General features: G+C 38.5%; 1 protein-coding gene across 1 annotated transcript; it reads left to right on the top strand.

The window, feature by feature from the left end:
• The first annotated feature begins 54,890 nt into the window (after positions 1-54,890).
• Gnai1 (G protein subunit alpha i1) lies at positions 54,891-135,330 on the top strand. Its single transcript, XM_051174838.1, has 8 exons — positions 54,891-55,196; positions 103,598-103,640; positions 103,729-103,870; positions 117,202-117,359; positions 119,093-119,221; positions 126,528-126,657; positions 128,424-128,577; positions 133,287-135,330. The coding sequence occupies exons 1-8, from the start codon at positions 55,079-55,081 to the stop codon at positions 133,475-133,477; spliced, it is 1,065 nt and encodes a 354-aa protein (XP_051030795.1). The 5' UTR covers positions 54,891-55,078; the 3' UTR covers positions 133,478-135,330.
• Positions 135,331-144,179: the final 8,849 nt, after the last annotated feature.

Raw genomic sequence — 144,179 nt, 5'->3', positions numbered from 1 at the left:
CAATCATGTTAAATTCAATTGTTTTCTTGCAATTTCTCAAAAATTTTATACCTATACCACCATAATTATCTCTGAATTCACAGTCGTGAATTATTGCCTCCTTTCTACTATCCCTAGGCTACATCTTTAAATGTTTAACTTCTATTATATATTATCATAACATAGAAAGTTCCTTCTCTTCCTAGTTTACTGGAGATTAATTAACTAATCAAGTAAATAATTCACTGACATGATGTGCATACCTGTAATCCCATCTATTCGGGTCCTCAGAGTGACCACACACTAAAAGTCTACCTAGGCTACATAGGGAGTTAAGGTCCAGCCTAAAAAACTTATCAAGAACCTTTCTCAGTGTAAAATTTAACTTTATATGACTAGATAAAGAGCTCAGTGGCAAGATGTTTGCTTAGTACCACAGGAAAATTTTATTTGACTTTTATATTCAGTGTGATGGTGAACACAAAAGAAAAATATAGAGGTTAAGAGACAATCAAACATCAAAATTTGGGCTGAGGACAATGAGCAGTTAATTGACCCATTCAAGATCAGGCTACAGAAACACATAGAGACAGCTGACCTAAACAAAGAAGAGCTAATGGTCCCCCAGACTGATAGCTGGGAATCCAGCATTGGACTGACTCAAACCCCTGAACATGGATCTCAGTTAGAAGGCCTGGACAATCTAAGGGACCTCTGACAGTAGAACCAGGATGTAATCCTGATGCACAAAAGGACGTTGGGAGCACATTCCCCATGGAGGGATACTCCCTTAACCTATAGGCACCCTACTCCAAATGACTTGACATATTTAGATGACCCCTCCTAGAAGGCATCTCCGTACATATAGAGTGGGGGGCGGATGGGAGGAGAGGGTGGTCAGGGTGCATGAGAGGGTGGGAAAGAGGAAGAGAGGGAGGGAAGGAGGGAGGGAAGGAGGGAGAAGGAACTGGGATTGATATGCAAACTAAAAATAAAAAACAAAAACAAACAAACAAACGAAACAAAACAACCACAAAAATAAAACAAAAACAAATCACAGATCACCAGAACCTGTATAAAAGGCTTTCCATGTCAGCATAAGTCTGTAATCCCAGAGAATGCAAGAATGCAAGATAGGAGCCAGAGCCCTGGAAACAAAAAAGCCAGTTAACCTTCCTATCTGGCCATGTTTAAGGCCAAGGAGACAATCTGTCTCTAACACACAGTGGAACGTGGTTAAAGATGGGCAACAGTGGTTATTCTCTGAGCTCTACAAGGTCATAGTGCCTGTGAATATGCTACCACACACAGGAGTTCATCACAGCACCACACACACACACACACACACACACACACACACACACAAAACTGAAAGGGTCCTCAAATAATCTATATACAAGTTTTTAATATATCATGTACATATGTATTTCTTCCTGTCTAAGAACCCTAACCCTAAGAAGGTAAGCACTGTATTTTCTTCGTCTTTGCTTCTGCAATAATTTGGGCACAGAAAATAAATATGTGTTTGGGTCTTTTTTTTCAGTTAAGTGTGAGTTACTGTTCAATGGATTCTTCATTATCCTGTTTCTCTTTCATGTGCTTTTCTTAAAGAGGCTGACAAGATATTTCCGAGTGAGGTTTGCCAGGTGTTGTCACATTCATGGAGTCACCATGGATACAAGTCTGATCTTTAATTTTGTGAGTCAAGAATCTTAATCATAGCAGTTAATCTAGTGGAGTCCAGATTTGAGAATTTATTTACAATGACCAGATACACCAAAATAAATAAATAAATAAATGAACACACATGCATATGAACTTTGAAGATAACATTTGCTAAGAAGTCTAAAGAGTGGTCTAAGCTAATATGAAATAGAATAAGTAGTAGATGTAGCAAAATATTCAGCATTCCATATGTTTAATATTTTGGGGAAAAGGGCAAGAGTAGAAAAGATGATAGAATATGTAGATATAGTGTGTTTGAAATCAAACCAACCACACTTTAATATCCAACTAGAATTCTTAAGTGCTTCTTTATGATCAGGAATCACTAAGCCTACAAATTTGGTTATTGCAAAAATTTAGTGATTCAACTTATGAATCGTCCTTGCAGTGCTATTAGTAATATCACATGAAATACAATGTAAATACTGATTCTCATTATTTTATCTTTGTTACATGTCATACATTCCTTTGTCCTAATTCTTCTCGAGCCACATTAGTATCCAGAAGAAATAAGATTTTACTGCTCTTTTCCTAGAATCTCTGAAGTAACAGATACCAAGGGCTCTAGGCTTCAAAGTAAACATTTTCTTCTTCATTCAGAATCAAATATAAATATATAGTCAATAGACTACCCAGTCTTTACTTAAGCTATTAAAACATATAGATGCTAACTTTGATTTGTAACAATAGGAACAAATGAATATTTTTAAACTCTTTCATCTGGAGAGGCAGAATTTAGAGTATGTTGCTATAGATGTGTTAACACAAAAACCAGGCTCGCTGTGAATCTCCTGTGATAGACAGACATCTGGTCAAGTTTTATTCCCATGTCTTTGTGTGAATGTGCTTCTAGTTGGATGGGACAAGCAGACTGAGTAAAAATGGCTCTCCCATCTGCCAAGGTCCTGAGCAGAATAAATGGACTGACTATTCTCTGAGTAAGAAGGAAATCCTCTTGCGTGGCTGTGTGGATCTGGAACCCATGCTGTTTTCTGTCTTTGAAATCAAACAGGAATATCAGTTCTCTTGGGTCTTGCACTCACTAGCCTTCAGATGGAACTGCTCATTGGGCACTGTCACTTTGCCAACTGCAGATCACATGGAACTTGTTAACTTTTATGAAATCATGAGCCAATTCCATCCATACAGATTTCTCTATGTACAGATATGGGTGCTTCTTGTTTGTGTAAGAGATAGAGAGATGAGAGCTAGGTGTTAGATATATAGACTGATAGCTATGCATGGATCATAAATAGGTATATATTTGCTACTGAACTAATTCAATTTCTCTGAAGAACTCTGAATAATACAACCACCTGACTTGGAGAAAACTGAGAGATAAAAGATCTTGATAAGGACTCCACAAAAGGCACAGCTACTGAGCAAATATCTTCAATATTTGCTATCTCAGTCAATGCCACTGGGTATCTGGATGAATATATGATAAAAGCATAAATGTTTGATTGACCTTTGAATAAGTTACAGGGTACCTGGGTAATCAAATTTTAGAGTTGTTTGTTGCAAGAACGTCTAATGCAGACTGTACTTCTCCCTGAAAATCTAGTAGTTACATTTCTTTTTTATATTTGTGAAATTACACTTTTAAGGAAATGTTCAATCCACCTCAAAAGTGCTTATTAAAGGCACTGTAGAAGCTAAAGCATGCATTTTGAAATTCAAGGATTCAAAAATGTCTCCCACACATTCTCTGCCTCTCTGAACACATGAGCATACACACACATGCACCTATCACCAGTAAATGTTTTGTGAGATTAAGAGCTTAATATTTTGTTTATGTTTTGTTTGTACAATAAATTGTGCTGATCATATTTATTAAACAATATGAATTTTAGTTAGCCATGTATGGTTGACTATACTATACTTTTCCAAAATACACACATATATATGTATAAAAATATTAATGGCTTTTTGGAATTTCAGTTAAAAATGAGCTATACTATAAATTTCTGATTAACATATGGTTCAGAGGCAGCAACAGATCTGAGAAAACTTTTCAATATTTTGATGTATTACTTTGTAGCTAATAATATAGAATATATCAAAGATTACAATTTCTGATGCAAGCTTTCTTATACTGGTTAAACAAGACTAAATAATAGGGTATTTTAAAAGTTACTTTTCCTCTCCTTTATGTGAAAAGTAAATGTCTTCTCTTGTCCTTGTTAATATGCAATTTTAACAAAAGAGTAAAATCATGATTTTCATGTGTGTTTAAAAATGAACAGGTGTTAAAAATGTCATTTAGTTCAAAATCAATGAAAGAACAAGTCAGACATTACAAATGGCTCAAACTAAGAATTCAAAGTGCAGACAATTTATAAATCAGAAATATTTATGTAAATGTATAAATGAATACAAAATTGTTTTTCTATAAGTAAAGGAGAGAGTGAAATGTAAAGGAGAAGTTCTCTATATAGGAAATGATTTTTGAAGAGAAAAATTTTGAGAAACACTATTAGTTATTGACAACATATGATTTTAAGATATATTCCATAGAACTTGGAGTTGTAGAAACCAAAGAGTATGATTTAGTTTTCCAAATGTGGCTCAAAATTTTCTTTATATTAAAAAAGTATGTGGGCCTTGGTAGGTAAGTGCATGAGGAACTGAGGTCATATCTCCAGCATCTATGTAGAGAGATAGGAAGGTGTGGTGATATATACTTCACTTGTAAAACACCTATACACACTCTAAGGGAACTGAGATGGAAGTCATTGACACTTGCTGGCTGCCAGACTAGCTGTAAGTTCAGTGTGAGTCTCTGTCTCAAGAGAATACACTGAAATGAGTTAGAGTGGGACAATTGGTGGCTTCAATTGTCATCTGTGCAAGTAAATGATTATTATGTTATTTTGAGTGAAAATGCTCATAGGGATTGACACTATGTATGGGGAGTTGTAGCTTGTAGGAGTAGGTGTGGCCTTTTTATAGGAAGTGTACCACTGGGAATGGCCTTTGGGGTTCCAGAAACCCAAACCAGGCCCAGTGTAACTCTCGCTTCCTGCTGCCTGCTGATCCAGATGTAGAACTCCCAACTACATCTCCAGCACCATGTCTACCTGTATGCTACCATGTTTCCTACCATAACATTAATGGACCAAATCTCTGAACAGTATGCCAGCTCTAGTGAAACGTTTTCCTTTATGAGTTGCCATACTGATGGTGTGTCTTCACAGCAACAGAAAAATGACTGAGACAAGCATGTACACCTGCATATGCATGTATACATAAAACATAAAACATATGTAAAACACACAGATGAGGATGCATATGCACATGGGTACCCATGCACCACATGTATGCAAATGTGCACACACACACACACACACACACACACACACACACACACACACCAGTTGTCATGAGACAGAATGCCAGATCAAAGTCTGCTTTGATCATTTGGGTCTGTGTCAACAAAACATTACTCAGAACTTGGGGCATCCCATAAAGACTGACTCCTCTACTGCAGATAATGGTTTGTAGTTTACCCGGGACCTGTCTTAGTCATAAAATGAAAAGAATAAAATCCCAAACTTTGTAAGGATGCACTCAGTGGAACATGTGCTGAGAGTTGGCTGGAGCAAAGGATAAAGTGGAGAGACTTCAGTTTTCTCATGCTATTCCTTTTCTACTTCACAAACTCACTCTATATCTAAGCCATTAAAACAAGTTTGGGGTCCATTATCTAACGCAATTGTACTTACACAGTACTGTGTTACTTTAATATCTCAGGTAAATGTTTCTAAAATTGATTTTTAAATAAGGTTTTCTGCTTGCCATTTCCTCCATAAGAGTAAATCGTTTTACTCACACCCAGAAACTTTTTCCACCACCACTGTTCTTCATATTGATTCCTATCATTTATGAATATGCTTCTACTCAGCATCATAATTTTATGCTAGAATAGCATAACTTATAAAAGAGTATACATTTTGGTCAAGCATTTGATTCTCACAGCAACCTCAATAAGAGAGGAGCTGATAAATGCAGCCTGCTCCATCTTGAAAGCCATCTTACAGTAAAAACAAACTTGATTCAATCCTATTCATTATTAAATCTGTTTCTCATGGATTGGGCCCTACACATAACCTGAACTGCAAATGGTTTTATACCATTGGTCCAGGAAAAGACAACGATGCCTTTGTTTCATACCTAGCTATGAGTTATGAGTACCTTTTTGTGACTACCCTGCAACTATGTCTTTGTTTCAGTAGGTTTTTGTGATCAATTGGTTATGCTTAAGTTCTTCTATAACCTCACATATTTCCCTGCCAAATCACCCTTTTAGAAATACTCTACTCTTGAGCTATAAAATCCCTATTCTCCCATGTTCAATGCTGATCTCTTGAACCATGCCCTAGGAAGAGACAGTCCATGTAGATGAATTAAAAAAAAAAAAAAAAAAAAAAAAACTTTTGTTACTCAATTTGGCTATTGTTTGGGTCAGTGGTCTTTCTCCTATAATATGTGTAGTAAATAGAGCAATATATTCCAAATTTACAATTGTGAGAGATGTGATCATCTTTTTTATAAGCAGGTTTAATGACTGCCTATCTGTTTTAGCTCATGCCCCCATATCCCCCTGAATGAGAGTCTTTTTGTTAATGCTTTGTTAGTAAAACATTTTGTAATCAGCTTCCTGAAATTCCTGAAAGACCTAATCATCTAAACGTTGCTAATTCAGTATCCTCCTGTTTTCCCCTGTCGCATTGCTTTTTGCATTAGCCAATCATGGAGAGATGCCAACCTTAGCCAGTGGATAATAACCAGTCTTTCCCTTGTGTGTTGGTGGCAAAAAAAAAAAAAAAAAAAAAAAAAAAAGAAGGAAAGAAAAAAACAGTGAAAACAGTGGCCACCTAGTCTATGGGTGCTGCTACTCATGAGTCTAGTCTGAGTGAAGACACATACACACACACACACACACACACACACACAGAGAGAGAGAGAGAGAGAGAGAGAGAGAGAGAGAGAGAGAGAGAGAGAGAGAGAGAATTGTCTTGCCAAACCATTGCCACTTTGTTCCTGTATTCTTGTGAATAGCATTAAGACTTGTCTTTGGTAACATAAATGACAAAACTGAGCTTTTTATGTGACTGAACTTTAACTGATAGATATTGGCTTGTTCCTTCACACAGACCTTTTTTTAAAAAGCATATTTTTTTTTAGTGTGTGTATGTTGGTATGTGTGTATGCATGTATGCATGCATGCATGCGTGTGTGTGTGTGTGTGTGTGTGTGTGTGTGTGTGTGTGTGTCTGTGTATAGCCATGCCACATGTCCTTGAAAGATTAGAGGGACATTGGTTCATTCCTGTCACCTCATTGAATCTTGCGATCGATTTCAAGTCACCAGGCCCCATGACAGAGCCTCTACCCACTGAGCCATTTCACCATCTCTTTACTAAAACTTTTATTATGTTCTGCAGCTAGAGACTGTCAAGAATGAACAAAAATATGAATTCAGGCCTTCAGTGGTACATTTTTGTGTACTATTGAACATCGCTAGTCACTTTCTTGACGCATCTTATTTGGAAAAGTTCTACTTGAGAAATTCATAAGTGGTTTTTCCTGTTGAAGAAATATCTTAGCATGTTCTCAAAACTGGCCTTGCTATACCATAGTCAGGAATGATAAGAGGAATCAATCCTCATTCCTTTTTATTAAAGTCCTGATCATTGATGAGATTATCTAGATCCAGTTCTTCAAATCCAGGAGTGCATGTTGTTCACCTGCACTCTGAATGCTCAGGAACATTCCACAGTGAGATATGGCATTAGGTTAACCTGCATCTGATGAGTATTATTTGTCATTGAGACTTAGATCACAGACAGAGTCACACAGCTCTTTCTTTATAAGTGGGGTTTCATAACAGCCCAGTCTGACAGACTTGCATCAGGAAATAACGATAACACATCTCATTTATGACAGTGTATTGAAGAACTTCTTTACATCTCAGTGCATTGAGGGAACTATCCATCTCTCATCTCCAAAGTCCCACATTGCTTCCTTAGAGGGCATGACTCCTCTCCTCTTCCCATGACCCGGAGCCAAAGATATCCCACAGCATGTCCTATGGACAGTTCTTCACTGCAGGGAGCAGTGAAGACCCCAAGTGAATAGGTACTACTGACATGTTCATGGCCATGGCAAGGATCCACATGCCTCAGAGCCATGGGAGTGGCAAAGCCTTCGCCTGTCCATGTGCACATGTTAACAGTGTATGTAGAAGCTATTAACCACAGGATCCTACATCCAGGTGATTAGAAGCAGAAATGGCTCCAACTAAGATTAACTAAATCTGCTTCCTAGTCCTTCTGTGTGCAATAAACCCACCTCCTCACTCAACTGTATGCAAGAAACCCACCTCTTCACTTAGCAGTATATAATAAATGCACTGAGTTTCTGGGCTGTTCTTGGCATCTTCCCACCAGAGTGCATAGCCCACCCAATCTAAGATTTTCCATGTCTGTGTCAGTGTGTCTGTCATTTATTTATACCTTCATTGCCCCAGGCAGGTCAACCACACCACAGCAAAAGATGTGGAGTCTTTCAGCCCCTCTTTTGAAACCTATATGGGACTCTGCCTGTCATTTGGGCCTGAACTCTCATCAAAGCCATCAAAGCACTTACTTCCGTATATATATTAAGACAGGGTTTATCTGCGTAGCTTTGGAGCCCGCCCTGGAACTCACTCTGTAGACCAGGCTGGTCTCAAACTCACAGAGATCCACCTACCTCTGACTTTTGAGTGCTGGGATTAAAGGCATGCACCGCCACCACTCTGCTTCTGTAGGAATATTAATGTGTCTTTGAGAATAGTGGATCTTTTCTCAGCTCTTGTTGAAATGGCGTGTGGGCCTGGGACTGGGAATGTTTAATGGGTGGAAAATTTCACCTAGCCAATGGCTTATGGGTTCTTCTCTCGTGAAATCCACAGGCAACATATGGTAAGTTTTAGAGAGAAGTTTATCATTATTGATTAATTGAATCATGTTTGAGAAAGAGAAAAAGGCAGAGAGAGAGGGAGGGAGCGAAGCAGGGAGGGAGGGAGGGAGGGAGGGAGGGAGGGAGGGAGGGAGGGAGGGAGGATTCCAGGAAGTGGGTACCATTGAAATGTAGTTTGGGGAAGTTTTGAAGAAAGCTAAATGAAGAGTCATTCCTTGCTCATCAGTGAAATTGGCCCACCATGTGTTCAGGTGTGTTTTCTCAGTTTATGTCATGGAGCTTTCAGCTTGAAGTGCTCATTTAGAAGAGATAGCAAGGACACAGGAAGTAGAACTCTCCTCTGGCATCTCTTGCCTCCACCATAGATGTTCTCAGAACTACTTTGTTGGAGACCCTGCCATACTTTACAGGCTTCTCTCTCTCATTCTCATCATAGTGGTGCTACTCTTAATAAGGCTGCTTCTTAACAGAAGACCCTGTATCTTCTTTGAGCTCTAAAACAAAATATTTTCAGAAGAGTATATATACTTTATGTATTTTTGCCCAATAATTTTCTGAAAAGCTAGATTGGTGTAAATTCTTTGTGATACAAAATGAAGATGATTTCGTTGATTTCACATGAGTAGAATTTACTATGAGGATCTGAATTGGATTAAAGAAAGCTTCACCATCCCAAGCGAGTTTGTCTAAGCAATAGTGTATTAAATGCACACACACACACACACACACACACACACACACACACACAAACCCTACTGAATTCTGTGGCTGGTCATGATTGTATACAGCTGCAATCCCAGCATTCAGACTAAGCAAGAAAGACAGCAAATTTGAGGTCAACCTAAGCTACACAAGACTTTGTCTCATCAAAAAAATAAATAAATAAATAAATAAAAACAATAGTGTCCTTGAATAACAAAATCATTGCTGTTGATGGCAGAATCATCAATAAAATGTTAAGCCGAGGCACCTGTGGATGGTAGAGGTAATAAGATGTGTATCTAGAAGGTGGGTTTGCTTATATTGAGGATCAGTGTGAGAAAAATGCCCATGGGGATTTCCCATAGCAAAACCAGCTAGAAAAGCCAAGTTCAGAACACGTATTGCTCCAAGGTGCTCCAATTACCAGGAACTATGGGGCATCTGATATTGTGTATGTATACTAATCAGGAAACTTGGGTTCCCTTTCTGGGTTCTTAGTGTTATTCATTTTTTTTTTAAATTTAGCAAGGTAACTTTATTCAAAACAGTAATCTCCAAGGTTGGATACTCTGTTAAGGATAGCAGCAAGCCAAATAAGTAAAAGATTATTCAAGGGCCCCAATTATTGCTTGGGGCTTCCTCTTATGGAGTTCAAGAGAAGGAAAAGCTTGGTTACAAATGATTGGCAGGCTTGCCTACTCCCATGATTCTTATGACTTTAATTATTTGTATGCATAGTTGTGAATACCTATAAGTTTGTAAGTAGGGGTTTTCCCCTAAAATTTCATTCAAAGGACAAAATTTGCTTTATTGTTCACATATTCAACACCAGTTTAAGCAAGATTGTCATGAACTCTCATAACATGGACATAAATGGGAAGACACGGAATAGAAACTCTCCAAGAAATGGGAGTTTTTGAGAGGAGAAAATATTCCACCATTTGGGTTGGGGTTCTTGGTTACTAATAGGGTTCAGGGTATCACTAGAAAACAGGTATGCATGTTGAATAATCCAGGAAGAGTATTGGATTGCTAAACAATTTCTTTAGCATGTCTGCCTCAAAAGTATTCAAAACTTTTAACAACACCTCAGTCTCTGTCACAGACATACTTAAAGTCATAGCCCAGTAATGAGCTAGTATATATTTCATAATATGTATGTATGCATAGCATATATGTGTCTATAGACATACATACATACATACATGTATGTATGTATGTATGTGTGTGTGTGTGTGTGTGTGTGTGTGTATGTTACAAAGATAGGCCATGTTTTCCTAATTTCCTAATTTTATCACCCAGAACAAATTTCTAAAGCCAAATTCATCCATTTAGAAACATAGTTTGAATCACATGAATCACATGCAGGCTGGACAATGTGATCTCCACAGAAGGAAAAGAACCACAAGATCAGGCACAAATATCTGTGACTAACTGGTTTACACACTCAGGAGTTCTATGAAAATATTGACCTGAACGCTGTAATATATAGCAGAGGCCCTGTTACAGGTCCCTGTCACCCTGTCACCTCTGTCACCCCTGTCACCCCTGTCACCCTTGTGCTTGCTGCTTCTGTCTCTGGGAACTCATATGAGCCTTGTTCAGTTGAATCAGGAGGTCTTGTTTTGTTGTCCTCCATGCCCTCTGGATCTTACACTCTTCCTGCCTCCTCTTCCATGGGGTTCCCTGACCCCCCAAAAGAGGGATTTGATAATGGCATCCCATTTACAACTGTGTGTTCTAAATGTCTTACTGTTGTCTCTGTATCTGTTCTCATCTGCTAAAGGAAGGAGCCTCTCTGATGATTGCTGAATAAGGCACTAATCTTTGAGTATAGCAGAAAGTCATTAGGAGTTATTTTATTGATACTTTCTTTTGACTGGCAATGTTTGATTTTATCCCAGCTCTCTGGGTTATTTTATCTCTGATTTTGGATACCCACATAGTGCTGAATATGGGTTCTACAAGTCAAATCAGATATTAATTGGCTATTCTCACAAGTTATGTGCCACTGTAGCCCTAGAATTTCTTGCAGGAGGGACAGATTGTAATTCAAAGGTTTTGTAGCTGTATTATGTTTACATGTCTCTGTTAGTAGCCTGCAGAGTATCTTGTCACACCAAAGACACTATAATAAAGGGGTGAAGGCTCCATTTAGGCACCAACTCAACTTTTTAATATTCAATGAGCTGTGTGAGTGTTGCCCTCAGCATGTTGATTTATGGGGAGCAACTCATTTTCTCAGCAACAGCTTGGATTGTCTGGGAACTACCATGGGACTCCCTTAGCTGACAACTGAAATGAATAAAACCCAGTCCTAGATGCTTTATTTTGTGACAAGAAATAGCCAGCTGGGAGTCCATCTCCCCCATCATTAGACCTCATTAGGGTTGACTTCATAGATTTTAGTAAGTTTCTGCTGCCTTAGGTTTCCATGCCATCCTTCAAATGTCCCTTAACTTCAGTTGTCACTCCCATCATTCCCTCCTGCAACTCTATTTACCCTCGCTGCCTGATCCTCCAGTTTCCATCTTGTCATTACATCTCCACCCCCAGTCCACCCATAAAATCTATTTATACTTCGTGGGAGATCCATGTGTCCTTCCAAGTCCATTCCTCTATATCTTGGTCTGTGGATTGTATGTTGATTATCTTTTATTTAGTGTCTTGTGGAGGGATCATGTAGATTTTATTGATGGCAAGGAAACAATCCACAAAAAGACAAGAATGAAACTCAGTTCAGCCTGATGTTTTGGTATCAGTGCTAGACCAAAACTTTGAGAGTCTGACATCAGTTCATATATTTTTAACATATTTAAGCATTGGAAATTTTTCAGATAATAACTCAGCTTGAGACATATTTACTTGATGCTGTTTACAAAGTACATATGACTTCCTGTCTAAAATGGGTTCTTGTAGACTTAGAAACAATGTTTGAGGTAAGGGTCTAGAGAGAATGGCTGAGATAAACAAAATGCCTGGCCCTTAAATAACGGAAGCTACTTAGGCAATTGTAAAGAACAAATGACATCTCTCACAGGGATGAAGTTTATGGCCTAGAAGTAATTCTCAAGGTTTTAGGGGGAAGGTTATGGGATAAGTAAAGCACAGATTCTGGATAACATAGGCAGAGTATTGCTTTTAAGACAGCAAAGGACCACAAGGTTGTAAACCATATCCATTCCCAGCATTCCAGGAGGGAGGTTAAACATCTCTCTCATTTGAAGTATTGCCTATGAGTTTAACTTGCATAGCTGTTCTAGTGCTTATGTGTGTACACAACCACTTTTTGCCTTCTGTAATGGCTAATATCCACATATAAATTAATACATGCCATATTTATCTAACTGGGTCTGGGTTACCTCACTCAGGATTAGTGTTTCAAGTTCTATCCATTTGCCTGCAAATTTCAGATTTTAGTTTTTAATACCTGAGTACTATTCCATTGTATAAATGTACCATATTTTCTGTATCCATTTTTCTGTTGAGGGACATCTAGGATGCTTCTAGTTTCTGGTTATTATAAACAGAGCAGTGATGAACATGATGGAGCAAGTGTCCTTATATTAGAATGAAACATCCTTTGTGTATGTACACCAAGAGTGGCATAGCTAGATCTTCTTTTAAAAAAATTATTCATTTTACATACCAACTACAGTCTCCCCCTTCCTCCACTCTTCTCCTTCCTTCCCTACTCCTTGCAACCCACCCCCCATCCCCTCCTCTGAAAGGGTAAGGCCTCTCATAGGCAATCAACAGAGCCTGTCACATTCAGTTGAGGCAGCATCAAGGCTGAGCAAGGTATCCCACCATATGGAGTCTTCAAAAAAGCCAGCTCATGCTGGCTTTCCCAGTCATAATCTTGAACCTTCCTGTCTTCATCTGTGCAGCTAGATCTTGAAGTAGATCAAATCCCAAAATTCTGAGAAATGCCATTCTGATTTTTGTAGTAACTATACAAGTTTGCAATCTCACTCCACAAGGATGCATTCTGCTCCATATCATGGCTAGCATGACTTTTGTTTTAATTTTAGCCATTCTGACAGATGTAAAATAAAATCTCAAAGTTGTTTTGAATTTCATTTCTCTAATGGCTAAAGATAGTGAACATTTCTTTAAGTGTTTTTCAGCCATTTGAGTTTCCTCAAATGAGAATACTCTGCTGAGATATATACCATTTTAAAATTAGTTTATTTGGTTTTTTGATATCTAATCTCTTGAGTTCATTATATATTTGAAATATTAGACCTCTAGTAGATATGGAATTGGTAAAATCTTTTCCCATTGGGAGGCTGCTGTTTTGTTCAAATGACAGTGTTCTTTGCCTTACAGAAGCTTTTTAGCATAATGAGGTCCCAATTAGTAACTCTTGATCTTAGTTTCTGTATTATCACTGTTGGGTCCAGGAAGTATTCTGTGTCAATCATTTCAAGGATAATCCCACTTTCTCTCTTCCTATCAGATTCAGTGTACTTGGTTTTATGTGAGGTCTTTGATACACTTGGACTTAAGAGATATGTATGGAACTATTTGCATTCTTCTAAATGAAGACCTCCAGTTTTAGCAACACCATTTGTTGAAGTTGAGAATTATCTTTATAGGGTATGTGAAGAATTATGTTGGAATTTTCATAACCATTGCAAAAAAATCTATAGATTACTTTTGGAAGGATGACAAATTTATTATGTTAATCCTATCACTCCATGAGCATGGGAGTTTTTTCTATATTCTCATATTTTCTTCAGTTTCATTCTTCAAAGACTTGAAGTTTTTAATCATACAACCCTTTCACTTGCTTGGTTAGAGTTACTCTAAGGAGGGAGTAGAGCAGAGTGTTCAGCCAGGATCCGCTTATTTTATCTCCTTGGAATAGGGGCAGGCAGTGAAGAGCGGTCACCCAGAGTCTCTTCTGTAGCACTGGAGTTGAGACTGTGTGGTTGGATCTGGAGGGACAGATGCAGACAGGAAGATCTATAGACAGTGTAGCTGCTTCTCTCATAGGATTAGTCTGTGGGTCAGCAGGGAGTGTCTACTGGAGTTGGGGCTAGGATAAAGAAACAAGTGCAGATTTCGAGGCCAGGAGGGGAAGGTCTGAGGGAATCCATAGAAAGAGTAGGCAGAGTGGCCTGCTCAGCTGCTGTGCTCCCAGGGAGTGCCTGCTGGGCTGGGGGATAGGATCCTGGGATGAGGTGGGGGAAGGAAGGTTGGAGAAGATCTCTGTAATTGGTTGTGGATGGATTCAGAGAGGAAAGGGAGACTGAAGCAAGTGTTCTGGTACAGAGCTGGGGGTGAGACTGGGGTGAGGGTGGGACTGCAATAATAAAACCTTGGGACATTTATACTAGAGTTCGAGAAAATACAACAGGACAGGAAAGCTGTGAAGCTCAGCAGTCATAAGGAAGCAGGATAAAGTAGAAAAGGAAGAATGAGGGCTATGTCTTTTGAGTTAGGACTCAGAAAAGCAAATGTAGTCAAAAGTGTGAAAGCCTTGCAGGGCAGCAATTCCATAAGGCACTGGAGAGAAAAGCTTGGGGAAAGGAAACATGTTATGTCTTTGAGATGATAATTAGTCTTTCCATCACTTCCTCATGTCTATAGGTGGATCAGTCTTCCTGGGGAGGGGGGAGAATCTGTTGACTGGCTCAGCAACTGACAAAATGAGCTGGGTAAACACTTAAGGGGAGAAACAATGTTATATAGTAAACAATGTTATATAGTGTTCTAACCTCTGAAGCAGATCAGAATGTCATGTTTCCTCATAGAGCTAAAGTAAGGTTCCATTAGAGACAACACCCCAGTGGCCTTTAGAGCTCCTCTAACATAGGAGAGAATGTGACTCCACTGAATGAACATATAGTGGTGGTGAGAGGTTCAACAATAAACTTGTTTATGGCTTCACCCAATGAAATAAAACACCTTTCTGTGTTGATGATAAATGTATATGTTCCTGAGCCAAATATATTTAATTTTCACCTATTAGTATCACATCTGTTACTCCTCTTATTATATATTAATAACCATAATTAATAAATAACTTAAACCAGATGGCTTAAGATAACAGATGTACTATTATTTTTAAAAATGTAGACTTCACAGTAGGTTTTCTCTTACAAGTATCAAATAAAAATAAAATTCACTATTCCACTGATCTCAAGAAAGGATAGTGGCAGTAATTTAAAATAAACTATAAATACCTTATGGACAAAACTAGAAGGTGGTAAAGCTAAAATGATTAGGTAAACTTAAATCAGTAATATTTCAGAATTCAGACGTGACCAACCCCTATATTTTCTCTACTAAATGTCAATAAAAATCTATCATTTAAAGCTCAAGCAAAAACATGTCATGATACCCAACTCATCTTCTGCTCTAGAGTGTGAATATAAATTCTAATATTATTGTTTACCATTAAAATACTGATTAAAAGGCTGTTCCTGTAATTAATATTAAGGATAATGTTTGGTTTTTCCATATTTCTTTTGTGTTTAATTTTTCACAATTTTTCTTCTGTCAGATTTCTTTTAAAATGTAGCATTTGGGGTTTTTTAATTACTTACTTAGTTGTAGGTGTCTGAAAAATATCAAAGAGAAGTTCACTTTAAAAATTACCAAAACACAAATAATAATAGGTTTCTGACCTATCCAACTTTTAGGCAGTTTGGGAGAGAATAGATACAACAGTAAGGGCATGTATTCCCTGATATTTTAATTTATCTTCCTTGGAAGAAGTTGTCTTTTAAATTACATTGAAAACTTGTTTCTACTTACTAAAGTCCTGAAAGAATAAAGCACTTTTACAAATAGTGTCTTATTATCTTCATTTCAGCTGTTTCCACTCCCCCTCTCTCCTTTCCTTCCTTCCTCGCTCCCTCCCTCCCTTACTCCCTCCCTTCCTTCCTCTCTCTCTTCTCTTTATCTCTCTCTCTCCCTTTCTCCCTCTCTCCCCCTTTACCTCCCTCCCTCTTTTCCTCTCTCCCTCTCTTCTTTCCCCTTTTGCCTCTCTTTTCCCCCCCTTTTGGCTGTGTAGTTTGTTATCTCTCCAATAATCAATTATGCCTCCAGAGGGATTGTTTTCTTCAGAATGGGAAAGAAGTGTGCCACCAGCAAACCTCCAAATTTTTACTAGATATTTTAGAAAAATCATCCACAGAAGAGCATTTATCTTCATTGGCTTAATCTTAAGAGTCCTGTCAAGATCCTTAGTAATTATCATATTCTGCTACATGGGTTTGATTGCCTTTTGTGCTCTTTGAGGAAGAACAATGAGGCCTGTTTTCTCCCAGTGTTTTCTGAGAGCAATTTTGTATCTTTAGAAAAAGCTTCCAAATATCTCCATGAATACAAAGGGCTCTATTCTTTCATTCAATGTAAAAGAATTGTACAAATAACCACCCATACACATCACTTGGTTGTGAGGAATAAATAGTACCTTGAAAACATCAAACACATCATTGAAAATTACACACGTCAATCATTTAAAATCTATTATCACACTTCAAACACTTGAATTGGAAGATGTTAAGTATTAGCATTACAAAATATGAATACAAAGTTTGACATGAATGATTTTCCACCTTCAAATTTTTAATTTTTAGCCAAGTTTGGTGGCACTTGCCTGTAATACCAGCAGTGGGAGGCAGGAAGAACACATAGCTGATGCCACCTGATCTACACAGCAAGTTCCAGTCCAGAGCTACAAAGTGTCACTGTCTCAAATACATAGAATTAATTAACTTTAATTTTAAAATCTACAGATTTCCTGAAAGCTTTACATATATCCCAAGAATTTTAATTAAGACAAGCTTTACATTTTGACACACTGTTTCTTGGAGATTTGCAATGTTGTTACCAGAAACAAACTATGCCCTGACAGTTGTCCAGGAAAATTCCTTCCTGGATCACTAACATATCGACCATATTATTACATGTTAACATATATCTCTCCATATTCCCTGTGTTTATATTTTAGTAAAAATGCAGTTCAGCATATATTTAAAAATTATCATATTTGATGCAGTGTGGCTCCAAATTAACAGCTTTAGTTGCAGGGGACTGTGAGGTATAGTCCACAATCCCATCATCACCACACCCCTTTGGCTACAGCCAGAATTTTCAGGCAAGTGTAAACTAGAAACAGTGGGTAAAAGGGTTAGAATTTAACCAAGCGTCAATGTTTAAAGTCTTATGTTTGCCAATTTCACATAGTTTAATTAAATATAATAAATAATTATTATTAGTATTTCCTAAATAATACATCATAGCAACCACATACTACATATATACTACATGTGCTTTATATGTTATATATTCTATATAATATATAACAAACACACATTATACCTATATAATTAATATTGTATTAGGTATTTAAACAATCTAGATATCATCTAAAGAATATAAGAGGATTGTGTAGATCTGATACTACAGTTTTATAAAGGGGACTTGTCCACGCTCAGTTTTGGAAGCTGTGGGTATCCTGGAACTGATCTAATCAGGGGCAATGTCACAGGAAAGCACAGAAAGCAGAATGACTGCTCTGGCTTCCAGGATAAGAGAAGGCTTGTTACCAGCACAATGTAGGGGAACTGGCCTTCTAGGCTGAGGTGGCTGGCCAGTCTACAAAGCAAAGAGGAGTCAACAATACAGAGAAAATGGCAGTTAAAAACTTAGCAGAGGGTATACTGAGTCTTACTGTAACTTGCTACATCATGAATGTTAGGTGGATGTCCATGGGAGGCCTGCCCTTTCCTGAAGGGGAGTGAAAGAGGAGTGGAGTGGGTGGGGGCTGTGAAGAGAGGAGGGAGGGGAAACTGAGGTCAATATGTAATATACGAGAGAAAAGAAATTAAAATTAAAAACCTAGAGGAAACACATATAATGAATGTAGCTTTCAAAGTCTGGTTAGGTTAAAAATGCTAATGTTGAATATTTATCCAATCTTAGCTATTTTCTGAAAAAACAGGCAGGCAGGAATGTTAATTTCTGAGAACATACTCTTTATTAGGCAGCTACTTCCTCCACAAATGTCTTCCTGAAGAATACTTGCTTTGCTTCCCAGCAGGAAAGAGAAAAATATTTAGGCCAGCTCCTTATAAAAAAGAAGTAAAAGATATCAGGAAATCACTTCAAAGCTGGCTTTAAAATGCATTGTATTTTATTCCTAGATGATCATTCTTTTTTATTCATGTGTCTGGACTTTATCCTTTCATTCAATTCTTTTTGATACAAGTAAAAATGCTGACTCCTATGTCTGTGTTATGCCCTCTGGAAATTTTTGTGATGAAGAAATCCTTCTATGCCCATGATATTTCCTGCTGGAACTTTGCCTTAGTCAAGGTCTATATGTTTTTTTCAAGCATAGAAGACACACAGACAGACAGGCAGGCAGAGGCAGAGGCAGGCAGGCAGGCAGGCAGGCAGGCAGGAAGGAAGGAAGGAAGGAAGGAAGGAAGGAAGGAAGGAAGGAAGGAAGGAAGGAAGACAGGCAGACAGGCAGGCAGAGGCAGGAAGGAAGGAAGGAAGGAAGACAGGCAGACAGACAAGCAGGCAGAGGCAGGCAGGAAGGAAGGAAGGAAGACAGGCAGACAGACAGGAAGGAAGGAAGGAAGGAAGGAAGGAAGAAAGAAAGAAAGAAAGAAAGAAAGAAAGAAAGAAAGAGAGGGCCTAAACAACAGAACTTTTTACTTTAGCACCTAAACCTAGGTGACCATAGATCTTATATATATGATCTGGAAAACTTCAATAACTTAAAATTAGTACCTTTGTTATTGTTCTGAGATCATAGGCAGAAATTTGAACTCTCTGATGCAAAACAAGCCATGTGTCACTTTACCCTCACCCACTAGGGTTGGAAAATGGTATAATGAAGAATCCTTAAATATCCTTCTTAGATTCATCCCTGTCTTTTCCTCCTTTACTCCTTTATTTTCTCCCCTTGGTTTGTAATATATATATATATATATATATATATATATATATATATATATATAGTGTGTGTGTGTGTGTGTGTGTGTGTGTACATACATAATCTCTAAGGATGACCATAAAATTGTGATATGCCTGCCTCCACCTCCCTTGTGCAGGGAATAGAGCATACACTATCATTCCTGGGTTTTTTTTTTTGTTTTGTTTCTTTTTTTTTTTTTTTTTTTTTTTTTTTTTTTTTTCTTTCTTTTTTTTCTTTTGCCTTAAATTTTTTTATTTAAATTTGAAACAACGTTGTTTTACATGTGAATCCCAGTTCCTGCACCCACCCTTCCTTCTTCCCATGCCCCCTCCCCCACCAATTACCATCCCATACCCTTCCTGCTCCCCAGAGTGCAGACTTCCATGAAGAGTCTTCAAAGTCTGTCATATCACTTGGAGCAGGGCCTAGGCTCTCCACCATGAGTCTAGGCTAAGAGAGTATCCCTCTATGTAGAAAGGGCTCCAAAAGTCCATTCCTATAATAAGGATAAACACTGATCCACTACCAGAGGCCCCATAGACTTCCTAGTCCTCCTATCTAACACCCACATTTCACGGGGTCTCGGTCAGTCCTATGCTGGTTTCCCAGCTATCAGACTGGGGTCTGTAAGATCCCCCTTGTTGAAGTCAGCTGATTTTGTGGGTTTCTCCAGCATGGTCTTGACCCCTTTGCTCATCACTCTTCCATTTCTGCAACTGGATTCCAGGAGTTAGTCTCAATGTTTAGCTGTAGGTGTCTGCTTCTGCTTCCATCAGCTACGAGATGAAGGCTCATATGATAGTCATCAATCTCATTATTGGGGAAGGGCATTTAAGGTAGCCTCTCCCCTATTGCTTAGATTGTTAGTTGGGGCCATCCTTGTAGATCTCTGGACATTTCCCTAGTGCCAGATTTCTCTTTAAACCTATAATAGTTCCCTCTATTATGGTATCTTTTTTCTTGTTCTCCTCTATTCTTCCCCTGACTCAATCTTTCTGCTCCCTCATGCCCTCCTCTCCCCTTCTCTTTCTCCCAACTCCCTCTCCCCTCCCTCCATACTCCCAATTTGCTTGGGCAATCTTGTCCCTTTCCCCTTCTCTGGCAGACTATGTATGGCTCTTTTCAGGTCCTCATTGTTTCCTAGCTTTTCTGGAGGTGTGGATTGTAGGCTAGAAATCCTTTGCCCTATGTCTAAAATCCATATATGAGCAAGTACATACCATGTTTGTCTTTTTGTGACTGGATTACCTCACTCAGGATGGTTTCTTCTAGTTCCATTCATTTTCCTGCAACTTTCAAGACTCTATTTATTTTTGTTTGTTTGTTTGTTTGTTTTTGTTTGTGTTTGTTTTTGTTTTGTTTTTTTCATAAAGTAGTATTCCATTTTGGAAATGTACCACATTTTCTTTTATCCATTCTTCTGGTGAGGGGCATCTAGGTTGCTGTCAAGTTCCGGCTATTACAAATAATGTTGCTATGAACATAGTTGAACAGATGCCTTGTTGTATTAATGTGCATCTTTTAGGTGTATGCCTTAGGGTGGAATTACTGGATCTTGGGGTAGACTAATTCCCATTTTCCTGAGGAACCACCATACTGCTTTGTAAAGTGGCTGTACAAGTTTGCACTCCCATCAGTAGCAGAGGTGTGTTTCCCTCTCTCTGCCTCCTCTCCAGCATAAACTGTCTCTGATGTTTTTATTTTAGCCATTCTGACAGGAGTAAGATGGTATTTCAGAGTTGTTTTAATTTGCATTTTCCTGATGGTTAAGGATATTGAGCACTTTCTTAAGTGTCTTTCAGCCATTTTCGATTCCTCTATAGAGAATTCTCTTTTTAGTTCTGTACTCCACTTTTTAATTGGATTTTTGGTGTTTTGGTGACCAGCTTCTTGAGTACTTTGTATATTTTGGAAATCAGTCCTCTTTCAGGTGTGGGGTTGTTGAATATCTTTTCCCATTTGGTGGGCTGCAATTTTGTCTTGTTGACTGTGTCCTTTGCCTTACAGAAGCCTCTCAGTTTCAGGAGGTCCCATTATTGATCTCAGTGTCTGTGCTACTGGTGTTATGTCCAGCAGTCTCCTGTATCAATTATTTAAGGGTACTCCCACTTTCTCTTTTAAGAGGTTCAGTGTGGCTAGATTTATGTTGAGGTCTTTGATCCATTTGGACTTAAGTTTTGTGCATGGTGATAGGTCTTCCAGAATTAGGCAAGCCCTCTACCAACCAGAAAACATCAGCCGCCATCCAGTCCAACTTTCAAGATATTGTCCCACTATTACGTGAAAGTTCACCAGGCAGATGACTAAATAACTGGCTGAATAACTGCCCATCTAAATAACAGAGACCTATACTGCTTACTTCAAAAAAATGATTTTTATCAAAAGACAGACATGCTCTTCATTTATACATATACTCACTGCTCTTAACCTCAGTATTAAAACTGAGTGGTTGTAACAGAGAATGACAGTTCTTAAACCTGAAGGATTTACTGCTTTCCTGTATACAGAGATACTGGCTTACTTCAGGCTTTGGTTACATCGATTTACAGATTTACTCATCACAATGAATATTTTTAATGTAAGAATCAAAAGGCTAAACCCAGCCATGGTCATTCACAGGGGATACACTATCAGAAATAGATTGCTTAAAGGAAAAGAGAATCTTCCTAATAGTTCTTAGTTTTTAGTATATAGGAACACACTGTAAAAAGCAAACCAAAACAAAAGAAAAGTACCCTGCACAACAAATTATTCTGAAGTGATGGCTCAGTAGGTAAGCTGGTTTCTGCACAGAGTGAGAACTAGAATTCAGATCTCCAAACATAAAAGTGTTTGGTTCTTAGGAATTATGGTTCCCCTGTAATCAAGCTATTGGGAGCTGAGAGAGGAACATTCAGGGCAGGTTATCCAGTAGACTATCTAAGTAAGTAAACTCTGGGTTCTGTGAGAGACCCAGGCTCAGTAAATTAAGTGGAGTGCAATGAAAGAAGATATCATATGCCAACAAATGTCCTCCACAGACATGCTCACACACAAAGGTGCACCCCATACATACATACATATACATATATATATATATATGTATATATATATATATGTATCCTTACACATGAAAACATACATGCACATATATAAGTACAATAAAATATGTGCATACTCATGGCAAATCATATGATTTAGGAAAGCTAACTACTTAACTGGTGCTGGAGGCATGACACAGCAGCTAAAAGCACTTACTGCTCTTGCAGAGAGCCCGAGATCTGTTCCCCGCACCCATCCACATCAGGTGGTTTGCAACTGCATATAATGCTGGTCCAGGAAATGCAGGTCAAGGTCAATGATGCAAGGTCTTGTCTTGTAAGCTCACATGTGGTTCATTCATTTATTCCCCAGCCCTTCTGTGTTATTTCAGCTCTTCATCAATTCACTTTCTATCTTTATGATCAGCTAACGCTTTGATTTTCTGTTTCAGTATATTTAGGAAAGAGGATTGCTGTGTCCTAGACTATCCTAGACTACAAACCAAGACTGTCTTAAAAAAAAAAGCAAAGAAGGCCAGGTGGTGGTGACACAGGACTTTGATCCCATCACCCAGGAGACAGAGGCAGGCAGGAAGATCTCTGAGTTGGAAGCCACCCTGGTCTACAGAGCAAGTTCCAGGACAGAAAGATTGTTACACAAAGAAAACCTGTCAAAACAAAAATCAAAAACAAACAAAAAAGCAAGAGAAGTATTTCATTTTAATTCCTTTTAATTTCTTTTCTTTCTTCTTTCTTTCTTTTTTGTATTTTTTCCTGAGACAGCACTTCTTTGTGTAATTTTGGAGGCTGTCCTTGAACTTGCTCTGTAGACTGGGCTGGCCTCGAACTCACAGACATCTGCCTGTCTCTGCCTCCCAAGTGCTGGGATGAAAGTCATTTCAAATTTTTAAAAAAACGGCAATCAGAAAAGATTGGGAGGGGCTTACAATCTCAAAGTGTACCACCATCTGCATGTTTGTATTTTTTCTTATGGCTGTGCTGGGTTGCCTGTTACACTACACAAGGAGCCCATTAAACGAATCCTAAAGTGTATTTTTCTAAAAAGCAGCATTGAAAACCCTCTCTATAACTCATTGCTTTTCTTGCCCCCTATTTCATTCTTTCTCTCCACCAAATTCTATGAATGATGTGTCTATACACCCACTTTCCCTTCTTCTATTCTCTTGTGCATATTCTAATCAACTTTGCACCCTCTCCACTTCACAAAATATATTCCTATTGAATTAATTACATTTCAATATTCATTATGAATTCTATATTCTAAGTCCCCTTTTCAACCTTTTCTTTTCCTTTCAAGCTCAGAGCACATATTAGTTGACATTTTTCATGTAAAAAGCAACTCTCTCTTTTAAACATTTCTGGATAGTCTGTCACTCTTCTAACCTTGAAACTCAGAAATTGAGTGACTCATCTTTTGGGACCATATCCTCAAACTAACACTCAATTTTAGGTAATCTTCTCTAACTTCCTGACTTGATACATCCTCTTAATGCAGCAGTGCCTACATCTTAGATTTCCCTTGCAATACTCTCTCTCCCTTTCTCTCTCTCTCTCTCTCTCTCTCTCTGTCTTTTTCTCTCTCTCTCTATCCCTCTCTCTGTCTTTTTCTCTCTCTCTTTCTCTTTCTATCTCTCTCTCTCTCTCTCTCTCTCACACACACACAGAGAGAGAGAGAGAGAGAGAGAGAGAGAGATGCACACACAGTCCACTGCTCTTCTTATGTTGAAGTCTGAAAGTCACCTCAAGTTTACATGTCCAGAACTGAGTTCATGCTATCTCTCCACCCTCATCACCAATACAAAACTCTTCTCCAAATCTTTCCATCTCAGGCTGTACCTGAGTAAAGCTTATTGAAAGAAAATAGTTCCTGTGGTAGATATGGATATATTCTGAAGTTCTTATGGTATTCTCAGTCTTTAATAGCTTGAGGCAGAAGAATTATTGAGTCTTAGTCTAGCCCGTACTATCAGAACTCTATCTCAAATTAAAAGCACTAAGCATTCCATTTCAAAATTAGGGATTTTATGTCTGTGAACTAAAGTGGTAAATATAAAGTTTACCATACACAACTTGAGGTAAAAAAATCCCTAATTTGTGTTCTTTTGGGAGTTAAGAAGGGCTTTTATGTCCACATACTAAATAATGGAAGGCACATTCTCATTGTACTGTTCAGTGAAAAGGTGAGGCAAAGAAGTTGGAAAGAAATGCAAAATGATGTCACTATGTGCAGTGTCATTATTTGGATACTCCTTCAAAACTGATAAACTGGCAGGGCAATAAGGGAGGAAGCATACAGAGAAAATCATCTACTGGTCAACTACTGAAAACTCTGTTCCGTGAAAAGAGTTTCTGTGCTTCTCTGTTCTCTGTGGGGACCAATGGATACAAACAGCTAAGCAAGATCAGGAAGCTGAGGAGACCTATGAACAGTGTTTGAGACACTCATCCATACTCTCCCTCCAAATTTGATGGTAAATGTCTTCTAAACATGGATGAACATCATTTTTTCTCTAGGCTGTACTTCAGTATTTTAGAGTCATTTTTCTAATTGTAAGAAGAAAATGATCATCCAGAAATACTTTTGTTGATTTGTAAAGGAATGATATCTTGATAATATGCTTTGTAATTTTGGAATAATCTGAAAACACAAAAGCATTCTAATCCACCAGTTAATCATTTCACAAATATTTACAGCTTGAGGTTCTGAGTCAGTTCCTAAATCATTTCTGAAATAAGAAAGTAACTGATACTCCAATTTGTTTGATGTTTGTAATGTTGATTACTAAACTAAATTACATGACTTTTTGATGTCTAATTAAAAAAACATATTTTATTCACATTTTTATGTTAATTCTGGTATTTTATTCCTTCCCATTCTATTTCTACTATCAGAGTAGCCATGAAATAGAATATCTTTTGTGAATTAGTTTTGAGATGAAAACAAATTTACAAAGGGAATCAATGTTAGAATATTTTCTTTGACATGAAATGCTATTTCAGGCTGTGACTGAGTTGTAATGGTCCCTGCTTTCAAGTTACCTCAAGTTACCTCAAGAATGATTTATTGTCGTTGTGTCAGGGGTTAATCTGTGGATTTAGAGCTAATAGTGATTGTTTCTGTGAAATTCTGTGCTCCTGGGTTTATTGAAACACACTCTTGGTAGATTTTTTTCCCTTCAATGAGTATTAAGTGTCCCTTCTCATCTCTTCTCATTAGTTTTGTCTTGAAAGTTTATTTTGTCAGATATTAAAATGTTCCCCTTCCCCCTCCCCTCCTCCCACCCCCCACCATACTCCCAATTTACTCAGGAGATCTTGTCCCTTATCCCTTCTTGTGGAGTTCATGTGTATCTCTCTTTGTTTCCTTTGTTTCCCAGATTCTCTGGGGTGGCAGATGTGAGGCTGCTTATCCTTTGCTCTATGTACTTATGAGTGAGTATATATCGTGTTTGTCTTTCAACTGTTTCTTACAGAGCAACACTGGTGACTTGAATTTGATCCTGAGAACTGGCAGAAAATGTAGAGAGAGCCATGACTCCTCTTACACTACACATGTGAGACATGGCACATTCACCCCTATATGCTCATATCATACACAAAGTTAAACACACACACCAATAAAATAATTAATTTTTTAAAGTTTCTTATTCAGGTCTGAATTTTTCTATTACTGATAATAACATCAAAACTTCCTGAAAAAGTCTTAATTTTTGCCTTCTCTAGTTGTTAATATAAATTTTATTTACATATTTTATACATAATATTCAAACAATAAGTGATTCATAAGAATATAAAATCCAATTATATGAATTTATACAAAATATAATCAGCCTCCAAATCATGCAACTATTATAAAATTTCCTTGTTTTATGTAGCAAATGTGGAAGTAGGCATGACTACGAGTTTGTTTAAATTAGTATTTTCCATTCGATTCAATTCTAAGTGATCCTCCATTATAATTATTTTTAATCTTCTATATTATAATAATTAAATCTAAGTTTCACATTTAATATATATGAGTCAACTTATTATTCTAAAACACAATTATATTTTGGTATTTGAAATCAGTATCACTTTCTTTTTTTAGGTTAGATCAGCTAGATTAACTCAGGCAAATAAAGGTATCAGATGTGAAAAGAAAATGTGTTTGATTATTATATTCATTTCTTTCTATCTGAAACATGTATTACTTGTCTTTCCTGAACTAGCTGGTATATACTGTAGCTGTTAAAAATATATGAAAAAGAAAGTAATGAGCAATGTTTAGGAGAGTTAGAAACTGGGCATATAGGATATATATATATAATCCCAACATTGGGGAAGCTGAAACAGGGGCATCATTGCAACACTGAAGCCAAGCTAGGCCACATAGTGAGATTGGAGCCATCACAGGCCACAGGTTAGTTCTGTATCACAAAAGAACAAAAGTTCAAAACATGAATACAGATTTTAGGAAATATGCATAAAGAACACTCAACTATATAGTAGCAAGCACTAATAAAATAGCACTTGATTGTCCTGCTAGAAAAGCAAGAACAAATTTTATTTTACCTATAAGTAAATCTATTTTTATAGCCCGTTGTTCTAAGGTAATCTCCTGTTTGGTGTTTTAAAAGGAAATTGTTTGCTTTGTAGCAGTAGCATGTTACCACTTTCCATACATTAAGATCAGTATTAGAGTAAGTGTACACTTGTCAAAACTATTACTGAAGGCCTTACCTCAACACAAAAATTGAAAAAGGTTGACTAATATTGCAAACAATGTAAACCAAGAAGATACCTCTAATCATAAACAGGAACTAAACCTGCTGTTAGAAACACTGCAGCTGCAAAGGCAACTGCAAAAAACCTAGAAATATGCTTTGGATAGTCCACTAGGTGCCACTATTTTGTGAAACAAAACAAAACAAACACCCCTCATGATAGTTGATAAATAATTTATATTCTTTTATTTTTCTATTTTACTCATATTTTAATTGCAATGATAACATTGCATGATAATATATATATATATAACAATTATATTTATATGGGATCAGTTAAATGAACACAAACATGAAATATGAAACACAGAGCTGAGCTATTTTTAATCAATAGTTTAAAAACCAAACCTTCAGTGACTGGAATACAAGTGATGCAATAACTATACAAATTGAAACATATATTGTATGACTTGGATTCAAAATAGCTTCCCTACACCATTATTCACCTGATGTTAGGGATGAGGCTGCACATAAGTAACAGCAGAAATTTTACTGAAAAGTAAAACTAAGTCTGCTTAATCCAGTAAATGTGGTGGATGCTAAATTGGCTGTAAATGTGTCCACATTAAAATTTAAGCGAATGAAATTACCTTTAGGAGTGAGCATTCCACTGATAGCAGTATAGGTAAGAGCTTTATGTATAAATGTGGTAGCATATAAGGACATATTTTACTTGCTCCATAATATAAACTCCAGTAAATTGGCATGAATATAATCATTTAGTGTCAAAAGTAATTGATGGCCATTTGGTCTAGTATAATGCATTCCACAACTTTCCCCTCCATTCATGGGCATTTATGGAAATTTCTAAGGCATCCCTTTGAAGAGACAAAAGATTTTTGTGTTCTAACCCAGAAAACTAAAACACTTAAACTATCAACTATATTAGACAAATATAACTAAGAAGCTGTCATGTGATTTTTAACATATTAATTGATATATTGTTATCTATAGGATTTTATATTACTTATCTATTACCACATAAAATTTTATCTCAAAATTATCAGCATAAAATTGCCAGCATTTTTGAAGATTTAATCTTAATATTTTTATTTCTGTCTAGGTGTAGGTATGTGCACATGTACAGGTGCCAACAGAGTCCAGGAGAGGGCATTTGATGGAATGGAGCTGGAGTTACTGGCAGTGGTGAATTGCCTGACATAGGTGCTGGAAACTGTACTCAGGTCCTTGCCAAGAACTGCAAGGGACAGTGGTCAAAACCACTGAGCCATACTCCAGCTCCGTCACTTATTTTCAGACCAGTTTCCAAAGGTCAGGGATCCAGGATAGCTAAACTGTTCTGGAGCAAGATTTCTCACACAGTTGCAGTTAAGTGGCAGCCAGGGACGGCCTTTTCCTGTCTCATCTGGAACTGAAGGATCCACTTCCAAGATCTTTCACATGTTAGAGAGTTCATTTTCTCACTGGACAGGCTTCTCTATAAGTGCTCGCAATATGTGTGACTTTTCAGTCTTACTGATCTAACCATAGAATCTCTATAGCATCATGATTCTCATTATCCATTCCACGTGCTCCAGCTTGTTTAGCCCAGCCAGGGGAAGGGGAGGGCACAGTAGCACACTTATCACAAGTAAAGATCATTGGAAACTGCCATCCACAAGTTCACCAAGTCTAGGCTATCCTTCACACACTGTGTGAAGAGACTAAAGAGTTTCTAAAATGAAGATTGCTTTGTCATTCTTCATCTGATTACAAGATCAGTTTATTTTAAAGGTGTTCTTGTCACGTTCTGAAAGCGCAAGAGCACCGGTATTGCTGAGTAAAGAAATGGGGAACAGATTCCTGTTCCTACATCTTCACATCAGCCAGGCAGTATTTCTAACTAACAGAAGTCAGTACTCTAACTAGGACACAACAGTTTCCAGACATTGTTTCCTAAAATCATTCACATTTCTAAATTATGGATTAGTATACAGGTCATATGAACAACATGATCCTAGCAAAATTCTTCTCTATTGCAAAGCTATCTTTCATCTAAAATGCTCATAAATTCCCTGATGAGTCTTTGGAAGATGTTTTCATTGTGTTTGTAATGCAAATTAGAATGTGAAAGAGATATGGCTGCAATGCTTTTGCCCATGATTAATTCCACTGACTGAACTGGGTTGTTCTTTCCCTGTGCCAAGTATCTACCTCCTTGAGCTGTGACCTGGATTGAAGAAGATGGTATTTGTAGACAGTGCCAATTAAAACTTTCATATTTTATTGTCTCTATTGACTAAATAGTAATAACTAACTCCTCAAGATCCCTGTGATCTTTCAGTGACCTGGAAAGTAGCTTTGGCATGAAATACATATAATGAATACATAAGAATACATGGATGTGTAACTATGAAATCCAGTTGAAGGATGAATTTTCCCTCAATCTCCTTTGTTTTACACATTTCTTCAGGCATCTGGTTATTCTAACAGGCCCTGCTATACACAGTAGGATTATACTGTTTCTTTGGCTTCCTGGGGAAGAAAATGGAGTTAAATATCTGTGACCCAAAATCACTGGATATTGTATGCACTGCATAGTGGTGATAAATGTTCCAAAAACATGCATGGAAGAAAGAACAGAACCATTGCATGTTTCTTACCTCCCTTATCTCTGTTAGTGATACTAAGTTTACATCCAAAGTTGGCCAAGTTCAACCAAGTTCACTGTAAAACAGTGTTGTCGACCTCCCTAATGCAGAGACCCTTCAAACAGTTCCTCATGCTGTGGTGACACCCAACCATAACATTATTTTGGTTGCTACTTCATAACTATAATTTTGCTACTCTTATGAATTGTAAATATCTGTATTTTCCAATGGTTCCAGGCAAGCCCTATGAGAGAGTCACTTGACCCCCAAAGGGGTCATGACCCACAGATTGAGAATCACTGGCCTAGAATTCAGATAGCAAAAAGCATCAGGAATGCAAGGCACAGAAGAGGAGACATAAAAAGAGGAAGAGAGAAATATGCATGGAACTGTGTGGATTGTACAAGATAGCAAAACACATTAGAGAGCTTCTTCATGTACCTTTAGGAAGAAGGTCCAGTGTATGTCTCTTTGACAGCCACTTGAAGGCTTAATACATCACCTCTTTATAGGTCAAAATGCTAGAGAAGAAAAGTGTTCTGCTGTGAGCAAACTTCATGTGCTAAACTGACAATATTGTCTCTGAAGGGGAAATTACAATAGGACCTGTTAATGTCTACTGAAACTACAAGAAAGGGTCATTTTCCTTTCTAATCTATGACTAAAGTAAAGAATTTAAACAAGTTACCAAAATAATTGTTAACCTTCGGTCTCTTCTATGAGGGGCATACACATGGAGTGTGCTAATATTTTTATGGGAAGCCACACATCTTCAACAGGAGAGCCTGCTGCATCATCCATAAGAAGGTACCTGATTTCATTGGGCTATTTCCTAAGTTTTAGTGCATCATGGGAAACTGTTGTTAAGTCACTGTGCCATGCATGGCTATGACTGACTTTTCTTCTCCTCTGTGGACAATTATCTGTGTCCATTTGGAGTTCCTATCAATATTTCCTCATCCTGTGATGGTTTGTGCTTTCTTTATAACACCTTTGAGGCAGTTATCCATCTCATATGTTCCTATGTATCAGTAAATACGATCTTAATGTATACATATTTGCATGTCTGTATGAGTCATTATTTTACCGTTTTCTGAAAAATTATGTTGATATATGTTGATGCTGAGCACATTGTATGAGAATGTTGGCAAACCTTAGCAATTGGTCAGTACTCCTGCTTTAATATACAATTATAACATTTTGAATCTTAAAATTATATCTAAGTTCACAAAGATAGTCTGTGAACATTTTGCAGATAGTAGCAGATAGGAATGCATGTTGTGGATTTACTGCAACTTTAAGTTCTTATCCTGCTAACTGTGAACCACATTTGCAGATCTTGTCCCTTACTTTCCTCTGTCCTAGAAGTAAATATACTTCCATACCGCTTCACAACTTATCCATTGTAGAGACCTGTTAAGTATAACAAGCACACTCATAGCATGGTACTTCCTTTCTCTCACCCTTCAAGCAATGTAATGATATTATAAATATCAGTTAAGTGATGCCAGTGTGTGCTCGCATTTTAATATTTGAAAGGTATCCCCAAGGCTCTGCAAAGTAAGACAGAAAATAAGTAATTATGCTGATGGAAATATTATTTCCTCTCTAACAAGTAGTATACTATAACTTGTATGCTTTTTTTTAATGCTGTGCCATTTGTCATCTATTGCGGCTTAGCCAGTGACTCCAACATTGAACTACTAGGCACAACAACAAAGGTTTGTTATCTTACATACTATTCTGAAGAGATCATTACCATGCTAGCCATGGGTCCAAGCACCTGAGGTCTTCTGAGGGGTAACCAGATGTCTCTCAGCCAGTATTAGCCTAGACTATATGCCTGCTCAGAACCTGATATGTAAGTCTTTGCATGTAAGGCCATCCTGGACTTCAGTGTGCTCTAATCCAAAGTTACTATTATCTAAGTAAACAATGACATTTTGGACAGGAAGACACCCATGTAATGACAATTGCTTATGAGCACAGAGGTGGTGACTATAATGGTAAACCCACAAGCTAAGGAAACAGTATTGGCAGAGACAAGTCAGCATGTGGGACAACATAGGATTCTTCCCCTGAAGCCTCAGACGGGTTATGGTCATGATTACATCCTGATTTCAACTTCTATTCCCAGAGTTGTAAGAGTATAAACATGTGGGGTAAGTCACAACCATCAGGCTTTTGTTTAGACAAAAGAGATTTACCAGACTTCCATCATTCTGAATGTAGAATTTTGCACGAAGCAATAGGGGCTTGCTATTTTAAAGAACTTACCTCAGGTTTGTATGTTTTAAGTCACTTTTTTTTCCTTTGTAGAAACAAAACATGGATGCAGCTCCTAGCCTAGTACTTTTTTTTTTTTTTTTTTTTTTTTTTTTTTTTTTTTGATAATCATGGGGACATTGGCGTAGTGCTGCACCTGCTCCCTGCACAGCAATTTCTCCCAGCCAGGTCAATTCAGGCAACACTAACAACATTCCCCCCTCCTCCCAGATAAGAAGGTAGAAGACAGTTTCTCCTAAGGTGACAAATGAAGATAAAACCATAGATTATATATTTAGCTAATTAGAAGTATAGGTGTACTTAGAACCTGGGCAGTTTGTTGCCCCTTTTTTCCCTACCAAAAAAAAAAAAAAAAAGAAAGAAAAATTAACTTTTATGCTTAAAGATTTGTTTCATCTGCTCATAATTCGCTAAAATATTATTGTTTTAAAATGGATGGGAGATAAAAGGAGACATAGAAAACAAGACAAGCCAAAGATGGATGAGTTCTGGAAGGGACCTGTCAATTCTATCAACTGCTGTGGACTCAAGGCAAAATATTGTCTGGAAGGCATTTTAAGTGGAGTGAGTTCCTGATGCTCTTTGCCCTCTTAAAATCTATGTGAGAGGTCAAATTGCTACCGGCTCTTGACTGTATTAGACTTAGGGAAATGGGTAGGTGTGCAGGGCTCTGCTCCCTCAAGCAGTGTGGCTTTGAAAGGCAGGAAACACAAAGGCACTTATACTACAGTATTTTTAGAACTGAAGACACTAAGAGTGTGTCCATACAGAAAGGAAAGAAAGACACCTGTCAAGAGTGGGCTTTGGAACACAAGCTGTAAAGATGGGAAACAAGGGAAGGACAATGGAGGGGAAGACAGGATGAGAAAAAGAGAAACTAAGAGAAGGAGTTACAGACATCTCTTTGAGTCGGCAGGAGACTAAGAGGCAGACCGAAGCTTGTCTTATCGCTAGTCTTGGACATAAGCACAGCCTTCAAGCAGACAGAGGAATAATGAGGATGGCGGTGACTTTGCTCTCTGGGAGTTCAGTGAGAAAGCAACAAAACTTGATTTTCTGTGGATTTAAAGGTTAATGTAACATATTGAGTATTTTCATAGATCTATGCTAAATTCACCAATCTGATATTATTTTACTTTAGTTTCAAAAGAATGAAATAGGCAAGCTCATTAAGAGTCCCCTTTGAAACAACATGAACATTGTTCAATGACTTCTGATCTCAAACACATGACTTTGACAGGGACAGACATTATCAATTCCACAAAACCCATGCAGTTTGTATTATTAGTTAGTTCACTTACAAAACAATAGTTGATGGGTGCAGATGTGGACAGAGACTGCAGAACAGGCTCTATTTTCTCTCTTCAGCTCTCAGTCTCCTTACCTGGCTTTCATTGGAAAAAAGAGAAGTGCTTCCCTTGAAGATCTCTCCTGAGGATGTGGCTTATGAGATATGGAATCACTTTACATGCCTAAGTGCTTGTTGTTCAGGGTGTCAGAAAAAGTTACGTAGGGATTAGATTTAACTCCTTGTGGTAGCACTGTTCTTACTTCAGAGGGGAAATGCTAAAAAATAAATGTAGCTCCCATCGATAAAATGAAAGTCCTTGACAAAACTTTTAATATCAATACAATGCAGAAATGTTACTTACTGAGTATTTCATATCAACCTCTCCCCAAGAAAAAAGTGTTTTCCTCAGTTAAGCTCATAATCAATAAAATAAACACATACAGGATAAGCCCTCTGTTTACAAACAAACACAATACAGAGATGAGGATGAAGCACAATGAATCTAGAAAGTGCCATGAAAGTACTGTAACATTCCTGTTTGCTTTGTGACACTTTCCACTTAATAGTCATAGAAAGGTGTCACAGCCAGAGGGGAATTCAGCTCATAAGTATACTTTTCATGCTCAGACAGGCGCTTGCCTACTTCCACACCCAGTGGAAGTATCAGCCAATCAAATGTTTACATAAGAGCCCATTTCCAGCCAATGAATGCAAGCTGCCCTTGTGTTTGAGATACTCTTCTCCCCATAACCAGTTAATAAACACAGAGAAACACTGCGCTGAATGTGCCACCTGCCTGCCTTCTTATTACCTTTCCTACCAAGGATTATTTATGAATGGATTTCAGCTTTGCAAATTATAGTGCAATGTCAGTTTCCAGAATTCTAAGGAAAAACTGAAAATGTAGAATTATGGAAATGATTCTAGCCACATTTAAAAACCTTAATTGTATTCATGCAAATGAAGCTATTTTAATTCAAAAATCAGAGAGAAATTGAGGGTTCTAATTTCCACCGAAATAGAACTATCTTTTTGTTTTAAATGCCCATTTTCTTAACACAGCAGGCTAATATAAAAGCATCTCCAGTTACTACAGAGTAGAAGAAGCAGAAGTGGGCTGAGAAACTATGTATACAGTTAGTGAATTAATTGATACCAAACATTGCATCAATGAAGTTTCACCTTGACACTAGTTTCATTATTCTCTTTTACAAAAGCAGAAATATGTTTAGAAAACATTTAGAGCCCATACATAGGGAACATTCATATGCTATTGTTGCCAGGCTGGATGGTGCTTGCCTACAAGGCAGCATTAAGGAGGCAGAGTCAAGAGTTTATGACCTTAAAATCAGCTTGGACAGAGTAGGAAAAAACAAGGCTCTGCCTCACATGTAAAGAACAGAATTTTTGATTGCTTCCCAGATGAGGCCACTCTCAGACAGCAGCAGTCATAGCCCTACACTACCCCAAGGCCATGGGCCTCCTCAAGGGGCACAAGGTAACAAAAACATCAGCAAGCCCAGGCACAGCTGGCACCCTGCCTCCTCACCAAATACACCAAGTCTGTGTAGGACATGATATATGAGGTGTGTGGCTCTGCACCCACAAGCTGCTGCCATGGAGCTATTCAAATGTCTTAGGGCAAGCCATCAATGTTATTGTTAGTCCACCAGAGATGGCCACTCAGACACAGTTTGTAGCCAACTGAAAGTCTTTATTCTAGCCAGTTGAGACTACACCCAAATATTTGGGGACCTAGGTGTAGCCCTGAGTGTCTAAAACAGAATAGTGGAAGAAACTAGATCCTGGCATCTTGCTCTGCAGCTTGGGAGGTGGGGTGAGGTAGGGTGTGTGTGTGTGGGGGGGGATGCTATACATAAGCATAGCTTGATGGGAGATAAGATAAGGGTTTAGCTGGAGGGGTTCCACACAAACAGACAGTTTAACAGAAGCTGAGATAAGTTAGTTTTGGACATCTTGCCTGTGGGTTCCTAGAATGGTTTGGAAATTTTCCCTGGGATTCTTTATGGAGAACAAATTCTAGTTAAACCTATGTATTGGCCTCAGGAAGAATACAAGATGGAGGAAACTCTGCACTGTCTTGCCCCCATCACCGAAGAGGGTGGGGACCCGCTCAGGTGCCAAGAAGTTGCAGGAGCTGAACAACTTGCTGGCAGCCATGAGAAAGGCTGCTGCCAAAATGGATAGGTGTCCTGGTCCCCTCAATGAACATTTATGTTGCACAAAAAAAAAAAAAAAAAAAAAAAAGAGAGAAAAAAAATAAATGTAGTATGCAAACTAAATTTTGTATTTTCAGCAAAAAAAACAAAATTCTAGTTAATCTAGAACTTTATTGCTTTTGCTGATTGACATTCATACATCCTGGTATCAGATAATGCATAGAAGATTACATTAGTAATTTGTAATATTCAGCTGTTAAAGTGGAAGCTCGCTCCTGCAGCTTGTTACTGTAAACTCTGATGAATTCTGGAGAACCCTGGTATTGCAGAGCTCATTGCTTAGCCCCAAAGGCTATAGCAATGCTGTTATCAAAACTAGCACAATGAGTGACTGTTTTGTCACAGTTCATTTAATAACACTAGCAGTTTATTAGCCTCTGGGATTGATTTTTCTGGGCCTTGTCCCTTGAATGCACCTGTATTAGTGTTATCCAGGGAAGCGGTATGTCTGGCCTCAAGTAAGATCTGAAGGACACTAACTTGCAAGCTAACAAGATGACCAAGTTGTCAAGAATGCACATTAGAATCAGGGCACAGATGCTCAAAGGACAAAAAGTTTAACAGGCTGATAAGTTTTAAAGTCTCAGATACTGAAGGGAAGAAAAAAAATTGTGGAGAAGTGTAATCATAATCACGTTCATGACTTCTTTTGCACATCTTGGCTTCTCCTTGAAATCTACCTATTCCCTTTAGATCACTTAATGCATCCAGGAAGTAAATAAACATAATATGAAATTTCAGATTCCAGTAGAAAAAGATGTTTATTTCTATTGAAAATTTGTTTTTAGAATAACAAGAAAATTCTAGGTGATTATACTAATATGTTTTACTGGCTAGTTTCTTCAACGTTTTAAATGAAAGCTTTAATAGGACTCAACATATATGTGGTCCTGTTTGATGTTTCATTCCATGTGTGTGACCTGCATGTTAGAGGTCCTCTGGACACATTCATCCTAAAATCAGAGGCAATAACTTCATACTGAAATAGACTAAGAAAAAGACATAGGGCAACACTGGCAAGAAAGATATGGGTATTTTTATCTGTTTACTTATAAAATCAGAAAGTCAGTCAATTGTAAATTAAATGTTTTATCATCAACATAAACGATACTTATCTTTGCTGATGCCCACACTGTCTTCCTAAAGAAAAATGTCTGAAGCAGTGTCACAGTGAGAAAGTTGTAATGACTAAAGACATTGGAGATAGCTATAATGACTAGAATAATCAAGTACAAGCATGAACATGTTGCGTTTTACCATAAAGTATACTGAGCTTAAGGAATAGACACTACATTGTGTGTTCACAGTGCCTTGCCCTCTGAATGCTCCAGAGAAATTTTAAAGCCCCTTTTACTTCTTTTTTCCCCACTCTCACCTCCCCTTTCTTCCCTGTCTTATTTCCTTTGGAGGAAGAATTGAGGACAGACTAAAGGAGGACAGTTAAAAATCTGCTACTCTACTATGTGTATGAGAGAGAAAAAGAGACCTCACTTACTACATTGGTCAGGGTACACCACACCTATTTGTTCATACCTATTGATCATTTGACCGGAGTTTCTCATTTTTATCAAAATATTAGTTCCTTTAAAGTCATCAATGTTGAGTTCAGTAGGTACAGCCTTAGTATTTCTGCCATCTGTTAAATGTCCAATATGTAAATATTAAGTTAAAACTTAATAACCATCTACTTTTTCTTGAGCCTCTCCAATTTCAGGATAATGAATACTGATCTTCTGATGAACAAGTACACAGTAGGCTCGCTGACAAAATCAGCCTCCCTTGGCTATGAGCAGCCTAGGATAGGCACTGCTGGAGTTTCAGGGGGTCATCCAGGATGCTTCTGAAGCAGTAGTTTCTATCAGACATTTGATAGAAGAGCTATAGTGTATGAATAGTGGGTGAGTAAAAAAGGCAGATACAAAATTTTGCTGCAGTATAAGGCAGAAAACACTTTTCAAACTCTTGTCAGAGTAGTTCTGCCATTTACTAAATATTTTAAATTTAAAAATATTTATTTTATTGTTCATTGAAGCTTCTTATTTTTAAATAGGCTTATTTTGGAGGCAATAAACTCAAAACATGAAAATCATGTTTAAGAAAAACAAAACAAAACAGTCGCATTCACTTTTCAAGCAAGTAGATAACTAATCAGAACTTAACTAAAATTTCTGTGTGTTTATTGCTCACCACAGAGACCATAGGGCAGGTAATAGTCACTAGAAAGAAGAACAAAAATGTCAATCACTTCTTACTTCAAAAATCAATACTTTAATTGTTCTACTTGTATTAGTTTTCTGGTCATTTCAAACATGTAAGCTCTAGTTACTCTCAAAGAGAATTTTAAAACTCTGGGGACATGGTTCAATGAACAGCATGAAGAACTGAGTTTGGATTCCCAGAAGCTTTGTAAGAAGCTAGCTGATTAAAAATAAAAACAAAACGAACAAACAAAAAGTCCGGCATAATAGAGTGACATCTCTAACCTCAGGAGGTAGGGCTGTGTGTGTGTGTGTGTGTGTGTGTGTGTGTGTGTGTGTGTGTGTACATACAGGGAGATCCAGGAGGCTTTTCTGACCAGCCAGGTTAGCTAACACCATGAGTGAGCTTCAGGTTCAGTGAGAGAAATGTCTCAAAAAGTGAAGAGGGTAAAGCAATAGAAGAAAGATACCTTTGACCTCCACACACTTAAATGAGCATCCACACACCACAAGTACACACAGAAGGGTTTCCTCCACACACTTACATGAGCACACACACCACACAAGCACACAGGCAAGGATTTCTTCTACACACTTACATGAGCACACACACCACAAGCACACACACAAGGATTTCTTCCACTCTTACATGAGCACACACACCACACAAGCACACAGGCAAGGATTTTCTCAGTGACAGTTTCACTCATGCAGTTGCTGACTTCTATTTTTAAAAGAGTGAGCTTTCGTTTATACCACAAGTATTCTTTAAAAATAATTTAACTTATTTCAATTCCAATTTTTCTTTGGCACATGTAACTGGAAGGAAATAACTCTGATGTCATTTTTATTTAAGCACTACTAGAGTCTTCAAATAAGAAAACATGAAAAATCGTTTCAAGTAACATTAGAGGTATTTTTCTGTTAACCTAAGAGAGCAAAAACGATACAAAAGGGAAATTTTGGTGGTAGGACATCTATCTTTTAGACAATTATATCAATGTTAGGAACTTAGTTTGAAAGTTCAACATTTGGACTCAGTGGGAAAAGGCACCTGCTGCTAAGCCTGCTAATCTCAGTTTGATCTTCAACACCCACATAGTGTAAGGAGACAACAGAATATAAATAGTTTTTCTCTAGCTTCCATCCATAAATACATGTATTCAAAAAGTAAACAATGTTGAATATTTAAGATACAAAATTTTTTACAATGGTATGATTATAAATTTGGTAAGTCAAGGACTGTGTTTTTAAAATAAATGTGGCTAGTTTAGAACTATTTTATCCATTGTTCACTGGCCTATTGATGCTATGTAACAAATCAATCCCAAACCTGGTGGTTTAAAACAATATATTTTTCTCATGAATATAAGAATATTTATGTTGTTGGTTCTTTTACTCTTTTTTATCTTAAATTATCTCGTCTATCTTTTGCCTCTGGACTTTTTCTTTCCTTATTTCTGTACATCTTATTTCCATACTTCACTCTTACTCCATGGCTGGCTGGCTGGCTGGTTGGGTAGGTGGCTGCCTGGCTGGTTGGCTGGCTGGCTGGCCCCTGATGACTTCCTCCCCTTGTTCTATCTTGTTCCTTCCTCTTCTTCTCAGACATCTCCTATTTATTCTCCTTGCCTGCCAGCCCTACCTATCCTTTCTCCTGCCTTGCTATTAGCCATTCAGTTCTTTACTGGACCATCTGGTGTTTTAGACAGGCAAAACATCACAGCTTCACAGAGTTAAACAAATGCAGCAGAAACAAAAGCAACATGTTGTTACATCACTAAACAAATGTTCCAGAGTATAAACAAATGTAGCACACCTTAAAATAATATTCTACAGCATATCTGTCACCAGAGAGACAGTTAATAAGTGAACACAATACTTGAGTGGTTGGGGAAGGAAATGAGGACTTGGTTGTAGGGAGAGGTGAATGAATGGAGTTCTTCCATTGGTCTTGCTTCAGACTGATCACTGTAAGGCGGACTAAGATAAGTTCCATGCAGCTGACACAGTACTTCACATGATCCTTATCCTTCTTGAGAGAACAGGAAGATGAGGATTTGTCCCTCTTGTGGTGATGCCGAAGGCCTGGGAGAGAAATCAGAAAACTGAAGATCTCCTAAACCTAGGCTATGATCTAGCATATCATCACATCTGTCCACATGCCACTGGCCAGGGAAGCCAGGCAGTAGGGAAGGCCTCTCTTCTTGGCTGCAGGCATCAAGGAGGACGCAAGGATTCATTCAGAATCAGCCATCCAACCTGTAAGCCTTCTTGGTAAAAGTGTGTCCAAAAGCAGATGTAAGTATTTAAGGGCTGGCTGTGATAGACATAGTTTGTTACATCTCTACAGCAAAACACATGATAATAAGAACAGAGATCAAAGATGATGAAATGTAGTTTATATATGCTGAAAGAATAGATGGTCTATAAGTAATAGTTATAAGAAGTATTGGGTAAAGCACACTTCAGCTTTGGAAGTGTGCTTTGGAACTAATTGTGTAAACAGAATACTCTCTTTCATGGAATTCAAAAAGAAAAAAATAAAGGAAGAGCAGAAAGAGGCAGTTTGCCTGGAAGCAGTCTTCAAGTGGAAGGTTCAAGATGTAATGATGTGTAAGTGTGAAACTTGCTATGAGAGGAACAGTGCCTGGACTTGGATATTACTCTTAGCAAAGGCACAACTGCAGTCATCTGAGCTCCTGAATATTGTCATTTGGAGTGGATAGGTAGATAAAAGCATTTTCTACATTTACTTTGGTTTAATAGACTGGTACCAAGAAGTAAACAATAAAAAACATTACATTGTAATTTTGTCGATACTTGGCGGTTCAATGAAGAGTTCAGTGAGATAACATAGGTGATGTTATAACATACTTACCCAATAAACATAAGGTATTATTAAAGTGAAGAATAAGACTACTAGAATTAAAGACAATGAAAAAATAAAAAACAAATATATTCATATTTCCATATTAATTTGATTGCTTATGCAAATACTAACTTGTGGACAAGCATGTACCCAGTGAATATGCTGAAATCACAGTCTGTACAATACTCCAGTTGAAAATGTAGTTTAAGGGGCTAGAGAAATGACTCAGAAGTTAGCAGTATTTGCTGTTCCTTCACAAGACCCAGGTACAGTTCCTAGCACCAACATGGAGTATCAGAACAGTTGACAGGTCTAGTTCTGAGGGGTATTACATCCTCTTCTGACCTCCATGGACATTGCATAGATGTGAGGCACATACATATGTGATCAAAACATCCATACATATAAAAATACAGTTTGATATGCATTTTATAAAACTGTTTTTGTACTGAGGATTTAAAACTGGGTCTTGCTTATAACAGGCAAGAGGTCTGCCATGGAGCTGTATCCCTCAACCTCCCTCCCTGTTCTTTTTCTTCTGTTTTAAATTTTGAAACTGGATCTTATATAGTTGCCTGACTGTCCTTGACTTCCTTATGTTGCCTAGACTTGCCTGGAATTTGCATCCTCTCCCTCAGCCTTCTGAGTATGTGCTACCCAACCTGGTCAGTTTGGCACTTTAAAAGTTTAAAAGGTGGACTATTCTAGAATTTTAATCTGGTTTGTGATATAACATCCTTATTTGTTTAGTAGGTTATTTAGTAACACCTTAGCACTAATACGGTTCTTTGGTAGCATAATCATGCATGATTGTTAAAACTTATTTCTGTATTTTTCTGTCACTGAAGAGCTAAAATTATACTGTAGCCTAATTTATCTTAGTCATTCTTTGACTATATCTAAATAAATTTTGGTTAATGTGTTTATTTGCTTATTTTAGAAAAATCCTTTCAAAATGTGATGTAGAATCCTGCAGTGACACGGCATCCTCTAATCAATAGGACATGTATGGGATTTTGAATTCCATCTGAGGAATTGTCAATTCCTCCTGTTTTTAAAGATATTTTGGTATTTACTGTAGTTTAGTTGCATGTCACTACATACAGAAAACAAGCACTTCCCAGATAACTAAACACAGAACAAGTGATATAAGCCAGTTAAATGGAAAAGAGAGCCAATTGGATTTTTACAATTATTAGGGAGCTAATTCTAAAATTAACATGATGCCTCATTTTTTTGTCTTCTTTTCTTTTTCCTTCATTTTACCTTTAAAAACATAACAGTTGTACTACTTACTGCACTCATTTTAAATGTTTAGTGCCTTAAAAAGTGACTCAATCGTTATGACATGAGAGTAAGGACTAGCATCCTGTCTTTGCTCCTGCTAAGAACTTATCTCCTCCACCTCTACTTCTGTTAGCAGATACTGAGTTCTTCGTGATTTGCAAGTCTTCACTCTTCCCAGGCTCCGGTCCTCAGCTGATAATACACTTGGCCTCACTGCTCACTGAAAACTACTGTAGAGCTCCTCACACTTTCTCCAGCAGTCCTACCATCCATACAAGGATGAAGTCACTCTCTCCCTATCAGATCAGTCCTCCTACGCATACAGATAATCTCTATTTCCATTTTTAGAAATGATCCCCTCATTCCCATCTCTATCAAGTCCTGTATGTTCTTTTATTTGTTTTCTCAGCAGTTTCCTTTCACTTGCTTTCCTTGTTCTAACTGCATTTCTCCAAATAATCAATCAAACAACACACATTTGGCTTTATTCTCCCTTCCACTGACCAAGGTCACCAAGGTCAGAGTCATCAATTCCAACAGGAATTTCTCCATGTTTAACCTGTGTGACTTTTCCACAGCATTGCTTGTGATAGCAGTGCTGTTGGTAGCTTCCCAGAGCTTGCAGACCTGGATTCTCTTTGGGAGCCCAAACCTACCCTCTTGTTCTAAATTCTAGACTCGTGTGTTAAAAAGCCTGTCTGAATCTCCACTAAATATTTAATTGGACTGAAATATTCAAGCGATAGTTGTTATTCTCTCTGTTTACCCATTTTGTCTTTGTTTTTATATCCTGTAAAATAGGCATAGCCAACATTCACTCCTTACCCCAAAGAAAGAAAACTACGAGAAGTCACACTTGGTTCTTCTCTGTTTCACCTTACTATCCCTGATGTGCACTTGATTACACTTTCTCCTGAGTAGCTGTTCCATATTCTGAATCATCTCCTGTCCTTCTTAAAGTATCACAAGCTCATATTAGCTATCATTTTGCCATCATAAGCAACTCATCAATTTTGTCTGTTATTCTACTTCTTTGTACATTGTTTCCAATGCACCTTTCTACAATCATGATCCAGCTTCCATTCAACTTCTGCAACACCCGTAGGTCCTTCTCACTAGCTGCTTCACTAGAGACATGGTCCTCATTCTGCCCTCTGGTAGCTGTGTTACCTAAGGTTCTCCCTCCACACCCACCTTGACTCATGTCATCCTTATTCAGCTCAAATTCCACTATTTTAGAGAGTTCTCTCCTCTTCCATCATACTCAAAATGGCTTCTGCCTACTAATCTGTATCTTCTCACCACTCCAACAGTACATTTTCTTTCTTGTTGACCTTCTCTTGGTTTTACTGTCTACTGGCATGGCCATGGTTCATTATGGGAAGCCACAGCCCCAAGAGGCGCCTGGCTGGATGCCAGGTCGTCCAAGCTTAGCTGTAAACAAGCCTTATTTGTAAGTGCTTGATGGATCAGGTGCGCTTCCTCCTTCTGTGGCCTATCGGGGACCGCCAGGTGGCATGAGCTAATTGGGCAGTGAGCACACATTTAAGGGCTTGCTGGGGCTGGGGGAAGTAGAAGCTGATGTACAAGGTTCCTGAATAAACTGCTTGAAGAAGAGTCGTGGTCATGTTTCCTTGCTGGCCGAGGTAGATGCGACGGACAGTTCATGAACAGAGATCTTCTCTATCAATTTTGGGTTTTCTTTGACAAGTAAGGGCGCATAGAGTGTACTTACTATATAACAGTATGGTGTATATATGGTCAAATGAGTACAGCATATTTATAGGGTTTGTCTTGTTATTATATACTTACTATATAATATAGATGGAAACAAATTTTGTGAAATTGAATGACATCACAATCATCCAAGATAAGTTTGGATCCAATTGTGATTAGCATTGCCTAAAATAATTTATGAAAAACAAAAACTCAACACAAAACAGTTGCAGTTGCAACTCAAAACAAAGCAGTTGTAGGAGAGAGCTACATTAGCATTATAGAGCTAAAGAGAATTCAGTTGGGAGAGAAATCCATTCATATTTACTTAACAATGACTTAACTAAAAATAATCTATGAGTCCCTAACTCCTTTTATCTAGTTGGAATCTAATTGGAATTATATAGTTCACAGGTTTTACTATGGAATCTAAATATACTTATTGAATACATGAAATATGGCTAGTACAAATGTGTATTAAATTTAGGTTTTATTTTATTTTGTTAGTTGCTAAAAAATGAAATTAAGACTAGAGCAATTAATAATTTTCCTATGAACAACACTTTGTCACAGCTACATGTCACTTTAATTATTAAAAAATAATTTCAGAACAATTTCAGAACATACTTTTTGTTAAAAGTATGAAGTTTAGTAGCTAAACTTACACTATTTTCTATAATTTGGCTTAGTTTTTTATCTAAATCAAAATTGAAAACAATGAATAACTATGAGTTCATTATTTACACATACATTTATTAAAAATTTTTTTATTTTATGCATCTTAAATGGATTTTTTGCAGATAATAAAAGAACATAAAGGGTATTAACAATGTTTTCATGGGTTACATATTAATAGGGTTACATATTAATATAGTTATGCTTTTATATTTAAAGATTAAATAAAATATGATACAGAGATATATTTAAGGCATTTATTTTTAGCTTACCTACTGTGAAGATGAGATTTTAAATTATGTAAATGGTTTATATTTTGTTTCTATTGGATTGTTCTTCAATATATAGATATTTACATTCTTACATTTAAAATGAAGATTCTTTTTAATTAACTATTTATTTGATTTAGCAGTAATGCAAAAGTCATCTTTTGAAGACAATAATAGAGACATATTTAACCTTTTGAGCTTTTGGAGAGATTGCTTAGAATCTAACTCTGTGGAACAGTATATTATTTATTAGTGAAGTTAAATAGGTACTTTACTTTTTTACTTTTGTTTACAATGTTTGGAAACAGAATTTAAAGGACACAATTACCATTGAAGGATGCTTATAAAAACCTAATGTCATCTGTGCTAAATGGTCAAGAAGTTGAGGGACCCAGGAGAAATTTTTGGAAAATCATCTTTGTACAATATAAAACATTTTATTCTTGTAGAGTGAATAATCATTATATGGAGGAGCACATAACAACAATTTTTAACAACAGAACAATTTTTATAAGGCTAAGATTTATTTAAATTTTGTGAATATATTACTGTGATGATACAGCCTTTTAAAGAAGACTTTTAAAAGTAAATGTAGACAAAATCAATGTTATTCTTTAAAAAGAAAAATGAATGCAAGCCCATGGATATAAGGGACTGCAATCTATGGCCTATTGCTGTCGTTTGTGAGAAGATACCCTAAGTGCAATTGTAGAAGACAAAGGCATAAATACAGGCACTCTTCCACAGACTTCCTGAGAAAGTACATGTCATGTTTAAGCTCATGCCACCCATTTAGGATCTCTTGGGAGTTTGCAAAGATGTGAAATGGAATACTTCTCAGAACAGTTCAATAAGCCACAACAGTGTCCCTTCAAACTCACCATACCCTCATGTTAGAGGAAGCAAACTGATAAGGGCCACCTTGGCCTTGTGCTTTGATTGCACCATATACTCAGCAGTTCAATATTGTTTAGGCAACACATTGTTCAAATACTGAAATTTTTGTATCTCAGGCTACTATTATCTTTCTACCCGCAGAACTCCATGTTTGATGTTAAGAAAATTACAGATGTAGAAAAGGGAATACTTTTGGCACATTCAATTTTAAGTAGGTATACAAAGTAATGGGTTTCATTAAGGCATTTTCATACAGCTGTGCCATTGTATTTTGTTTATTTATTTGCCTGCATTATTATTGAGAGAGAAAAATAAGCATTTTAAAGTCACCACAAAACGTCTTTTAGGTTTTAAGTCAGTTATCAGTTCTTAGAAATCCAGTCATAGTATATGAGAACTGGGCCCAAAGCAAGGTTCCCTGAAACCCAGTAACAGGGTAGATTGACACAGGGACTCACAGTCTGGTTTTAGGGACTTAGAGGGTGAACTACAGTTTGAAAAGTATGGATTGTAGCTTCTGGAAGAAGCTAAGCTAGAAAACTCATCTGAGGACTCTATATTAATGGGCAATATCACTTAGGAAACAGTTCAGTTGACACTGGTCAGCTGCCTATTGCATTGTCACATTGGCTTTGTTTTCTCAAGAGGGCTTGACTATATACTGGGCAAAATAGTGATCAACTTCATGCTGCTGCTGTCAAATCAAGCTGGACGCTGTTATGCTATGTGCTGTACAAGTGAATAACTTTTTCACTCAGGCACTAGTGGGCACTCAGTCCAGCATTGCAGGGTTACTGTAATTTCGCCAATGTATGTGAATAGAGAGCACTCTCCAGTGCCAGTGCCCACACTCAGAGAGGAACCCTTTACATAAGCACTCAGCAAGCTCACTTAGAAGGCACTCTCTACTCTCTGGGGCGTCACTTACAAGCTCTGTCCTCTTTTTATGTCTCTGCCACTGCTGATTATATAACCAAGGTCATGCCAATTAATTGTTCTGAAAGTCAATTTCCTCATGTTTAATATAGAGACAATAAAATGCCACATTATTTACTTCACAGGAATGATGTGAGAACCAAATGAGGCAGAACATATAAATATATCTTGGGATGTAGGGAGGGCAAGAGGGGGAGGGGAATAGGTGGAGAGAGAGAGATTGATTTTCCTGAAAACTGAGAACAATTTTAACAATAATAACTCTAACAAGCCCTCATTTTTGTTACTGTTTCTCATATTAGAGATCTCATGATTTCAAGCAATAGAAATCAAACTAAATTAGCCAAAGGGAACAAAAGGTGGACAGAGGATATGTGGTAAGGACACGGAACTATTTCCTGGTATCTAAAACCAGGGACACATCAAGTTCTCAGCAAAGAACTGGAACCAATTGCTTTTCCTTTCATCTCCTCTGTTTGTTCTCTGTCTGAAGCATTAAAAATAAATAACTTAAGTCAGATTTCTTTTGCCTGTTCATAAATGAAATAGCGCTGCTTCCCACGGATCCACAGAATCTGTTTTGCAGATGCAGTCATGTAAAGATCTTCGTTTGTTCTCTCATTTTCAAACACAGATTCTAAGGAAATCTGGCATGCTAGGCTAGGAGTGATCAAGGTTAAGAGAAATGAAATAACAGTGGGGTGAAGATTGTTGTTTTCCCTGAAAATGGAGTGTTTGTTGACTATGGCTTCTCTATGCATCCAGTGTCTCTGTAACTTTCAACAGCTCCTTCCCATGTGAGTGGAAGGAAAAGAAAAGTACTATGTTAACTGTTAACAGACAAAAACAGGATTTCCACGAGGGACAGAGCTATTTTCTTTGAGAGGGGAAATAAGATACTTCAACAAAGGATCTTAAAGAGAAGTGAAATCTTGAGGGCATCTATACCAGTGGAGTTACAAGACAAAAAGAGATTCAAGACATTGCACTTTTACCTGAGGGGACCGGAGAGCAAAAACAAAGCATAGAGGGAGTTGGGAAAGCAGAGACCTAAATGTGTTGCACATGGAATCTGCTTGGAGCAGAGTGTGGACAGAATCCCCCCTGGGATACAGAACCTTGTTCATCAACAGCACATCTTACAAGTTTTATTTACTTATTTAAAGGATTTTTGCTTTAAAGTATGTCTCTGTGTGTGCACCCACAAGCCTGCTTACACATGTGCACATAACTTTAGGTTGCTAAGGAGACCAGAGCCATCTGCTCTCCAGGGAGCTGGAGGACCAGGTCATTGTGAACCACTCCATGTGGGTGTTGGGTTTTCTTTAAGAGAGTGCATACTCCCAGTGTCTGAGCCACTCTTCTGCTGAACCCACAGTTTTCAGAAAAGAATATGTCCACTATGTCATTTTAGTTTCTGTATAATTTGTCTTCTCTGCAGATATTATCCAAATGAGGAAAGTCAGTGTGTGTGTGTGTGTGTGTGTGTGTGTGTGTGTTATGTGTGTATGTGTGTGCATGAGTATGTATGTTCTTTAAACATAGTTGTGATGACCAAATTTTCTTCAGAGAGAAGAAATGTTTCCTAAAGCAGAAGCAGAGGCGGAGTCTATTCCACTCAGAATTCCCAGAGAAGGTAGGTAGCAGCTGACTTGGGGTAATGGACATTTCATTTCTATATTCCATCCAAGGGCTTATAGAGTCACTACAACTGATCCAGTTACCTATTGACAGAGGAGGAAACCACAGACAATCATTTACTCAAAGTCTCAGCAGCAGAGTTCAAGAATGCATTCCTATAATTCGGGCTTTCAGTGGTTTTCATGAAATCACTGAAGTTATATTTAACTGACATCCCCCCCATTTTGTTTGCATGTGTTAAATATGTGTTAAATCTCTACTGTCTAACCATGTCTTTTGCTTTGGAGAAAGAGTATTTGATCAAGAAAAAAAGAATGAATGCATGAACAGTAAACAGTAATGTAGGCCCATTCAGTCCATTCAGTGTGTATTCCTGATGAAAGCAAGTTAGAAATATGTGTGCCCCTGAACTTGGGCTCGTGACAAACATTGTAACACAGGAAGCCTTGGAGCCATACCCAGGTGTGTCAAACAGAAGAGAAACCCACACAGATGTCTCTTGGTTGAGTCTGTCCACTCTGTGAAATACAGAAGAGCTTATGTCTTAGACTTGTAACATAAAAGTGTCTTTGCCCTTTATTCCACCTGTAGCCTAAAACATCCAATATGTAGCCTAATGTGTTGATATTCAACAAATATTTCTACATTCCTTAATACGTGTGTGTGTGTGTGTGTGTGTGTGTAAAATAATGGTGTCACCATCAATAAGTAGCACAGAAAAGCTCTTGTTGCCTCACAGACAGAATCCTTTGGCTTGTCTCCATGGTCTGTCCTTTACCAGCCCTTCTGTCACAGTCCTGCTGAGAAGAACAAGAGACACACATGTCAGCCTCACAGCTGAGCAGAGACTTGTAGTAGAAGAAGAACAGCAGAGTCAGCAGGAAGCCCCAACAGGGGGAGGTGTCAATAGAGCTATTTTCAGATCCAATGTAGTAAACAAACAGACTCCAATACACCCAGGGAGGTAGGTCTTCTTGAGAATGTAGCCTTTGCAATGAGCTTGGCCAAAGGCTGGCTTGATCCTTTATTAGAACAACACTTGACATTTTTGTGAAGTCAAACAAACAGTGAAACACAGTAACTCATGTTTGAAAATCACACACAGGAAAAAAAAATGAAAGAAAAAAAAAAGAAAAAGAAAATGTGAATAACATGAACACACACATATAATCTTATCGTTAACAAACTACAAACCCTGAATTTGGCTATGAAGCAATTTGTCCTTTTTTGATTTATCCACATCTTGTAATAGTGGTACTCAAAGTCCTTAATTATCCCTTCTATCTTCATGTCTTTCTCTAATTTGGTCTTAGTCTGATCTCTGTATCTGCAGTGCAATTATGAGCATAAGATGGGACAGTTTTACACATCATCTTATTTAATCATCACAACCCTTCTGAGATCTACCATGTTAAAGAAGAACCATTTATAGTAGTTAGAGAAAGTTTGACCTCTTAGAGTAGCCTCCACAGCTCAGGATCTGGCTTTTGCCTGCCTTGCAGACCTTGATCTTCTCACTTTTTACCTCTTTTATCTTTACTATCCCACTCCAGCTCATCAACATGGAGGCTTCTCGACCAAGCCAGCCTCAGCTCCAGTCTATTGACTTGGTGTTCTGTTAAAGAGATTGGAATCTTTCCACACAAATCTAGTTCTTTCTTGTGATCTGGTTCATAGCTCTTAAGTATCACAATTCCCTGAATGTTTGGGTGAGAGTTCTAAATGCCCTCTTTGACTAACTCCTTGCATGATTCTTGAGGCTCCTCACTCAGGTTAGCTTTCCAGAGTGTGAGTGGCTGACAGCTCTACCCACTTTAGATTCATGGTCATGTTCTCACTTGCCCTTTGGGCTCTTGCTATCCAGTCTCCCTCAGCCTAAGACTGGGCATGGTGGTGATACCAAACACTAGGCTTTACCCCTTTTTCTGCCTAAGGAAGGGTTTTTTAATGAGCAATATCCATACAGAATGTAATGAGTAGAGAAGTCTCTTAGACCTTTCTTTTCTCAGTGTTTCAGAGCTTCCCTTTGAGACTTCTCACAGTCTGGATTTAGCTTCTTACTACAGCTTTTTCTATTGAGGTTTTGTCACAAAACAAGAAATGAAAGAAACGAAGTTTCTTCACTTTTGAATGCATATTCAGAGAGAGGAGATAGGTGATAAGCAATTACAAAAATGTGTACTGTATGGTAATTTAACTGTTGAATACAATGGCAGAGTTTCTTTTGGGGGTGGGGTATCTGCAAAGGAATGAGTGTCCTGATAGAATGCAGATTTTAAATTGAATAAGGAGAGACATTAACCCATGGCAAAATAGGAGGGCAGGAAAGAGCCATATAACAAGTCAATGAATGGAGGGTTTCCACTGGGTTGAAAAATTGATGGTGACTAAGTTCTAGAAGAGAGGTGAAAAGATCAGAGGTGCAAAATAGAGAAGTCATGTTCTTCCTTTCATAACAGAATGGGTTCCTGCCCTCCCTGTGCAAGCATTTAAGAAGAATCATGGCAGAATGAAAGTGTACATTCCCTTCCCAAGCACATGTCTCCAAGCACTCCCCATGTCTCCAAGCACTCCCCATATGCCTACCAAATTCTGGGGACCAAAATTCCTGTACCTCCTCATTGAGCTGCCTTTGTCCCTCACTACTTCACCTTTCATGCTAAGGCTTTGTGGCCTAAGAGCATATCAAAGTGCCTTTGTGTATTTTCCAACCATCTGTCCTATTGAAATGGCAGCTTGTGAAAAACTACAATAATTGGAACCTTACAGATGATCTAACTGACATTTGTGTTCACACAAAGGATATTGCAATTAGAAGAGCCTAAAACTTCTAAAGACATTTATGTAGTTGAAGACAAAATTTTGAACTGACCCAAGAATACCTGGTTACTGGCCTAGAACCTATTCTTTCACCCAACTTTTAATATATATATACATATATATATATATACATATATATATATATGGTTTTCTTTATTCTTTTGAAACCTCTTCCTCCTTCACCTATGCTTTGTAACCTTCACCAATAAGAACCTCAAAAATATATTTTAATTTGGGGAAATTGAAAGCATGCCAATATTTTTGAGTCATTTAAGATGTTTTATAACATTCACATGTACTCATAAATTAGTATGCTGTTTGATGATGCTGTCTCATATCCCCCATAGCCTCCTCTTATGGACCTCATTGGTTGTGGCCACTGTCTGTGAAGTTTCCCCAGAGAGATTGACTATGGTACTGGAACAAGGTCTGTTGTTAAAATGAATCAACCATACCCAGAGTGCTGCCTGTAGATACTTTTGGTGCCTCCATGCTGTGATGGCTAAGGGTTAGAGTAAAAACCAGTATCTGGTTTCATCATCTTGGTGTTGTAACTCTTACAATGGAAGAGTGTTGTGAATGGTGCCATCCATAACAGGCAGGTCTTCACACCTCAACTAATGTAACCATAACCCCCAACAGACATGTCCAACAGTCCTGTCCTAGGTGACTCTAGGCTAGTGGTTCTCCACCTTTCTAATGCTGAGACCTTTAATATAGTTCTGTTGCTACCTCATAACTGTAATTTTGCTAGTTATGGATCGTAACTTAAATAAGTGATGGGGTCATGACCCACAAATTGTGACTCACTCACTGGTCTAGGTTTTTGTTAAGTATCACATCCTCTGTGTCAACTCAATAGCCCCACCACTCCCAGTCTTTGCTTAGAAACTCATGTGAGTTTCTAAAAGTTCTTAAAAGTTCATATAGGTTTAGACTGATCATTCTAGATGTCTACATCTTAGGGTCTAAGACTTAAACAATGATGAGTGAGCCTTTTGCAGGAATTGTGTGCCACTTTGTCCCAAACAAAGGTAGCTGCTTTGTTTGTTGTCACATTCATGGGATACTTCTAAATATATCACTTTGATGTCATGTAGCCTTTGGTTTATGACCTATCCTCATTTGTTTGGAAATAACCATCAGATCACATGTGTCTTCTCATTTCTACCTTAAATATCCACATTTTCTACAAAGATTATGTTTGTGATAAGACATGACAAAGTTTAGTTATTTTAAAACTGAAAGTACTTAGATTAATAGAAATGGGTTAATAATTAGGACAGAGCTAGCCAATAATAAACTAGTACCTGGCCAACAGCATTATATCAAATACAGAGTCTCTGTGCATTATTTGGGGCTCGCGCAGCTGCAGGACAAGATCAGTGGCAGGAGGAAAAACTTACTCCTTACACTGATGCTTAACTAAACCAGTTCTAATTTGTCTCCTGACATGTGTGTCTACCCCTCTTAGCATATGATTCTCAGTGTCATTCATCAATAGGAAACCAATGACAATATAATGGTAAATGAAAGGAGTCAGTTACAAGGCAGCCTAGTATATATGGTTACTTGTGTTTATATAATGTGTAGAAGAAGCAGTAAAAGAAAAATGTGATCAGTGATTTTATAGTGCTGGGGGAAATGAATGGATGAGGGACATTAGTTACTGGATGTGGGGTTTCTTTTGGGGTATCACAAAACCTTTTATAAATAGTATGGTTATAGCTGTAGAATTCTGTGTCTACAGTAAAAGCCACTGGACTGTACACTTCAAATGGGCAGATGTTATGGAAGGTAGTACAGCTGTTAAAAACAACCATCATGTTCCAAAAGAAAAAAATGTGATTCCAATTTTACTCCTTCACGCTCTGTAAAATACAAACTTTAATAGTGTCTGTTCTACCCCTTTTACAAGGTAGTTATATCTTGATTCACAACATCATAATTATGTAAGTTATTAGTCTGAGTGAGGGCTACCATTTCATAGCTAGGTTAGTGATGTCATTTACTTGTTAGTAACTCATTTGTTTTACATATGATGCAAGGAGCATTTTTGCTTTTATACATCTATTACTTAACTCAGGGGAATGTAGGGACACAGCACGCATTGTATCAAGTCCAGCTGTTTGTCTTAATAATTATAGCTGTCTACATTTTGCCTTATACCCTTTCATTCATCACAGCAAATGTCATTTCAATCATAAAACATTTGTTGCTTTCCATCCATACTTTGTCTATTAATCTTTTAGTTAGATAGATATTCATATGAAACAAAATAGTCTAGTTCTGGACTGAATGTTTATGTCTTCTCAAAGCTCTTAGCTTGAAGCCCTAACACCCGGTGTGATGGCACTGGGGGGGGGGCAGAGCTTTTGGGAAGTTCATAGGTATAGACAAAGTCCTGAACGTAGAGCTCCAATGGCAGTATTAGAAGAGGAAGACCAGAAAGAAGTCTGCCCCCTCTCTCATTCCTGGTTTTCATTCCTCTCTTTCTCCCCATGCACAAGTCAGGAAGAGAACTCTCACTGGAGAATACTGGATCTAATGGCCCCTTATCTTAGATCTCCCAGACTTGAGAAACACATCCCTGTTGTTTAAGCCATCTCATCACCATATTTTGCTGTGGCAGCCTGGCCCAGCACATGGTCCTCAAAGCCGATGCCACACCTTGTTATCATTTAACTCAAAAGTTCTCCCCATACACACACTCCATTATTTTCTGTCATCATATAAGTTTGGCTTTACTTCTATTCATGTATTTTATTTCCTCACTTCCTTGACAAGCTTTTCAAAGGAAATAGTTAAGTCATGTAGTTCTGTATTTCACCAAAACACAAGGTCTGTAGTTGTTTCCACTAGCACCCAGTCCTTCCCAATTGCCCTTTGGTTGAACCGCTGGCCCTGGACTTGAGCTAGTCTTCAAGCCTACAGGATGCAGTCTACTGTCATCAGATGTAGCTTCAAACTCAAGACCAGTTTTCCAAATGAATTTCAGAAAATATGATTTTTTTAAATGGGAGTCAAAGATCAATTACCTAAGTTTTACCTTATCAAGGGAGGTATTTTCCTTGCTAGTGGCCCCAACTTCTAATTAGTCAGTATTTCTTCTATAAGCAGCACAGCAACGGGACAGGGGCAGCCCAGCCCTTAAACCTATGCTCCTCCCCTTATGCTGGGCAAAAATCCTCCTAGGCCTAGGCCTGGACATGGAAGGATGGATTGTAGTATGTATCCACTGCTCACCAGCAAGGAAGCTAAGGCCTTCAGAAAGGAATGACATGCCCACTGGCACAGTAGTCATCACAGGTTCGTAAACACAGGTAGAAACTTACATGGGCCCTCCATTACCACAGAGTCTCCTCCGTGTTTCTTACTGCTCTTTTTAAAAATACATTCTTTCATTCTTTGTCAAACGTTCCCTTGGGTTATGCATTCGCTCATGAAAAGGAAGGTGAGCATAGATCAAAGGGAAAGCTAGAGGAAAAGAAAAAGCCAGAGAGGAAGTCATATCAATAGCCCCAAGACTCCCTCCATGATTCTCCCTGGGTTGCTCATGGTTCCTGTCTTCAGGATTCCTAGGGCCCCAAACACATTTGGCTCCATTTCCCACCCTTCTTCCCACAAGCTCACACATTTTACAAACCCCTGCTTAGTTGCAGGCGCTGGGCATGCTCAAATGCCCAGGACTGCCTTTCTCTTCTGGCTGGCAACTTTGGCAGCCTTCCCACCCGCACCCCTGGGGGACAGGTACACACTGATGCCTGCAGCGGTCGCAAGAAGGGGGAACCAGGCTCCGGCCAAAGCGGAGCAGTGTGCGAGCGCGCGGGGGACCTTGGGGGCACGCGCGGGAAGGTCCTGGGTCCGCGATCGCGCGGGTGCGCGGCCGTCGGAGGGGGCGCTGTCCGAGGGCACGTGCGCGGGAGGGCAGGCGGGAGCGCGCGCTGGGCGTGGTCGCGGGGCGGTCAGGGGCGGGGCCGCGGCGTCGCGCGGACGCGGAGCTCGCGCGGGCTGGGAGCTGCTGCGGCTCGGCCACCAGCAAGCAGCGGCGGCGGAGCAAGGTGCGGATCGCGGAGTGTGGCTGGCGGGGACGGCCGCCTGAGGCGGCGGCGTGCGGGCTCGGAGACCTCGCCTCCAGCTTGTGGGAGCTGAGGACGTAGCAGGGCCGCCCCCAGGCCAGCCTTTCCCCGCGCTGCCAGCCGGCCCCGGCGCCGAGGGCGCGGCGACTCTCGGCCACCATGGGCTGCACACTGAGCGCCGAGGATAAAGCGGCCGTGGAGCGCAGCAAGATGATCGACCGCAACCTCCGGGAGGACGGAGAGAAGGCGGCGCGCGAGGTCAAGCTGCTGCTGCTGGGTGAGCGGCGCCCTAGGGACCGGGCCCGGGCCCGGGCCGGGGGACAGCGGGGGGCGAGCGCGGCATCCCAGCCCCTGCACAGCGCACGCGGTTTCTCGGCCACGGCGGTGACTGTCGTGCGATCCCCACGGGCAACCCAGAGCGTGGCTGGGCGGTGGAACGCGTGGGAACCCTGTCTTGGAAGTTGAGGTCTGCCTTCCCTAGATGAGGGACCTAAAACCTAAGCGCCCCCTCTCCGCGGACACCCCGCGGTGAGAGGTAGCGTGCCGCTGTGCTTTGCCCACGCTTGGAAAGTACCTCGGTGGGTGGCCTCGGGGCGCCTTTTGTGTAGCCTCCTTGGGGTCTCAGTGTTATTGCCTGTCAACTTCATTTGGAGACTCAGTGAGTGGAAAAGAGTGCCCAGTAGATTTTCCTGCATAAGGACTAGAGCTGCTCTGGATGCTGGATTTTGCTTGGGTGGGGGATGGAAACTACCAAAGTTGGCTTACGTTGGCTCCCAGAGTAGGAGCCTAAGATGCTTGGCAGGTGAGAATAGCCCTGACAGGTGTGAGGGGCTCATCCTCCATGCCAGGATCCTCTCTCCACCGCGGCGCTTGCTCCAGCGGGGTTTGACAGGTGCAAGGCAGGCTTTTTTACTCATTCTTAACATTGTTTTGCTGAAAACCAGTGTGGAGGTCTTTCTTCCAGTTTTTTTTTTTTTTTTTTTTTGAACGGGGGGAGGGGAGAGTAAGTCCAGATTTTGGTTGAGTGATATATCAGGAAAATATTCACAGGTTATGGCTCTCAGATTTGTGAGTCAGGGTTTCCTTTTGTTTGTTTTCCTCCCACACTCTAGGTATTTAGGCAGATGACAGATTTCATATAATCTTTATTTGCACTTCCAGCGATTGCTTGTCTATTTCTAATAGTTGTGATAAAAGAGAAATATTAAGGCACAAATCTGCTTTTTAGTAAGCCCCCGTTTCATTGGTTTAACGACTGCAGGAAGATGGTGGTTATTTCCTTCGTTCTCCATTACTAGTAGGCTTAGAAGAAGCAAACTTGGCATGACTAAAAGTAATAACGATCTGAGTCATTTTGCAAGCAAACTGTGAAATAACTTTGCATTTTAAAGAGCTGGGTGGTATTTTTCACCCTCCACAGCCTCCTCCATAAATCTTTCCCTGTAAATAGGATTGACCTGAGTTTTTGTATTAAAAAGATACTGTATTTTCTTGAGGTCAGTGTGTTTGTTTTAAAAATACTGACCACAGCAGAGAGACAACTTGGTACTAAACCATGTAGATAGAGAGCCCTTTTGGGTGACTTGGAATAAATATGGAATAAAATAATTAGGAAATTATTTTCTTGTGGTTTTGGTGCACCTGCTCTGAATATCTTAGTGGACTGCAGTATAGTTCTCAGTTGGAGCTGCCATCCACCATACTGAAAGCAGTTGTGAATGAGCTCCCCTTGGTGTGGCTTATCTTAACTAGACAACTGTGAAAGGTTTGCCAAGTAGGATTTTTGTTTCTTGCAGGGTTCAGAGGGTATGGTATCTCTTCTTAGCACTGTTGACATTTTGAACTTGATAATTCTTTGTTGTTCTGGGTGTCCTGTGTGCTGGAGGATGTCAAGAAATGTTGCTGCCATTAGATGATAATGGCTTCTCCATAGTTCCAATCTCCCAAAATGCTCCCAAGCGCCCCCTGGAGGCAGAAATGTAGGCTTTGTTGAGAACCACCATTTTAGATTAATAAATAGAGTTGAGTGTGTAACATTCAGAAATTATTATCATTGTTATTCCTCCAAACCAGTGAATAGAGGTATTCAAAAACAATAAAAACAAACAAAAGGCAAATGGGTTTCTTAAGTGTAGTTTCTAGCTTTGAGATTTTGCTTTCCCCACAACTGTGTCTTCTCCCTACACTTTCAGTGCAGCTCTGTCTTCTTGCCCTCCACTCCTTTGTCTTATTTCTACCCTGCCTAGAGTTTGCCAAGACTTCTGACACCCTAGTTCCTATTAAACAATGACAAATCTGGTGTATTTATTTCACAAATCTTAATTCTTATAATATTTGACATATCCCCCCCCCCATCAGACTTTAGTAGTGAATTCTGACCTTTGATCCACGTTTGGATATTTCAGGCTGTGTGCAAGTAGCTCCATGGCATTATTCAACTAACATCTAACATGTGGAAGCTGGTTAAGAGAAACATAACCTGTAACCAAATGCCACTTCGATTTTTTTAGAGGGTTTTTTTTTCCCTAACAATTTACTTTAAATACTTAAAGCATAAAAAATTAAAAGTCTGTCTGATTACATTACATTTCTTTTTCATGGAAGAATACACTGTTTGAAGTGAGACTCTTGAATGAGATTTGGAAATGATCAGTAATTGTTTCAGTGCTGTGTGTCTACTATTTACCATATAAATTATATGTATTCCACTATTCCTTAAGTACAATGAATTAGGCTTAAGCAAACAGAGAGAACCAAGTCTGGTCTACTGACCTGAAAGGGATCAGGTTGGAGTTTTGTTCATTTACTTTTTCAGACCTTAACATTTGAATAAGTTAAGAGGCTTACAAGAATGGCTGCATACTTAGGTTTCTTTTCATTATGCATGGATAATTGTTTCAGGGGAAACAACAATTGTTGTTGTTACATCTTTGAGATGCTGAAATTCATAATTTTAAGGGCAGTATGATTATAAGTAGGATGTCTTTCAGTTAGACTATGTTGTACTTCTGGTATTTGGTAAATGAAATTTGGTGGTGATTTTTCTAAGATAAATGTGCTAGATTTAACAAGTACAATTTCCATGAATTAATTATTCATTTGCAATCCTTTGAATTTAGTTTTCTTCATCACACAAGTCTTCTTCACTGTACCCACTTTCACACACAAATAAGTAAATCACAGCCCACAGCCCCAGCCCCTGCTTTAGTTGGTTAAAATTACAGGCCTGGGGACATCAGGTGAGCAATTTGGGTCGATGGACTTCTCTCTGCTGCCCTTCATCATCCACACTTCCCCTTCCTTGGGACATACACAATGCTGAGTTCCAATGGACTTCCCTAGTTGAGAAAGTCTGGCTTGGTCAGACTTTTAATTTTGCATTGCCTTAACTATTTCCTTACAGTTGACTCAGAGCCTTAGTTATCAAAAAGATTGTTTCCTTGAACAAATGGACCTACCCTTTCCAGTTGAGTTCTGTGTTTCTTTCTCCTTGATCTATTTGTATTAGCAATTATTCTAATGGAAGCCACTGGTTGTATAATTGTGTGTTTTGAGTATGTCCAGTTTTTCTTCAGTCTTCCACTGCTCACCCCATCCCAACCCCTAGGCCAGACTCTCTCTGCCTCATAAAGCCTTATTGCTAAACATTTTTCTGCCCTTTCCTTTCTGCCTTTTCCTGTGTCCCCTCTTTTCTATACTGTCTGCTCCATCTGAAAACTCTCTTGCCTTCTGCATTGCCTGAAGAATGAACTTTTATTTTAGACCCAGCTCTCCTCTGTCATTATCTTCTCAGGGTTTCCACGCCTCCAAGAGGAAGAGTAACACTGATCAAGAACGCTTGAGGTTGATATCTATGGCTTAGGCCACCTACTGTGAACACTGTAGGGGCAAAGCCCATATGTTTTCTTTGTGTTCTGTACTTATTTTGCTGTCCCTATACTTTGACATGTGTAAATGTGTGCTAAATTATGTAAAAATTATGGTGCAGTATCTTCTTCATAAATTTCCAGTATTTATAGGAATAAATACAAGCCAGTGTTAAAGATAAAGGTCTAGTGAAATATGAAGTGACCAAAGCAAATGGTATCCAAAAGCAAGTACAATGCTGTCGTATTTAATTTTCCACCCTTATTGTATTATTTGATAAATCTAGTAAGTGCTAGAAAGTGACACTGACTGTTTATGGCAGCAGAGTCTACTGTTTCAGCTGCTTCTGTTTAAGTGTTTATTTTGGGCTTTTTCTCTTAGAGCCCGAGACTTTGGAAATGAACTATGTCTTCCTGATAGGATTTAGTGAGTGACTTAGGAGATAGAATAGGTATCTTCTAGAATTCTCTAAAGATTTTGATAAAGCCTGAAAATGTTGATTGTAAGCTTTTAAACAAGGAGTTGAGTACCCAGCCAGTATCTGAATTTTTATTTTATTATTTGTTCTCATTGCCTGGAACATTTAAGACCAACACATTCATGTGAGAGGAATTGAGCATATTGGTCACATTCTTAGGTCACAGGTTTGTTCCTTGGTCACATGTCTTGGCATGATTTGCACAGGTTGTGATTCCCTGGTGAAGTTCAGACCCCAGGTGGCAATTGAGCCTTTGAAGTAGGGTTAACAGAGCGTTCATTATGCTCAGCCTGCTTTTTGCCATAATTTGTTAAATGATAGCTAGAAAACTTAACACAAATAGGAGGAAATAACTTTAAAGTACATGTTTATTAGTTTATATGAAATGGTTTCAAACTGCAGAAGATTTGCTATGGGGTCCTGGAGGACAGAGTTCCCAAATGGGTTTCCACTGCATTAAGGATGTGGGCAGGCTGTCTCTTCTGGGGGTTCTGGAGATTGCTTTGTTTCTTGACTTTCCTTAACACTCTAGAGGCAGCTGCATATTTTCATTGGCTTACAGTAGCCCTTGACCTCTTCTGAACCATCAATGGTCAGTGGTGTTTTTCTCTCCTGATCCTCTTTTTTTCAATGATTACAACTTCTATAATTATATCAAGTTCACCTACAAATTCCAAACTAACAGACACACTTTAAGATTTATACCTGCACAGGCAACAGGTTCTAAGGATGGGACTTGGCTTTCACAGAACCTACCATACATAGCCAAGTGTGTAACTCCCAAAGATTCAACTCTATTCTGCATGTGAAATGTTCTTTCTCCATTATCTCCAGAGCCTCTGGCCTTCACAACATCAGGGGAAATGCCAAAGCTTCTGATTGGATGTGGGTGAGATTCTAGGTATCTTCAGCAGTTTGTGGACCTGCCAGACAAACAAATGAACAAGTTGTCAGCTCCAGAATGTAATAATGAAACAAGAAATCATCGGCTCTAGGACCTCTCCCCCCCACACACACACTCAAAATGGAATACATATGGAGCAGGAAAAAGAATTCTTCTTTGCACTTCCAAATCCCACCAGGTCTCCAGCCCAGGAGCAGCCTGCAGAGGGTCTGCACCATGGGATGCTGTACTGTGCCATTAGTCATCTCTCCTTCTAAATGGATAGTAGCAAACATTTGCAGCTGGTAGCTACATCATTTTATTTCTTGTTCATAGAATTTCGATGGTCTTGCTGAATTGTTTCTTTTTCTTTTTCTTTCTTTTTTTTAGGACATACGTGTGAAAAGTATGTTTCTCATTTTATTATACTTAGTAAGGAGGAAAAAGCTAACCCAAACATAATACACCTACACTACTTGTAATAATAGATGTGTTACTATTATTATAATTTGTAAAAAGATGAAGCCAGTTCATCTGAATATTGAAGTTGTGCCTTGTAAGTTGGCTTTTCACAGGACCCAACTCAATAAAGTTTCGAGCACTGTGTAATGAAGATTCTTTTAATCTTGTTCCTAACAAAATAGCCCTCCTTTCCATGCTGGTGTTTGGTGCTGCCTCCAAAGTACCCATGTGTCCCCACAGTGTGTGCATGAGCACTCTGGTACTTCTAAGATGACTTCTGAAGACAGCCATTATGTCTGTATGTTTCTTCTGAACCCTTGTTAGGAGAGAACTCAGTGTAGAGTGTATTCTGAGCATGCCAGGACAATTCCAACTATATCATGTCAGGCATGTTTTACATATCTCCAATGGAATTTATGTATAATACTATGAAAAGGGTATTGGTTTAAATTTTATATTCTGTAATCCTTCATAACTTATGTACCTATGGAATCCTAAAATGCCTGTTTTCTGGCACTCTGTATTGACCCATGGTACTATACTTAGATTGTAATGTGAAAGGTTAGCTTTCCTCTCTTCCTGTTCTCGCCGGTGAGGTTTGTCTTGATCATCTAGTCTAAATTAATATTTCTTCATGGTTGTACCATATTGAAATCACATACTTAAAGAAAATTATTGGTTGACTTGCTCTGTGGGATTGGTTCTAAGAGAATGAATTTGTGGGACTTGTTTACCATCTGATGGGGTGGCTGTAGTACCCTTCTCTTCATTATTGCTGAAGCGAATGCTTATATGGTCAACATTAAGTTTGACTAGTAGGCCTTACGTGGGAAAAAAATGTGTTGCATCTGGGGTAATTTGAATAAATTTTAACCCAGTATAGTATATCCCCATCTCTCTCTCTCTCTCTCTCTCTCTCTCTATATATATATATATATATATATGTATGTATGTATGTATGTATGTATGTATGTATATATATATATATACATGTGTGTGTGTGTGTGTGTGTGTATACACACATATATTTTGCTGGTTATTCAAACTTAATATGTTATTTATTCATTACACAGCAATAAAAATTAATTGGTGGTAAACTCTTGTTGCACGATCACAAAAATACTATGTAACTTGGTAAATAAAGTGATAGGAGGAAATGTGTTTGTAGTTTATTCTCAATACTTTGTTTCAGACAATATTGTTATATGGTGAAGATGAAAGTTTCTGTTGTACAGGTCCCACAGCTGATTTGCCCCAAATCAATATAGGGATGCTATAATAATTATAAAAATGTTGGCCAATGGCTAGAGCTTCATATTGGCTAGCTCTCTCTTAATTATGAACCAATTTCTATTTATCTAAGGATTTCCATGTGGTCTTATCTTACCAGAGAAGGGTCCAGACCTGTTACTCCATCCTCAGCTATTTGGCAACTCGCTGAGGCCTCCCTCTCTCTCCTCACTCCTTCTTCTTGTTGGTCCACCTATCCTCTCTGCCAGACTATTGGACAAACAGTGTTTTATTCATTAACCAATGAGAGAAACATCAATATGGCTTCTTCACATTTTACTTCATAAAATGTATGCAGTCACATAAGGAGGCATATGCTGTCATAGCTGTGTGTCACCTACTGTGAAAAGATGACCAGCAGGGTATGCTGAGAACTCACCTGTAATGTCTTCTTTTTGTGGTGCTCATCCTTACATGTGGTAGGTATTGATGACATTTATAAGGCATGCCCTAAACTTTTCTTATCAGTGTTAGATTTACCAGTCATATTTAGAGAAATAATGCATTTATGTTAGAAGACAAAATTCACATAGGCAAATAAAAGGGGAGAAAAGAAATGGAATCAATAGTAAGTAGGGGGATGCACAATAGTTTGGGGGTTTTGTGTTACAGAATGCCTATGGCTATACATTTGCCAATTTCTATCATGTTTTTCTAGGTGTGTTTGACCCTAATTCAGTACGACCTCTGTGTGGTATGGGTTTATTGAGCATTATAGTTGCGGGGGGGGGGGTCCTCTAGAATGAAGGCCATGTGATAGAACTCTCAGGGCAATTGTAGGTTTACATTCTTTAAGCTTTCATTTTTAAATAAATGCTGAATTATAAGTATACCTAGCTCATGGTGCTGGGGACAAAATAAGTTAATGAACTGAAGTTCTCAGAAAGGGGACCATGAGTACTTAATAGATGGAAACTGTTATAGACACTGGGGTTTTAGTCCCACCTTATGAGATTTGAGAGACATTAATTGTTTTGTTGACTTTCTTTGCAAAGATATGTGCATAGCAAATACATCTAGAGGTAAAAATCAATTTCAATTACTATTTTCTGCTCCTGCCTCACAGAGCTTAGATTTTGGTTAACAGTCCCTTCGCTGGTCCTACACCAGGAAAACACTTGTCATTGTTTAGAATTCTGAAGAGATGGATTTTAAGAAATTGGAAGACTTTATAAGTGATTTTTACAGCATTTCTCTTCCATGTTTTTACTCATTGATAAAATAAATGCTATGGTTTTCTTGCATATTTTTATTTTAGACCTCTCTCTCTCCATTTTGAAATAAAACAAACCTATAAGGCTACATTATGAAACATCATTTGGACAGATTCAGAAGAATGTGCCTTCCCCTAGAGGAGTTGATTCTATTCCAAAACATTTTAAACAATTCCAAAAGTTACCATATTTTTGATTCCCGAAATATTTTAAAACAAGAACTTGAGGCCTCCCTACTGTAAATTTATTTTTTGGGGAGAGGAGAGGCATCTCTTGAAAAGTGGTAGTAGCATGTATTTAAATTATGAGTTATTAAACCTTTTGCTAAACTGTAAGAAGAGTCCTGTAAAGTTCAGCCCAGAGTTCTAAAGAATGCTTCCTGCTTGTATTACCCTTCTAAGGTAGGGTCCTGAGCTTTTAGTTTGGGAATTTATTTACCTAATCTATTTTGTAATTCTCCTTCTTGGAAAGTTGCCTTTTCTTTGGCAGTCTTCTAATTATATGTATCACAGAGTTTTACAGGCACAGGTCGTGCAAGTGAAGCTTGCACTTGCACATAAGAAAAGTCTTATGTGACTCCATGGTTCTGATGTTAATCCAATTTTAAGAATTAAAATTCATTTTTATATGTTATAAACATACATTGGTGACCTGACTTTTCACAGATCTTTGCAATCACTTGGAGCAAATTGTATGCCAGAATGTGTCATGGCTGGTTGGTAAATTTGCTCTGTTGATGGGTGACTACACTCTGCATCTGTGCCTTATTCCTCTTCACCTGCCTCAGCAGCCATGCCTCTCAGCTCCATCCATTCTGGCATCCTCATACTTCTTCAAAACTCCTGTGTCCTGGTCCTTAGAAATTTTCATCTCATGCTAGCATTAAAGTAATATGAGGCAAAGCAAGCCATTCATATATTTATTAGTAATTTTAAATCTTTTTTGTAAAACTAGATTATTTCTGGATTTGCTTTTACTTTATCATAAATCATAATTAAGTCAATTATGTATACATCGTTTTTCCTTTGTGTGATATTGTATATTGAACTGAAGTGTTCATGAATGTTAAGCAAAGTTCCATACCTAAGTTATATCCCTATACAAACTTGTTTTTCTCCCACTCTTGTATTGAATTGAGGTTTATAATAGCCCAGGTTGCCCTTGAACTCATTGTATATCCCAGATATGCTTTTGACTTGTAACCTTCCTATTTCTGCCTCCCTAAAATTAGCTGGAAATACAGACATGTATCACCGTATCTCACTGGATTATGGATTCTTTTTTTTTTAAGTGAAGTGTTTTTAAATTAAATACTCCCCCCCCCAGAGATCTGAAAGCCTTGAGAAATATGTCAGACATATAACCATACCTATCACTATCCATATTTATTTAAAGAGGTAGTCATGTGTATTTTTCTCTCCCCTTGGACAAAATATTTTATATCGTTGTGTTCTATGTCCATACCTTCATTTCATTGGTCAGTGATAACCTAGCCTGCCTTTTAGATTAATTTATATTAATGCTGACCTTTTAGTGGTGCCGTCGTCATTCCTGGAGACCCTTTGTAAACCCCTAAGTTTACTTATTTGTCTCTTTTATTTTCCAGATTTTTACTCACTGTCTACTGTACATACATAGTTTGAAAAGTTGGGTGGCTTGCTGTTCAGAGTGTCTTAATGCCATCCCAAGGTAGAGTGTGTCCCTTCGTAGTTTCTTCCCATGAGTACACATGGGGCCATGCATTACCTGACTGAGTCTTGTACATATTGGAATGGTTCTACTCTCCAGTCAGTGTAGTGGAATGCAAGGAGAGGTTAAGGTTTTCTAAGGTTACTAATACCATATGTTCAAGGCTGAGGATAACATTTCTCATCCTTTGTTTAGACATTTTCCATTGCTCATGGGGTCTGTGAGGTTGGGAGCTGTAAGTTCAGTCCTTCCTAGCCACACTTCTCCACAAGACTGCATGGTACCTCCTTGCTGGCCGGGCAATTAATTACCTCTAGAATGTTGGCCCAGAGGAAAAATGAAGAGGGCCATTTGAGTCTGCCTTGCTTGTCCCCATCTGCCTTCTGCCTTTGCTACTGATTACTTCCCAAGCTTGTGGGCTTTGCCAAGAGGGTTGCTTGGGAAAGTAGGCCACTTGGATATTCTTCCATATCCATCTGGATGACACTCATATCTGCTTCTTCCCCCATTATTCTTCTAAGTACAAAAGAGAACAAAAACAAAGCATGGGCAGAAACTCGGATTTCTAAACATTACATGTGTGTGAATGTGCATGTATGTGTGTGAGTGTGCGTGTGTCCCCGTCCATACATATGCGTGTGTGTCTGTGGAGTGGTATGAGTGTAGGTGTCAGTGGATCTTTCTGGAGCTGGAGTTACAGGTTGTTGTTGGACACTTGATGTGAATTCCAGGAATATAGCTCAGGTTCCCTTTGACAGAGTCCTCTCTCCAGCCCTTGAATATTACATTCTCTATTGCCTGCTCTGAAGTGAGTTCTTACTTAAACATGTTTTTTTTTTCTCCTGAAATTATTTCTCTCTCTCTCTCTCTCTTTTTTTTTTAGTATTCTTACATTTACCCTTCCCATAACATAAGTACTTTGCAAGGTTTGTCTTTTTCCACATTCATGAAACCTCATGTAATCTCATCAATAGGATTTAATAAGCGCCTTGTATAAAGATTCACATATGCACTCATACATATTTGTCAATGTCTCTCATGCTTAAGTATTGTTGACCTGCTGTACATTTCTGATATGGATCTAGAGACTAATTTGTGTAGGACATTTTGAGGTAAAATGCATCCTACATGGAAACATGAACTTCCCAAGGACTGACCCCAAATTATAATTAGTGACAATCAATTTTCTATTTCTATGTGTGGAAGAATTTTCACATGACGTTCCTTTGATAAAATCATTCAGTTTTGGCTGGAAGTGCCCCATGTTGTTTTTATAACTGCTTTCTTCTCTGTGGTTGAATGCTGTATTCTCCCATACTTTTTGCTAAAATCTGGATTTGGAGATACTAAGACCTGAATTTGGCAGGGCCATTGGACAGACCTTCATCAGTTTCTCCTCATGGATTTCCAGCTTGTGGAAGTGGAGGGAATAGATACTTCCTAGATTTTCAAAGCTGCTTAGTTTGTTTCTGGTGTCAGAGCAGCACAAACTGAGACTTCATCTAAGTGTGAGCATGCTGAAAGTCAGCTGATGAAGTTTATAGTGATTGACCTTGAAGTGCTTCATCATGCCATGTGTTTTTTTCATAAATAATTTTTTCTAATCCTAAATTTCAACGTAATTTTTATTAAATCTTAAAGGAAATTCTGAGCTTACAACTTACCTTCTCCTTCATAATTTTTAGTACTGATGATCAGAGGTAGCTGTGTCCGTCAGCTTCTTTCATTATTGAGAATCATTTACAGACTGGGGAGACTCAAAGTCAGTCAAAACATCTGGGTCTTAAACATGTGAACTCCGTTTAACAAACATTTATAGAATGCCAGCTCTATGGCTCGCAGGCTCCACATATCTTGGAATAGAATAGTCTTTGTGAAGCTAATAAGAGTTAGAGAAAACAGTCTTTAAGAATTTGTGATCAAATAAAAAAAGTCTAGTTATTTTGGCCTGTTTTATTATTGTAATTTGTTGCACAGATTATTTAACCTCTGTGATGTTAGTGATTGCTGTCTTCCTTTTTTGCTGTAGCATAGTCTAACTTGATCACACTTTGTGCCTATGTTCCTGGGTTTTGTCTTTAAATTCCTAGGTTAATGGTGTGCTCATGGGAGGATGTGAAGAGCTGCCATGGTGCTGTAATGCTTCAACTCTTACATAGGTTGCCAGGTACCCAGATGCTTATCGTTTGCTTCACAAAAAGATTTCACAGATAAACCCAGATTTGGGTATTGTAGGCCAATGCCTGTCAACTTGGGTATCTTCTCTTCCTGTGTTTTCACACCCTGCTGTTCCTGAGCCATCCTACTCCTCTTTTGGAATGTGATTGGCACCACCCTCCTTTTCCATTTTTACCTGAATCTGTGCTGCAATAGTCTCTTACCCTGTCTTTCTGCCTGTATACCTTCAGCCTATAGGCCTCCTGATTGACAGCTTTGATCTTATCAGTAGCTGCTCAGAAGTCCCTCGTGGTTTCCATTCTTTACAGAGCACCACCCTAATTATTATGGCATTAGAGACTGTGTAGCTTGGTTTCCACTCTGCCTCTGCATATTTCCCATGACTTGGCTTTGCCACTCTCCAGCCCTTCCCTTGTTTGAATATGATGTCAAGCGTATGGGATGACTCTGGTCTCCATCTGTGCCCTTATTTTGTTCCTCTTACCAGGATGCCTTCCTTCTTAGCTGTTCCAGTCCTGCCTACTTAAATACATGAACAGAATTTGAGATTATTTTTTTCTAATATTGAATGCTGGACCCTTAATAATAAAATAATTCTTATTGGTTCCTAATAATGACTTAAATATGTTTCAACATTATTTGAATAGAAATAATAATGCAAACATATAATTAGGTTGAGGAGTTAGGTAACTACAAAGCCAAATAACTGCATACAAATTAGAAAATGGGCCCGTTTCCTTAGAGTCACATACTCTGTACTAGGTGTGATGTCACTCAGGCCTAGGTTTCTTTGCATGCTCCATGTCTACTCCCAGATGCCAGATGCCTTTGTACCCTCCTCCTCTTCCTCAGATTGCAAAATCCTCATTCATGGAGTGGTTCCACCTTCTTCGGTAGAATAAATTCTTCCTTGAAGAAGAATTCATATCTACAATATGAAACAAAATGCTTATTACTGTACCTCTATGTATATCTCTCTTTATTTTGGTATTAAAATAAAGTAAAACAAAAACCAAAAGGGAAAAATACAACAAAACTGTCCATCTGGACCTACCTTTAAATTGCCTAAATGCAAATTATCAGTTAACTACTAAGTAAGTTACTGCCTGTTATGGGATATGATATGGATTATATGTATCCAAACCTGTGTCTAGAGTGAATCCTTCCTTCAAGAAATTTAGTGGCAAGAAGAACAATGAACCTTCACCTATAGAAAGAAAGGATGAGAGCTGGGGAGTGAAATTAAAATTTGTACAGGAAGGAACCTGAACCCCAGCTTGTGAGCTGTTAGCCATTTAGCATTTTAACTTCTAAAAGCAACTGGCAAATAAATGTCCAAGGGCTGGAGGGATGACACCAGTTTGGTTCATCTAGCATCTAGACTGGATAACTCACACTTCCTTTAACTCCATCCCTGGGGGATCTTATGCCCTCTTCTGGTCACTATGAACATCTGCATGCATGTACACATACACAAACATATGTACATGCAGGTAAGTAAAATAAAGTAAATCTTTTTTTTTTTTTCAAAAAAAATGAAGAGCATTTTGTCTATATGCTTCTTTTTCATTGATTTTTTTTAAAATGTATGTATATCACTTTTCCATGTATTTCTTATTCTTTCTCATGATTCGTGTTTCCTTCAGTTTTCTACAGCTAATGCAAATAGTGTTAATGCCATGTTACAGAGCATGAAACTGAGAATGACAAGTGATTTATTTACTCAAAATATAAGGCCAACAGAATAAGTCTTACATTTCTTCAGGTCTGACTTCCATTTTTTTAGCCACTTGATGTTGCTTTTCTAAGTACTTTCCTATGTTGGAATCTGAGAAAAACTTTCTCATTTCAAAGTTTGGATATTTGCAACTATGAATGTAAAGATGTCTTACTTATAGGGACAAGGATTGACAGAGTATATGCTAAGCACATATTTATTGAATTAAGTTAATAATGATAGGTAAAAAAAAAGTGACTTAACATGAATAATATAATCTGGATTTTTAAAAGGTGAGAATATATATATATATATATACATACACACACACATATATATATGTTAAAATAGATTTGGTTGCTTTTTAAAACTAGAATATGAAAAATTAATTGCAGAATAAAACTGGAGTTTATATACATTTACTCTCATCTCTTATATTTTCAGTATCTAGGGCTGAAATATTTCAAATAAAAAGTGAAATTTATTTAAATAAAAACCTGGGGCAATTACATGTCCTGAATCTTTGAAGGGAGACTTAATTATATTTAATGTACTGTATTTACTGAGGATAGACTGTAGACTGTTCCATTTAAATATTTTTAAAACATGAACCACTTTTCCATTAATCAAGGGAGCAAAAATACTGAAGTTGCAAGAGTTTGACACAATGTAGGGGTATCCATTTTCTGGCATTCTGGTCTCTACCAATTTTTGTGAGGGAGATTTGAAGAAAGAAGATCATATTAATGAAGTTTGTGACTTTAGCTTCCAAAGGGATTGAAAGACACATTTTGACTTTGTATCCCTTCCTTTTTGTGGCCATAATAAAGTTTTACATTCTAGGTTTAATGTTTTCTTTGTGAACTTAAGAAATTAGCAACTTAAAGTAGCACATCGTTTTCTAATAACGTTCTGAGTGTGCTTGAAAACTGACTTGATTTTGACTACATGTAAATTAAAGACATTTCCAACTGAGGTTTGACTGGGAATATGACTTAGTAGTGTGTCTGGGGTATTGTAGGAGAAATTAGTGGGGTTGTTGTAAATCACATCAGAGGGACTGGGACAGGATGTTCCTCCCATCACAAACATTTCTGTGAAGGGAGTACAGAAAAGAGTATTTCTTTTGACTTTAATTTGAGGGCTCATATTTGTCAATGACTTTAGCATTCCAACCATGGTCTTAGATATCTGTCCCTAAATGCCATTGTGAAGAGCTAGCTATACATCCTTTGTTCTGTTGTCAAGGATAGGGGAGTTAAAAAACTCAAACAGGGTTGTAAGACCATGGTATGAGGGTTTGTGCCTGGTCTGGTTATTTCTTGTTATGCCATGTTTGGTTTCTTTCCCTGGGAGGCCTGCTCTTTTCTGAAGGGAAATGGAGGAGGAGTGGATCTGGGGAAATGGAAGTGTGTGTGTGTGTGTGTGTGTGTGTGAACTGGTAGGAGAGGGGGAAGGGGAAACTGAGGTCAGGATGTAATATAACTATATGAGAGAAGAATAAGTAAAAATTAAAAATAAAATGCCAACAACATACTGTTTTCTTGTTTGTATGTAGATTATTGGATTTTCTAAATCTTGGTATTATCTTTTGTGACTTCTATTTCCCTTCACGTTATACTGAGACATATTTCAAGCATAAATTCCCATGGAAACCAGCTTTAGTTAGCAGCTAAGTTAATTTTTTAAGGAAATAAATAGAAGGGATACTTTGTTTTAGTTATTATTTTATGACTTTACTGTCCTGTGGCTGGGTGATGGGCTGCTTTTTAAGCATCTGTGCGGATTTGATGAGTTGCAAGTGGCTACATTGTGAGCACTAGGGTTGACCTTGGTACCCAGGAACTAGTTGCATTTATCCAAGGTGGTGAAAGGGACAGTTCTGCCTGCTCTGACTGAGTATCACTTTCCAGACTGATTTACTATCGATTCCAGTTTTCTAGTTTTTAGTTTGAATTTTCACACACACACACACACACACACACACACACACCCTTTTTTAACTTGAGTACAATTTTATTAGCTGTTTATTTATAAAGAAAGCATCCAAGGCCACACATGCTATACATCTTGGCAGCTTCTTGTAAGAGGTATACACAGAGGAAGAGGAAAGAAAGACTTTTAAGTTAAGCTGTCATGGAGGTCAACTGTATGCGGACAACAGTATCATGCTGGGGAGGCAATTTCCTAGAGTACCTTTATATAGTTTAGTAGGTTACAGATAGAGTATTTTTTTTAAGGCAGGTTATTTTTTCTATAGAATGTATTTTTACCTTAGTGACATATACTCAGGACAAATAAGATATTACAGAAAATGTGGATTGATACATTGGACATTATTTTCTTTTAGCCTGCTTTAAACTTATATTAAATGCCCTGTCCATGTTTCAGTTACAAACTGTAACCAAAGTGCAGAGGTTTCTCCACATTACTGACTTGGTATTTGGGACTATGTAACTTTTTAACTTTCAGTGCTTTTCTTGTTAAAAGGAAATTCTTGGTCCACTTCATAGTCACTGGACTTGAAGAAGGACAAAACATCTGAGTTCACATAGCCCATTACTTTAGGGCTAGGATGCTTGTAATCAAAATGATTTTGTTCTAGTACAAATAAGTAAGTAAAACTTTCTCTATCATACCAGTTTCAAGATATGTTTAATTCTGCAGTTTGGACAGACAGTATACTTTATGTATGATTTTATTTATTTATTTATTTATTTATTTATTTATTTATTTATTTATTTTGCTGCATTCAAGGCCTGTGATAATTACCATTTCAAAATGAGGTTATTAAAGATTGATTTTTAATTCTGGAATAAGATGATTTCATCACAATTAAAGAAAATCTCCTATGTACTTCTTTAAATATATCTCGTGTAGTCTGGTTTTCAAGACTGCACGAGTAGTTATTAAGGTGTCAAAATTAGTGAGTAGGCTGGTGTCTTTATTATTAAAGATCAGTGATTATAATTGAGGTTTTGAAATTTTAAGTAGCGGTGGTATTCCAGGAGGAATGATAGCAAAGTTATGCAGTTATAGTTTAAGGGGAAAAAAGGGAAAAAAAAAATTTCAGTGTCACTGAGCAGACAATTAGGAAGCTAATGTACCCACCAGCAAGCTAGGCTGCCTTTCCACTCTGTGACATGAGAAAGGAAGAGTTATTGCTGCAGGCCTTGCTTGTCTCAAGATGCTGGGTAGATGCATAGAGCCATCCCAAACTCTGCTTGAGGCCCTGCTCTGTGTTGTGAGTTTGCTCTAAAGACCTGAAAGCCAACACAAAGGAGGATTTTCACAGTGTGATCTCACAGTGGGTGCTGTTTGTGAAATGAAATAGCCCCAGGGTGTATGGTAATCTCTTGGTGAATAGCAGGGAGGTTTACAGACCAAAATGAAATCATTGTTGTCTAATTCTGCCTTTTAGAAGGCATAGACCCATGCCTTTGATCCCAGCACTCTGGAGGCAGAGGAAGGCAGATCTCTGTGAGTTCAAGGCCAGCCTGCTCTAAAGATTGAGTTCCAGTACAGCAAGGCTACACAGAGAAACCTTGTCTGGGAAAACAAAACAAAACATACAAAACAAAACAAGGCATAGTCCTTTTTATTGTAGCACTTTTACATTTATAGCAATATTGAGTAGGACACAGCAATCTCGCTATGCTCAGATAACCTATCCATACTTGGCCTTCTGTATTATTAGTATCTCTCATCAGAGGGATACGAATTTTACAGTTATAAAGAAAGCTGCTATAAGCATCTGTGTACAGGTCTTCTGTGCAGACCTATTTTCAACTCCTGTGAACAGAAGGCGAAGATGTTAGATTCCACAATAGTGACATGGAAACTGCCAACCTCTTCCAAACTGGTTGTTTCCTCTTCCATTTCCACCAGTAGTGAATAGAGTCCCTGCAGTCCCACAATTTGCTGTCTTGATGTTTGTGACTTGGGAATTCTGATGTGTGTGGAGTTACACTTACTTGTGGATTCCTGGTGTTCTTCAATGGGAAGGAAGTTTTTGCATGCTAATTGGCTACCTGTGTCTCTTGTTAAGGTCATTGGTCTATTATTTAATGTGTTTTATTAAGACTTCTTTGCACATTTTATATTTGTTTTTCATGTTTCTAAACTGACAAGACCATTTTATATTTTGCACGATAAAGAATTTCTGCTGGTATAGTCTAGGCAGTATCTTCATTGGGCAGAAGTGTGCAATTTTGTTAAGCTCCAACTTATACATTCTACTTTGGTGCTGAATTTAGTAAGTCAACACCAACTCAGGACATGTAGATTTCTTCTAGGAGGCTGTTGTTTTGTCATTTATAACAATTGTCTAGATTATTTTCTTTGCATATAGATGTCTAGCTTAAGCACTCTTTACATTTGAGGACACTGACATTGCCTTTGTGCTTTTGTTCAAGGTCAGCTGACTGTGAGTGTATAGATCTGCTGGGCTCTTTATTTTGACCCAATGGTGGTTCTCCTTGGTTCTCTGATAAGGGACACTGTAAATCTTGAGCACAGGTAATTAAAGTAACTACTCCAGTTTTGTTTTCCTTCAGCATCACATTGGGATCTTTTGTTTCTCCATGTAAACTTTACAATCCTTTGTTGATAGTGATAAAACAATCTCTTAGATGAGACATTTGCACATTTAATTGTCATGCTAATATTTAACAGGATTTCTGAGTATCTATTAAAATCTTTTCCAAAGGGTGATGTTTAATTAAAAAGTTACAAATCAACAGTTAAATCATGGTTTCCTCAGTTTGCAGCAAGCTACTAATACTGGCTGTTGGAAATCTATCACGTTTGAATTTCTTCCAGTCTTCAATGGGATTTTTCAAGGAGGATCTCTCCATTGTCTTTTGAGTTCTTGGTTCCATGTGGACTTAATCATCTAGCTCCTCTCATACTGTGACCTTATTGAAGTTTTGTCCAAAGTTTTTGAGTTGACTTTAGTATAGCATCTGTACTACTGCTCATAGGTTACTATTGACAAGGCTAGGGCTGCTTTGACCATCTTGTGGTCTTAGAATCCCTGTCTATGTTCTAAATATGAAGCTGAGACTTTTATCCAACCACACATAATAAATAAGTGATGAGGCAACTAGCAAAAGTTCTAATGTTTTGCACTTTTACACTAGCATCTAGACTTTTGTGAGCCAGTCCTTTTGGGTTTCCTTGTTGTGTATTGTAGTACCTTTGCATTCTAATTCAAGAAAAAGTCCCAATGGTCTGGACCGAGTGACACCATGCTCAGGCCTTGTCTTCAGGGATTGCCCTTTGCTCTTTAGCTAGACTGTGTGGATTGCTATCTCCTGTTCCTTGGGTAATTGAAGACATTTAGAAATTGAGAGGGAAGGAGAACTGTTTGCACATGTGAGTACTGAGTAGTTAGCCAGGTAGTTTAGAAAACAGTATTTCCAAAGAGCCAAGTTGAGTTCTCTGGACCATACTTGGTAACAAGGAAATCAGATGAGTGAATCAAGTGATATTGTAAGAACATCTCTGTGGAAAAGATCTGCTTTGTTTAGTTTTGTATTTCAGTCAAGTGGTTTACATATAACCAAGAGTCAGACGTTTCCATCCTAGAGTAAGTATCTATGGAAAATTCCCAGTGAGGTTAGAGTTTAGAATCAATCAGACAGTATCTACCCCTTTTCAAGGATTTTAAAAAGTAGTAACTGTGATGTTCATTTCAAATCAAAGCCAGAATTTATTTTGATCGAAAATGGATTCTTCTCTCATATAATACATCCTGACCACAGTTTCTCCTCCATCCATCCCTCCTACTTACTCCCCTCAACCTCTGCTTACCCTCAGATCAACTTCCCTCTGTATCTTCTTCAGAAAAGAACAGGCCTCCAAGAGTTGACCTTGAACAAAAGGAACAAAAAATAAAACAAGGCAGAAGGCCTATTATGGGGAGCTGGATTAAGCAACCTAAGAGAAGCAGGCAAAAGAGTCACAGACACACCTGCTCCCACTGTTAGGAGTCCTACAAAAACACCAAGCTAACAGCCATAAGATATATACAAGGGACCTAAACACATCCTAAGTAGGCCCTGTGCTCGCTGCTTTAGTCTCTGTGAGCTCATGTGAGTCCTGTTTTAGCTGATTCAGTAGGCCATATTCTCTTTGTGTCCTTCATCCCTTCTGACTCTTACAATCTTTCCTCCCTTTCTTTCATGGGGTTCCTGAGCTCTGAGAGGAGGGACCCAATGGAGAGCTCCAACTTAGACTCTGGTTTCTGGCCATCCAAGTAGTGTTGGGCATGGGCTCCCTCTCTTACAGTCAGTCGCAAACTAAACCAAACATTGCTCTCACAAGTCCTGAGCCAACACTGCCCCAGTACATCTACAGGCAGGACAGATATATATCTATCCAGGGTTTTGTGAATGGGTTTCTGTCTAGGTTTCTCATTTGATAGCCTTCAGAGTACCTTCTTGTGCCAAAGTGATTGGAACATAGAGGTGATGGGAGATGTCATTCTGTAAATATGTTTCTCTTATTGATAATAAATAAAGCACTGTTGGCAAACAGGAAGGCAAGATAGGCAGGACTAGGAGACAATAAGGATTCTGGGAGATATAGTACAGAGGAGTCAAGATGTAGGCTGTGAGGGGATAAGAAATACAGACTCTCTCTAGTAAGAACACATAGAAACACTTAGATTGATAGAAATGGGTTAATATTTAAGACAGGGATAGCCAATAAGCAATGCTAGTAATTGGCCAACAGCAATATAATTAATACAGCATCTCTGTGTGTTACTTGGGGCTGACACAGCTCTGGGACCAGGCTGGTGGGAAAGTGCTCATGATATAGAGCTGAAAGCTTCACGCGTGCACCAGCTCAATCTTTCTATGTTTCCTGAAATTTATAGATGTTGTCCTTGTCAGTGGGGCCCCACTGTCAGTTTTTAGAGAGGGACATTCTGTCCTACCATCAGTCTGGGTTGTTTAGGGATCTCTATGGGGCCTATTGGGCCAATAACTCAACTGAATGCAACCTAGACCCACTATTAGAACTCTTTCTTTGCTCCTAGTGATGGCTTGTTCAGACTGTATCCTCCCTGATTAGGAGTCAAAATTAAATTCATAATCATAGATTCCAGGAAGATTCCACTGCACTGAGTCCCCTCACCCCTGCCAGTGCTTCCCAATTCTAGATCTATCTCCCCACTTTCTCCTACCATCCCTTTCCACCACTTTATTCTACCTGGTTCTGTCTCCACCTACCCCCAGTCTACTCACAAGATTTATTCTGTTACCCCTTCTAAAGAAGGTCCATGCATCCCTCCTAGAGCCTTCTTCTTTTTCTAGCCTCTCTAGATTTGTGGATTGTATTTGAATATCATTTACTTAACCACTAATATTTACCTTTAAGTGAATATGTACAGTATTTATGGGTCAGAGTTACTTAACTTGGGATGACTTTTTCCTGATTACATCTGTTTGCCTGCAAAACAGCTGGTAATACTCCATTGTATAAACGTACCACATTTTCTTTATTCTTGGGTGAGGGGCATCTAGGTTGTGCAAATTCTGGCTATTATGAATAAAGCTGCAATGAACATAGTTTAACACATGTCTTTGTGGTATATGTTCTTTGGGAATATTCCCAAGAGTGGTATAACTCAGTCTTGAGGTGGATAGATTCCCAATTTTCTGAGAAACCACCATATTGATTTCCATAGTGGCTGTACAAATTTGCACTCCAACCAGCAATGGAGTAGTATTCTCCTTGTTCCACATCCTCACCAGCATGAGCTGTCACTTGTGTTATTGATCTTAGCCATTCTGACAGGTATAAGATAGAATCTCAAAGTAGTTTTGATTTGCATTTCTCTGATGGCTAAAAATATTGAACATTTCTTTAAGTGTTTCTCAGGCATTTTTGATTACTCTGTTGCAGTAGTTTTCAATCTTCCTAATGCTGAGACCATTTAATAATTCATTGATTATTTCATTAATACATCATGACCGTAACTTTCTTACTGTTATGAATAATAATGTAAATATCTGATACAGAGGATATCTGATATGTAACCCCCGAAGTGGTTATGGCCCACAGGTTGAGAACCATTGCTTTATTGAGAATTCTGTTTAGATCTGTATCTCATCTTTAAGTTGGAATATTTGGGATTTTGATATCTATTTTCTTGTGTTCTTTATATATTTTGCATATTAGAGCTCTATGAGATATAGACTTGGTAAAAAAAAAAAAAAAAAAAAAAAAAAAAAAACCTTTTCCCATTCTATAGGCTGCCTCTTTGTCCAAATGATGGTGTTCTTTGCTTTACAGAAGCTTTTTAGTTTCATGAGGTCACATTTTTTAGTTGTTGATCTTAGTGCTATTGGTGTGCTGTTCAAAAAGTTGTCTCCTTTGCCAATGTGTTCAAGGCTATTCCCCATGTCCTCTTCTATCAAATTCAATGTGTCTTGTTTTATGTTGAGGTCTTTGATCCACTTGGACTTGAATTTTGTGCAAAGTGATAAATATGGATTTATTTGCTTTCTTATACACGCTGATATCCAGCTTTATTTTGCTGAATCCAGTTCCATTTGTTGAAGTGTTGCAAATGCTGTATTTTTTCTATGTGTATTTCTGGCTTCTTTACTAAAAATCAGGTTGCATACATGTGTGAATTTATGTCTTTGTCATCAGTTCAGTTCTAGTGATCAATCTGTCTGTTTTTATGCTAATACTATGTGGTTTTTATTACTATAGTTCTGTGTTAACAATCTTGAGTTTTTCATATGAAGTTGTGAAGATAGATTTTTTATAGTAAGTTATGACATTAATGAAGTTATTGGGTTAAAAAGTGAACTTTTTATTTTTAAAGAAAATAGTGTGTTGGAATATAATAAACACATATTATACCCCCTTTAGCAGTTAGAAAATCTGTCTTAATAGGGAGAATATCTTGCTAAAACAATGTATCTTCTAAGTAAATCAGGAGGTATATGCCTTACACTCTTTCTATTTAACCACAGTGGCAGAGGGGTTTTATGACTACATCTAATAAGTGTTGATTAAAGAAAGCTGAAGCTTTAAAAATGTGGTCTTCTTTTGAATATAACTGGAAAATGTATTATAAATTCTCAAAAGGAAAGGGTAATGTATTCTTTAGTAGACTGTGGGTTGGCCTCCACAGAGCACCTGTTGGTAATTCTTCATGTTAGTGTTTCCAGAGACCCATCATGTATTCTTTGCAGCTGATAAAGTTCTGCTACCTTTGCACATCTTCTATTCTCACTGTCCTGTGCAGTATTGTCTCCCTGGCAGGTCCATGTGCCCCGAGGCACTGTGGCTGCCCCACACAGCCACACCACTCATTGTAATTGGGGGTTACTTTATAGAGTAAGAAATTAAGTTTCATACATGTTTTGAGAAGTATTTAAATAATGAGTATGAATTTGATGATTAAAAAGCAATCTATTCGAAGACAGTGAGTAGAGAATGAATCTCAAGAGTGTTAGCTGTTTGCCCCTGGATGTGCTAGTGAAAACTTCCACTTTTTGGTAATGTTTGTAAAAACAAGGGAGGAGTTCATTAGAGGTCATATGTCTTCAGAAGATCTTTACAGATCTTCAGTGAAAACTCCCTTGACTACATATTAAATTTGCATATACGTTAATCCACAATATTATTGCTACTTGAGGCTAGGTTTGTTTCACAATATTAATGTACCCTGAGTCACTGATTGGTGTCTTCTGCAAATGGTTTTCATTGTCTCCCTATAAAATCTTTGTTAAAACTTTGTTTAAAAAACTAATTTGCAGAGCAGGGTTTGTTATAGAAATGCAACCAAACACTTTATAGCATGGAGGAGGGTTTGCAAGATTGCTGGGTCTTCTGGGAGACTAGCATATTCTGCCCCACTTGTCTCACTAAACTTGTATTTCTCTCCCTGTGGCAATATAGGTGTTGTTTCTGTTTAATATATCATCTCTAAGAGATTAAACACTAGAAGTACAAGATGACCTCTGTCAATGATTTTTTCAAGAATTTATTTATTTATTTATTTTTAATAGTCTTATCTCTGTGGTCATCTTTACTACGTTTTCTCCCATATCTTAGTGTTCTAGTAGCCTGGCTGTGACTATATTCAGACCTGTTTCCAAAGTCCAGCTATTGTCTAAGCTTCAGAGAGTACTAATGTTCTTTTGGCCTTGTACATATCCCCTTGCACCCTGTTTCTAGAGGTTTCTCCATCATTGACCTCTTCATTGTTGACCCACTAATTGCACAAACATTAGCTACTTAGCTCAAACCCATAATGCATGTGTGAGTAACTGAACACTTAGTATATGTTATAGATTTTAGAGTAAATTCCGTGTCTGTGAAGAGTTTCTTTCAGCCATTATTAATGAATTTCTGAGAATAAGACACTAGTCTTCCTCATGTCATTTTTCTCACTTTGTAGCATGCCATCTTTGAAAGGGCTGTACCAATAGATGCAAACTCCTTGAATGAGCTTGAGTTTGGCTTTGCATCCTTGTGTTGACCATCGTGGTATTATAGAACACGTTACTACAGCTTCACCAAAACCAGGCAGGCCTCAGCCTCAGCCACAGCCACACTTTTCTTTTTTCTATCAAATGATCCTTTCTAAGAGGGATTGGTATTTGGAGAGTTTTTGGTGCTGTTATGCTACTTCTAGCACTATCTTCTTAAATATTCATAATGCTATATTCAAACCCATTTGAAGTCAACTCTAGGCTTTATCTAGCTTTTCTTTTCCTTTAAATTTGGGGCAGTTTTCTTCCCCCACTTTTTGTTAACATAACCCCATGAGTGTTTATATTCATGGGGATAAATACACAAAGATAGCGGTAATCAGAGGAGGCAGGAAGATGTCTGAAGAGGCTGACATTTGAACATTAGAGTATCACCCACATCTTTAGACTGTAAGGAACACAGCATGGAGAAGGAGTTTGAAAGTCTAGAAAATGAAGCCTTTGAGAAAAGCTGAGGATGGCATATCTGTCTCTGAAGAAGAGAAAGTCACAGATTTTTCATGTGAAGTAGGATTGTGATAGCAAAAGTTGTGTATTTGCCCCAAGGACCAAGCAAGGAAATGAACTTAAGCTGTGTTACTCGAGGATTTGTATTGAGGATAAATAGAATGCTATGATTCTAAATAGTATTCATCTCTGGAATGACTTTTTGGAAAAGTTGTGACTTTTCTCCACTTCAAACTCTCTTAAAAATAACTGGTTGTCATCTGCAGTAATGGAGCAGCCATGTAGTGCCCCCGCAGGCAGACAGGGACTAGCTGGCCTTCACAAGTCCTTTCTCACTCAGTGAGACTCTTTTCACAAGTCTCATTGCATATTTCATGTCCAGAGCGCTGCTGCATTGGGTTCAGTCTTGTACCTCCTCTGCCATTTAAAGGACTGTCAACATTCCTCCATGAATCTGCTGATGGAAAAGTGACCATGAAGTCTGCTGTGCTATTCTCAGTGCAAAAATAAAGCTCCAGTTCTCATCTTTAGTTAAAACATAAATACTTCATGTGGTATGTCAGCAATTCACACGGCAATGAGATGCTCAGTTTTAAAGATAGCCTTTATTTCCTTTTACCTCCAACATTTTTGGCAGAACAATTTTTTCTTTTTGCTGTGCTCTTGTTTTTATTTTGCTTTCAAATCATTTCTTACTAGGCAGTTCTTTTGGCTAAATTCTTCTGTGATTGGAGGTGTTTTTTCACAATGTCATAAAATAGATTGCTACTAAGCTGGGCATGTTCACTACCTAAAAAAGACAGATGCTGTCTGGGAGTCTCACCTCAGCAGGTTTCTGGCTTGAGATGAACTGAATCATCTTTCCATTCACAGTATGTCTTGGTGATGAGAAGATGAGTGTCAGGATGGAAGAAAAGCATACACAGAATTCTTCCTATAAGGTTGCTTGCAGGGTGAGAGTTGAATAGGATCGTTTTTATTTATTAGTGAGAACATTCAACTTGTTACCACCACTCATTAGAGACAGTGTTAAACACAGAGTATACAAAAAGGAAGGTGGTTATTTCTTTCTGGTGACACACATTCCTGCATGGGTAAGATAGGTAGAAGAAATGAGTTGTGAGAAAAAAAAAAAGGCTCATATCATATTACAATAAGATTGTTGGCTTCTGGTGTGTCATGTTTGTGTTTTTGCTCTAGGACCTACTTAGGTAGCTGGACTTAGGACATTTGAGGTATTCCTTGATGTAGATGACTGGTCTCATCTTTGTTGTTTGTTTTTGCCATTTTGGGTTCCAGCCAAGTGCGGAAGCTGTAGGGGTCCCTGAGTTCCATCCAGGCAGGATGGCTGTGGGGTCCCTAGTAGAGAATGGTTCTGCAGGTCAGGAGAGGAGTCACAGGAATGAAGACAGGCTAGAAATGTTGAAAGACGTAGAAGGGGAGAATTAAAGGAACCCTGGGCCCTGAGTCCACACCAAGAGGCAAGTCCCCAAAGATCAAATTATAATATTTTACAAAACACATGTGATGAGGTAGATAATTAAGCACTGAGCCAAACACATCTTTCAAACTCTTAAAGACATCCTCCCCCTCCCCAATAGAGGTACTGTTTCCTTTTAAAAGGTAGATGGATGGTGTTGATTATTGGCAGGGCATTTTCATGTATTTGGGTGTAACAATTATGTAGTGCTATTAGAAGAAAGGGAAAGTCCATTCTATCTTGCATATTTACAAACTGACATTAATATTTGATCATTTCAATTTAGGATTAGTCACTTTGAATTTTGATTTTAACCTATATGCTAACTTCAGGCCCATCAAATTATATGTGAATCTTGAGCAGTTACATCTCTACAATTATTTCAGAAAATGTGAGCATGGCAAGTCATACCTATATTTTAGCAATTGAGAGATAATGCTGGATGATCATAAGTTCAAGGCCAACCTGGGCTACATGAAACACTGTTTCATATAAGAATAAAGAAGTTGTTTTTGTTTTTATTATCTGCCCTATTAACCTTATTCCCTGAGTGGGAATGCAAGAGTATAAGTTAATCTTCTGTGTGTTATGTGGTATCAGTAGTCTGTCTGTCTGTCTATCGTCTGTCTGTCTACCTTTATAGACACACATGCATCTCTGAGGTTTCAGAAGTAATTTCTTCAGTTCCTCCAGTATATTCCTGTTCTTTGCTATTCAGCCTTCAAGCTTAAGAGATGATGAGGTCAATAGTACTTTTGTGTGATTTGTCTTCAGAGTGTGTTAACTTTTTTTTTTTTTTTTATTGCTCATGAAGGTAGATAAGAGGTGCATGGTAGTGTCAAAAATAGTGGCTAATGGATGGCTGCTTCCTAGTCCCATGTCATAATTGAAGCCATCTGAGAACAGCTGGTGTTGTAGTATATTTAGAATGGGAAAGGGACTTGGAGTTTACCCTAGTGTCACAGCTAATATTAAAGTGACCATTGTCTTTCTACAGCTCTGCACCTAGGAGCATTCAGCTTCTAAGTACTTTCACATGGATGGATGGATGGATGGATGGATGGATGGATGGATGGATGGATGGAAGCAAGATTAGGATTTCCTTCTGTGAAGTGCTTAGCATTCTGTGGAATGTAGACCTTTGCAATATTAGTAGAGTTTGCAAGATGGCTTCATTTTCCTGTACTTAAGATGGTCTTTGCCAGTACAGGGAAAGGTAAGTTAGTGTGTGGAGGGGAAAGAAGTCTAGATTTTGGACGGTTCGTGGTTCTCATCCCCATCAGATTCAGTGCTTCTTTTTTTAAAAAATTAATTTTTGCCCTATATAATATTCTTTAAATAAAATTTGTAGATAATTTATCTGTATTCATGAATTTAATAAGTTTAGCACCCCCTAACTGCAGTGCATTAGAAAAAGAAAATGAAACTGTTGTTTTCAGTATGTAAATGATTTCAGCACTTTTTAACTCCAAAAGCCAATAGTGTTTCTTCTATAAACAGAAGCATTAATGGCTTCCCGAACTTCAGTCTGTGTGCCACCAACTATAGGATTTGTGGACATGGCATGCTAGAATTTCCAAATGATACATGCACAATCTTCATTTTTCTAGTAATTGCATTGCTACAAAAAACACATTAAAACCATACAAAAGGTTTTTGTTCATGGTGGAAATAGAATTAATACAATTGCTATTTGTCCTCAAGTAGGATACTCAGAGCATCCCCAGAAATGTGTGCAGGACACAAGCCAATACTGCATTGAGTAGACATGGCATACAGTGAGAGGTTCTGCATGGCATAGTGTGACCAAGCATTCAGATAACCAAGGATGCTCTTCACTTTCCCATTGCACTGCCTTGTGCTGACTCAGCTAGAACTTCAACCAGCAGCTTAAGCCCTCTGGTACTTCCTATTGACAGAGAACTGAATGTATGTAGACAATGACCACATCTGCAGAAGCAGGTTCACTCATGTTAAAATATACACAATAACTATAGAACTCATCGTTTAAACTATTTTCACTGTGTACAAGTCAGTGGAATTAATTATAATCACCTCTTGTTAAGTGTCATCAATACCTATCCTCTAGAATTCTTGATATCAACCTATGCCAAAACTCTAGAATCTCCCCATTACTGCTTACTCCAGCTCTTGACACCCACATTTCTACTGTGTGTTTTTTTGAGTTTGACTGTCCTATATGAGTTATAATAGTGGGGTCATAAGAATATAGCTCATGTATGTTTTAGTTTATGTGTTTTTGTGTGGATGTGGATGTACAAGCCTTTAGAGGCCAGAGAGGTTTGTGATCCTCTGAATCTGGTGTTAGAGTTCTGAGCCATGTGACCTGGGTCCTGGGAACTCAACTCTGATCATCTGCAAGATCAGCAAATACTGTTAAGCAGGGAGTCATCTCTCCAGCCCCTTATTTTACGTAGTATGCCTTCAAGGTTCATCTGTGTCTGTAGACACATCTATATTTCCTTTCTTTACAAGGACAATTAATACTACATTATTTATGCATGTGTCACATTTGTTTATCTATTCAATTCATGCATAGTTGAGCCCTTCACTGTTTAACTGTTGAGAATGCTGCAGTGATTATTAGTGGACTCTGATTTTGGGCATATGTATGTGAGAGTGTATGTATGTATGCATGCATGCATCCATAGCTAAGATTGCTGGATCATATAGTAATTCTATTTTTATTTGTATGTACATTGGTGTTTTGCCAAGATATCTGTGTGAAAGTGTCAGATCCCCTGGAGCTGGAGTTACAGACAGTTGTGAGCTGCCATGTGGGTGTTGGGAATTGAACCTGGATCCTTTAGAAGAGCAGCCATTGCTGTTAACTGCCGAGCCATCTTTCCAGTCCCTTTAAATACATTTTTTTATTTTAAATTTCCATGCTGTTCTCTCTATTATCTGTATGACTTCACATTCCCACCTTCAGTGTGCAAATTTTCCATATACCCATGCCCTTGCTTGCATAATGTGTGTGTGTGTGTGTGTGTGTGTGTGTGTGTGTGTGTGTGTGTGTGACCGTCCTAATAGCTGTGAGTAGGTGCCTCATGCATGTTTTGATTTGCTGAGAAAATGAAAAACTGTACCACTCCCAGACTTATGCGTGGCCTTTTAGAAAATGGTTAATTGACTGTATGTGCACATATAATATATTTAATCTGTCTGTATATGTTTAAATTTTCCCTTTTGGCATTTTCTGTACACTTTTTGTGTTGATTATCAAACCATCACATGTAATGCATTTAAAACTTCATTGCACATATAGATCTTTATATAATCCCTATTCATGAATATTTTGGCTGGCTTTTTTTTTTTTTTCAGAGTTAAAATGTATAAATGTGTTAGGACCAATTGCTAAAAAGGATGCTGGAGTTTGCATTTCAGATAAGCAAGCAGGTTCCTTGTTCAAATTCCAGCAATCTGGCTCACTTCTATCTATCTATCTATCTATCTATCTATCTATCTATCTATCTATCTCTATCTCTCTCACTAAAGTATCAGTGGAGCTATCTGGCATCAAATGGGCACAGAGCCTGAGCATGCCTCAGCTGTCAGCTCCCGCACTCTCTTTCCCCTTTCTCGTTTTCTTCTTATTCTGTACGGATGGATGGATTGGTTTCATCTTAACCCATTTTAAATATAAATGATATTTTCTCATTCTCTTCTTTTTGCTCTTTTGTACTTTATTTCATTTTTCACTTCATTTGTTGCAACATTTTCAAATCATGATATTCTCTTTTATTTTAAATGATTGTTGGCTTCAGATCGGAGAGGGGGAGTCAACCCTTGAGAGATGGTGGTTGTGGGGGGACATGCTTGCACATCTTCCACATGACTAGCTCTTGTCACAGTGGCCTTCCTGTCCCCTTACCATAGTTACATTAGGACATTTTTCTCATTTTTTGTTTTGGAATTTGAACATAGGCCCCTTCACACTACATAAGTGTTCTGCTACTAAAGCATGTTGCTGCCACTTCTACCTTCTAAAGCATGTTACTGCCCACTTCTACTACCCCTGGACAGGGTCACACTGACTTTAGCCTCACTATAGCTCCATGGGGGCGCCTTTAACTTGCAACCTCCTTGCCTTAGCCTCCTAGGTTGTTCCACCAGGACTGAATTTGTCTTGTCTACTCAGTTGCATGAGTCTGTTCACTTTTGGGAAGCTGTGGACCTACAGACGAAAATTTTCTGCAAAGGGAAGATTTCACTAGGACTGTCTTATAGTAAAGAAATGTGTGAGTCTCCCATCCAATAGTACTCACCTGCTTGCCATCCTGGAACTTCTACTTTATATGAAATTACCAGGCTTGAGCAAACTGTGTGGTTAGAAATGCTACAGGGTGAGAGGAGCTGGGTGGGGAAAAGGTTGTGTGTAGGAGAGGCTTGGTCTTCTCTGAGCAAGGAACAAGATGTTAGTGTTTCAAGATGATGTAATTAAAATGACAACAGTGAGATAACTATATTCAGGGTTTTGAACATAATTCTTCATTATTTTATTAGTTACTTTTCTTGTCATTTTGACAAAATATCTTAGAGAAGCTACTTAAGGGGGAAGAGCGCTATTTTGACTCAGGCTCAGGGATTTCTGCCAGCTCCGGCAGGAAGGCATGGAGAGTGGTAGCATGAGGGTGAACAGCTGTTGGCATTTTGGCTGAAGAGAAAGCTGAGAGAGAGAGAGAGAGAGAGAGAGAGAGAGAGAGAGAGAGAGAGAGAGAGAGAGAGAGGGAGGGAGGCTGTTTTCCTGGATGTGGGGGTGGCCGTGCTGTAGCCCCAAAATGCCCAGTCCCTGTGTCACCTCTGTCACCAGGCATCCTTCCACAGGGTTCCACAGCTTCTCAAAGGGACAGTAGCACCTGGAGACTCAAGTGTTCAGGTTCATGATTGAGTGGGGGCATTTCACATTTAAACCACAATGACTCTTTTATTCAGTCTTATGAACTTAAGTGAGAGCCTTGAGCTTCCATTCACCAGTCATGTGATTTACTTGTTTAGAGTGTGCAATTTGATAGCTCTCTGAATCTATTCACGATATTGTGGAGCCACCACCATAAGTTAGCTTTAGACTATTTTAATTACTCCTAAAAGCACGTCTGTGGCCTTCAGCAGTAGCCTCCATTACTACCCTCAACTCCCTCCCCAAGGAAATCATTCATTTCCTTTCTATCTTTATAAGTTCCTTGTTTTGGACATCTCAGATGCTGCTTTTGTTTTGACCTCCAGTTAGCTTACTATTTCAGGCAGCCCTTGGCCAGTGCTGCAGTAAAAGCCAATGTGAACTTTATCCCTGTGGGTGCTCATACGTTTCTGTGCTAAGAACGAGCTGCATTTTGTTCACGAGCAGTGGACATTTGGACTCATAGCAGCTTTGTGCTGTTAATTGTGCTTCTGTGAACACCTAGGTACAACGTTTGGACAGAGATTTTTTTTTCATTTCTGCTGGATGTATATATAGGAATATGGGATTGGAAGTGTCGGTCAAATGGTAGCTGTCTTAACATTTTTCAGATCTAGTAATGTTTTCCCAAATTACTGCACGGTTCACACTCACATCAGAACTGTGTGAGGAGGACTCCCCAGGTCCCCAGTTCCCACTTTCATTTCACATCTGTATCCTTGCAGTCCTAATAGTATCTTCTTGTGGTTTCATGTTGATTTCTCATGTGACTAATGGTCTTTTACTTTTGTCAACTCTTGAAAGTTAAATATACTAAATCTCCAATGGAGGTATTAGCCTGGTAGTAACATCCATTAATCAGGCAGATCAAGGAGATTCAGAGCATATTTCATTAGCTCAGACATATGCATGTTTCCACAATTAACAGTGCCTTCATATCTCATAGTAAATGTATTTTTGCTATAGAAAAGCCATTTGGAAGTTAAGAAGTCTTTTGCTTTGGGTTCTGTATTCCCTATAGCAACTAGTAAAATATGACACTAAAACACTCTCAAATTAAGCCTAACTAATTCTGTCTCTTATTAGCAAGTTGATTTTAAGTAACTTATGCTGTAGTGTTTCATTAGCTCCTACTCTGCTCTACCTTGTTGGGGCAAGTCTTAAAGAATTTGATACAATGTTTATCATCATTCTAAAAAATGAAAGGCAAAAAAACAAAACAACAACAACTACAAAAAAACACTACAAACTCCCTATTTCCTTACAAAGAGAAACATTAAGTTATTGAGTATTAAAAATTCTTCTTTATGGTTTTGTATTGACTTTAGTTCACTGTGTTTATAGCATGAAGAAGTGTAGGGACTTTGTTAAAGCCAAATTGTCATTTATCATCCTTATATTCTCTCTAGTCAGGGGGAGAGACAGATGATGAGGAAAAGCAGTAAGGCTAATCATTTATTGATTTTCATTGTACTTTGATTTTCTGAAGACTGGCTATGCCCAGAATATAAAAAATATATGGTAGTTCTATTGACATTTATATGCAACTTAAAATTTTAAAATCACTGCCTAAATCGGGTAGACAAAATCTGTGCTTCCCAGGAGTGCCAGCTAGTAGTAGTGTTTTTCTATTTCCTTCAAATTGGTATAATCATGGCATCTAGTGAAACATTCAGCAGTAAGGGCAGAAGGTGACAAGACTATTGATAAATGAGAGAGTTGTATATTCTCTGGCATCAGATAATTAAAAGAGTATTCTTTCTGCAGCCCCAGTTCCAGATCTGTAACTGCTGTTACCATTGTTAATTACATTATTAATGTCTTCCATGAGAGGGAGCTTCAGATGTCATATTTACCTCTAGCCTTTCTCCTTCCTTAATTTTTCCTCCCTTGTCACCCTTCAAATGAAAACAGTTTTTCTTTTTTTTTTTTTTACACCATCTCCTGTATGTAATCTTCCCCCCCCCCTCAGGATCCATCCAAGAAGGGCAGTTTTGAAGCATAGTGTTTGAAATGGCATTGTACTAATGGAATTCTAAATAAGACAGCAGACCTTGTACTTTGCTATTTGTGTGTGTGTGTGTGTGTGTGTGTGTGTGTGTGTGGTGTGCAAGCTTTATTTATACTGACTTCTTTATGGTGATTTATTGTCACTTCTCACTTTTTATTAATTTAAAATCTCACTATGAGTTCCTTCGTGTGTTTGATTTACATTAATAGCGGATATTGGTAATTTAAGTTAAGGCTCCATGTATACTAATCACTTCCTTTCCTTGCCACTCAGTGTGGAATGTTTTGTACCACCTCTTCTTCTCCATCTGTGAGCAGGAAACGCAAATCTTATTCCTGTGGTCTCTGGCCTTGGTGTCTCACATGTGCCTCTGCCATGGCAGCTCTGTAATCCACATTTTTTGAATGAATACAAAAGCACTCTAGTAGTTCCTTCACATGTCTGTTTCCTTGCAGTCTGGGTTGAAGATCAGAGAGTTGGGAATTCTACTATTTATTTCTTTGGTTGAGTTTTCAAGTATAGCTATTGATAAAAGTGGCTGCAGTGTCCTATCTGTCTGGAGGTAATTTTGGAGATGTATGTTGCTTTAAGTGGTTAGAGGTATATAAAGAGGTGAGTCTAGGGAGCTTTTGGATCCAGTTGCAGCATGCTTATTCTCTGTGCTTGGAAGGCACAGTAAAGAACTAGTATAGTTGACCCCCCACTCCGGTGGGAAATGGATGCAATTAAATTTGGAATTAATATACAGGTGGAAGTGTCTTTGGGATCAGAATTTGACAGCCCAAAACAGCTTCAATTAAGAGGAAATTCTAAAATTAAAATAAAAATTGCAAACATACCTTCATGTTCCATCTTGAAAATGTGTGAAAATTCTCTTAGCCAGCTATATTCTACATGGGGGCGTGCCATTGTTTTCCAAGTATGATCCATTGTTTATAGTTTAGATTTTCTTTTTGTTTTAAATCCAAGCTTGACCCTTTATTTCTCTGACACAGGTAAAGATCAAATCATAGAAATCAATCTGAATGAAGAATACTTCCAAACAAGATAGTAAACAGATTAACAGTTGCCTTACCCTTACTGAACCCATATCTAGTGCAATCGTGGCACAAAGCTTATGAGAGTAACCAACCATTTTCTGTAGGCCCACTCCATGAGATGGAGCCCATACCAGACACTGCTTCAACATTTTTATTCTGAATATATTGAATTGCATAATACTTAATCAATGAATAACAAGACAGAGAAACGAAGGGAGAGAATGGTATTATGCATGCTGCCAAGACTTTGGTTATATCCTGTACCTAGCAGCCCTTAGTATCTGTTGTGTGATACATTTCCACATACCTAGTGAATATATTTTTGAATCTTAATTTAAATCAAGGGCAGTTGGAACAGTATGCAGTATGTTGTAGCCATGGAGATGTGGATAGAAGCAATGGGAACTATAGGGTGTATGCTTTTATTAGGAAAAAGCTTTTTTTTTTTCATTTCTCTTCTTGCTTCTTCTCACTCAAAGCTGATATAAAGATGGAGTTAGCTTACATCCAAGATGGAAGCTACCTTCTGAAGAAGGTAGAACAAAAGATAATGTACACGTCTTTTTCTGAATATATTTTAAAATCTACTAGTTATGTATTAATAATGAGGAGTGCAGAAGTTAATTCACATGATTGCTTTCATGCAGAAGGAAATACCTGAATTTAGTTTATATTCAGGTCATCATCTCCTGATTAGTAGGGAGAAGCTGTGAAATGTTTAAAAGGTAAAATTAATCATCCGAACCTTAATACAGCCCAATCATTTGAACAGTCAAATAATATCATGTTGTGGGAAAATGTTTCTTCATATGTTGTCCCCCTTCTTTGCTGATCTCTCACTAGTGTGGGGGAGAGAAGGTGGGTTTGAAGAAATGAAAGAGTAGTGGTTTTCCTGAGTTCCTTTTGGCAATGGCAGCCTGCCTATAAGCTTGCTTAGAGCCTGCCTGCCTTATCTCCCCCTAAGTAATAGCCTTGAATCCTTGCCTTCACCTGCCTTAGCGCCCCATAAGTCCCCCTGAGTATAGACTTGAACCCTTGCCTTCACCTTCGTTGCACTGTGTAGTCTTGATGCAGCTGTTCCTTCTACTGCCTTCTTGAACCATACACCAGCTCAGTGTCTCTGGTGTCAAGGATTGCCTTGATAGTAAAACTGGACCCCAGAGACTCTGGCACTAAACACATCATACTTTTCTGAGACCCAATTTAGTAAAGGGCTCAGTTTGGGAATGAGGGTGGGAATAATGGAGGCAAGGATGATCATGAAATTTTGAGAATAAAAGTAATTTTCTACAACTAGAGTGTGAGATTTATGTGCATGAGTGATGAGATGGGAAGGTGGGTAGATGCAAATGAGTCTAAAGAGGATGATTTTATTCCATTTTAATCATGTGAGAAATGTGACTGAATTTTTCTAAATAAATTACATAATTTTGATTCAGTTTTATGTACAATGTAAAAAGTGCAAAAGCAGACATGTTTGATGAATAAAATCACATTACTCAGACATAAATACCATTACACTATATTCCCTTATAAGTTTCTTATTGTACAATACATATATTTATAGTTTTAAATTTTTATGTTTATGGCATTTCCTCTATAAGTGCTTATAATTTTGCTGTTTAGTATCCTTTGAAAGTAATACAATATCCTTAGCAAGTAAAGTAGTACCTGAAACATGGTATTATTGAATAAGTGTATCATTTGGAGTCCTGAAATATTTCTGGGAAGTAGATGATAATCTATACCACCAAGGATTATTTTTTTCTATTAAATAATGTGTATGAGTGTTTATGTATGTCTCTCTCTGTGTATGTCTGTGTATGACTGTGTGTGTGTAACATAACATGCCTGGTACCTGAGGTCCAATGAGAACATCGGAACCCTTGGAACTGGAGTGACAGACAGATGTGAACCACCTTTTGGGTACTTGGGAACTGACCAAGTATTCTGAAAATGTAACAAGTGCTTTTAACCATTGATCCATGTCCCCTACCCCACCCCAGTACTCTTTATCAGCTGCTGCACATTGTTGATATTGGCAGCTTTTATTATCAATTGACATCTCAGAACTTAGAAAAAGTCTATTTTGATAAAGATTCATTATGAACATTTCACTATTGTGTAGCTGTTTTACTTCCTCTTTTAATATACATAGGTTTTGGCCAATTTTAAAACAAAACTATGACTGAAAAGCATGTACATAGATCTAAGACACTTAACTCCAGAAGATGCTTATGGTAGCCCAGGGTCATATGTATAGCATTACAGCCAATTAGAGGCCCAGGATTCTGCCAATTTACTGCTCCCTCATCTCCTGGGCATTACCTTAATAATCCACACTTCAGAACAAGGATAAGAATTAGAAGCCACATGACCATATTTGTTTTGTATGGCTTTGGTGACAAATGTGGTGATATGGCTTCATTTTATCAGCAGGGGAACATGAGGGACAGAGCTGCCAGATTATTGATATGTTCCCAGCTTTATATTTTGCATCACTACGACCAAATTCAGGGCCTTGAGATTGCAAGGGAAGCATTCTGCTCCCAGGTTGCCATTGGGCACACTGGCCAGCTACAAGAGAATGAAGTGACCCTCTTTCAGTGGGTAGCCAGACATATGCTGCCACCATACTCTGTTTTTCTCCTCCCAAATTTGCCTCCACCCACAATTCACTTCATGTATCTATTCTGTTTTCTTATATTTTGTAGCATGTTCCTTCTCTCCCTCTGGCCAGTGAATTATCTGTTGAGTTGCTACTGTGTGCTAAATACAGCAGTATGCAATGGGTTATCATGGTAGTGAAAAGCATGGATTCTTTTTATTTTGGGAGTAGTCAGTTAGTCAGAGAAGAGTGGAGTGACTCTGGGTGTGGGGCATTCTAGGAAAATAGTATTTTCATAATATATTCATAGGATTTTTGTTGGCTTTTCTGTTGCACTGTTCCTGGTATTAATGGTACCATAGAAATAATGGGTCAGCTCAATGAAAACAAACATTTACAGAAAATATTTGGGAATTTGGGCGTTGTTCTTTCCAAACTACTTCCTGCTGGTAAGGGGCGCTGTCATGGGGGATTCTAAGAAGATGCAGAAATCCTTGCTGTAGTCCATAAGGCTGCTTTGTCCAGCTGTTTTGAATGTAGAATCACCTGGTACTCAGTTTCAGGTGGTCTGGCTTGATCAAACCACATTAGTCTGGAAGAAATCCACATCTTTTCATTTTCTGTGGAAACAAAAATAGAAATCCTTTTCCTAGTAACTTGTCCTTGAACTTAAATTTTGGAGTCAAAGCATTTTTTTATTTAATTTATTATTTTACATGTAGATCCCAATTCCTTCTCCCTCCCTCCTTCCCTCCCTTTTACCCTCTCTGCCCTCTCACATGCACTCTAACCACCCTCCCCTCCCATCCCCCCACCCCAATTCCATATGTAGGGGAATGCCATCCAGTTGGGGTCATGTAGATATGACAGGTCATGTAAAGTAGGGACTAGGGCTTCTCTCCTGTCTCTAGATTAAGGCAGTTATTCCTCCATGGAGGATGTGTTCGCAAGGTCCTTTTGTGCACCAGGGATACATCCTGGCTCCATTGTCTCAGGTCCCTTAGACTGCTCAGTCCTTCTGGCTGAGACCCATATTCAGGGGGGCCTGAGTCAGTCCCATGCTTGCTTCCCAGCTATCAATCTGGTGGTCTGTTAGCTCCTCCTTGTTCAGTTAAGCTGTCTGTATGTGTTTCTGCCACCTGGTCTTGTCCTCTCCATCTGCATCTGGGATATATATATATATCTGTGTGTGTGTGTGTGTGTGTGTATATATATATATATATATATATATATATATATAACTAAAAAGGTCTTTACAACCAATTGAAATGTCTAGAACTGCTATCACTTAGGCCTTGTCAAATAATATGACTTAACTATTTTGAACATTTCCAACTGGAAGATATAGACAAATCCTGGCATTCTATGAGGTGTTTTGAAATTATGCTATCAATCTTAAACACATCAAATATTAATATTTTAAACATGGCTCGTGAAAGAAAAATCAGCATGTATGATAAATGACAGTTGCAATATAATAAAATTTTTAATAAAGAAAGAAATAATAGGTCAGAATGTTGGTACTTCAGAGGGAATTAAGTCAGTGACATCAGATTATACTAGTAGTACTGTGCTGTATTCCATAGCCTATGCCTTCTGATTAACAGAGAAAGTCAAAGAGGTTCAAGTCACTTTCTGTTAAATATTTGCTCTTAATTGCCCATGTCTTTACAACTCTGTGGTTGGAATTATTCTGTCCAGGACCTTGCTCTATAGCCCAACTTGTCCTTGAACTCTTCACAGTCCAGCCTGCAGCACTGGAATTACAAGTGCATGCCACCAGGCTCCCTTCCTTAATACTCTGCATAATTTGATTCAAAGCACACCCAAAGTAAGCATAATGATTTTCCTAAGAAAAGTAACAGGGTAACGGAGTTATGAAAAGGACTCACCATGCTTTTGTGAGAAACCATTTTTACTTGCCAGGGTGACAGATTATAGTTAGTCTGACTTGGGGACCTGACCTTAGTCTTTCAGTAAAAGGAAAACAGTGAATAGTACTAATAACATTTAAGTTTTCAAGGCAGAAAAATACTTGTCTCTGGCGTTAGATAATTGGGCCTCCCAACAACACTCTCTGATGAAATATGTAATAGAAGAGGATTTAAAAATTTAGTAATGAAATATATCAGCATCCAATTCTGTGTAAATCAGTGAGCCAGTTTCTAGAATAGACATGCATAAGAACATCCACCTCAAAGATTACAAGATAAACTAATGGATTTTAATGATCAAACACGAGGAGCTCAGAGAGATGGCTTCAAATTCTGTGTTCTAACCAACTTTAAGAAGCTATCAGGTAGAGATTATCTAAATACGTTGTATTGGGACAAGAAGTCACCAAAAGATAAATAAAACAACACGCTATCCATTATAAAACTTTGATACAGACTCAAAGACAATCCGGTTATGTGGAAACATGTTAAAGTGCCCTCCCTTTCTAACTATATAATCTGGTGAAAGTGAGTTTTCTTTGTATATTTCATTAACCAAGGAAATATATTAAATGCAGAAATAATTATGAGAACCCAGGTATCTTTTATTAAGGAATTTGCCAATGAGTAAAGCCATGGTGCTTGCACCACTACTTGGTGGGGCTATAGTTTGTAGACTATTAGTTTTTTGTAACAAGTTTGGAAACCAAGTTGGAATTATCCTTGCTGACACACTAGAGTGACAGGCTCCTGCTTTGTCCCTTCAGTTCTGACAGTGATGAAGTAACTCTGAGTACATTTAAAAGCCTAATCAGGGTCAAGTGCAGAGGCACACACCTGGGTCTCCAGTCTGAGGCAAGCAGAGGCAGGAAGATCGGGCGTTCAAGGTTAGCCATGACGCTGTAGGGATTGTGAGACCAGTCTCGTCTTTAGGTGACCTAAAGCTTAAGCAGTGCAGATAAGTGAATTTCTCATTCTCACAATTTCTCGGGACTGCCTTGGGCCCCATCCTTTCATGCTGGTTCCTGGTGTCATTTGATCATAGTGGTTTTAGCGGGTTAAATTTTGCATAACTCTTTTAGTGCCTTGCTATTTCAAGCTAACCTTAATGTCAAGATAATGTGAGGAACCTGATTCACAACTGTATCCCAGGGAGGGGATATTTCTGTATCCAGAGAGATTATTTTTCTGAGTTGCACACAGTCACTTGTGGCATGAGACATGTACACACAGAATTTCAATCCTAGAGTACTATGTACTGGTGGGCCAGCTCAAAATACATAACAACCAAGAACAGTGCCCAGTATTTGATGCTTGCTAAGAAAACATAACACAAACTCAGATAGAGACCTTGGTATTGTTTGACTCTTGTGGAACCATGAAAGTGACTCAGAATGGGATAGAACAAGCCACTGTTATTGTTGTATAAAAAGTAATGCTGGATTAAAAATCACTGCAGACACTTAGCAGATTATGCCTATAGCATCTAGTTATCCATTCTTCACAATAATTTTCTGGGTCACTAGGCTTGTGGTATTATCTGGCTTGTCTGTTCAGCTGCTGAACTGTGTGGTATGTTTGACAGAGATGCCAGGAATGAAGAGAGAATGTTGCACACTTTTCTCCTTAATTTGATTCTGCCTTTCTGTGGTTGCTTAGAAAGCATATTCACTTAAAAAAAAAACACACACACACACACACACATTGTTCATTCATAGTTCTGGAGGCTGGAGCTGTAAGATTAAGGTGTTAGTAGAATCATATTTCTTCCTTTTTGACATATAATATGCATGCATATTTAAGGTAGATGTTAAGATATATGTTAACAGTGTATAATATGTTTCATATGTATATATATATATGTAAATGTGAGGCTAAATCAATATAATTAACATATCCATTACTGCATACTTACCATTATTTTTTGTGGTAAAGATATTTAAAATCTGCTGCCACAAACGGATTTCATATAGACACACACACACACACACACACACACACATCATGTTTTCTGGATTCATTACAGTGTGATTCACAGAATATCTTAATGGTGTGCTAGTGCTGTAGTGAGCATGCAGGTAACTCATGGGTATAACATGAATAATATAAACCTAGGGACAGATATTAGGGTTCAACCTGAAAATCAGAAAAGCAAAGTGGCCAGCCACTTCAAAGTTCTTACCTCTACCAACGCTCAGACTGAATGGGTAGGCAATCCACTGAACCTCAGAGTGAATCTCCAGACTGCACTGCTTCTCACCAAATCTCAGACTGCAAAGCAGCCAAGCCACCAGAGAGTATTCTATTATAAATTTTTTAAACTTAAATTTTAAACAAGCTTGTCTTACATGCCAATCCCTGCTCCCTCTCCCTCCCAGTTCCCTCTCGCTCCCTTTTCCCCCCTGTTCCCTATACTAACCCCTACCCCATCCCCTTTCTGCTCCCCAGGGAGGGTAAGGCCTTCCATGGGGAGTCTTCAAAGTCTGTGTATCATTTGGAGCAGGGCCCAGGCCCTTCCCCATGTGTCTAGGCTAAGAGATTATCCCTCTATGTGGGATGGGCTCTTAAGTCCATTTGTATACTAGAGATAAATACTGATACACTACCAGAGGCCCCATAGACTTCCCAGGCCCCCTAACTCAAACCCACCCACATTCATGGGGTCTGGGTCAGTCCTCTGCTGGTTTCCCAGCTATCAGTCTGGGGTCCATGAGCTCCCCCTTGTTTAGGTTAGGAGTTTCTGTGGGTTCCTTCAGCCTGGTCTTGACCCCTTTGCTCATCACTCCTCTATCTCTACAACTGGATTCCAGGAGTTTGATTAGTGTTTAGCTGTGGGTCTCTGCTTCTGCTTCCTTTAGCTACTAGATGAAGGCTCTAGGATGGCATATAAGGTAGTCATCAATCTCATTATAGAGGAAGGACATTTAAGGTAGCCTCTCCACTATTGTTTAGATTGTTAGTTGGAGTAATCCTTGCAGATCTCTGGACATTTCCCTAGTGCTAGATTTCTCTCAAAACCTATAATGGCCCCCTCTATTGTGGTATCTCTTTTCTTGCTCTCCTCATGTCCACCTCTCCCCCCCTCTTCCCTCCTAACTCCCTCTCACCTCTCTCTGTGCTTCCAGTTTGCTTTTGAGATCTTGTCCCTTTCCCCTTCTCCAGGGAAAAATGTATGCCTCAATTAGGGTCCTCCTTGTTTCCTAGCTTTTCTGACAGTGTGGATTGTAAACTAGTGATCCTTTGCTCTATGTCTAAAAGCCATATATGAGTGAGTACATACCATGTTTGTCTTTTTGTGACTGGGTTACCTCACTCAGGATGGTTTCTTCTAGTTCCATACATTTCCCTGCCAATTTCAAGATTCCATTTTTTTTTTCTTGCTGAGTAGTATTCCATTGTGTAAACGTACCACATTTTCTTCAGCTGAGGTGCATTTAGGTTTCTTCCAGGTTCTGAATATTACAAATAATGCTGCTATGAACATTGTTGAAAAGAGAGTTCTTACATCTCCCAAGGATAGAAGTGGGTTCCTGTTCTCAACATGGCTGGAGACAAATTGCCTAAGACTGAAATATTGAATGCCTCCTGAGACCCTGTGCTCATTATATCTCTCTGTTAGTGGAATTAAAGGAGTGGGCTTTGTTTCTTTCTTAGACTGATTAACTCTCATATAGCCCTGGGTGGTCTTGAACTCACAAAGATCCATCTTCTGAGTCCTGGGATTAAATATATATGCCACTACTGCCTGGCCAATATGGCTGTCTAATGTGGCAGGTTTTACATTCTGTTTTCAGGAGCTTTATTAGATCATAAACAATATATTACCTCAGAAGGGCATGATGATTTTACTGCCTTTATACTCATCCTTCATGGTTTTAATATTGTGGTAATTGTCTTAGATGTGAAAGCCTTCGTGAATAATTGTATATTAGTTGAAGAGGGTTTAAGTTTTTGTGTTTACAGTCATTATCAAATTATTCTTCCATCCAAGAATATCAGGCACATTGTAAATATAATTTAAATACATTTGGAGCTCTTAGAGCAAGATAGAAAAGATTATAGATTATTGTTACTGCTGAGGAGTTACAATGAATAATAAAACCACCCAGCCTGGAAACCCTTCTTTCAGAGTAGAGAAAGTATTTTCATTACTGAATAACCATTAAAGTGATAGTCAATGTGCATATTATAGATAATCTGCTGAGAGATTGTATAGCCAAGCTGAGGGTGTTTGAGTTAGTTGAGCAGTAACTAAGACCTCAGGGCCTCAGGGAGGAGAATTGGACAGCCATCCACTAACACTTGTTCCTTCTGATTGTGAGTACAGTGACCCTCTGTGTTAGCTCAACAGCCTGGATCTAGAGGAGCAACAATATCCCTCCTTGGAACAGAAGGAAGTTAGACAGCAGCCTTCCCACTGAAACTGTGGGACTGGGACAGAGAGAGACAGAAACACAGAGACAAAGAGAGAGACACACACACAGAGAGAGGCAGAGAGAGAGAGGGAGAAGATTGCATATGTTTCAAAGACAGAAAAGTTCTTCTAATTGTAATTTTCCTAAAATAAATTCGCTATGGGAAAAGAAGGAGGGAAATCATTTCTCCTTGCATTTAAGAGGAGAACAACAAGCTGTGATGACTCATTTATCCCTGCCATTGCTCCCCCTTTGCTTACTTTTATCTTAAAGAACAAAGGTCTCTATCTCCATCAGGACATCACTCTGAAACAGGGCATTCCTAAGTGATGTGTGGCTACATTGTATTCCACTTTAACTTAAACATTAGTTTACTTTTATTCAAGGTACACTAAGTTGTTAAATTTTATATAAACAGGAAGTCTGCAGTAGTCCTTGGCTTGCACTGTGATGACCTGACCAGATCCCCATGTTAACAGCTGCTCAGCTGCTGCTGTTGGCTGACAACCTGCAGTAGAGTAATAAATGTTGGAAATATGGACCTAAACAGAGAATTGGACAAATGACTTTCTGTTAAGGTGCTGGGGTGAGGGTGTCTCTCAGCATGAAGCCTTTAGTTCCGTTGCTGGAACAGCATCTGGTTCCATCCCAGAAGCAAATACAGTAAGGGCTGGCGGTGGAGGTCAGTAACCTCAGCCCTGGACAGGCAGAGGCAGGAGGATCAGAAGGCCCAGCCTGGAATATATAGCTCTGTCTCACCCCCTGAAATAAAAAACACAAAACAACGTGTTGTTTTTAGACTTTCGCAGGATTAAAATTTCAACATTTTTCATAATTGCCCTCTAATAAGATCAAGGGTAAACACATACACGATTGTCATTTTTGTAGTGATAAAGCCCATGCTATGTTCAAAGAACAGGCTTGTTTGGCCTGGGACTTACTGATTTTAGGTTTTCCTTTTCCCTTCCTCACCCTAGCTTTCCTGAATGCACATTCAGTGGTCCCACTGATGGGCTGCCATGCTGGTGGGACCTTGTTCTTCCTTCTGTGTCCCGGGGCCACTTGTAGTCACTGTTGCTCTTCTGGCATCTGTCTCTGCAGTCATTTTCTGCTAAGCTCCGCTTCACACACCTGCCAGCCTAGCCTTGGGTCTCAGAGATGCACTGTTCTGCCAGCCATTTCCTTCTCAAAGGAAGCCTGGGGGAAGAGGGAGGCCTCCCCTCAATGCACCCACATTTAGCCTCACAGACCCATCGTGACTTATGCTTGTCTGCACACACCCTCAACCCTCTGGGAGTCACTGCCCCTCCTCTCTCTCCTCTTAAGTCTCAAGTCACTGAGACCAGAGAGTCACCTTGAGCTTCTGGGCCTTGTGACCAAAATGTTTCCACACTTAAAACTGTTCAGACTGATACATTCTAGGTGAGCATTCCACGTTCTCCCTGAAGCTGCATTTGTAGAATCTGGGCAACTGTTTTTTTTTTTTTCTTATCCCACTCAGGATTTAAGTGAAAATTATTAGCCTCCTGGTGTAGTACTTCTTGGGAAGTTGGCCTTTCCTTCTGTGTCTTTGCAGGTTTTTGTTGTTTGATTTTTAAAGTTGCTTCTTACTGGCCCTTTCAAACCCAATTTTCTGACTTAAGTTTGCAGCCAAAAACCTTTACACTATTTCCTTTGTGACATAAGCAAGCAGAATATCACCGTTTGGAATGCAGAAACCTGCAACAGGAAGGATTTATAATTTTCATGCTAGGATTCTCAGCATGGAAACAAACATTGAAAACTAATTATGTACTTTGCTGAGTTTTGAAAGATTTTTTTTTCAGGGTTTCAACCTTTAGCTATCTTTTGTTCAGAGATTTTGTCACCAGTGGGAAGAGGAGATGCCCAGGTAATAAGATGGCTGCCTCTACTCTTCAACCCTACACAGATGTTAATAGGAGCCATAGGCTCCTTACAAAATAAGCCAGGCATCCCATGTTACTAATATTTTTTTAAGAGAGTACAAAGTGAATTAGAATTTAAAGATAATCTTAACATAAAAAACAAAAAAATTCCCTCCACTAAAAGTTTTGAAAGTTCTAGCCAAGTGTTGGTGGCACAGGCCTAGAATTCCAGCACTCAGGAGACAGAGGCAGGCAGATCTCTGAGTTGAGGCCAGAGGCTAGCCTGGTCTGCAGGGTGAGTTCCCAGACAGCCAAGGCTGCACAGAGAAGCCCTATCTTGATAAACACACCAAACAAACAAAAAGAAAAGTTCTAATGTGTGTACACATGGTGAACTGCAAACAGTCTCGTTCAATCCTCCTGATTTTCTCCTTTGCAGAGATGGAAACCTCCCCAGCTTCTCCCATTTGAAGCTCTGTCTGCTCACTAACAGCACAGACCGGGGTGGGGGTGGCTATTCACCAAGGCTTTCTGTGCCTGTCCAGTAGTCCTGCGTCTGGATCCTAGACTTTGGCATGTTCTACCACAGCATGGCACACTGTTCTTGGTACAGGCACTATTCTAGAAGGAGCAACACCTTTAGAGACTGCCCTCCTGGGTACTGCCTACCCTGTGCTGCTCAGGATACCCACCATCTGGTTTAGAGAAATGCGTGAGCCACAATGCCTGCAATTGTGCTTTTTGCAGAGCCAAGCCACTATTATTGATAATAAATGATGGCTTGTTTATCTTGGAATTGTTTTTTATGGGCAGATGCCATGAAAGATTCAAAGGCTGTCTGTAAAGAAAGAATACCCCAATTGTTTATTCAATGCCTGCTTTTCTATTTAACAGGAGGGTATCTTGTGAAATTTGCTTGCATATCAAAGACCTAGTAAACCCTAGGCAGTTTTCTCCTGAGATGTTTCAAATAGGCCATTTAACTACAACTGGTTTTCAGATGTAGAGTGTGTGTGTGTGTGTGTGTGTGTGCGCGCTTCTATTTCTGTGTTCTCTGTAACTGCAAGAGGGGAAGGCAAAGGCAATACTGAAGTTTAGCATCAATGAGCTCTAAAATCTTAAACAAATGCAACAGCTTTCCTGCCTTCTGGTTGGCTGACTGTGGTGACAGGTGTGGAAAATCCCAGTAGAATCAAACACTGAAAGGCAGCAAGTATCACGTGTGAAACTCTGGGAGGGACTGGTAGAGGAGATAAATGTGGTGGTTGACAGAAGATCACAGATGGCAACAGGAAAGAGAACAACGCTGTTAGATGTGAGGGGCAGGGCAGATAGTGTTTGAAGGACTGGGATGTGATTAGCCCTGGGCATTCTTGTGTCTATGGTCTTCAGTAAAACTGTGCACAAAGCACTGTGGGAACATCCATAGGAAAACAGGAGAATGAGGCTCTCAAAATACACGGGCCAGGCTCTTGCTCAAACAGGAACATAGTCCTGAACATGTGGCCATGCTAAAAAGGTCACAAATGTGTGATATCGTCAGACATTTGTGTCTCCTGGGCTCAGATGTTCTCGACACACAGAAAAGCTTGGTTGGTCTAAGGTGACATAGTAAGAGCATCTAATGCTAAATGGAATGAGAATGAAAGGGGATCCTATTTCCTTAATAGTAGTTATGTAGTGATGTGGCATAAAACCTGGGTTCAGCTCATAAGGAAACCTTTTGTAGGTAGCAAGTAGGGGAAAGTTTGGAGACTGGTTCCTAGATTTGGAACTTCTGTGAAAGGAAGATGGAAAAAGCATTATCTAACACACTATCACTGCCCAGCACCAGCAAATCATGTTGGCTATGTGCTAGTATTTAGTAATGGTAATTGGTATGCAAGGCAGAGCCCTTTCTATTAACATTTAGTCTTTAAAATTTCTTCATGTAGCACCTTTAAATTTTTTTCTGGATTTTTAAATTTTGCTTTATTTGTATGAGTGTTTTCCCTGCATGTGTGTATATGCATGGGTGTGCCTGATAATCACAGAGGTCAAATACCCTGGAATTGGAGTTGGGGATGGTTGTAAAGCCACCATGTGGGTACTAGGAACCAGAGTCTTTTGCATCACCAACACATTGTCTTAACTGCTAAGCCATTTATCTGTACAGTCCCAGGTTCCTGCCCCTCCCTTCCCTCTGCTTCTTCTCCTTTCTCTCTTGTCCACTCTCCCCTTCTCCTCTTCATCTTCCTCTATCCCCCTCATCCATTATCCTCTTCCTCACTTTCTCCTCATTGTAAAATTATTTATTTTGTGTGTAGAAATGTTCTACCCATATTATGTTTACCATTCATATGCTTGGCACCTGTGAATCTCAGAAAAGGGCATCAAATCTTCTGACACTGAGGTTAGGATGGTTATGATGTGCCATGTGTGCATTGTGAATCAAACCTGGGAGTACTTTTAACTGCTGAGCCATCTACGTGGCTCTCTAGAGTCTTTGTTTTTATGTTTATTTTCAGTTTACATATATGAGTCTTTTGCCTGTATGTGTGAATATATGTAGTATGCATGTCTTGTGCCTGCAGAGATGAGAAGAGGATGTTGAATCCCCTGAGACTGGAATTACACGTGGTTGTGAGGTGTCCAGTGTGGGTATTGGGAACAAAAGCTGCTTCCTTTGTAAGAGCAACAAGTACTTCTAAGCCCTGAGCCATCACTCCTGCCCCTCAGCTGGCTTCTTCACAACACTGTCCTTTTACTTCAAAGGAGCTGAAAGTTACCATTAAGATATTTTCCCAACAGTTAAAATATCTACCAATGTGGAACAAAACCCATGGTTGAAACAATTTATAGTACTTCAGTTTTTTAATCAGAGGTGATTTGTTTTATGTTCATGGTTTTTGGTTTTGTGAGGTAGTCTTATTATATACCTTGAAACTCATTAGGTAGCTAAGGATCGCTTTCAACTTGTGTCAGTCTTCTGCCTCAGCCTCAAAAATGCTGGGGTTATAGGTGTGAGCTACCATGCCCAGCCAAGGACTGAATTTTAGGGAATATACAATAACAGAAGCATTATTTTCAGCTGAGTTTATTGACATTGAAAGTATTATGGAGTAATAGAAATATAGACTTAAATCTCCAAGGTCTTATGTTTGGAAACCAAGTTCATTTAAAATTTTATTGTTTTATTATGTTTTGAGATAATGCAACATACTGTTAAGAGATTTGTATGCAGTTAAGTGGTTACCACCAAGAAAAAATTAACATTTGTCATATCACATAATTACCCATTTTCCTTCTCCCCATGGGGAAAATGCCTAAAAACTCCTTACTTAACAAAATCCTCAATGACAGAGCATTTACTTGCCTTGAATGTGTGAGGCCCAGGGTTTGATTCCCCAGCACCACGAGAAAGAATAGAAAGGAGGAGGTCTGGAGGGAAGTAGGGTGATTCCTAGACCACTTCCTGCTGACTGGGATGTGCATATTGTACTTTCGGTCTTTGCACATCTTCACCCTCTTTAGTTGCTACTTTCATCTTGTTTTAGAAATGACACAGAGTTTGGCGCACACGTGTGTGTGCAGTGGGAGTGGGAGATTCATAAGTGCTGATACTAAATGAGAAAATCCTGATTTTTGTTTTCTAGGTGCCGGTGAATCTGGGAAAAGCACGATTGTGAAGCAAATGAAGTGAGTGGCAGGAGGCGGTCAGTATGTTTTCGTGGCTCTGAGTGACTGCTGTAAAGGAGGTATGCTTATTTTCCTCTCATCTCTTTAGAATTATCCACGAAGCTGGTTACTCAGAAGAAGAGTGTAAACAGTACAAGGCGGTGGTCTACAGTAACACCATCCAGTCCATCATAGCCATCATCAGGGCCATGGGGAGGTTGAAGATAGACTTCGGAGACTCTGCTCGGGCGGTAAGTCAGTAAGTTTCCTGGAGAAGGTCTGAGGACTAACTCATGGTGTAGTGCTGTAGTTATATAACTGAGGCCAGACAGCTATTCAGAATGCTTTACACAAGAAGTCCAAAGGACAGATGTGAGTCATGAGCCTTGGAAGTGACAGAAGTGTACAGATGTGTACTTTCCACCTATTGCTGTTTCTACTGACTTACCTGTACTTTTCAGAATGACCAAAGTCTCTACATAACAGGTATATTAGACTCTTAGGAACTTTTTGTCTGTCCTACAAAACACCTGTACAAACTTACTCAAGAGGGGACAATTTGATTTGGGCTCACAATGTCACAGGCCATGGTTGGCTGTCTCCATTGCTGTGGTCTTGAGACAGGGCTAAAACACATTGTGGGTGTGTGTGAGGGAACAGTAGATCACATCATGGTAGGCAGGAGGTAGAGAGAGACAGGAAGGGGTCAGGGACAAGATATTCCCTTTGAAGACATGCCCAGTGACCAGATTCCACCAGCTAGGCCCCTGTTTAATGGCCTGTTCACCTCATAATTTGTCAGCATTTTAATTCACTTAGGATGCTATGTCCCACCACCACTCCCATCCAGACATCTCTCAATAGGCATTAGCCAGGGACCAAACGTTTAGCTCATGGTCATTTGCAGCCTCTTTATACCCAAACCATAACACATAAATCCCACTCTACCCATGTGCTCATCTGCTATTGCCATAATAAAATACCAGAGATAATTAGCCTAAAAAGACAAAAAAGCTTATTTTGGCTCACCAGTTTAGATATTTCAGTCTATTACTTGGGAAGCTGAGGCAGGAGGACAGATGCAATGAGACCAACTTGAACTACACCTTGAGTACTAGATCAGCCAGAGCTACACAGCCACTAAACAAAACAAAAACATCTCAGCACTGAAATGATCTAATGATTTGTTCTCAGGCCTAGATTAAAACAGCAACAACTGGACCCTGAGTAATGGAATTGGTGTGTGTTTGCTTATCTTCGGAACAGGAAAATGACTGGCTTTATAAAAACATGAATCAGGGTTTCAGAGCTCAATGGAACTTCAGCAGACAGGCCAGGGCCTAGTGGAGGCAAGAGTTGCGTGGAAGGACTGTGACAGGATTGTGTGCCACTGTGGAAGGCAGGAGTTATGTGGTGGGTCTGCCACCAGCTTGAGTACAGCAGGCTGAGTGTTGGTCAAGGCTCTGGGCTGGACTATCTCATTTGACCCACAGCATGCTTTCAGTTTGGTTTAAAACAGCCTGATCCTTTCCACAAGGTGCTTTTCTTCTCATTTCTCTCCATTCTATGCCCAATCTGTTTATTGCAAGGTTGCTGCTTGTTTTTTGTTCCATATGTCACTGAAAGGAAATCCTGCCATTTTTGCACCATGAATGGACCTCAGCAATATTATGAAATATGGAAAAGTACTGTCTGGCTTTACATATATGTGAAATAAAAAACAAATGTAAAATCCATATATCTTAATTAAAGAAAACAATTCTTAGCAGGAGTTTAAGGTAGAGTGGAAAGAAAATAAAGGTATGTAGCTGGAAGTCTACAAAGGAATAGTTATGTAAGATGAGGAATATAGAGAGGAGAGGTACAGTTTGGGGAATGTGGTCAAGATCATTCTAAATAATGTGCTTATCATTTATTTATTCAATGCATTCAGGGTACTTGTTAGAGGAATAAATGATAAATGCATGCATTACAGACTGAGTATAGTAGATGAGACAAAATATTCTAGATAAAATCAAATATTAACTCAGGAAAGAAAAATTAGAAGAATATTAAGAATTATTAATAATTATTTTGAAGTGTTCTTGGAAATATCAGCAGCACCATTTTTTTAAATCTCTGTTTAAAAGAGCAGTACAAATGGAATCCACAATGAGATTAAGGAAAAAAGTAAACAGACTGTACTTTATACCAATTCCAATTATGGCAACTGAAAACATAGCAAATTTGTTTATGTAAGTCAGCTGTAGTGCCTTGTGCCTCTTATACTAGCCCTTGGGAGAACTGAGGCAGGGGGACTGCCATGAGTTTGAGCTCAGGAATCTAGGAAGATACATAGTAAGTGCCAGGCCAACCTGGGCTACCAAGTGAACCTCATCTCTGAAAACCAAAGCAAACAAGAGTGCACACTCAGTACTGTGAAGCAGATCCTACTGCTGTGAGGAGAGGTGCATCAGAGCCTGTGCTGAGATGAGAGAGGGAACAATGCAGGCAGCTTCATGAGAAGCCATTTGATGCCCATGTTTTCTCTGGAGGAATTCTTTTTCCTTTGGCTTAGCCTTAAATGCCCTGGTTTACAGTTAACTGCTCTTCTGTGTCTTTGCTCAGCTCCCTGGATGGATGCAGCCAGTAGCTGTCCCTTTCTGCTTTCAGGCCATTGTCTCTGATTCTCTCAGCCTTCCTGAGTTACCCATTCACATAGAGGGTGTGTTCTCCCAAGCCTGTTCCACTCTGCATCTCAGGATAGCCTGTATCTCAGGGTGTCTTGCATCTACATAGAATTTAAATCACTACAAGCCCTTTGAAATTACTCTTTAGAATATAAAGATGAATTCAGTAGAGCCTGCACGTGAGAAAGGCACACAATAAGAGGCTTATAGGTGAAAATGAAGAAAAGGCAGTCTTCAGCCAAGGACTAGCATAGTCAAAGGCACTTAGAAAAATTCCCTTCTCAGAAGTAGCAATCCCTGTAAATGTTGTAAGATGAAGGCTACGTGAAAGCAGAGTGAAATCCTTGGTAGCAAGCCTGTCATTGTCTCTTTTTTCACTGACTTACATATTCCCAGCACTCTAATTTTGAACATCTTACAAATGCAGAGCATTATCAGTTTCATCTTTTAGTTTTTCTCTGGCATTTATTGAAGTAGAGAATGGTTTATAAAATTTTGTTCATTTGTGTTTTCCTCGTGGATTTCCCTGAGTATTCTCATATTTGTTCATTTTTTTTTTTGCAATGGTTTTCTTTGAATATTAGAGCTATTCTGTGATCTATTGTAACTTCTCACAGAAGTTTTGTTTGTTTCCTTGTTTCTTGTTTGTTTGTTTTATGTAATTAATTCTAACATTTCTGTTTTGGTCTTGATATAAAGACAATATTCCCAATTACTGTAATTACTGTTGTTCTTGTTGAACGATGCTCTCATGATCCTAGAATGGGATCAAACCCACTGTAGAGCCAAGAATGATCTTGAACTTTGTGTGTGTGTATGTGTGTGTGTGTGTGTATATGGCAGAGAGAGAGAGAGAGAGAGAGAGAGAGAGAGAGAGAGAGAGACGAGAGAGAATATATTCCTGTGCATTTTGTGTGAAAGATAGAAGTCCACATCCTTTTTTGTCTTCTTCAACTGGTCTCCATCTTAATTTTGGGGGACAGGAACTCCGACTGGAGCTGGAGTTCATTAATTCAGCCTGGTTGGCTAGCCAGGGAGTTCCAAAAATCCTCCTATCTCAGTTGTCCCGAAACTGGTATTAGAAATGCACACTGCCATGCCTGGCTTCTTACATGGCTGAGGGAGACCTAAGCTAGGTCCCTATGCTTATGTACAGGCACTTACTAACTGGCCCATCTACTCAACCTGAAAATTACAAGTTTCTATAATACTATGGTGAAGCTTTACTCTAATTTTAATCAACAAAAATTCAGGAGTCGAATATTGGGGTAAGAATGTGGACAATCAGGGAAAGGGGAGCCGCTGCCAGGAGCTTCCTACCTCTCTCCTTCCTCTGTCCAAAAAGGGGCCTATATCCTGTCGCCACCCTACCTTATCACTTCCCATCTCCATCTATGGAGTGCCCAGATTAAAGGTGTGAGCAACCATCACCCATCTTCTAGGGTTAACTGGTGGCTAGCTCCTCCCTCTGATCACCAGCTGAACTTTGTCAGAACACACAAACAAAATATCACACAACACTATGGTTTTTCTCTAATATATGTTTGTATCCACCTATTTGGGGGTGTTTCGTATTAAATGGGAGCTAAATATGCCATATAATATCTCCTGCCTTACTACCATTTATCAAGTAAGCATTCCATTCCCCCAATGCCTTGTAAATACTCCCTTTAACATTCAACTGATTGTATTTGTAGACACTTTTTTCCCTTCCCTGATGTGTCTTGTTTCTTTCCTAGACCAGTCACCAATTATGTCACTCAGTGCCTCTCATCATGTTTAATTATATTGGAACAGGAAAAAATTACAACATCTACCTCACAGGATTTTAAGAAAGATAAAAATTCAATGCTGATTGTAACATGCCTTGGAAATAACAGATCTTATTTCATTGTTGATTTTATTATCTATAACAGTACTGTTATTGTTGATAGACTCACAGGGTATTAGTTATTTCTTCACAGATGAATTAGCACCAAATAGGTTTTGATTACACTATCGTATTCTTTTACCAAATATCCATTACAGTATGCATTTCTGTTACAAATGGACTTGAGAATTAATTTTCTCTAATTCTGTTGAAACTAAACAAACACTATAAAAGCCTACTTGTTTGTGTTGAGATTATATTTTTTTAATTAAAATACAATTACATAATTTCCCCTGCCCTCTTGCCTGCCCTGCCTCCCTAATTCAGGCCTATTCTTTTTAAACTACTGTTGTTACATATGTGCATAACTGAAGAAATGTAAAAATGCCTGGTCTCGTGAAAGGCTCTCCTTATGGAAGATTATCTCATCCTCTCTTGGCACTTTTTATTGCTTATAGCTCTTTATCCAGGGGTGGGGCCCTGTCAGAGTTCCCCCATATATGTTTAGATCATATCTTAATACACAGTTTGCTTGATGAGAAGTGAGGGGAAGAGCAGAGTTTTCAGAAATTGTGACTAATGTATTATAATTTCTGAAAGTAGTAGGTTTGTACACAGTATGTACATTGGCAATTTTAGGCAAGGTCAGGCATGTTCAGGATGGTATGGCCACAGCTCACTTTATTTTAACTGTGAAAAATAAAAATAAAAATAATTGTTGGTGTATGTATCTTTCCCACCAGCAGCTTAAAAATAAACACAGAGGCTTAATATTAATTATAAATGTAGTAGGTTTGTACACAGTATGTACATTGGCAATTTTAGGCAAGGTCAGGCATGTTCAGGATGGTATGGCCACAGCTCACTTTATTTTAACTGTGAAAAATAAAAATAATTGTTGGTGTATGTATCTTTCCCACCAGCAGCTTAAAAATAAACACAGAGGCTTAATATTAATTATAAATGTTTGGCCAATAGCTCAGGCTTATTACTAACTAACTTATACTTTTTTAGTTTACCCATATTTTTATCTACACTTTGTCACGTGGCTTGGCACCTTTTCTCAGTGCAGTATGTCCATCTTTCTTCTTTCTGGGTTGGCTCACTATTCTAGACTCTGTCTTTTTTCTTCCCAGCATTCTCCTGGTCTGACTCTCCTGACCAATCAATCTCTTCCTGTAATAGGCCATTCAGTTCTTTATTACCCAATGAGAGTACATATTCACCATATCCAGAAGGATTATTCCACAGCAAATAATTCTCAGGTTTGCCATAGTTTAGTGAAATTTATGGCTACTGTCCCTTTTGAAGCTTTGTTAGAGTGAGCATGTTTCATCTGGGGATACTAGAGTATTGATAATTTAGATTGCTCTGTGGTAGGAAGCATTATGTAGGGCTGTTAACACATGACAGGCCTTGGTTACTTTAGTTAGGACAGTGGGCTATTCTATAATAACATGTACAGAATGAGGACAGCCAGAAAGCATGCTTAGATGGGTAAGTGGCAGAGAATGTGTTAGCTAGGATAGCTTTCAAAAGATGAAGTTATAATTTATATATCACTGTACTTTATTTTTTTTCTACTAGCATTGGATATAGTATAATTGGAAACAAACCTAGATTCAAGATCTGTCTTTCACTGTTTGGAAGCCACTTAAGATGCCTTATATACTGTGAGGAACCCCAGAGCTTGCCTGAGGTCCATTTAAGCATCTTCGCACCCAGCCTCACTTTGCTCCAGGAGATGGTCCCCTTTCTCCTTGGATACTTGTGTGGTTTGTTTTCATCAACTTTGTGGTTGCTTTATGTCTGTCTGACTGATTTGCAATGTGCTATTGAGGAATGTTTAGCAGTTCATCTTGGCATCAATCTGAATATATATTTTCTTTTTACTCTAGGCAGCCAAAGTTAAGGGAATTGCCTGATTCACTGCTCAGTGTAATGTGAATTCTTTCATTTCTATGTTTTTCAGCACCCTTACTTACTATGATTTTTATTTTCTGTTTGTGGCTTATGCTCTGTTTTTGCTTACCCACTGTTTGCTGGTTTGTAAGTACATATGCCATTAGCCTTTTGTCCCCAATACTAGTTTCTCATATTTTGTTTATTATCTTTCATTCCATGGTTGGTTATTTTTCATTATTACAACTCCCTATATTTTTGTTTCTACTATGCTTAATTTAGAATATCTTCAGTTGACCAAAGATGTTCCAAATATTTATACCCCCTTTAAAGGCCCTCCAAAGCAGTGAATTTCAGTATCTTTGTTATTTAATGTCTCTGGAACATTCTGTTGGCTGAACAGAATAAGCCATATTTATACTTCCTGTTTATAACTTATTATCCATCAGTATGAATAGAATAAAGTATATTTGTACTAACCTGTTTGTAAGTTATTATCTGTCACTATTTTTGGAATGACCATATCTTTTTATACTCATTTATCTCATCACCTCTATCATATAAGTTTATGTTTGTATTATCTTCTTGGCTTGCATTAATTTCAAACTGTTCTAGATACTGTGGATTTTTAATAGCAAGTAATTTCTACTCTTTCCAAATGTCATTTTTCCCCCAAAATGTCCCTGAGGCATTTTTCTCCTGTTGTGCCTGCTAGATGAACAGCTAAGGCATTTACAGTGGTATCTTACTTTATGTTAGAAGAAAGAGGTGAAGAGCCCATGGTCTCATATTGTTTCCATCCTGAGAAATACCTATGTAAGTAGCCAAACCACACTAAAATTTAAATTGTAATGTTTGCTTCCAGCATAAGCTATTTTCTTGACTCAGTTCACTTTTAATTATAATGTATTTTTGTGCCTCTGTTGAATTTGAATGTCCACATGAAAAACATGTCAGTGTTTTTAATTGTATTAATTTGAGCATACGTTTATTATCATAAATATGCATAAAATTGTGCGTGGTAATACATTTACCAGTAATTTTCTGTCTTAATACAGTGAAGCTCATGATTCCTCATAAATTCACAGAAATTTACTAAAAAAATTTCACAATCTTAAATGGAGTCAACATTAACTTAGATTTTAAAAATAATTTTTAGGCTTTTCTTTCCCCACACCTCTTTTTTGAATAAGTTTTACTTAAGTTTGAAACAAGCTTGTTTTTCATGCCAATCCCAGTTCCCAAACCCTCCCTTCCTCCCCTGCTCCCCCCATAAGCCCTTATCCCAACCCCTTTCTGCTCCCCAGGGAGCAGACTTTCCTGGGGAATCTTCAAAGTCTGTATATCATTTGGAGCAGGGCCTAGACCCTCCCACGTGTGTCTAGGCTGAGATAGAATCCCTCCATGTGGAATGGGCTCCCAAAGTCCATTCATATACTAGGGATAAATACTGATACAGTACCAGAGGATCCATAGACTGCCCAGGCTTCCTAACTGACATCCACGTTCAGGGAGTCTGGGTCAGTCCTCTGCTGGTTTCCCAGCTGTCAGACTGGAGTCCATGAGCTCCCCCTTGTTCAGGGCAGCTGTTTCTGTGGGTTTCTCCAGCCTGGTTTTGACCCCTTTGCTCATCACTCTTCGCTGTCTGCAACTGTATTTCAGGAGTTGGGCTCTGTGTTTATCTGTAGGTGTCTGCTTCTGTTTCCAACAGGATGAGGGCTCTAGGATGGCATTTAAGGTAGTCATCAATCTCATTATTAGGGAAGGGCATTTAAGGTAGTCTCTCCACTATTGCTTAGATTGTTAGTTGGGGTCATCCTTGTAGATCTCTGGACATTTCCCTAGTGCCAGATTTCTCTTATATCCTGTAATGGCTCCCTCAATTATGGTAAATTTTGTCTTGTTCTCCTCTGTTCTTTCCTTGACTCAATCTTCCTGCTACCTCATGCCCACCTCTCACCTCCTCTTCCTTCTAACTCCCTCTCCCCTTTCCACCATGCTCCCAATTTGCTTGGGAGATCTTGTCTCTTTTCCCTTCTCCACACCAGCAAGACCTGAGCATCCCTTTTAAATACTATGGGAGAAAGAAATGACTTTTTTCTTGTCTCAATTTTTATTTTACTTTTGATTACAGAGAAAATCTGTTGCAGTTTCATGCCTGTTAAAGCAACCCTTCATCATCTGAGATTGTCCTTGAGCCACAGTGTGGCAAACACACCAAAGTCCTTTGCTTTCCCAAATGAAGTTCTTAAGAATTTTGTATATATCACATATATGGTGTATATCATATATGAATGTATATATACACATATATATAGCAGTATAGCTATAGGAATGGGATAGTTTAAACATGAGAAGCTATCATTGTATGTGATTTCCTATATCATTGACAAATATTATAAATGATTCAGGCACTGGGACAAGGTATGTCCATTCATGTCAGAACTGTCAGCAGAAAGTTATTCGTGTTTCTTCAGTTCAAAGTTATCACTGTTTATTTTCTAGCTCTAGAAGGGCCTTTTGATTCTCTCTATGCAAAGATTACTTTCATCTGGAATTTGTCTTCTGTGTCATGATTAGTCATCTAGCCATTGCTTTAAAAGCCTCCCCTGGGGTTTTCATATTTTAGATTGTTTTGACTATTAAAGAGTGTTTGAGCTTCTGAATGAACTCTGATGCATTTGGCCCTGAAAAATGCACTGTTTCTGCTCAGTGTCCCACAGGAAGTGAACTGTTTCTTGCCTTTTATGACCCTTAACAAATCAAAAGTCAGCCATCCTGGTCCTTCAAAGTCTTCCCCATCCTGGATAGAGGCTTTTGATTGCTGGAAAGCAGGAGATAGTGCCAGATAAAATGCACAGCACAGCCTACGGTCTTGCCTATCCTGGGGAAGCCTGTACTATCTCACTAGCATCACTGCAGTGGCTCCTTTCTGAGCTCCAAAGCCCAGTTGTGAGCTGGGATTGACACACTTCAGACCACATTTCAACTGGTCCACTTCCACATTTATGCCCATTTGTCTTTAAAAAGAAAAGGTAAGGTTTATTTTTTATTTTTATGTGTGGGCATATGTTCATAAGCTGTACAGCACATGGTGCTTACACTGCTGTCTAGTATGTGGAGAGGGGTCTGGTCTAGAGGTAGGAGGTATGCTGCAAATGAAACTGAGTCTAACTCTGAGCTGTGTGCTCCAGGCCTTCTTTGCTTTTAACACCATAACATAGCTCCTGTCCTTCACTAAGCACACTCAATCCTGTCTTCCCTGGTCACCGTCCCTTTCATCTCTTACTGAATATGCTGTTGATGTCTCTTAATAATTTTGAGTTTTGTTTTATATACATTTTGTGAAGACAAAAACACTGTCATTGTCCAACAGTTTTAAGGTTTTTTTTTTTTTTATTTTAGACAAAAAGGGCTTTTATGTTTTAGACAATTAGTTTATATAATAAGGGCTTACTGATTGTTCATTTACTGATTTATCAGATGACTAGGTGACTGGCTGTGGTCTTGATGCAAGTTGCCTTGGGTTGTGTAACACAAGAGGTTAGGAAGCCAGTTTCCTATAATGCGTTCTGCTCAAATTCATTACCTCAGTGCTCACCTCTTAATGTCAAGCCAGTGGCAAGGGGTAAATATTTCACTGTAATTTAGGCTGACTACATTCATTATGTAGCCCATGCTGGCCTAGAACTTGAGATGCTCCTATGTTAGCATCCCAAGTACCAGGATTATAGATGTACACCATCACACCATACCAGGCTTCCAGTTACTTTAGGGGAATAAGCTCCTTGACAGTTTGTAAAGAAGATAGATTTTTAATGTTATTTTTACTGTGTAGTTTTGAAGTTTGTAATTTGATGCTATGGGATCCATAAGATAATAGTATAGTTACTACAGGAAAGCAAGTTAACATGGCCATCGTCTCATATCTTACATTTTTGAGTAACGAGAGACCTAAAATGAACTTAATTAACATAAATCCAGTAAAACTATATAATTAGTTTTGGTGTTGGGCATTAGCTTCTTGCACTACCTAGTTTCAGCCTGTCTTTTGCTACTTACTCTTTGAACTATACTTCCTGTTTCTTCACCCACTTCCCTTGCCCCAGTTGGGCACAGTTTAATTTTCTATCTCTGCAAGTTTGACTTGGTAGATACAGTCTTAAGTCAAATATGGCAGACTCAGAAAGAAAAGTATCGCATGGTCTCACTTATGTGTGCAGTCTAAAAAAGGAAGAGGCATTTGAATGCCTGGGGAAGTGTGGTTTATAAATACAACAGCCAAAGTTCCGTCTGTGTTATCGTTATGGCATCTTCCTAGGAAGTAGGAAGGAAAAGACTCCTATTGGACCGCCCAGACTGGAGGGTCTTGGTCTCTTTTGCCAAAACTTTACTAAAATAGATGAAAGGTTGCATAGTGGAATATTATTTTTTAAAAACCTACTTAAATACCTTTCTAAACAAAATGTATGTTGTCTATGGTTCAGTAACAACCAAAGTTAGGTTTTTTGTGTACAGATTATCTGGAAGGTGGCCTTATTGCTTATTGGAACTAGGTCTGGTGGGCTGCTTTACTAAGAATGTGTGCGTGTTCCTGGCTTTCATGCATTTCTCTTGTGGTTTACTAAAGAGGGAAACATATGCTTGAATAATATGTTCCCATGCTGAGAAACTTAATTAGTTTCCATGATGAGTTTCAGCTGAAAAGCAAATGTTTCGTGAATTAGCAGTGGGATGAGTTTATGTCCTCCACTTGTCTGCCCTACAAGCCTGTCTTGAAACACTTGTCTTCCTCACATTTGTCATACTTGTGTAAGACTCGACTACAATATACTTATCCCTCAGTAGTGCTGGGAAATTAGTTCAAGAGCTCGCAAATCTGCCCAATCCAAATGTGACTAAATTTATTTATCATAAAGCTTCTAGGTGTGGTGGTCTCCTCCAGTAATGTCAGCACTTGGCACCGAGGCAGGAGGATCATAAGTTCAAGGCTAGTCTGGACTGTGTAGGAAGTCAGAAGATGTATCTACATGTAGTCTTTAGAAACTCTACCTGTGTCCTTCAAATCATTCCTAAATTACTGTTAATACTAACCTGATCATATGGGGTAATTGATTTTATACAGAATTGTGCATAGAATAATGATAAAAATAAAAAAATAAAAAATAAAAACCTTTGTACCTCTCCAGTACACACAAACTTTTCACATACCTTGTCCGAACTGAGGATTGGAGAGCCAACTATAGTTTAGAAGGATGTACTGTGGGAATAACAATGGCTTATTCCCCCACTATACAAAAGCACACATCTCAAGCTAAAAATAACCTAAGTGGTAACTCGTGACAGAGAGGTTTTGTTTGGTTTTGTTTTAAAATTGTTTCTACCTAGAGTTTGCACTATGCTATCAGGGATGATAATTGCTACTCACACCGAGAGCGGAGAACTTAACATATGTGTCTGGTCTTAGTAAAGATATGAGAATAGAATGCATATGAAGTAGGTGCTCATTTCCCATGGCCTCCTGGTCCCTCTCTATAAAAGTGCAGTTGTGGAAGACAACTTTGTAACGAGTATGGGTTTTTCCGCCCGCCACCTGGTCTTGTCCCGCCGCTGCTCCAGCCCCAATTAACACACCGAGACTCTGTATTTGATACTATGCTTGGCCAGTTACTAGTTTCTTATCGGCTAGCTCTGTCTTATTTATTAACCCATTTCTATGTATTTCCACGTGGTCTTACCAGCGAGAGGCGGCTAGCTCTCCAGATTCTCCATCTTGACCCTCCTTACTACTTCCTCTTTCCTCCTTGTCTCCTAGTCCCTCCAATCTTCATTTCCCATTGGCCGACAGTGCTTTATTCATTAACCAGTAATGAGAAACATATATAGATAATGGCATCTCCCATCACAACTTGGATTCCTTTAGAGGCTCTTCTTCTGTTTCTCTTTGACTTGGAGACTGAGTGTGGTTGATTGTGGTTTAATGTCTGTCAGTAGCTTCATCACTAATGCCAAACCAGACCAACTTTATCTCCAGTCCTCTTTCGTTCAGACTTTGGGCGTTGTTCCTCACCCTCACATGTATTGTGGGCATGTCTGCTCCAAAGCTGTACTGTTTCCTCCCCTATGCCTGGGTTAGCAAACTGCTGCTCCCAGCTGCTTCCTCAAGGATTATTAATATGTGTGTAGATGAAGGTCTCTTGAGAATCTACACACACACTATCCTGGGAAAGTCTTGTTGCTTTCTCCACTTTGATCTCTCAACTTCCTGACTGTGGTGAGATATTGTTTATGATTTATTTAAGCTTGCCTGAGGATTCAGAAAGCAAAGTCAACCACAAGCCTTAGAAGCCAGGCACACACCTTTAATCCCAGTAGCCAGAAGCTAGGAGGTGGTGGTACACACCTTTAATCCTTGTAACAGGTAGACCTATCTCTGTGACTCCAAGGCCACCCAGGTCTACACAAGAGTGAATCAATCTAAAGGACAATTATAGCTCACACCTTTAACCCCAACATTACAGAAGTATATAAGACAGAAGCAAGGTCTAAATAAGAGGTACACTCTCCAGCCCATTCAGCCTGAGGTAGATGTAAGAAGCTAGTGGCCAGCTGCTTTGCTTTTCTGAATCCCCAGGAAAGTTTTAATAAATCATAAACAATGTATCACCACACCTGATGATGTTTTGCTTCTATAAACTGTATCAAAAGGCTAACAGTTAGATTTGTTTTAGATAATCTATAATGATAATTGTGCTTCTTAGATGAAAAGAATTTAGAGAAGAATGACATTTTGTATCACTCATCTTTTTTTTTTTTTTTTTTAAATGATTTGCTGTCTACAATCATCAGTTGGTGGGTAGTAAAGGTACATTCAGATGATCTGACTTTTTTTCCTTCAGCACCAAGTGCTATAATAGCAGCCACATAGGCCATAAAGCATAAGCTTGTGATTTATGTTCATAATTTTGTTTTGCATACATCATCTTTTCAAGTGGAGCTTTAGATAAAGAAAAGTTATGGCACTTCTATTAAAAAAAAAAACGAAGGAAATTCACAATCATTTTTCTTCTTGCTTATCTCTCCATGTGTAATTTTTTTTTTTTTTTGTTACCTTTAACACCTTGTTTTGTCATATGCACAGGATGATGCTCGCCAACTCTTCGTGCTTGCTGGGGCTGCAGAAGAAGGCTTTATGACTGCAGAGCTTGCTGGAGTCATAAAGAGATTGTGGAAAGACAGTGGTGTGCAAGCCTGCTTCAACAGATCCCGAGAGTACCAGCTCAATGACTCTGCAGCATAGTGAGTAGTCACAGCTTCAGAACTCAGCTTAAATGAATAACCATGTGCATGTAATTCTAACTCCATGTCACTTATGCTGTACAACTGCCTGGCATGTCCTTATACAACTCAGGTTTCTCTAGTGACAATATTTGAATACTTTCTCTGTCTTTCTATTATTTTTGAATGTTTGTGATAGCATGCTATTATTACCCCCCCTTTTTTTAAAGCCTCGTGCATATGTAATTTAGAGAATAGGATTGACTCCAGCATATCTCCAAGACGTCATGGAAGCATCCAGAAATTCACTCTGTATTTCTCAGAGCACTGATCTGGCTCTCAAATTCTTCCTTCACCCACTTGTTCTTGCTAAGTTCTCTGTGCCTTACAGAGGTTGGTGTAAATGTCTTGTTTAGGTTTGAGTCTTCAACCATCACTTAGTCTCTTCATCCTAAACATCCATGAATCTCAACATTCACCACCATTTACTGTAAAGAGAACATTCTATGATTAAGGCTGAGAGAAGCTTTTGTCTGGGAATATAAACATACATATTTAGAAGTAGCTTGATGTAATATCAATTTTGTAACTATAATTAGGCCTATAGCTTCCTCAGACAAAGGTTATGATAGAATTCTGAACTTTAGAGCAGGTATCAGCAGATGGCAGTTGGTTACCCCTATAATAGTGGTACCACTGTTAAAGGATGGGGGACATCTTGCCTGGCAGCTTAGGTTTATCATGCACAGGGTTCACAACACCAATGGTGCCCTTTCTCCTCCAGAAGTCTGCATAGCACCTTGGGGACTTTAATGCTTGCCATCAGGGAAGAAACTATTCCAGCTTGCTTTTTCTGTGTCTTAGGCTGAGGGGTGTTGTTACGAGCAGTTTTCCCGCAAGCCTGGTCCCAGAGCCGTGCCAGCCCCAAATAACATGCAAAGACACTCTATTATATATACATCTGTTTCTTATTGGCTAGTTCTGTATTAAATATTAACCCATTTCTATTCATTTAAGTATTTCCACGTGGTCTTATCTTACCAGAGAGAGGGTTCGGACCTCTGCTCTCTTGGTCCTACATTTTCACTCTCCTTCTGCCTTTCCCTGAATTCTCCTTGTCTCCTAGTCCCGCCTATCTTGCTTTCCTATTGGTCAACAGGTCTCATTAACCAATATGAGAAACATATTTACAGAATGACATCTCCCATCAGTGTGTGGTACCTTTAAGAGGAGGGTCTTATCCTCTAATTGTGATGGGCAGGATAGGAGCCTGTACTGTTTTGGGGACCACAATGTTTGTAGAGCTACTGAATTAGAGAACAGAACAGTGTGGGTTTCCCTGTGTGAGAAACAATATCTCACCCAGCAGTTGCTGAGATTTCTTGCCACTGCCTCCACTGTGAAATGCTCAACAGTGGGGAAAGTATAGACCTGAGCAAGGTGTGTTACACTGAAAGTGTAAGGAAGAATATTAAGAAACAAATTCATGATGCTTCCTAGTTTGAACATGTTTAAGCCACTTTCCTTTACAATGCTATGACTGAAAAACAAAGCTTCACAAATTTAAACAGGCACTAAAAGATTTCTGAGTAATTATGTGACATGGAAACTTTAAACTTCTTCTTTTAAATGCTCATAAAAACCCTTGGAAACTTCAGAACACTGCATAATTAAAATACACTGTAGCTTTTGTTTTAAATAATCTTGTTTGGCTCTATTTCCTGTCAACACTGTGTTTGTTTGTTTCTTTTCAGTTATTTGAATGACTTGGACAGAATAGCACAACCAAATTATATCCCAACTCAGCAGGATGTTCTCCGAACCAGGGTGAAAACAACAGGGATCGTGGAAACTCACTTTACTTTCAAAGATCTTCATTTTAAGTGAGTAACTTCCAAATAAATGGTTTATAAGCTTGGTGCTAAATTGTGTTGCTTTAGAAACAAAATGCAAAATGATAAATGTTTACAACATTTTTACTGTTGGGGCTTTTTTCTCAGAATTGACAAAATAATGCTATGGAAATTAGCAAAAACAGCATTTTGATTTAATTCAAAATAACCAGACAAGTGGCCTTTGCCGGTTATTCTTCCAGTGTCTTAACAATGATAGAGTCTGGCTGCTTTGACTAAATAAAAGATGTATCTGTAATATATGTGTATGTGTGATGCCAGGCATCACTGTCTCTCTTTAGGTAAAATCAGGAGCTTTAGTTTTAAGAATATGTACTCACTTAGAAATTGTGTTCACTTAGAAAAATGTGTGCCTTTGAATTTGCTCATGAAAAATTTCATGAAGCTGACTGATACTTGAAGTCTGTTGGTGGGTAATGTCTGCTTCTGGTGTGTACAGTGTGAACATGCTGGGTGTGAGTGTGAAGAGTGGAGCATTAGGAATGGGGACGTGGGAATGTTCCCTCCAACTCCCTCACTTGGGAGGAGCCACTTTCAGAGGAAGGCAATAAATCATCAAATAGACATTCATAAAACTGCATTTCCCTCTCCTAATACATGGTACTTTTCAAACAATGAGAAAGACAAGGACTGAGTCATAGCCAAAGCTGAGTTTTAGTTTGCCAGGTCTATCTCCAGCTCTAAAGCCTCCTTGACAGTTACTTTCATCCAGTTTTCCCTTGTAAATGGAATTTTTTATGTTAATTTTCCCCCACATTTCTTTGTTCCTATTTCTCCACTTGCTAAACCAGTGGCTTCTCAGTTAGGACCACTGCACATGTACCATGGTGTTCCTCATTTTGTCCACCTTACTCTCATTTAATTAATGATGACAGAATCAAGGGAAACAGAGCTATTATTTCAGATAAAGATGTATCTCTGAGAACAGCAGCTGAACTACAGAATGTTTTCTGAAACAAAATGCCTGTGTTTTCATAGAAATCTGGGACCACTGTGCTGCTCCTTCCTTGATGGTTAAGGATTATGTATTTATTTAAGATTTTCATTAGTAGTTTTCTTTCCTTCGTATTATCTTTTTATATTTTGAAGCTCTATACAGGAATTGGAAGAAATTATTTTTCAAGACCTGTCTTATGATTCAATTTCATTTAAACTGACGCATTCCTTAAGTGTCAGTGTTGGGTCCAGAAGAAAAGATCCTGTTGTAAAGGCCTTGGACAGTTTTCTAGACCTCTCTGTGACACAAACCTGAGAGTAGATTACTCAGACTTTATTAAATACCATGTTCCTTAGACCATATAAATATCAGCTAATTAGTAACTCAGGAGAAAGACTACAATGCTAGAAATAAATGTGTTGTGTGGGTGTCATATCATTTCTCTTGGTTCAGCAGGTGGAGATTTCCTTTTGTTGTTTTCTTAAACCAATGTGAGTAAGACTGGTTTAAGGAACACTGCAGTTGTATTCTTGGGTAAGGTCCAGCCAGGTGCCTCCATGCTCCTACAGATCATTACACAGCTGATGACTCAGGCTGAGCAGACCCCCTTGTCTCTGTAGATATTATTAGAAAGGAGATTTATGATATGACTCTTCCCTTATTAAAACTGTCATGATATCATACCCTATGTTTTATTAAGATTTCATTTTTTTAAAGTTTTATGTGAGATTAGATAAATCATTGTTTAATGGGTAATTCACATTTTAGGTTATATTTAGTGCTTTATGTTTGGTTTGTATAAATTCTAGCTACATAAGATTGAAAGAAATATATTCCCTTAACTTTTCTTCTACACCGTCACCACAGTTCCTGAGAAGTTGAAGGAAGAAAGGAACAAAAGGCAAAACCAGCAACAGCTGCCAGCTCAACTGTTCAGGGACACTTGTCTATATCAGCTTGAAATGGACAAGTTCATGTTGTCATTGACATTGTTTTCCTTTAAAATGATCTGGCTCAAGATAGCCATTCAAAAGAAAGCTTTACTATGAATCATGGGTTAGATGGCTTCTGGTAACCTCAAGTCTTTAAATGATGATGACAATGGAACAGAATTTCTAAAAGCAATTTAATCATGGAGATGCTCAATTGGAAATTTGTTAGAAAAACAAACCGTCATCAGTTTACTGCCTAATGAAGGTCCAGTACTCCAAGGTGGAAAGCTGGAGCACAGTTACGTATCCACAGGCAGTCCCACCTCAGCTTGCTTCTTTGTGTGTGTAAGTGAAGCACACCTGCTAATGTCATTGTCACTGACTTATCAGTGATTCCTACATTGAAGCTTTCCAAATAACATTGGTTCAATTCTAATTTTCTATCAACAACTGAAAACTTCCCTGTCTTAAGTGAAAATGTACACTGTCTGAAATACAAATTTTATATAGTAGGTGTAGTTTTAATTCATTTCCATTCCTTCTTTTGTGCACTTCATGGCAGGTATGATTTTCCCTCTTGCCTTCTAGCATTCCTGTTAGATTTGTGGGTTATTAAGTAACCATATTCGATGTCTGGTCTGAAGACATATTCCTTTGTTGCTCCATTTGTCTTAAAACTATGTAATGCTATTTAATCATAAAAGCGTTTATTGTTAGAAGATTTAAAATGTGTTTGCCTAACTCTAAAGGTATCTTCTAGTCTGGCTTTTAAAAATTCTGTTTACTTAGTTTTTTGTTTGTTTGTTTTTTTGTTCTGTTTTTTAGACTGGGTCTCACCATGTTGCCCTGGCTAGTCAGAATTCACTGTAGCTAGCCTTGATTTCATAGAGATCCACCTGTCTCTGCCTTTTAGAGTTCTGGATTTAAAAGTGTGTGCTACCACATCAAGTAGTTTACCTAATTTTAATGACCATGGACTAAGAAAACTTAAATGTTTGTGTTTGGGTAAGGAAATGGTTGATTGTGAGCTAAGATAATCTGAGGAGGAAATGGAAGACATTTCAATTACTGCAGAAGGGTTTGGGACATAGATTTCCCCACGAAGTAGGTGGGTAAATCCCATTAAGATGCTTGACTATTAGAATGTTGCCCTTGATCAGAAGTTTAATAATAAAAGTCTCTTGTTTAATTATGTAAAGATGAAACTCCATCAGTGTGACAGGTGACAGAGGCAAATGTTAGTCTATTATTTGGGTCTTAAGGTAGTCTGGCCATATGAAATCACTTTAAATTTTGTTTGGTGTATTCTCACACATTTACTACTAGAACACAATTTCCTAGCTTTTACAAAGTTGTGGTTTCAATATCAAATAAACACTAGATTCACTGAAGTTGGCTGTCACTACGATCCTTCCAGGTTTCTTACCCCATGGGGAGATCATTGTATGAGATACAGTTACAGGACAGGGCTAGTTTTGATTTTAATATGGTGACTTAGAAATAAACACAGGTTACTCTAAACTCTAAACCTTTGAGTAAAAATTCTTTTGGATTTGGGGTTCTAAATCATAATGATTGCTTATATTTGCTTTTTCTATGTAAATGGGCCTCAAATGGGAGAGGGCAAAAGTATAGACTAAATCTACTATGAACCATTGACTGTGCTAATCACTTAGTAGTGTTCTGTATATTTCATGTCACGATTGATTTTTTGATTTTAGCTGCTAAGTAAAAGACAACACACTTTTGTGTGATTGAATTAAGAAACAGAAAACAGTCTATGAGAGAATGCCTTAAATTTAAGGCTCTATCTGTATAAATGGGCCTCATGGTCAGGGTCTTTGTCTAATGAAAGAGTCAGCAGTTCTCGTTATCAATTTCTAGATGTAGACTGAATGTGTTCTTTCTGTTATAAAATTGACATGGCTTAAGGGAAACTTCCTTTTGTGTAATATAAATGTGTAATTGATTTTGGGACATGGTGTTCTCTTAATGAGCTAATTTGGTACTAGATGACTTCAAAGGCTAAGGTAGTGTATCTCAGGAACATCCCCTTCATCCTCACCTTACAAAAATACATAAGAAATTCAAATTGATTGTTTAGTTGATAAATGTTAACAGCCTTTTCATATAACAAAGAACAGATTGTGTGAGGAAATCTTATTCTTGAAATAGATAACTCAGAATTTGAGAAACAATATATTAAACAATTGCAAGATTTATGAATAAATAATCATGACATTTCAGAATACCCTGTGATTTATATGCATTGTGCAATCTGAAAAGAGTAGTAAAAATAGGCATTCTGCTTATTGTCTTCATTGAACTCTTTAAATACTAACTTTAAGCACAATCTGGTCACAATTACTGCTGCTCATTGGCTTGCAGGTTCTTTCTCAAAAGATCATCCCAGAGTAGTGATATCAGCTTCTCCCAGTTGTTTCTGACGCATACCACTTGAAAGTTACTGGCCTAGACTAGGTATTCCAGGTTATGACCAATACATGAAGGACTGTCATTCATTTATAATTCATAAGTTAAATAAATGGGGAAGGTTTCTCCTATATTCAAATTACCTGACTGTCACACTGTAATGGAAACTCTTTGGCTTTAACATTCCCCTGATATAGAAGGCTGTTCCAAATCTTAAACACAATAAAGATGTTTATTATTTCTTGAAAGTGTTAAAAAGTAATCAATAGGAATAGTTTATTTATTTAATAGCATATATTTATAGTGCTCTTTGTGTATCAAATGTTGGGGACATAAACAAGCAAAGAGAAACAAAAGTCTTTGCCTTTAAATTCTTCAAGGGAAATGGCAGATAAAAATGCAGATATTTAGTTTTTAGGAGATTGTAATTGCTATGGCAAAAAAAAATAGAGCTTATAAGTAAAATATATCCATTGTATAATAATATTTTCATTTCCTTAGGTTTCCATACAAATTGCCCAAAACTAGGTTCATGAACAAGTAAAAATTCACCATCTTCCTGTTCTGGAGGTTGGAACTGAAATTGGTATGTTAGGAGGCCCTGTTCCCCCAAGGCTCTGGGGAAGAATACACCTACTTGTTTTTAGTGCCTGGTAGTTGCTGGCCATTCATGGCATACCTTGGCTTCTACCTGTGCCACATTGCTGCCACATGTCCTTTTTTCCTATATGGGGGTTGGGGGGAAGGACTCGCTTTTGGCTTGGAGTTTACTCCTCAGTTTGCCTTTCTGCTGTTGCATTTCTATAAGCAGACAAGTCCATTACTTACAGACTCTGCTGTAGACAAGTGATGTAGCCGCACCCTTCTGCCAGTCTGCTACAGCATCACGGTTCTTGCAGTGGGCATTTTCCATTTACTCTGAGAACTCCTTAACAGTGTCTCTAACCAGTCTGTGCATTTTGTGCATCACAGTACATGCCTTCCCTAAGACTGTAGGGACTCCAGGGTTTTCACTTTCATCTGGTTTTGAAACAAAATGAACTTTGTTGTCTATATTTCAAGATAATCTAGTTGTTTCTTTTTATGCGAAGTGCTTCAGAACACTTCAAGATGCTACTCATTATTCAGCCTAAACCCTGCCTTCACTTCCATGTCTGTGGGTATTTGTTATAATAGCCCCCTCCATTGGTTCTGCCATCTGTGCCACTCTGAACTCTCCAGAGAACAGGAATGACTAGGTTGTTTGAAGGCGCTGGCAAACCTGAGTTTGTAGAGCAGGCTATCAGGCTCAAATAAAAGCTATGGCACAGCTTTTCATTTTTGTCTGAAAAACCCTAGCTCTGGTTCTACAGGCCTTTTGGTTGATGGGAGGGAGCCTGACTACACCATTGAGGAGAGTCTTCATTACTTGAAATGAGCCAGCTGTAGATATCAACTACATTGGTGACACAGAAGCATTAAGTGATTGAGTAGCTGAGTGACAAAGCAGCACAGGGACAGTGGATAGTGGAGGGTGGGATGGGCAGTGACAGCAGTGGACAAGCTATGCATGCTGTGTGCAGAAGCTTTTTACCCTAAGGTTAGGGTACAATTATTTATAAATTGTATTCTTGGGCAATGTAACAAATGTCGAGCTAATATACCAGTTCTTCCTTTATTCTTGTTTGGTCTTTCTTACAGTGTGGTCACATCTTACCCACTCTGCTTTCTGTTCTCTTCCCATCCTATCCACTCTGATTTAAGCTGTGGTAGGATCATTTTGTTATAGTAAACTTTAATGAAATAGTTTACAGCTAAACCAAGATGACAGAAGTCACAGACCTAGTGGATGGATTCAGATTTGGTTTGTAGGCCACTACTGCTCTGTAGGGAATTAAATGGGAATGGTTTTAATTAGTGCATCATCGAGATAAATGGGGCCTTTAAAAATGTGCCAGTTTACAGCATGTTTCCATTATATAAGTGGTTATTTCTAGGCTGTATAATGTAGTCTATGCAAATTTAAACTTTTGCTTAACTTTATAAACTTGCCAGGAACAAGAAGAAAAGGTCATTGGTATTCTATTGTTTGATTGTGTCAGAACCTTGTACACTAACCTCCAGTTGTCCATCACTGTATCTCATATACAAATTGAGGGATTTTTAAAGGTTCCTCCCCTCATTTATTCTCTCTCTCTCTCTCTCTCTCTCTCTCTCTCTCTCTCTCTCTCTCTCTCTCTCTTCCTTCTATAACCTACACAAACTCTTGGGTCCTTTTTAAAATTACTTGGCTTCACAACCATTTTCTTACTGAAATTGTTTAGACATTCCATTAACATCTTGCTTTCTGCTCTGACAGAACCCCTTTCTCAATACAAATGGGGTCCTGTCCTCTGGCTTTAATGCTTAGGACTAGCAAGTAGAGTGTGTTTGCTTTGATCTCTGGATTCCCCAAGGCTTCATGTGACTGTTAGTGTTTACAAGCAGTGAGATCAATTGATGTGTAGTTGCTTGGATGTCCTAAATGCTTTCATATGTTAATGGATGTCTGTGCTTCTAAAAACTTTTAAATTATAATTTGTTTTTATCATTTTGCATGTGTGTATGTGTGTGTGAACTCACACAAACAAACATGCCATAGAGTACATGTTGAAGGGACCTAGGGATTGAACTCAAGCTGCTAGACATTTGCTGAGCTACTTTAAGGACCCATACGTGTTGTTTATTGAGAATTTGTTTTTATTTTGTTTAGAGTTACCCTCACTACAATCAAAGACATTATTTTTTAAAAAAAAAAAAATAGCTTAATCCTGCCCTCCCCCTTTGAAAAAACAAATTGGTAGAATTTTTTTCCCTCCCACTATGTCCCTTTCTCCTTTTTTCCCATCCCACAGTCCCCAAGCTATGCAGAGCATTTGTTTTGTTGGCACTACAGAACTCCTCAGAGCTTTTGAACATTTAATGTGGTGTCAAGTCATAAATTTTCCTCTTACAGAATGTTCGATGTGGGTGGTCAAAGGTCAGAACGGAAGAAGTGGATTCACTGCTTTGAAGGAGTGACCGCCATCATCTTCTGTGTGGCCCTGAGTGACTATGACCTGGTTCTAGCTGAAGATGAAGAAATGGCAAGTAGAAGCACTTCTAGGGGTGCAGCATGAAATGTCAGGCACCACAAACATTGCCAAGAACTTTTCTGAGAAACCTTGAGAAACCCTTGCTTATGAAGGAATTATTTGAAAGTTCAGGCTCTTTGCTTTGGCTTCTCAGCTGCATCATGAAGGGTGGCCACAGATGCTTGGGAGGCACAAGTGCTCCTCACGCCCAGCTACCTGTGTATTTCCTGCATCTGCTCCCGGCTCAAACTTCTTTACCTGTTACTCTGATAGCTTGTGACTTTGCTATATATTATCCTTAGGTATTTATATAAAATAAGTTTCCAATAGCATTCAATAAGTGTATCATTAATCTGGGGAAGCATTTTTGAATAGGAATTTAACACTTTGGCATTTAAATATGACAGAAAATTTAGGAGAGATTCCAGGTTTTTCTAAATCAAGGACATACGGTTGTTAGCAAGAAGGGAAAATACAGCATCACATATGTATCTCCTTCATTCCTGCACTATAAAATATGTCAGTGTCCTTTTTGAACACAGAACCTGAAAAGGTAGAGAACAAAAACAGGAAATCGTTTTCACTAATTTCCACAGTGTTAACTACTTGGAGTTCAGTTCACTGACTGTTCTTTGACATTTCTTTGTCAGTTCAGTGACATTTCTTTGATGTCTTCCTACATGGGCATCCCTTGATTGCTACATGCTACAGCAGGAGGATCTCAGGCATAAGACCTTACACAGTGGGCACTCAGCCAGTGATGATTATGTGTTGTTGAGACATCCAGCTTGCTTAAAATCTAAGTTGTGTTTCTGTAGAAATGACTACAATCTATTATATTATGAGTTTGGGACCAAGAGCCCTGGCTGGATGGAGGCCTCAATCTACTGGACCTGGCTTCTCATCACCTCAGCAGTCTAATTAGGAGGGGCTGACAGTAGAACCAGGATGTATCCCTGGTACACGAAAGAACTTCAAGAGCACATCCCCCATGGAGGGATACTCCCTTAGCCTAGAGACAGGAGGGAGGGCCTAGTCCCTATTCCAAATGACTTGACAGATTTTATTGATCCCTCCTGGAAGGCATCACCCTCCATGTGGAGTGGGGGAAGGATGATGGGAGGGGGTCAGGAGCATGAGAGGGAGGGAGGGAAGGAGAGGGAACTAGGATTGAGATGTAAAATAAGAAAAAATAATAAAAAAAAGTACTTATAATTAAAAAAAGAAGAAGAAAGTGGCTGGCTGAGACAAAATAGAAAGGTAGTCATTCGGTATAGTGAAGAGCAGGGTATTAACATCCTAGACTCTTGTTGGATAGTGAGAAGAGCTCTTGGATTATATATGGGAACAAGAAAGCCAGGAGCCAGTGGGTAATGCATCATCCCACTGTCCCCACTGTCTGGGTCAACCTGAGGTCTGGTTGATCATTGTCACAGGCCTGGTTGTGCAGGGTCTCCTGCTGCCTTCTGGAAAATTGCTGTTGCTTGTGGGAAAGGGGAGAGATTCATTTTCCGTTAGGAGGTAATTGCTTTCACTGGGGCCAGCCTCTGTTTCATCACAGGGAGTAAACCGTTATGGCTTTCTTTGCTTAAGTTTGAAAAATCAGCCCAAGTGAGTCAGACAGACCCAGTTAAGAAAAAATTGGAGTTAAGGTAACAACTGTTGAGTTCTTCAGAGTGCTGAATGGTTGTCAGCTGAAAGTAATCTGGCCCATTGCAACATGTGTTCCTTCTAAAACTCAAAACCTTCACTGCTCATAAAAATGTTTTCTGTTACAGAATCGAATGCATGAAAGCATGAAGTTGTTCGACAGTATATGTAACAACAAGTGGTTTACAGACACATCCATTATACTTTTTCTAAACAAGAAGGACCTCTTTGAAGAAAAAATCAAAAAGAGCCCCCTCACGATATGCTACCCAGAATATGCAGGTATTTGCTCTCAGAATAGCTTAGCAAAGCATGTACTGTTTGGTGAAATTCTCCTAAGGCATGATTTTCAGTGGTTGGCTTGAATTTATTGGCTTATTAATTCTTGCACTGGACTGCAGCACAAATTCTTTGTTCTTAATGATAAAAACCCAGAGTCAGATATTGTGGTTAATGCTGAAGATCAGAGAAGCAAAGTGGCCTCTACCAATGCTCAGACCAATGGGTGATCCTATCTTCAGACTGCTCTGACTGCACTGTTGCTCAGGCTGCATCTCTTTCTTGTCTCCTCCACCTTATATTCCTCTCTCTGACCATCCATATCACTCCTGTCTCTACCTCCTTAGAGCTGGGATCACCTTTATGTGAGCTGTTTCTCATTTAGACAGACTCAATCTGGTGTAGCCCAGGGTGGTCTTGAACTAACAGAGATTGGTCTGCCTCTGTCTCCTAAAGAGCTGGGATTAAAGGTGTGTGCCACCACTGCCTGGCCTCTACGGCTGGCAAGAGAGACTAACTTTGCACTGTGATCTTTGGATAAGCTTTATTTGTTAGATCATAAACACAGTATCACCACACTGGAGGGCATAGCATTTTCCAAACTACATTTGAACACAAATGGTTCTTGAAGATGTGCATGAGTTTTCTGAAAATCCTGTGTTCATTTTATGGAAAAGCTTTTAGGTAATTTCCTGAGAGGACTCCATATCTTTATGAATTTAAAGACTGACTTGCTCATCCAATAACCATATCAGAGATATGGCAGTTAAGATCTACCTCTGCTACTATCTCAATGCAAATACACACATGCTAATAAACACGTGATGAACAATAGCAGTCACCCTGCTTTGGAGTAGAAACAAGACTAGTTCAGTAAGAGGACAGACAAGTGAGGAGGAACCAGTAAGGTAGCTTATTCCTCCATGGTTCCAGGGAAAGGCTGGTAAGAAATCCAAGCCTTGATAGTGAGACTCCCCATAGTGCTTTAGTTTTGCTGCTATGGCCCATGTAACCCTTGAACAAAGCAGATATGAAGGGAAGACCCAGCTTTTACAAAATTAGATCTATGACCGTGAACAAGGCAGGTACTTTATCTGGGTTCCAGTGTCTCACCTGTAAAATTGGGAATTTGGATAAAGCAATGGTTTAAACGTGCTTTAGGACCTTGCAGCACATCCCAAGCTGCTAGTGAAAATGAGTCTGGTGTTCACACCTGTGAGCCCCAGACTTAGGAGGTGATTCAGGAAGGTCAGTACTTCAAGGCCATCCTGAACTATATAGTAAGTTCAAAGACTGAGCAGGTTATATGAGAATCTATTCCCCAAACAAAAAGTGAGTACTGGGAAAAGAGAGCTACCTACTCACTCACACTCTTCCAGCCCTCACAATTTTCATGTATGTATGTATGTATGTATGTATGTATGTATGTATGTATGTATGTATGTGGGGCCCTGTCCTTTTAAAAAGTAAAACTGCTACTGTTTTGTATGGATTCTAAAATCCAAATATTTTAACCTTTGCCTCAGTCTGTTTGAAAGAACAAAAAATTCTCAAGAATGTCTTACAGTCTAAATAAAATCTGAGTCACCGCCACAGTGTATGGGTTGATAGTGAGTGTTGAGGGAGTGCCCTCCTTCACACTGCTGCAGTTGGATGTCCCATTGGTGTTGGTACTTGGGTACCCATTCAGGCAGCTGAGAACAAGGGCGTAACACAGACAGAGTCCAATTTCAGACCCTAGTACATCGCACTGAGGCTTGCACCCATCAAGCTGCCTTTAATTAGAGTCATTGGAAGTAAAAAGGAAGTATTTTTGATAAACACAAGAATAATACATAATTATTTGGTATCCCGAAGGCTACGTTTATACTGTCAAATCTGCACTACTTGGTGTTTGGTCGGTTAAGTTTCTTCTTGCATCAACATTAGCTCCTAAGTATTATGGTTATGGCTCTTTATGGATAAAGCCTATGTGTCCCTGCCAGCCACAAATGGCCATTTCACCAAGGTCCATTTGCAGCCCTGTAATCTTTTTGCAAACTATCTCTTCATAGTCATATTTATTCTTAACTGTGCAAAATTATGTTGTCAGCCCAAATTTCTCTCTACAGCCCCTTGCTTCCATTTTCAACTGCTGCCTGAACATAGATTTTAGCACAGAAGTATGAACAAAGCTATTATGGTTTTCTTTCTCTCCTCTTTTCACTGTCTCATAACATTTCTAGTTTTGAAGTTGCTTTAAGCCAATCATATTCAGGAAAGTTCATATAGTTGAAATGACCTACTCCCCCAGCATGGCTGTGCACACACTGCATCCAACACACACATACACACTTTGCTCATCTTCCATTTTTCAGACTGAAAATCAGATCAAAGAATTTGTTCAGCAGTTTATTCATATATTTTGTAGCAATTTAGCTACCCAGAATGTGTGTGGCATATGAACTCTGTGTAAACTCCTTCACCCAAACACATTAGTAATTAATTAATTTGCAGGTTATGTTTTAATAGCTTCCTTAACCCAACAAGACATTGTTCATTGCATCCAAATTTTAGAGCACCGATAATTTAGTAAAATATGATGTTTTTAAGGTTTTTATTATATATATAACAATTAAAATACAAATGTATTCATGGCCTGTGGTTTTAGAATTTTTGCTGCCCTGGAACACTAAACACAATCTCTCTCTGGGCCTTGTCATGTGTATGGTCTGATGAAAGTTGTTGAGGTTTGCAAGATGGAGTTATTGCATTCTGTTTAGGGTACCTAAAGCTGAAAACGAATTGAAGTAGTGTTTGTTTTGTCTGTAGGAGTTCTTAGTGGCACAGCCCATCTGGATTTGGTTAATTACTGGATATTATGTAGAGTGCATCTTGAGCAGAGGTGGGAAGAGTTAGACACACTGGATTCTGAAGGACAGCAGAGAAACAGTTGTGTAGAATAAGGGGCGGGTATATACTGAGCTTTGCTGATACACACTGAGCCCCAGATGTGGACCTGAGCACCTAAGAATAGAGTCCAAGAACATGGAGAGTCTTGAAAGGCAGACAAGTAATGTGGGTTTTTTTTTTTTTTTTTTTTTTTTTTTTTTTTACAAAAGAGGGACTTAATAGATTTTGTTCTGTTATATGCCTTATCATATTTTCTAACAATATTAGGGGCAACTATGCAGAGTTAGTCACAGTGTGAGGCATGTTTAGAAAACCACAACAAATTAAAAAGCAGAGTTGTGGGACCCACTCACCATCTGTGCATCTACAAAACACCATTGTGCCTAAAGGCACAGAGAACAATGCTCAAGAGGGGCACAACGATTATCACAAGGTCACAGAGGTCACTGTGGGGTTATGTCTCCTAGTTATGTCAGAAGCTCCATCCATAGCCTAACCTGAACAAGGACACCAGCAATAGACATGACAAAGTGGATGGGGAAAATCCAGGAGGCCTCAACCCTACACAGAGAACTACCAGAGTGCTGAGAACAGGAGAAATAGTCTCCCCCAGGGAAGAGCCCACCAACTGGTTATCCAATACCACATAGTCAGCCCTGAAAACATACATGGAACAATCTTATGCAGAGTGAGCAGGTGTATTTAGGAACATATATGTATGAGCATGTACACATTTGCATGTAATAGCAATTAATGAAAAAGGAAGCTGTGAATTTGAAAGAGAGCAAGGAGGGATATGTGGCAGGGTTTGGAGTGAGGAAAGGACACAGAAAAATGATGTAATTATAATCTCAAAACTAAAAGAAATAATGAGAGAGAAAACAAAATGGGAGGAAAAGTGAAAATACAATATAACAATACAAATTCATTATCTACTACCTGAGTCAAGAAACTGAACTTTCCAATATCACAGAATCCTTTTTGCCTCCCTTCAGTCTCAGCTAATTCAGCCTCCCCTGCCCCCCAACAACGTTATTTAAGAGTGGCTTTTGCCCCCATGCACCCATTTTGATTGTTTCGAAAACAGCAATTAGGTCACACAAGCTATGTACTACACGTTTGTGTCTGGCTCCTTGCATCCAGAGATTACCAAGTTCACTCATGTTACTCTGTCTTGCAATATGTTTACATTCTTCCTTCTGAGTGGCAGTTAATAATGTGATTCTCCTAGATTCCATGTGACAAGGCACTGACTTTCAGGCTGTGTTCTGCTAGCCTTCTTTGGGAATCTTCTCTGAGCATACCATAAAGTTCTACCAAGTCTATACCTAGCAACTGCAAATTCTGGGATAGAGTATGTGTGTGCTTTATGCTCAGAGTCTACCAACCCATTTCTGTATAGGTCTCACTCAAAGCTGGTCTCCAGCCATCATATTTTTTTTTTTTTTTTTGGTAACTCCATAACATTTAATCATATTACACACATTATATAAGTTCTCAATAAAAAACTCTGAAGTGGGAGGGGAAAGCATTCAGCCAACATTACTGATTTGCCAGTGGGTTAGCACAATAATACTAAACTGCCATTAGAGTTCAGTGGCTCTTGGAGACTTAAGCAGAAACACAATGAACATAGAATACCACAATACGGAGACTTTAAGATTAAAGATGGCTTTTAAAGATTAGTTTGCACAGGGTATTTTTCATTTGTTCTAGGAGTCCCTATATTTTCTGTGAAGAAAAGTGACCTGTGTTTTAAAGTGTATTTTACTTTCGCCTACACAAGCATACTTCCTTCCTTTTTTTTTTTTCCATCTCAGGATCAAATACCTATGAAGAGGCAGCTGCCTATATCCAGTGTCAGTTTGAAGACCTCAACAAAAGAAAGGACACAAAGGAGATCTACACCCACTTCACATGTGCCACAGATACAAAGAATGTGCAATTTGTGTTTGATGCTGTAACAGATGTCATCATAAAGAATAATCTAAAAGATTGTGGTCTCTTCTAAGTTTTGCAGTTGGTAGTAACATGCATTTTCAAACCAAATGAGTACTTATATATGGATCTCTCTAGACTAGAGTCTCCCAGCAACACAGAATGTAGATACAGCAAATGCATCCTGGACCTGACCAAAGTTGTTCTGTTTTGTGTCTTTATCTGAAAGTAATAGGATCGTTCTCAAAGGTGAAAGATGGTCCTGTAATGTGACAGTGAGGTGAGATGTTAAAGCTGGGCTCTAGTGTACTGATGATTTCTGTGTAAGTGTAAATATGCAAACGTAAGATGTATTTATAACTTTTGATTTCCCATGTTGTTTAGGTTGTAAGAGTGGCAACTTACGATTCTAGTGTGATGGCTTTGGAAATAGCATAAATATTAAGTACCTTGTACTGAATGACAGATTAGTTCTGTGTTTGCCAGTTTTAAACAGCTTTATTATTTATGTTCGTGTCCTATAAATTTTAGGTACCCGTAATTAGTATTAAGGAATGTCATGACCCTCACCTTGATTGTACGTATACTTGTATTCATGAAATGTTATTTGTACAAACATTGCACAGACTATTTTAATAATATGAGTTGTTCTCTAACGGTTATGTGTTTCATGGGGATGTTCTTACAGAGTTTAGGCACTCCTGCCTTTGGAGCAGTTAGTTAAGCATTGTGTTACAGAGTGCATGATGCTCCCATTCTACCTTAGGTTTGTTTTAAGAAGCCAAAATACCATATTTTTGAGGATACAGTATATTAGACTTAAAAACACTTCACTTTTAGTTCATCACTTAGTTCCAATCTGAATCTTAGTATCTGGTTGGCATTTCGGCACTGCCTTTGGGTGATGCCAGCTTAATTTTATTCACTTAAGTAACCACAGATTTATTTATAATAAAGTTTAGATGAGTGATGAAAGCATTTTTGTGGGCAAAAAAATTTTAGTATGTCAATTTTGAGACATTTCATTTATGTATTTTCTTTGAGAAACCCCTTGTACTTAAACATACATGAGAGATCCTTGTTTGAAAGATAACCAAAAATACTCCATTATTGATATAATGCAAGCTTTTGATTCATATGTAACTAGTTTCAGGTTTATCACTTTATGTCAAAAATTACTTCTTTTCCCTTAGATATTCAAATTCCTTCCACTCGCTGGAATTTACATTCTTTTCAAGCTATGCTATGATTTCTGGCAGTAAGAGGACAATTATACTTAGAAATTGAATGGTAGTATTTAAGAAGATCAGTGAGTTTGTGTGTGCTTACATAGGTGTTACATAAGAGCTACATACTGAGCTTCGTTAGTGCTGTTTTTCTTTTAATCGTTTATGACCTATGTGCCCTTGTTTTTCCAAAATGAATAGCATTCCCCAGCTCATTCCCCTTTTAACTCATCCTGTCATGTTAAGTCTTTCTATAAACTTTTGCCAGTGAGTAGTTTCTCACTTGAGTCAGACGTTGCCATTTCCTTAGAGTCTCCTTGTTGAACTTTGTGCATATGTAAGTGTATGGAGAATCATAAACCGCATCTACATCTGTTTACTTTGGGAGAAACTGTCTTCTTCTTTGTAATGTAAAGAAATTCAAGGTTATCAAAATCCCTTGTGTTAGTTATTTTATGTGCCTTTCATGAAAGATATGTTTTCATTCATTTTACTAATGGAAGACCTGTCAGACCCACATTGTGAAGCTATATATGAAATCCAACTGTTATCTGAATAAATTTGAATGATGAAAAATAGGTGTTAAAAGCCACAAAGAAGCACATATTGGTGACCATCATTGGTGAATCCCTCAACTCTACTCTGTGTAACTGTGCTACTAATACATCCTAATAAATTTAAATTTTTAAAATTTTACAAACCTATTGACTGAACTCATTTTGCTTTAGAATTCAGGTATCCTTGTATGGGAGTGTCCTTCTCGGTTCCAGTTCTCTGTCTTTTTGGTTTTATCTGCCTGAGAAGCTTGAGTGTGTCCTGTCTAAGTGTTCTTGTACAGTCGCCTGCAGAGCAGTTCTTACACCTAAGACACGAGTATGTTAGGGGTGAAGATTCTATGTAGGCACCAGCTCGACTTCCTCATGATCTATGAGTCGAGCTACAAAACAAAGAAACATAAACACCAACCCAGCTACAAAAATTTTGTATAAAATCTGTCTTAGCCATAAAATATGCTAGGCTAATGGTGGCACAAAGCGTATGGGAGTAGCCAACCTCTATCTGATTTGACTTAAGACCCATTCCATGAGAATGATCCTATATCTGACACTACTTAAGTGTCCAAGAATAAGAGGCTAGATAATCCAGGGACCTAGGGTATAAACAAACACTAGTTTGTGTGTGTGTGTGTGTGTGTGTGTGTGTGTGTGTGTGTGTAATGACTCCTAATGATATTCTGCTATACTCATAGATCAGTATCTTATTCAGTCATCATCAGAGGAGCTTGTGTCTGCAGTAGATGGGAAGAGTTGCTGATACCCACAGCTAGCCATTACACAAAGAGAGTCCTTGAAACAAACTTCTCTCAGTGGGATGTCTCCATCAAATTTCTTGTGTCAGGGCTCTGTTGAAGAGGAGGCAGAAAGAATGTCCTTCATCCCAGAGGGGATGGAGGACACCAGGAAAACTGAATCCTCTGAATCAACTGAGCTAGACTCATATGAGCTCTCAGAGATGGAAGCAGCAAGCACAGGGCCTACACTGGTCTGCACCAGGTGCATGCATGCATGCATGCATGCATATATATATATATATATACATATATATGTATATATATATATATATCTTAGCTTTTTAGCTTAATATTTCTATGGGACTTCTGAGTGTGTGAACCAATATCTCTCTTTAGCAAGCTTTGTTTTGATCCTCCAACCAGCTCCCAAATCATGACACAGAGTCTTATTATTAAACATGAATGTTTGGACTAAGTTTATGCTCATTTCTTGCTAGCTCTTATAACTTATTTAAACCTGTTTCTCTTCATCTACATTTTGCCTCTGGACTTCTTTACTTTTCTTTCATTCTGTATGTTCTACTTTACTGCTTCCTCTGTGGCTAGCTGGTAAATACCTGGCTGGCTGCTCCCACCCTCTCCTTCTAGTTATTCTCTCTTCTGGCCAGCCCCTCCTATCCCTAACTCTCTACTGCCTAACTATTGACTCCTCAGCTTTTTATTGGACCAATCAAATGTCTTAGGCAGGCAAGGTGAAAGAACAACCCATCTTTACATAATTAAACAAATGCAGCATAAACAACTGCAACACACTTTTACACAGTTACAGGATTACTCCACAACAGGTCCCTGAAACTTGTGCCTGCACTTGGGGCTCTTTTTCTTCTGTTGGGTTGCTTTTCCCAGCCTTACTGTGATGGCTTTTGTTTTATCTTATTATATTTTACTTCGTCGTGTTTGGTAGTTATCTCTCAAAAGCCTGTTGTTCATTTCTAATGAGAGGCAGGCCAAGGGAGGGATCTGCAAGAGGTTGTAAGGTACTGGCAGGAGGAGAGTGAAAGGAAACTGTAATCAGGATGTATTTATAAGAAAATAATCTATTTTCAACATAAGAAAGAGAGATATATAAAAATTATTTTAAAGAACCTGCCTAGGGCATGGGATATATTCATTGAGGCATTGGCCATTTGTTTGTGATACTTTAGATTCTGGTATCCTTTTCTCTGGTGTGGAAGGCTGTGCAGAACTATGCAGTTTTGGAGGGCTGCCATTCCACTCACATTTCTTACTTCCTGGCTCTAGGCTTAAGCCTGACTAATCCAATCACACATCCTTGAGCAGGGGATCCAGACTAACCCAACACAGTCTCAGTTTCCATTCTTAGAGCAAGTAAAGCTTTATTGATTGGAGAATGCCCTTCACTTCAATACATCTCTGGAAAACTACTCTTCTATTTAATCTGATTCAACAGTATTCAGCCTCTTTGAAAATGTAGCAATGTGTGTGTTCTCACTGAATGCTTCCAACTGGTAGAGGTAAAAGCTCCGATAGGTTAATTCACAAGGCCAAATGAAGACTTCAAACTCAGGATTGCTTGTCTGTCAAGCAGTTATCTCTAAAGAATTACCTCATTTTAAGAGTCTTCCTCTTATCTCATGGCTTTGCAGTTTCTCTAAACTCTAACACTATTTTAGGTCACAAAAATACAGTACAAGATATGTTTGTATCTATATTGTCAACACCCATGAGAGTACTGAAAGGCACAAGAGTTATATATTTTCTTGTATGCAGAACTACTCAGTATTCTTTGTATCTTTCATGTGTTTATTTAATAATGTGATCAGTACTGCAACTGTTAACATATATTGCTTAGTATGCTATGTTACAGCAGTCTGAGTTCAAGATCTGGCTCCCTTATTAACTGGGCAGCTTGCTCCATCTTCTTTTGACTCATTTTTGTCATTTTAGGAAAGTAGTAAAAAAAAAAAAAAAAAAAAAGACCATTCAAGTTAATGGCTGTTGCCAATCTAAATTTTATATTAATTTTAACCAATTTTCTGTGTGTGAGTGTGTGTGTGTGTGTGTGTGTGTGTGTGTGTGTGTGTGTGTGTGTTTGTGTGTATGTTCAGAGACCAGAGGTGCAGCAGATCCCCTAGCTGTGGTCACAGACCGTTTGTGGCTTCTGACTCTGTGTGCTAGGAATGCAATTCCACTCTTAACTACTAAGTTACTTCTCCAAACCTCATTTTAGGGTAAATGTAAAACATAATCAGTGCTTAACAAATAGTTGTTGATGAACATTTTGGGTGAAATGCCTCAAGAACTGTGTACATAATTCATCTTTATAGTTAAAACCCTCCTAGTGTCTCAGGTTGCTACCCATACTGGACAACTCGAATAAGAGAAAAAATATGACTCAAGTTTAGGACAGGTGTTATTTTAATAATATAGTAAAATTTTTTGGAGATTTGCAATTTTAAAGTTAGCTTGGCTCAGGCAGTGGTGTCACATACCTTTAACTCCCAGCACATGGGAGGCATAGGCAGGAAGATCTCTGTGAGTTTGAGGCTAACCTTGTCTACAGAGCTAGTTCCAGGACAACCAGAGCTGTTACACAGAGAAACCCTGTCTCAAAAAAACAAAAACAAAACAAAAAGTTAGTTTGGGAAATTTTCTTTGAGTTCTTTTTCATAAGTGTTAGTTAAAATACACTTAGATCCAGGTTTTTATTTCACAATCCCATTGGCCTGCTTCCCAGGCATTTTTCCCCTGATTGCTTTGGTAATTGTAATGATTTTTTTTTTATTTACTTCAATTTTCTTAGTTACATTAAAAGTTATGAAACACATATCATCAAGTCTAGTGACACCCAAGTTGCAGACAGGAATTGGCTGGGTTACCTAGACCAGAGCCAGGGAAACTTGACTGTGACAGCCTTGCTGTATAGGCAATCCTGAGTACCGTGGAAAGAATCAAGCGTTTTCAGCTTTTGTGATTTTTATTACCAATACTGTATCTCTATTCATAGAATGAAGGCATGCTATCATTATAAAGGCAGAACTATTACAATAAAATTATAAATTACTGAAAATTCGATAATTTGAAGAAAAAATGCATGGAAGACCAGCCTCAGCAGTACTTAGCTGTACTGATTAGTAATGCTGTCATTCCTATATGAGTTCTACAATGTCCTGCCTCTTTAAAGACGTATATAGAATGACACCCTGAGAGCATATGGCTGATGAAATTCCGTCTTCCTCTGTAACCCTGGAAGGATTGGATGTGACCCTATACTAATATTTTGGCAACTTAATCCCAAATTGACTATATTGTGGTATTTATGGGTCAGGACTCTAGGAGGTAAATATGACTGGATGAACTGTTTAGGCCTGGGCCCTATGTGGGATTTGTGGCTTTGTAAGAAGAAAAAGGGAGGTTTGAACTCAAAATGTGCATCCTCATTGGCTGATGCCCTGCCAGGATCTTCGTACCAGACCCTCAGCCTCCCCAGCTGTAAGAGTTTATCCTCATTCTTTATAAATTTCCCAACTTTGGCTATTATGTCATAGCAGCAGCAAACACTAAGATAAAGGGGTTCTTACTATTTCTCATTACTTACAGACATACCAAGCTAAAGAATATTCACTATTTCAGAAGTTTTCTATTTTGCCTCATCAGATCTATAGTTTTGTAGCATTGTGTTCTGTCCTTATTTTGATTTGTTTGTTCTTTAAATTACCGAACTGCCAAATACCTGTGCAGCTTCACTCTGATCCTAGTCTTCAAAATAATCCAGTGAAGAAATATAATTTGATTACTGCCTTAGTTTGGATTTTTATTGCACACCATGACCACAGTAACTCTCATAAAGGAAACACTTCATTGAGGGTGGCTTGCTTACACTTTCAAAGGTTCAGTCCATGATGATTATGAAGGGGAGCATGGCGGCATTGTGCTGGTAGACATGGTGCTGGAGCCGAGAATGTTACATCTCAGCTCAGAGGCAACAGGAAGTTCACTGAATGTCACAATGCGGGAAGCTTGAGAAAAAGACCTCAGAGCCTGCCCCCACAGTGACACACCTCCAACAGAAGGTGTGGCACAAATTAAAGGGTCTGGATTGAAAATATATGTCTTCCAGCTTCCTTCAACAAGACCATACTTTTCCCAACAAGGCACATATCCTAATAGTACCACTCCTTATGAGCTTATGGGGACCAAATACATTCAAACTACCACAACTACCTAAAATTTCCTGGGTTCCCGGCTAGGATCCCAATCATTGTCTATGGAAACAATAAAATGTCATTCTTTTGCCATTTTTCAAATCAAAAGACTTAAGATAAAGCTTTCTGTTCCATCCAATTAGATTGTATTTTCTTAGATTTTAGCCAGTTGTGTTGACTCTCCCCCATAAAATTCTTTAATGTGATTTACAGAGACATACTTTTTAATGCTCCACTGAGCATCATATTTCCTTTATTTGCAATACACCTGATCACCCTTCTGTAAGTGACCAGGTCTTCTCCCTGACAGCCCCATATTTGCTGTCCAAACAGCATAGCTCTAAAGCCCCATGGAAATGCTATTGTAACAGGGATCATTCAAAAGTATAGCCTAATGTAGCTTTTTTGTCTTTCAAAGCTATGTTTTTTTTTAATTCCTCAAAAAATTTCTAAGTTTCAGATCAGAAGACACAGCCAAAAGTTAAAATTTAGATATGAAATATGTGAATATTAGTGTTACTCCTTTAGTGACTCACCTATGTAAGGGACTCCAGTCCAAAGTGCTGTGGTTTGGCTTGATGTAAAATGGCCTTTGCTGCAGAGGGAGGAAAAAGTCCAATTTCAGTTCAAATCTTCCATCTGTAACACAAGAGAAAGTGTGTATTTCAAAGTCCATGCTTTACAAGTAAACTTTGTAATTATTTTTAGTCCTGATACTTGGAGTAGGCTCATAACATACCGGAAAATTACTAAGTACAGGTTTATAACTCATCTCCACTGTCCTGTAGCCAAGTGACAAGAGCAGGGATTGTTTTTAATGCTGTTGTGTTTTGTTTTTCAAATATGTTTCTACATCCTCCACACAAATTCCTTCCACACCTTCTGTGGCACAGGGTTGGACCAGGCATGCATGCAGGCAATCCTTCCCAAATTAGTTCAGAAGGAGAGGCTTCAGGAGATGAGGAGGAGACAGGGAAATAGAGTTCCAATAATCTAAATTAGCAGGACACTGGACCCCTCCAGGGGTTAGTTGAACAGCTTTGTTTTTGAGAATGACCACTACTTGTTTTTGATAGTCAATAAAAATCTTCCAATCTATATGGTTGAAGCTTACCAGACTCACAAAGATCCCTTTTGATTAGGTTGATCAATCTAATAGAACTGCTATGCTCTGTATATGTGTATATTGTATAGAAACATATATACATCAAAGTGTATGTATATATAACTATTCCATGAGAATGAAGACTTTCTACTTATAAATACTATATATAACACATACATTAGAAGATGTCAATAGTCTCCTTTATAATTTATTAAAATTGTCAAGACATTTTAGTCTTGGTTTTCTGTGATGATCTCCATTTGCTTGTGGTAAAGAGAAGCTTCTTTGATGAGGATTGGTAGTAGGTAGAGGATAAGACAGAACATAGTAAGAAAGAATAGTGGTCTGGTAAAATGGAGGTAGTGGATTATCGCTCTCACTCCAGGAAGCTGGCTAGTTTTCTATTCTAGGATGAGCTCCCTGCTGTTGAGTAGGTGATTGATCCATGTAAACACTATTGGTTACCACCAGCATATGTGTGCCATTCACTGCACCTTTGTGGATATTTGCCAAGATAATAATTGCTGTGGTTCATAGATGTTACCATTGGGTAAAACTATTGCTTCCCTCCCTTGACATCATACATAGTATAGGCTTTCAGATTGGACCCTTTAACCATTACTGTACAATGTATTCAGCAAGAGGAGCTTATGTTCAACTTCCAAGCAGTGACAGAGGAAGGAATACATTCATTGCCTATATTGTTTCAAGATTCACATGTGACTTCTTTGGTCAATAACTCATTTAGATGGAGGCTTCATTTTGTGACAAGAGATGACTGTCTTGTCACAGGAGTAGGAAAAGTGTAGCCAAGACTATGAACTGAGAGCATGAGCTACCATAAGTCTTTCCTCCTTCAAGCTGATTTTTTCCAGGCATTTTGATGCAGTGATGAAATGTTAATATACACAATTAAAAATGGACACGCTATATACCAAGGTAAGCTTTCTAAAAACTGTATAAGTACATCTATAATGTAAAATGATGTAGTTGTGCCACCATTTTTGAAACTAAAACCCTTTGTAGTCCAGGAATTCCACATTTGGTAGTTATCTGTATTTCTTAGCTTTTTTTTTTTTTTCAAAGAAGCATTTGGACTTCCACATCCATACAACACAATTAATTCTCCGTAAACAAGGACTTCAGGGTATATCTTCTGTTTGGGAAGGTAAAGCAGAGGCACAGAGGAAAAAGTCAGACTTTGTGATGCTCAACCCTGGCCCTCCTTCAGTGTTCTGTAAACTTGAGTGGATTGACCTCCCCAGGACTCAGAAAACAAGCTAAGTGCCTATCGTTAATTAATGAATAAAGGAATTGTGGAATAGATACACAGCAGAGAACTATTAACCCATAACAATTAATTAAATCTTGTTCCACTTAACAATAAGTATTGAACTGGAGATAGTTACATAACATGAAATAAACATGAAAAATATAAGTAAATGAATTAATAATTAATAGAAAGAAAAAGAAATAAAGCCATATAGATATAGTATGATATCTAGGGTCAATTGTTAAAGATGCACAAAGTGGGACCACAGTTTATTACCCAGAACCCATACAATAGTGAAATAAGAGAACTGAATCCACAAAGGGAACATTTGTCTTCTAAATTCTGCCCCTTGCAAGCACATGAACACACACAGAGACATACCCGCACACACACACATGCATGCATGTACACACACACACAAACACACACACACACCACAACACAATGATATTTTTAAAGCCATATAGATGTTCTCTCTTTTCTAAATAAATGTTACAATTTCTGTTTAGTTATTATCAAGGACAAGTTGACCTAGTGAAAAATGTACAGCTGCCAACTCCACTTACAGGCACACTGTGTTTAAGCTCTGATCACAAAGGCAACTTTAAAAAGTACACATTCCTTTCAACAACTCTTACTTCCCCTAATCAATTCTAATATTTTAATTTTGGTTTGACAAAACCAAGGTCAACACTTTGTGCACACAGCTTTTTCTGTCTTACTTTGCCACAGTAAATTGGAAGAATTGGATGGGATGTAAGCTACTCTGTGGTTGCTATTGCTGGTTTGTGAAGGTCCCTTTTCCTCCATTATTTAGGATCAGAATGGAAGTGTGTATCCTTTGCTTTGTACATGACTTCTCCGAACTTCCAGTGTATAGGTTTCATTTGGGAATGTAAAGCAGAGCCAGTGATGAAGAAGCTGTGTTTTCTGAAGCTCAACTCCGGCTCTACTGCAACCTGTTCTACAACATTGAGTGGGCTAATCTCTCGAGGACTCAATATCTCTCTAGAACTGAGATAATTAAGTGGCATTCCTTGGTAGTTGTCACTAGGGTTAAATGGGTTATTCATTCATGTGATGTTCCTGACATGTAGTAAGCAGGGCAATTTTAGCTACTGTACTTCCATGAAAATTAGAGGTTAGGAAGAAAGAGATGGGGACACATGATGTCAACAATTAATTGGTATACCAAGAAAGTGAAGTAGGACTACAGAACAAATTCTGTCTTTACCAGTCGAGTCCAGTTCATCCCAACCATTCAAGCATGCAGTGTTAGCACACTCCACTGTCAAAATGAGCTTGGAATTACAGTAAACAAAAGCAGTAGGGGTAGGTTGGAGATTCTAGTTTACACAGGGAAAAGACATTTTCATTGACCTGTGAAAGGAACAGAGGTGTAGGGAAAAACATTTCTCTGTTCTTTACCAAGCTGCTCCTGAAAGTGGATGAACAGGTTGAAAACTAAGGTTTTCTTGAGTTTTCCATCAATCAGAAAACAAACAAGTAATCAAAAAAGAAAAAAAAAAACCTTCTATTTTCTTTCTATTTATTCCATAACAAATACACACCAAATTAGTGGCTTAGAGTGATAATTTATTCTTATAAGAATAAGACCCTGAGTTTTACCCTCAGTATTATAACACACATAAAA

The sequence above is a fragment of the Phodopus roborovskii genome, unplaced genomic scaffold (assembly GCF_943737965.1).
Source record: "Phodopus roborovskii unplaced genomic scaffold, PHOROB, whole genome shotgun sequence".
NCBI classification, from domain to species: Eukaryota; Metazoa; Chordata; class Mammalia; order Rodentia; family Cricetidae; genus Phodopus; species Phodopus roborovskii.
The sequence above is the reverse complement of the archived record's forward strand: the minus strand, read 5'-3'. Positions and strand labels throughout refer to the sequence as shown.

Coding starts and splice junctions, on each gene's coding strand:
- Gnai1 (XM_051174838.1), top strand. CDS start 55,079: ATGGGCTGCACACTGAGCGCCGAGGATAAAGCGGCCGTGGAGCGCAGC. Junction 55,197..103,597: donor GGTCAAGCTGCTGCTGCTGG/GTGAGCGGCGCC, acceptor TTTGTTTTCTAG/GTGCCGGTGAATCTGGGAAA. Junction 117,360..119,092: donor CTCAATGACTCTGCAGCATA/GTGAGTAGTCAC, acceptor GTTTCTTTTCAG/TTATTTGAATGACTTGGACA.